Raw genomic sequence first — 141,082 nt, forward strand, 5'->3', positions numbered from 1 at the left:
CTGGATGTGGGACTGTATAACTTATGCTGGGGGTATGCACCTCAAAAATGTTTTGGTCCAGGGTATGTTGAAGTTGGCCATGTACTACAGCAGAGGCAGCTGGCTAATAAAACTAGGTTTTGAGGGAGTCATTTCAAATGACAGCAACAATGACTGAGAAAGCTCAATGAGATGGGCATAAGAAATTCACATTTTATTCAAAAGCAAAACTTAAACATGAAATACAGCCAACTACGCTCCTTCCTTTCGGCGTTCCGCTATCTTAACTGCTGAAGAATGAAAAACAAAATGACCCCAGATTTTTCAAGGTCAAGTATGTCATCAGACGGACAACCTGCAGGTATCAGACCCTCATGGAATCTACTTTACTGAAGTTGTCATGATGTCCTGTTTTTGAGGTATTTAAAAAAATTATTGTGACAGTGGATGACACAAAATGGAGCTTCCTGGTGAGTTTTTAAAACATCAACTTCTGTGGACCCAAGAAGAAATTTAGGTTAGCACCAACTAAAAAGCAGCCTCAGTGGCATCGAGTGAGCAAAGAAAGCTCCTTCCTTTAGTCCGAACATAAGGGGTTACCAATGAGAGGCAGAAGCAACACTGGGTCAGAGAATGAAGCCCCTGCCCACCATGGTCCCAGCCAGTGCCAGGGGAGGAAGGAGATCCATCTGGTCTCCCTTGGTGTGCCCTTGGGACTCCCAGAGATGTCTGCTTAGCACCCTGGGCTGCAGGAGAAAATCTGTCCCTGGCTATAAGAATGCCTATCATGCTAGGAGAGGCAGAAGTACCCAACTCCCCTTCCTCAAAAACAAAAACTCAAAAAACCCTTCGCCCTTTCTTTCACATCAAGCCTGAGAAGACAGGTGTGGAACCAAAGCACCTGCCAAGCCAGGCAGGCCCACTCCCGATCACAGAAAGGGAGATAGCTGCCTTCTCGACTTGCTTTGTTTGGCCACCAAGGGAAGAACAATACAACACAACACAACACTGCTCAGAGCAGATTATAGCACGGTAAACGGGTCTAAGACAGCACCAAAAGAGGGGAGGGAAAAAAAAAAGCCAAGAGACTGGAGCCCACCTTGTTTTTGGTTGGTTGTGGTTTCAGAACGTTGATAGCACCTCAGCAAGACAGGATCAGGGACAGTCACATTAAAACACCATAGCACCATTTTATTTAGACTATTTCAATTCATAAAAATGCTTCCTAGTCCATAAAACACACTTCAGTAACAAAAGGAAAGAGATACTGGTTGAGGCACGTCAGGGATATCATATAGTTTTCCACCAGCTTTGCCTTGGTTTGAGATCTCATGGTGATTAAACCTCTAGAAGCAAGTCTGGCTGGGTTTCTCTCAATGAAATTAGGTTATCATCGACTCACTGTCAACCGTCCTTGCACATCTACTGCTGTGTGGTACAAAGCAGTTAAGCTCTGCTACTTCTTTCCTTGCTTTAGCGCTTTAAAAATCCCTTGCTCTGCAAACTACTGTTTCCAAAAGAGGCTGGTGGAAGGACCAAGAGGGGGCGGTGGGGTATCATCTCTTTCCACACACACCATCGTCACCTTGGTGAGAAGGCAAAGCAGTACCCATGAAGCCGGGGTGTGGGAAACATTGGCCCTGCTAAAAACCAGACCCAAAACCAAAAACCAAAAAACCCCCAAATCCATGCAACACCTTTAGTCAAGATTTCTGATGGTCAGATGATGATTTCTTGAGCTAGCACCAGTTATTTTGTGAGAACCTGCTGCGAAGCGATTTTTATTTTAAAAATCTCGTAGCACAGAACTTTACAAGCACTTCCCTTGCACGCAACAGGCAGGGAAAACAAAACAGAGCAGAAAAGGAACCAAATGTTTGCACTGCACGTGGATGGTGTCCGTGGACAGGGCACACTGGGGAGATGACTAAGACGCCATCGATTTCCGTTGCTATAATATGACTCTTCGAACTTGGTCATGCTGTTAGGTTCTTTAGTTGCAATGGCTTTATTTTTCTTCTCATGATAAAAATGTCTGTTAATCATCTTTAGGACTTAAAAAATGATAGTGCCAGTAAAAAATAAAAATTTGATTTTTCTCTTTAAGAAACCTTCAGCAGCAAGGGGGGGATAAAGAGCTGTGCATAGTTACTTTTTAAATATATGTCTAAAGCATGCTAATTTTAATGACTGAGATTTGAGGTAGGTTAGACATGTAGTGTACAAATCAGCATGGGCTTGAGCACGGCAACCACACCGCCTAACTCTGGAAACGCCATTCTGAGGGGAGTGGGGACATCCAATGGAGACTGCCTCTTGACTCACCTCTCAGCAGCCTATTTCCTACTGCAGAAACTGATGAACCAAGGCTGTTTGGGCTGGGGGACAGACGTTGCATGCTTTTAGCTTGTATTGGTTTCTCCTTTCATCTAATGGCTTTCCTACCAAAGGGTGATGAGGGGAAGAGTTTATTTAACATACATCAGGAAGATTCACACATGCCAAGTATCAGAATCACCTGGGTTACACTCGGGACCTTCCAAACCAACAGCCAACCTGGGGCTTCCACGGGTCATACAGACGGTCACATTCTCCAAATGTTTCGTAAAATATTGTATTTCTTGCTTAAGATCATTTAAAATGAAGTTTTCAAGGCACCCCCGCATCTACCTAAGCACGGAGTCAAATGAGACCTGCATAAAAGTACTGATGCGATAAGCAAAATAGCATTTAAAGGACCCAATTTTTCCTCAAAACTAGAAAATTAGCATGCTCATTAAAGACTCTGCTTCCTTTAGCTTGTCAAACTGAAGGTCAGAGGTTTCCTATAAATCTGAGTTCTGAATAATTCTAAGTCCTGATAAGCTCTTGGGTATTTATTTCAAAAGCAATAATATTTCATTTTTTTGTCCTGTAAAATAAATGCAACTTTACAGAATATGGTAAAAGTGGAGGATAGACAAAGCACATTAAATATTCAGCTACTATTTACAATTTCTCCCACAATTACATGTTAAAACATACTTTTTTTTTCAAGTTGCTGTTTAAATCTAGGCAAAAGTGCTTAAAAAAATCTTTCACTATTTACAGTTAAAACCAGACCACATAAATGCTCAGGACATCTTACAACGACCCTCCGCCAGTGCTTCCAAACAGATACAGTAAACACCCAGCGGGCCGGTTCTCAGCTCTTACTCAAGGCACCCGGAAGCTCAGGAACTTGCCTATAGCGGTCATCTGATTGTTAAACATGATTCATGAAGACCCATATCTGAATACAACTGCTCAGTAAATACCTGTTCATCTCAGGGCTTGGTGGTCATCCACTGTGTGGCCACATTCCCCTCTGTGTGTCCTGATGAAGCCCCCCATTCACCACACACACATCCACATGGCTAGCATGAGATCATTTCTGCTAATATCACAAGAAAAACCAACACTCCAACAAAGTTTGACTTGGTGATAATGAGTGTCGCTCCCATCAGGCCCAACCTCTCTCAACAACGTCACAAAAATTAAGCACCACATTCTCATTTCAAAGAACCGAATGAATGCACCAGAATTTCAGAACAGCTATATTAAAGTGGATGAAGAGGGGAGAAAGGAAAAAAAGAAAATGATCAAATGGAGAAATGGCACCAATTAGGGAGGAAAATTATAGCAACCTGTTGAAAATGTTTGACTCTTGCACTTTAAAATTGTTAAGTGTAGGCCCCCGAACCCAATGATAGCATGGAGGAAGCAGGCTCAGGTGTGAGGCATGCACCATTGTCCAATGTGGAAATTCAGGGATCAGGATAGATGCATTAACTGTTGTTACACTGGTCTGCTGAGCTCCTGTAGGATGCGACCTGCCCAAGAGTCAAGAAAGTCCCAGCACAACACTACAGCACCAGGCTCCGCACAGCACCATGCACAGAGCACCACTGGCTTTTCACAGCTTGGGTTCAACTTCCTGTTTTTAAAGATACAGTAGCCCTTTTTCAGTATCAGCATAGACTTTGGGGGCATTTTTTAAAAAACTGCCACTAAGACAAATTCCTTCAGCTCAGCATGCATTGGCTTGGCAACATGGTGGGCGCGGCCCCTAAGAACCTCGCACTCCAGCTCCAGCGTGAGGTGCTGCCTAGTGAACCATGACATCGTGTGACTCCATAAATAACGGACAGAGGATTCAGTGTGGAGACTAGCAAGCTTGAAGCCATCTACTTCCAACCTGGTTTCTGGGGAAAGCTATGCCAGCATCTCGTGGGGCTGGCCTGGGGTGCATCTGCCCTTCGACTCCAAGCCGGGGACTGGAAAAGGGACCCCAGATGGTTTTCTGCAGACTCTGCCATCCTATCAGAGAGGACAGAAGCTGTCCTGAGGCTCCCTTCCCCAAAGGGAAGGGGTGTTATGTCGGGAGGGATGAACTGGGTGGCTACCGTCCGCGCTTGGCTCTCGAGGGGCAGATGGCTGAGGACCTCGCCAGCGCCCGAGGGGCTTGGCTCGCCAGACCCAGCGAGACTGGGCGGGGGAGCACTACTGGCCTTTCCTGCCCATCCTTTACCATTACTATTGTCGCTTTTAAAAAATCCAATAAATACACATTTTAAATGGAATTTAAAACTACTCCTTTGTGAAAGGATACTATAAACTTTCTTTCCATTATTGTGATATACAAGGATAGAGTTTTAAAAACAAAGAGAAAATAAAAATAAAAACCCCCCAGACAAGGGGGGGGGACAACTTGGAGATATAAATATTAAGATCACGGAAAAATCACCCGACAGCCGTAGTTTCTTCTTCAAAGTGCTGGGGAAGTGGGGGTAAGGGAGGGGCGGGTCAGTTCTGAGGTTTGGACCATAAATACATATATATGATATGCGCATCTATATATGTATATAGAGATAAAAAGACTTCTGCACCCCCAACCCGCCCCCAGGTATGAGGGCAAAAGCACCACAGAGACAGCTCGGGCCAGGCCCGACGCTGAGGTACGCTGGCTCCCTGGCACCTAGATCCAGCGGCTGTAGGGGCCAGTGACCTTCGTGTAGGCATAGGAGGACACGGTGACCGCCGAGTCTGTGGGCACAGCCAGTGCCTGCCGGGTGGGGACGACCCCCTTCTTCTCTTTCTGCTGGGGCTCAGCAACCACAGTGCCCCCCCACTTGCGCTTCTTCCCGTAGAGCTTGGCCTCCTGCTGGCCCAGGCCCAGCCGGGCAGCCTCCTCCTGCCGTGCCCGTGCCCTCTCCGCCAGCTGCTTCATCTTGGCTTCCCAGAGGGCCAGCCCGTGGTTGGGCTGGTTGAGGTTCTTGTGCTGGTAGAAGACCAGCGAGATGCGGGTGGGGTGGCAGCGGTTGGGCTTCTTAAGCGGCGTGGTGGCGTGCAGCTCCCGCCGGGCACACTCGATGAGGATGGAGCCGTGGGCTGGGGCCACGGCCACGCCGCCGATGTTCTCGTCCAGGAAGTTGTGTTCACTGTCCGACCACAGCTCCTCCTCTTCCTCCTCCGCACCACCACCGCCCTTCTCCTCCTTCACTGCTCCCTTGCTGGGGGGCTCCTCAGCCGGCCCCTCCTCCAGGCTGAAGGGGTCCCACAGCTTCTCCTCTGACTTCAGAGCCCCAAACAGCTTCTCGCTGGATCCCAGGGGCAGACCAAAGGACTGCCAGGCCCTGTCCAGCTGGCTGGCCCCTGCGGCTGGAATCCTGCCCTCCTCTCCTTTCATGGGGTTCCACAGCTTGTCTTGGAACCCAGGACTACCTTTCAGGGCCGAGTTGAAATCCCCTGCCCCCAGCGCCCACGGCTTCTCAGTCAGGCTGGGCCCAGCCAAGGCAGAGGTGCTGTTCCCAAACTTGCAGGGGCTCCACGGTTTGCCTCGCAGCCGTCCTCCAGAGTGGGAAGCCGCCTGCTGCCCCTCACCGGGGAACAGCCCCCACTGGCCATCTGTGAAGTGGGAAGGGGCCAGGCAGCTGGCCCCAAAGGAACTGAGCTTGTCAGGGACGATGGCAGGACTCTCCCCAGACGAGAACACACCCCAGCTGCCACCCACACCGTTAGTCCTCTTGGGGGACATGCTTGGGCCTCCTGAGTACTGTCCCCAAAGGTGACTGGGTCCTCCATTCTGAGACACCTCGGACAGAGGCGTCTTGCCCATCTTGCCAGCGTCTCTGGGCACAGGCTCAGCCTGGGTCAGCGGGTCTACTGGCTCTTGCTTGATGGATCTGTTGTAGCAGTTGGAGCTCTGGGCAAAGGGGGAGGGGTCCCTGGACACTGAGTGGATTGGGGGGGCCTTGGGAAGCAGATACTCCTTGGGGCCTGGGTATGCAGGCTGCTGGTGGTGAGGAGTGGGGTGGTGGGCGTCTGTGGGAACAGCCTGGCTGGGCAGCTCGGCAAACTCAGCACCACCGTAGGCCGGGCTCAGGCTGTTGTGCAGAGCGTGGAGGTCTGGCTTCTTCTCAAAACTGCCACTGCTGCCACTGTGCCCCCAGGCACCAGGACCCAGGAACTGAGAGGGGAAGACGGGGTTGCTGGATGGAAAGCCATAGTAGCTAAAAGACGGGAGAGCGTACTTGGAGTGGAAGCCATTGACGGAGGTCAGGCTGGGCTGTGCATAGTAGGAGTGGTAGGAGTACACGCTGTTCATGCTGTAAGGGTCGGAGGGCCGGCAGTTGCCCAGCACCGAGTAGCTCTCCACCACCGCGTTGCCGCTGTACTTGAAGGAGCTGAAGTGGTTCTGCGGCTCCACCTTGAGGGAGGGCTTCAGGCCTTGCTGGGACAATCCACCCTTCAGAGACAGGCCTGGGGAAACAGAAGGCAAGATGGCACAGGGGCAGACAACACCACAGCCTGGAGAGGCCCTGGGTGGGGGACTGGGGATGGACCCTCCCTCTTTCCCAGGGATGTTTCCTCTTTTGGGACAGGCAGGTGAGGTGCTGAGGCATGTCCAGCCCAGAACGGGTCGTACTCCCTGGGCCCTGCTCAGCACAGGCCCCAGCCCCAGCCCCACTGGGGGTGGGAGGAGGTGATCCCTGCTGAGAAGCAGCTCATGCAGGGTCCACAGTACCCCCACCGACTCCTCTCCTCACCCTAGAGAACTCCAGAAGTTGTACTGAACCACCACCACCCACTCTGTGCCCAGCCCAGTCGGGATCACTGCAGGGACCAGGGCCAGGAGAATGAGAACTCAGATGCCTGCCAGCAACTGTCTCCGCCCATAGCCCTGCTGCCCTGGCACACACCCACATGTCCTGAAGTGCTGCTACTCACCTCAGTATCTCAGAGGGGAGCAAACTAGAGCTCAGAGGGGAGCCTCTGATTCTCTGAGGGATGCAAACTAGAGGAGAAACCCAGTGCTTCCCCTCTACCAAGCTCAGTTCCACGCAGATAACAAGTCCTGCTGTACTTGTGTCCCCACAGCCTCCTATCAGGCTGGCTGTGGCTGCTGCAGATACCCTTCTGACTGACAATTAAGCAGAGGCCCCAGTTCCAGTGTGATGCAGGAGGGTGCGTGGAAGAGCAGGGGCCCCCATGAGGACAGTGCCATTGTGACTCCCAGCGGGCACCCTCCCCCCACACACCTGGGTCCGACGTAATGCCCGCCAGCTCCAGGGCCTCCTGCTTGATCTTCTCCGGAGTGCTCAGCTTCTCCTTCTGAATCTTCTTCTTCTCGGCTGCTGCCTTTCTGGCTTCCAGCTGCCGCTGGCGGCAGGACTTGGCAGGCTCAGGCAGGCGTCGGACCTCGCGGGGGAAGGCGGTGAGCACCTGGATGGCTCCGCTGCCCACCTTTGCATTCTGGTTCTCCTCGCTACCAAACTCATCCGTGTTGGCCATCTTGTACAGGGGGAGAACATGCAGCTGCTCATCCTCGGGAATCTTGCCCACGCAGCGATTGTCTTCCTTGGTCAGGGTGCAGACCTACCCCAAGCAGTGGGGGAGAGAGGACATGGGGTTGGGGGACCGAGTGCTGGGAGAGAGGGGTCTGAGCACCCAAAGCACATGACCTCATCTTTCCCCACACAATCCCAATACCAGCCACTACTACTTCCGAGAGTTTGTGGAAAGCACATTGATCTTGGTTCACGGGGCAACAGTATCACCAGCACTTACAGTCCACTCATCAACTTTCAAGGCACGTTATCCCCTATGATCCTAAGAAGGCTGAGAGGAGATGAGATACCTGGCAAGGGGCCTGGCCAGGACCTGGAGGCTTGCTCTGCCCTCTGGCATAGCACTGACGCCATGGCACCACGTTGCCCAGTGAAGCTCAGACCGTCCACCATTATCTTCCTTGTTCTAAACACTCAGCCTCCTTTTGCTCTTAAAATACGTTTCCTTTTGGGAGGCCAAGGCGGGCGGATCACCTGAGGTCAGGAGGTCGAGACTAGCCTGACCAATATGATGAAACCCTGTCTCTACCAAAAATATAAAAATTAGCCTGGCTTGGTGGCATGCGCCTGTAATCCCAGCTACTTGGGAGGCTGAGACAGGAGAACTGCTTGAACCCAGAGATGGAGGTTGCAGTGAGCCAAGATCATGCCACTACACTCCAGCCTGGGCAGCAAGAGTGAAACTCCGTCTCAAAAAAAAAAAAAAAAAGTTTCCTTTTTATTATAAACTCTATGTGCTGATTATAGAAAATTTAGGCAAGCAAAAAGGAAACAAAATCTCCCATCCCACCACCCAGAAGTAATCATTTTAAATATCACGGTCACCTAATTGTGTACATACACAAGTACACAATTACTTTTTGGTAATTAAAGGGGGTATTATGCATATGGTCACATAATAGCTTCATTTTTTTCTTAACATAGTATAAATATTTTCCTGTGCATTAAATATTCTCCCCCAATATGATTAGAGCTGTGTAATATTATTCTACTGTATCAATGTGTTAATCTCATTATCAAATATTTCAACTTGTTTCCAATTTTTTTATACCATAAACAATACTTTTTGAAATACCCTTTTAGCTAAATTTTGTAAGATTCTTAATTCCTTAGAATGAATGTTAAGTAGAACTGCCACATACTGCCAGACTACCCTCAAAAATGATTCGGTTTTTCACTCATACCAGCAGAATGTGTTTCAACTTTCCTATATTTTTTCCACTAATTTCTTTAAAAACTTTTTGCTCACTGTTAAAATCGATCTCGTTGTTGGTGTACATTTCTCACAAGATTTGCTTTTTTATTCAAGTTTACTCTCTACTTTTGTGTTGACTCTATTTTCTTATTTTCTATATTTTTGATGCTCTGGCATTTGGGGTCTTGATCCCAGAGAGGCTGCCCCTCCCAGGGCTACTTAATTCTCAGAGATAGCAAATGGCTCCCTGCGAGTGTGCCTCTGATATATGAACCAGCAAATCCAGAGCTCACAGCCCCCCGCCATCTCCTTTATCAAACTCACACACCAAACCAATATTTCCCTGGCCTTAATAGAGGGCCGTGCATGAGGAACCACCCCATAGCTCAGAGCCTGCTAAAATATTCAAACTGTTCAATCCTAAACTTCCCCAGTGTAGCTACCCTGCATCACCCATTCTTCCCTGCAAAACCCCACTAAAGACTCTGGGCCATGCTCCCCACTCTTCCTCTTCTGCCTCCTGACTGGCCCGGTGCTCCCCTGAGTAGCCCCAGAGCATGACCTGCCCTCCTGTTTCTAGGATCTGAGTATAAAGTTCTTTCCTGACAATTATCCAGGTCTGCATGTCTTACCATATCCGATTAAAATAAATCCTTGGCCCATTTTAACACAATTCTCTCACTGTCTTCCTTCTTTTGCGAGTTTTATGACTTTTGCCCACTACTATATATGACTTGTCATTTTTTAAATCACGAAGTCATCTTTGCATATTAAGGTTATAATTTCTTTATCACTTGTTACAAATATTGTAGCAGTTGGAGCTCTGTGAATTATTAGTCATTGTTAGTGTTTAGATGACTACCCAGACATCTGAATGTATGCGTGTGTGTGTGTGCATGTATGGCTATATAAAACTACAAATCGGATTACATTACATATACATGCTATTCTGTGACCTGCTTTTCTTTTTCTTTTTTTTTCTTTTTCTTCTTTTTCTTTTTGAGATAAGGTCTTACTCTATTGCCCAGGCTGCAGTGCAGTGGTGTGACACAGCTCACTGCAGTCTCAACCTCCTGGGCTCAAGTGATCCTCCCATCTCAGCCTCCTGAGTAGCTGGGACTACAAGCATGCACAACCACGCCCAGCAAATTTTTGGTATTTTTTGTAGAGACGGGGTTTTGCCATATTCCTCAGGCTGGTCTCAAACTCCTGGGCTCAAGTGAGCCTCCCACCTCAGCCTCCCAAAGTGCTGGCATTACAGGTGTGAGCCACCGTGCCCAGCCTGACCTGCTTTTCTTTTTTTTTTTTTTTTGAGACAGAGTTTTGCTCTTATTGCACAGGCTGGAGTGCAGTGGCGCCATCTCGGCTCACTGCAACCTCTGCCTCCCGGGTTCAAGCGATTCTCCTGCCTCAGCCTCCCCAGTAGCTGGGATTACAAGCACCTACCACCATGCTTAGCTAATTTTTTGTATTTTTAGAAGAAACGGGGTTTCACTATGTTGACCAGGCTGGTCACGAACTCCTGACCTCAGGTGATCCACCCATCTCGGCCTCCCAAAGTGCTGGGATTACAGGCGTGAGCCACTGCACCCGGCCTGACCTGCTTTTCTTAACTCAAGGATAACTCAAGGTATCCAGTTTGTATTGGCCTTTCAATTGTTATTATGGTGTTTTATTACGCTGAACAGAAACCTTATATTTTTATGGCACTAACTTTATTAACCCTTTCACTTAGAGGCACTCTGAGTTTGGTGTCATGCCCTACCCAGCTTGTTTCTTCCCAGACTATGTGTGGGTCTACGACTTCCTCTGCTCTGACCAGCCTCCTGTGTACTTTCTGGGTTGGACTGGCCAGCCCCAGCCCTGCTTCCTACCAGTCTGTCAGACTAACGCTATAAACAACAGACCAAAGGGAAAATCCAAAAGATAAGATGTGGCAGAAGCTGTATTTCCTACAAGAGATACTTTACAAATATCAAAAGGTAAGGGTAGCCTGATTAAAAAAATAAGTAAAGTACATAAATAGGATAGTCGCAAAGATGAAATTCAAATGTGTAAGAAGAAATAGGAAAAAATGTTCAACCTCTCTAGTAATAAACACAAATTAAAATAAGATCATATGTTTCCCACTCAGGCAGCAGGCAAAGATGAAAGAGACTGACAAAATCCAGTGTTGCCAAGTAAGTAGGAGAATTAGTGCCCCAAGCCTGTAAAAGTAAACATCAATGCAATCTCAAGCAGGTTACTGCGCCACTGCACAAATACGTGAGAAGAATGGCCTCTCCCTGTGGTTTACAGAAGGGAAATGTCTGAAAGCACTTAGTGTCCATTGATAGGGGACTGGTTAAATAAATGATGGCAGAGCCATACATACAGCCTCGGAAAATGAAGTCCACTGACATAGAAAGCTTAAGAAAAGCAGGTCATAGAACAGCATGTATATATAATGTGACCCCATTTGGGTAAAATTTCATAAAGCCATTCGTGCACACATACACATTTGGGTGTCTGAATGGATGGTCATCAAACTGCTAACTGGTTATCTCTGAGATTTCAGGCAACCTTTTTAATATTTAAATTTTTAAAAAATGAGTCTTGTTTAGGAAAAAACAATACTTTTCATTTTGGAAGAAAATACTCCTTTTTTCAACCCCAAACTCTAGAAGCTCTGCGATCCAGATCACCTCATGGTGCTCTTGCTCTCGCCCACCTTCCAGGGCCCCCTGGGCTCCTTTGTCTCTCTAACACTGTGGGCATGCCCTTTCTGTGTATTTCACCTAGAAATCCTCACAACTGAGTGCCAGCAGGAGCTGCCCCTTCTTGCTTCTCAGTCTTGGAGGCAGTGATAGAAAACAAGTGGAGAAATGAAATCCCGAGGGGGGCGGGGTCCATCAATCCCCAGGGGGCATAAGCTACACTCGGAATCTGGGAGCCCTCTTTCCAGGCAGATGTGCTGGTGCCCTTGCCTCGTCCTCAGCCCCTGGAAGCCCTGTCTGCCCAGAACCTGGCTAAAAGGCAGAGCAGACAGCCAGCATCATCCCTTCAAGGAAGCCCCTACCCAAGTCCAAACCCCCTCTCTTCTCCATCTGCACTCACTCCCCTGCTGATGGCGTCGGCCTCACAGCTCTAACTATAAACCACGTGCTCTCCAGACCCTCCTTGACCCCTGCCTACTCCATATCTCCACCTGCACGTCTAGCAGGCATCTTGAAACAGGACTCTTGATTTCTTACTCCTAAATTCAGCCTTCCCCTGTTACTTACATCTCGGTCCATGTTACCAACACTCACCCAGATGCTCAAGCAAAAAGCCTTGGAGTGCTCCTCAAGTCCTGCTCACATAACAGTCCAGCCCATCTGCAAATCCTCTTGGCAGTCCCTTCCACATCATCCAAAATCTGTCCCATCAGCACCTCCCCCGACTCCTGCCCAAGCCGTGTCCCCTCTGGCCTGGACGGCTGCCCCAGCCTCCTCCTTCGCCTCCTTCCTCTTATTCCTTCCCGTTCACCTCACTCTGCCCCCACCATCACACACCTCATTCTCTAACTGCAGCAGCAGGAGTGCGTCTAACTTTACAATGCAAACTTACTGCTGCCCAGCTGAGAAGCCCTCAACAGCTTCCCATCACACTTAGAGCAAACCCTGCAACCCTCCCCTGGCCCTCAAGGCTCCCTGTGAGCTGGTCCCTGCCGGCCTCTCCAATCCCACTCTCCCTGCCCCTTGCAGTAAGTTACTCCCTTCCTGTTGTTCCCTGAACACACACCCAGCCTGCTCCCCGCTTGGAGCCTGCACACATGCTGGTCCCTCTGCCTGGAGCACTCTACCCCCAGATAGTGGCTCTCTCACTCTCTTGCGCCATTCACATCTCAACTTAAACGTCCCCTCCTCAGAGCAGCCTCTCATCTAAAATAGCATCTCCTGTTGCTTTATCCCTCACCCTACTTCATTTTTCCCTCTTGGCCTTCATTGCTACAGGACATTCCCACACATACTTGGGCAGGAACTTTGTCCGTTTCATCCCGCAGCATGCAGAGCAGTGCCTGGGCACAGCTGGTACTCAATACACATTTGTCCAAAGAATGAATCAAGGGTTTGTTTGCATTTAAATCCAAGTGTCCACAGAGACCGGGGCCCACACTTTAGATAACTGGGCACTCCAGGTGCTTGAGGGGCTACATCCTGCAGCATCCCCCTAAGACACAGACACAAAGCCAGCCTTGTCTGTTCAAGGGTTTTCTGGTGAGGTTTTCTCTGGGAGGTGGGCGAGGGCAGGCCGTCTTGCAGGGAACCTTCCAGAGTTCTGAGGATCCTGTCTACAGGTCCCTCCCTACCCTCAGCCTGCCTTTCTGAAAAGACCACGGTGGACTCCCTCCCACAGTTGCCCCACAGGTGGGGCTATGACAGGGCACAGGCTTACCACGGTGCACCCATTGTAGAGGTTATGCTGGTCCTTGTGGGCGTGGGCACAGAAGTCCATGCAGGCTGTGACCCCTGCGAAGGGCCGTCCTTCCTTCAGCCCCAGACGGCAGTCAATCGCTATTTCCTCGTTGGTCACCTGTGTAGACAGCCAAGGAGAGGTGCTCACATGACCTGAGGTGAGTGGCCCCGATTCTGCACCTGGGGAGGCCAGGTCTTGGAAGGAGGGATGTTAAGGATGATAGTCACCTTGCCCTTCGACTGCAGGAGGGAGGTTTTCTGGCTGAGAGGCCCCAGCTACAAAAAAGTTACTTTCAGTCTCCTGTAGGAATTACTTCCTTCTGGGTTATCCCAAGTCCCCTTGCCTTGTCTAGGAGATACAAGGGTGACAGGTGAGAGAAACTCGGGCCTCACCAGTGGATACCAGACCAGAGGAGGTGGATGGGTTACCAGGGGAAGGGAGACCAGGATAGAAGAGGGACGGTGTGGGATGCAGGTAGCCTGGTGTAAAAAAGGGGTTTTTATCAAAGAACTACATCATATAGCTTTACTTCTAGACTAGGCTCTTCCCATAAGAGAGCAAAAGAGCCCACTCTCCCACTTCCCACCTTCAGAGCCTGAGCAGAGATGTGGACGGTGACATGTGGGCAGCAAAAGGCCCAGGGCCCGTTACCTGGTTCTGATAGGCCTGAGGGGCCAGTCGCTTGTACAGGGGAGCGACTTCGGTGGCCAGGTCCTGGAAACTCTTCCGGAGCACTTCTTCCTGCAGAGAGAGGGGCAGTCACACATCCAGAGCAGCCCCGCCTGGCAGACCCTGCACCCTGGAAGTGGACTGGCATTCCTGAAGCATCGTGGGGGAGGCTGGGAGGGAGGTGTCATCAGGTGTCTTTCTGGCCTTTCCTTCAGGAGGGCTGTGGTGCTGTGTCCACTTCACAGCTGGGGACATTGAGGCTCCCAGGAAAAGCTGTGGAAGCCACGGCCTGAAGGTCTAGTCATCCTGACTGCTAAACTACTGCTCCTTCAGGCTCCTGCCCAGTTCAGCCCAGAACATATCAAACGTTTCTTGCTTTCGAGTGCTGAACAGCCTAGGTCAGAGGTGCGGCACAGTGGGACTGAAAAAGCCAAGAGCAACAACTGTGGATCCTTCCTCCCAGGCTACAGACAGGAAGAGAGAGGCAGGCAGGATCCATGCTAGAAATTCCACAGCCAGCCCAGCCCAGCCCAGCCCAGCCCAGAGCCTGTCATAAGCCAGGAATACAGACAGACTTCAAAGCTCCAGCTGCTAGACTCGTACTACGTAATGTTATTCACAAACCACATGTAGCTACAGAAATACAGATGAATTCTAATTTTTTTTTTGAGACAGAGGCTCACTCTGTCACCCAGGCTGGGGTGCAGTGGCATGATCTTGGCTCACTGCAACCTCCATCTCCTGGGTTCAAGCAATTCTCCTGCCTCAGCCTCCTGAGTAGCTGGGATTAGAGGTGCCCACACCCGGCTAATTTCTTTTATATTTTTAATAGAGATGGGGTTTTGCCGTGTTGGCCAGGCTGGTCTCAAACTCCTGACCTCAGGTGATCCAACCACCTTGGCCTCCCAAAGTGCTAGGATTACAGGCGTGAGCCACCATGCCCGGCCTGAATTCTAATAAAAATTAAAGCAATTCAGTCCCTCGGTTGCACTAGTCCCATTTTAAATACTCAGCAGCTACACGTGGCTCCTGTATGGACAGCAGAGAATGTTTCCACCATCACAGAAAGTACTGTGGGACAGCACTGCTCTATGTGAAGCAGCAGCCCCTGGTGACATGTGGCAGAGAGTTCCAGGTATCCACAGCCTCTGTCTGGCCCTCCGAAAACAAGCAGGGCTTGAAGGGCTCCTAGGACACCACGTGCACAGGCACAAAGGGTTTATGAAGAAGAAAGCAGGAAGAGAGGAAAGAGAAAAAGAACCAAGCACACAGAATGAGAAATGGAAGGTGGAGACCCACAGCTCAGCTGTACATCCAGTGGGGTCGTCAGGGCTGCCAGCCACTCTTGACCAGGCCAGCCTGGGCCAGTGATGCCAGGCCACCTCCCTGCCTGCTGTCCAGATGCTGCCACCAGCACAGCAGGGGGTGAGGCTTGTGAGCTCTAGGGACACACAGGCCTGAGTTTCAAACCTGCCTTCACCATGAACTAGCCGCATGGGCTTAAGGAAGCCATCTGTCTCATCTGTAAAGTGAGGGGTAACAGTGCCTAGATCACTGGGGTGGAGGGGTCATGAAATCATCTGAGAAACCTATGAGGGGCTTGGCAAAGTGCTTAGCACATCGTAAGAGCACAGGAAGTGGCGGTTGGTAGAACAGGGAAAGAATTTGAGAGAAATTAAGCCAATGTCTTTCCATTCCTGGTAGTTCTTAGGTCCTGGTAGCCCCAGGGCTCCATTCTTTGAAGAAACCACATCTGCTGCTTGTAGGGGAGGGTGAATCTTACCGTAAATAAAAATCTAATAACAAATTAGACTATTTGCATACAGGTCTATTAGACTATTTAAGTCTAAAAGCCAGGTCTGGGGTAATCAAAGAGTTCTGAATTTGAAAATGCTTCCTTTTTCTTATGAGGACCCAAGCTTGGCAGTCAGAGCACAGAAGGTGACATAGGCTTTGGTGTAGAGAGGGTGTCCCTGTGCCACGGGAAGTGGGAAGCCCTTCTGGTACTAGGAGCTTGGAGAGATTTGGAAGGTTGCGACTTGAGTTCACATATTTGGATATTTGTCTGTATCCTAGCAAAGGAAGCCAGCACTCCACCCGCTCAGGAGCCCAGGCAGGAGGAAGGTAAAGTGGCAGACAACCTGGATAGGCTTGTGCCTTCCTTGCATTTGGAGCTGAGTGGAGACCGCCTCTCGGGAGGGCCTTTGCCATGCAGGCATCAGAGGACAAACAACAGAGAGGAGGCGGCCTGAGCAGATGCTCCGGCCCCCACGGCCTGAGGGCGCCTTCCCCTGCTGTCTTGGGCCTAGGGGAGGCCCTGCAGGGCAGGGGTCTGGGTAAGGAGCCTGCAGAGAGAAGGTGCCGTGCCTAGCGGTCATACTGTATGGACACCAGTCCAGAGCCCAGGGACCAGGCCAGGCCCCGAGCATGGAGACTGCAAGGGCCCGGACGACTGCCCAGAGACGTCTGTCCGGCAGCCAGGCAGGGTGGGAGATACCTTGGGAAGTACAGCAAAGGCCCAGAGGATGGCCCACATGCGGGAGACCGCCTTTCCTGCTAAACCTCACACCCAGAAAGGTGTCCTGGGAAGATGGGGGGAAGAAATGACCTCTGAGAGGGCCAAATTCTGACAAGCGATTTGAATATGTATTCGATATTTGGAGTATTTACCTAAAAGAGATGGTTTACATTGGAAGAGCCTGGGGCACCCGTAACTGCTAAGTCTAATTTTTCACACTTGGTGCCCTCCACACACCCCTTATTTCACAGCAAGATAAGGTCAGCTTTTAAAAAAATGAAAACAAGTTCCACTTCCTGCGCATCTGAGTCATGGCGTGCCAGTCCTACCTCCCGCTGGACCATGAAGGATGCCAGGCGAGAAAGGATGGGAGGCAGGGTCCCCGCCCAGCTCTGCTCACCTCTTTGGGATTGTCCCCTGCGAGGCGGAACTTGCGAGGTGTCTTGCTCCGAGCATACTTGCAGCCGTTGAAGTACATGCTCCAGGAACAACCAAAGGAGAAGGAGGCACCACAGGTGTTGGGGTCTTTGCCTTGGCAAGCGCAGGTCCGGCTGCAACACACAGCACAGGTCAGGGATACAGATGCAATATCCCTTCGTTCTGGAGTACTCCTCCTCCCTCAAGGGGTGGCCCTGCTGAGCCCTGGCACCCACCAGCCTCCCAGTGACTGAGACTCATCCTTCCCCACCCCCAACCCCTTTCTCAAGTTTCCTTGAGTAGGAAGCCAGATCTAAGCAGCCTCTGCTGCCTGCACCACTGCGAGCCTGCAGGTCTAACACTGAGTCTGTTGCTGGGAGTAAGTAGCACATGGGTTTACGGAAGTAAGGGGGAAGAATCTGGTAAAAACCCATTAAGGTTTATACTTTCCCTTAACTCTAATATCTTAACCAGCTCCAGCACAGACCATATGAACAGGGAAATGATGTGAGCCCCAGGGTTTGAACGTGCCTATTTCCTATAGCCCAGATGCTAACAGGCCTTTCAACAAAGTATACTGAGATGAAAATTAACGCTTAATACAATCTGGAAACAACCCAAGTGCCCCTAACTGGGGAATGGATAAGCAAACTGTCATAGATCCACACAGTGGATTACGACTCATTGATAAAAAGGAACGAGCTACTGACACACACGTCAACACAGATGAACACTGAAAACACTATGTTCAATGGAAGAAGCCAGACTCAGAAAGCTACACCCTGTATGATCCCATTTATGTGACATTCTCACAGAGGCAAACCTACAGGAACAGGAAACAAGACCGGTGACTGCCCAGGGCTAGGGGAGGGCTTGCTTATAAAGGGTATGGGGCACTTTGGCGGGAAGATGGAACTGTTTTGTATCTTTTTTTTTTTTTTGAGACGGAATCCTGTTCTGTTGCTCAGGCTGGAGTGCAATGGCACAATCTTGGCTCACTGCAACCTCTGCCTCCTGGGTGAAAGTGATTCTCATGCCTCAGCCTCCTTAGTAGCTGGGATTACAGGCATGTATCACCACACCTGGCTAATTTTTATATTTTTAGTAAAGACAGGGTTTCGCCATGATGGCCAGGCTCGTCTCGAATTCCTGGCCTCAGGCGATCCACCCGCCTTGGCCTCCCAAAGTGCTGCGACCAAAGGCATGAGCCACCATGCCCAGCCCTGTTGCATATCTTAATTGTGGTGGTGGTAGATACGTGACTGTAAACATTTGTCAAAACTATATACCTAAGAGGATGAATTTTATTGTAAATAAATATACCTTCATTTTTAAAAATGGGAAAAACTCTGATAAGGGCAGGGTTTGTTTTTGTTTTTGAGACGGAGTCTCACTGTTGCCCAGGCTGGAGTGCAGTGGTGCAATCTCAGCTCACTGCAACCTCCGCCCCCCGAGTTCAAGCGATTCTTCTGTCTCAGCCTCCCGAGTAGCTGGGACTACAGGCGTGTGCCACCACGCCTAATTTTTTTATTTTTAGTAGAGATGGGGTTTCACCGTATTGGCCAGGCTGGTCTCAAACTCCTGACCTTGTGATCCACCCACTTCGGCCTCCCAAAGTGCTGGGATTATAGGCATGGACCACCACGCCCGGCCAAGGGCAGGTTTTGTAAATATCTTCGATACCTTCTATTTATGGGGCACATGTACTTCATACTCGCTAATATCATTAGTGCCAGTGTTATGGACCTGGGGTTTAACGGTGAAGTCAAATTAGCAGACCCTCCGGAGCCAGAGCTAGAACCCAGCTCAAGCAAGATCTGTGGATATGCCTTCCTCAATCACAGTCCTAACTGTGCAGGACAAACAGTGCCGCAGAGAGGGCCCCTAGGAGCCTTCCCCAGGGTTGCCTGCAGTCTCCTGTATTTGCTGCCCAGGACCCTATAGGTGGGCCCTGGCCCTGCAGCCCTCTGCTACATACTCATCGTTGAGGCCGCATCTCCGGCTGGTGGGGTTCCCATACTTCCGGAGGGTGTCGGTGAGCTCCTGGTAGAGGGTGTCTCCGAGGCTACGGGGAATGCCCTCCCAGGCCAGGATGAGGATGACGATCACAGCGTTCTGGCAGTGGTGGCCTGCCCGGTGCCGCACCAGGCAGAGTAGCTTCTCCTCCAGCGTGTGCCTGCGGATCACCTGCAGGGACGCAGGGTGTGAGGGGCAGGAGCCAGGTACCCGTGCTCCTCTGCATGGTGCCACCCCTCCCTCTGTCACACAGACCCAGGGTGCAGGTCTTAACGGCAGGGTTCTAGGGATGTCATGCCCTGAAGACAGCAACCTTACAAGCTAAGAGACCATTATTAGGGAACAAATAGGGAACATTATTAGGAACAAATGTTTTGTTAGGGAACAAAAACATAAAAGTTATTTTGAGAGTGAAATAAAAAATAATTACCACAAAATCTAAGTTGCTGATGACTTACATAGGCTTAGGAGTAAAAATACACAGATAAAAATTGTAAGCCAAAATACAGTCAGATTTTTATGTTATCCTAAAACATTTGCAGAGAAAATGCTGCCTACCTGTGTGTTTTTAGTTAACATGCAAGGGGCCTGGCACTGTGGAAAACAGTCTGGCAATGCCTCCAAAAGCTAAACATAGGATTACCATATGATCCAGCAATTCCATGCCTAGGAATACACTCGAGGGACTGAGAGCAGGACTCAGGCAGATCCCTGAATACCCACGTTCACTGCAGCACTATTCACAACAGCCAAAAGGTGGAAGCACCCCCAGGGTCCATCGGTTGATGAACAGTTAAGTACAACGTGGTATAGACAGACAACCAAGTATTACTCAGCCTTAAAGAGAAACAAAATTCTGATCCATGTTACAACATGGATGAACCCCAAAAACATGCTACGTGAAATAAGCCAGACACAAAAGGACACATAGTACATGATTCCGCTGACATGAGACACCCAGAACAGTTCCATTCAGAGAGACAGAAAGTAGATTAGAGCTTACGAGGGCCTGGGAGAGGGAAGAATGGGGAATTATTGTTAATGGGTGCAGTTTCAGTACAGGATGTTGAAAAAGTTCTGGAAATAGACTAGGTTGATGCTTGTACAACAATGTGAATGTACTTAATGCCACCAACCTGTACACTGAAAAATGGTTAAAATGTTAGATTTTATTTCTACACAAACTTTTTTTTTTTTTAAGAGTCAGGGTCTTACTCTGTTGCCCAGGCTGGAGTACAGTGGCATGATCATAGCTCACTGCAGCTTCGAACTCCTGGGCTTAAGCGATCCTCCCACTTCAGTCTTCTTGAGTACCTAAGACTACAGACACACGCCACCATGCCTGGCTAACTTTTTAAAATTTTTAAGAGACAGGGTCTCACTATGTTGTCCAGGCTGGTCTTGAACTGCTGGGGCTCACGTGATTCTCCTGCCTCAGCCTTCCAAAGTGCTGGGATTACAGACATGAGCCACTGCACCCAGCCTGTTTATACACTGTTACCACAATTTTAAAAATGTACTACACCAAAAACCATTGAATTATATGCTTCAAATGTGTGAACTGTATGGTATGAGAATTGTATCTCAATAAACTACTTTTTTTTTTTTTTTTTTTTTTTAAGCGAGAGCCCTGGGCATCGACTGCTCTGCTGCTCAGGATCCAGGTCTGAGGTCTGGGTTCTCATTAATTCCTAAACACTGTCCTGGTTTATAAAAAGATGTCGGGGCCAAGAGGCCTGGGAGCTGGGGAAGGAGGTGGCTGAAAATTGCCAGAGAATGCCAGATAATTCCATGACCAGATAAGATGTGAGGGCCTGTGGGCAGGGGAAGGATGAGGGTAGACTGGGAAGGGCTCTGAGTGTCAGGCCCAGGGGCAGGGCCTTGAGGTGGGAACTCCACGCAGGATGGTGAGCAGGGGGCTTACATAAAGAGTTTCATGCTTTAGAAAGGGGGGGCAGAAAATCGGGAGAAGGGCAAGACGGGGAGACCAGCTGGAACACCATTGACATAATGCAAGCAAAATGAATAAAGTCCTAACTATGGCAGGGGGTAAGAAAACAGGAGAAGAATGGATTCCTGAGGCTGAGGGACAAGGAAAAACCCTGAGTGACTTCCACACTTTGTGGCTCAGGAGACTGAGTGGGCATGGGTGTGGTTTACTGGCAAGTTAACTGGGAGCATCCTGAGGCTGAGGTACCTTAGAGCAGGGGTCTCTGACCCCCAGGGTGTGGACCTGTACTGGGTCTGTGGCCTGTTATGAACTGGGCTGCACGGCAGGAGGTGAGCAGCAGGCGAGTGGGTGTTACCGCCTGAGCTCCACCTCCTGTCAGATCGGCAGCGGCTTTAGATTCTCACAGGAGCATGAACCCTATTGTGAACTGCGCATGTGAGAGACCTAGGTTGTGCACTCCTTTTGAGAATCTAATGCCTGAATGGTCTTCCACGAAACCAGTCCCTGGTGCCAAAAAGTTAGGGACCACTGCCTTAGAGCACCTGAGTGGTCTCTAAGGATACCCCACAGAGTGGGTCTGGAGGTCAGGAGATGCTGGGTTGCAGACAGACCTGGTCACGAGTGGGTCGTGCTGGGAGACCCTGAAAGGGGTAGCCAGGCAGGCAGTACAAATGAGGAAGGTGGGCCGGATGCAAGACTAGTGGGTGGTGTGGACCGTGGCAAAGTGAAAAGCATCTGCCCCATCAACAGGGGGAGGCCAGGCCTTATTGCCATCAACTACCGCCTGGGGGAAATTCCAGCCCAGTGAGGCTAATTCTTCCAATTTTGCAAGAAAAAAACGGAAATCCCGATTTTACATAAAATCCCTCTCCAAAAACATGAGTGCTCCAATTTTCTTTCTTTTTTTTTTTTTTTTTTTTGCTGTGGAAAAATATACGAACAATTTACCATTTCAATCATTTCAAAGTACACAGTTTAGTGGCATTAGGTATGTTCATATTGCTGTGCAACCATCACAACCACCCATCTCTAAAATTTTTTCATCTTGCACAACAAACTCTGTTCATGAAGGAACTCTCCATTCTCCCCTCCTGAAACCACTGTTCTACTTTCTGCCTCTGTTTCTCTTTTTTTTTGAGACCAAGTCTTGCTCTGTTGCACAGGCTGGAGTGCAGTGGCACGATCTCAGCTCACTAAAACCTCTGCCTCCTGAGCTCAGGCAATTCTCCCCACTGTCTCCAGAGTAGCTGGGACTACAGACGCATGCTACCACGCCTGGCTAATTTTTTTGTATTTTTAGTAGAAACAGGGTCTCACTGGGCTGGGTGCGGTAGCTCATGCCTGTAATCCCAGCACTTTGGGAGGCCAAGGCGGGCGGATCACAAGGTCAGGAGATCGAGACCATCCTGGCTAACACAGTGAAACCCCATCTCTACTAAAAAATACAAAAAATTAGCTGGGCGTGGTGGTGGGCACCTGTAGTCTCAGCTACTTGGGAGGCTGAGGCAGGAGAATGGCGTGAACCCAGGAGGCGGAGCTTGCAGTGAGCCAAGATCGCGCCACTGTACTCTAGCCTGGGCGACAGCGAGACTCCATCTCAAAAAAAAAAAAAGAAGAGAGACATGGTCTTACCAGGCTGGTCTTGAACTCCTGACCTCAGGTGAGCTGCCCGCTTGGTCTCCCTAAGTGCTGGGATTACAGGCGTGAGCCACCACGCCCAGCCTACTTTCTGCGTCTGAATTTAACTGTTCTAGGTACCTCATGTAAGTGGAATCATACAGTATTTATCCTTTTATGACTTGCTTATTTCACTTAATGTAATGTCCTAACCATGTTGCAGCATGTGCCGGAATTTCCTTCAGACTTTGAAAGGATACTTTGCAATGCTGAACAAAACACATCTCTGGCCATGAATTCCTGCTCTGAGGCACGGCAAGAACGGTGCTTCCCCACTAAAGCATCAATTGTATTATTCTTTTGATATGTGTATTTTGGCTATCAGTAACACCTGAACACGGTATTAAATCAGATACTGAGTTAGAACTCTCTACGTGATTGCCTGGCTTCCTGCAGATTAGGCTGAGTGCATCACGGGCATCGACGCACATCTGTGGACACTGATAAGGCCATGGTCTCCGTGACTAGGGTTTGCGAGGCACTATGGTCAACTTCTGCTCCTGGCCAGGGGGAACACAGCCAATCACACTCATGTGCGAGGCATTCAGAGCACACAAGTCACCCAACCAGCCATGGCCATGACTGAGGCCATGCCATTCTGGTTTCCCAAATGGCAAACACGCAATGTCATTAGACACAAGCAGACAGCTATCTGTGGCCCATCCTCACAGGCCCTGGGTGCACTAAAAAAACCAAGAAAACAGCACAGAGGAGTTCCCTACCCACACTCCTATGAAGGAGCCTGGCAGGATGAAACACACAAAATGTCAAAGTCAAAGGCTGACAGAGGCACAAACACATCCATACCTGAGCAGAGCAAGAGAGATGGCTCCAACTCAGCCACAGGATCCTCAACAGCTCATCCAGCTTCTAGGCAGAATTCCCTGAGCACCAGACCAAGAGTAACATAACCCCCAGCAGAACCCCAACCCTGTCTTCCCACAGCTCCCACCACGGTACTTGGTTCTAACACCTGTGGCTTCCTAAGTCTGTTTTACTGCATCCCTAATGAGCCTACAAGTACCTGCCTTCTGATCTCTGTGACCTTTACACACCGGTACAGGCAGCATCTCTGGAGTTCTTTCCCAGAGCCCATCTTGCTGCCAGGTGTTGCCTTTGGCATGCCTCTGTTGTTCTGAGCCTTCAGAGTGCAACCAGGGCATGCCTGGAATCTTCCGTATTTTGTACAGGCCACCTTAAAATCACAGATGATCAGAGGGCTCTCTGGGCTGACCCACTGCTTCCTAGGTCGTCCTCTCAACACACATTTGCTGGGCATCCATGATGTACCTTGACTGTGTCCCCAAATCCTGGCCAGTCAAGTGCAGAACATGTGAGGCACACTGCTTTAAGCTGAAGGTATGGCTGGGGGCTAGGGAGAGGCTGAAACACAGGCACAAATCCTGGTTGGAAAACAAAAGCCAGGCTCTGGACACTGGACCGGGCGGGGTGGGGACATGCACAGGAGACACTGGATGCCTGCACTCATCCGTGGCCACAAAACCGGCTCTGGGCTCCTGACGCTACACTGCCACCAAGAATAATCCGTCCTTCTAAGCATCTCTGGGTCACTTTCCCTGCAGGGCAGGGAGAAGGAGCACCCAACTCCTCTTCAACTTCCAAAGGAGGTGGAACTCTTTAAACCAAGCCCTCTTACCAAAAAACATAGGGTATTTGGCAGCTGTGTAGCCAAAAGAAAACCCCAGAAATCCACCACACTAAAGGAGATGGCCAGAAAAAATAAAGCCCTCAGCACTGCCGTTTTCTTGCCACTACAATAGTTCTATGACTGACCACCCATTTGCTCCTCCCATAAAAAAAAAGTATTTCCTCTCCTTTTCTCTTCACTCATCAGACATGGGAAGTCCCACCCTCTGCAAACACTATCAGCACCTTCTATGCTCACCCACCAGGGCTCAGTGACACCCACGAGTTGTTCCCTCCTTGAATGTAACCTCCAGTTCACTGCGCCCCATGCGTCCTGCTCTAGGCATCTGTCCACAGACCCCAGAGCAATGGCATACTGAGGACAAAGTTCCTGCCCCTCCATCCTCCTGCCTTCCTCTTCCAGCCCCAGGAACTGGCCCCAGTCTGCAGGCAAGTGTGCTCTTCCCAGCCCTCAGTGGGGCCACACGAGCCCTGGCCAGGGCTTATCGCTTTACCACTGTATCCGGGGTCTAGAAATGCATCTTCTTTCAGCCACCCACAGGACCAGCTATTCTTTAAGGGGCCAGCTGTCTTGAAGCTGGAAAAGTCTCCAACTCTACCTATGCTCCAAGATCTTCATTTTTATGTCCAAGACTTTGGAATTCCTCAATGACTGCATGAATTAGCAGGAGAAAGGGGCAGCTGTCACTCTACGGCTGACGTCTTTTCTCTGATGGGTTCTCTGGGGAGGTAACACCCCACCATGATAAGCCACATCAGACTTCTCACTGCAATGACCACCTCTCAAGAGGGTGGGGGCAGCTTGCTTCTTCATACTTATGAATACACTAAGTGATTCCAGATTCTTTGGTTGTATATAATTCTGCAATGCTGACTAAAAATTGCTAAAAATAGTAAACTTGGTAGTTCAAGTTCAGACACCTTTTATTTTCACCAAACACAAAGACACAAAGGCACAGGGTGTATACCAGGTAAAAACAGGCACATACGTCCTACACATGTTGTAGCATATGTCAGAATTTCCTACAACATGCACAGATGAACATATGCTGACAGGGGTTATCTTACCCGCCTCCCTCACAGTCAGCCACGGGTCTGTCCACCCAGCCTCTCTGCCTTTGCCCACATGATTCTCCTCACTGGGAATGCTTCCTCCCTCTCCTCAGCCTGACTAGTAATGGGCCAGTATTCATGGCCCCTGGCATGCTCACCTCGGGAAACCTAGCTTGAGCATTCCTCCTCCTCTGAACCACAGCATCAAGTCTGCCTCTCAATGACCTCAGTCTCCACGACTTTATTTCATATGTCTCTAGAGCACAAACAGCTTGAACATAGGGACCGAGCCCTCGTCTTCCACCCATACCCACTGCCCAGCACAGCGCGAGGCTGAGCTTGCAGGCACCCGAGTAACCTGGCTGCTCCTCCTCAGCACTTCTGCAGAGGCAGATGCTCTGCTATTTAAAGATCTCCCTGTGGACTGGGAGGGCAAGGTCAGAAGGACTCTGTTTGGTGACTTGGGGTCTGAGTCACTGATGTTCTCCCTGTGGAGATGTCTAGGCTGCCTGGTAGGAAACTGCTTAGAAGCAAGGTAGAGGCAAGACTGGCCCACAGTGCTGCCCGGAGCCCTGGCCTCTTCCCTCAGGTTGGATCTCAGCATGCCAGCCTTCAGGTTTGTCTCCAGCTTCCAGGCAGCAGACAAAAGCACTGGCAGCTCCAGGGCACATGGAAGGGGACAAGGAGTCTGACAGTCCACAGTGGAGCCCATCATCAGGTCATGACAGCATCCCCAGCTTCCCCTTTCCTACCCCTCCGGCCCTGAGCCACGGGGACAGGATGAGCCGAGTGTGAAGACTAACACAGTTCCAAGGCTGACCCAAGACTCAGGGACTGGCATTTAAACAAGAAGAGGACAAACAGCTGAGGCTGGGGGAAATGACCCTAACCCTGAGCCAGATTCCAGCTCTAAGGCTCCCCTGGACAGTCAATATGTTGTCTCCTACACACCCACCTGGCCCCCGCCCCCGCCCTCGCCTGCTCAGCTACATGCAGCAAGGGGAACCAGGCACAGCTGTGGCTCTTGAGTGGGCTCAACACTCACCCACTTTGCAATGGGGCAACCGCGGGAGCTCTTTCCCTCCTTCCCCGTGTAGATGACCTTCTCGATCCGGATGGCTTTCCCCTTCTCTCCATACCTGAAGAGGGAGACAGAAGCCACCATTAGCACAGCAGAACTCCAAAGGAGAACAACTTTTGGTCAGAAGACAGCCTCAGTGTGCTTTTGTTTGAGTTTCTGGTTACCACTGGGGGCACCAGAGAAGAAAGAGAAAGGTTTAAATATTATTTGGTACCTAAAGGCTCTGGAGACACAGCGGCCACTTCCAGGCTTCCAGGTTCACCTGCCCCTTCTCTGCTCCTGCCCATCGGGCCCCCTCTGATCCAAGGCAGAAAGACAGCCGAGCAGAATGTCCCTGATCGTTACCTCCGAACTCCAGAAGGGAACTGAAACCAAAGGCTAAACATGGGCATTTGTATCCAGCCCTGTTAGCTGAGTCACCCTGAGAGTTAGCTATTTATAAATATAACAAATAAAATAAATGGGGGAACCCTTATTATTCTCTTTGAATAATCCCTAGCTGACATTTGACCATGATGATGACAAACAGCTGAGGTTGGGGAGAAGTGGCTCTACTAAGCCCAAACGCCAGCTCTGAGGTTCCCCTGGACAGTAAACACATCTGGTTCCTGCACATGTCACCTGCCCTGGCTCCCCCACACACTCAGGGCTTCAGAACCCCAGCTCTCTAGGACTGTCTAATCAACCACACTATATTCAGAGATGGTGCAACTATGGCCCCTGGAGTTGAAATAACTTATCCAAGGCCACACAGCTACAAAGAGGCAGCAGTGGTCTAAGCACAGCCCTGGACATCAGACAGACTTGGGTGTGAATGCCAGCCCTGCCACTGTCTTGCTATATAACTGTGGCCAAATTACTAAACTTCTCTAAGCCTCAGTTTTCTCAGCTGTAAAATGGAGATTAAAATGATCCCCACCTCCTGGGCTTGGTAAAGATCAAACAATAGTCCACAGGGAGTATATTATTTAAAGTGCTTTGAAGTTCCTGGCATGAGGGAAGAGTCCAATAAACAATAATTATTTTTAATAATGTAAAAGCCATCTTACAGAATCTTCTTATTTTTAACAGTTTTTTAGTTTCAGGTGCAATGTCGTATCACCTGCAGATAATGGTCATTTGCCACCTATTCCTTTCTATTCTTTATAGCTCTAGCCATAAAGAAAGCACCTAAGATGGCCAGGGGCTTTCTTTTTTTTCTTTTCTTTCTTTTTGAGACGGAGTCTCACTCTGTCTCCCAGGCTGGAATGCAGTGGTGCAATCTCGGCTCACTGCAACCTCCGCTTCCCGGGTTCAAGTAATTCTCTGCCTCAGCCTCCCGAGTAGCTGGGATTACAGGTGCCTGCCACCACGCCCAGCTAATTTTTCTATTTTTAGTAAAGACGGGGTTTCACCATGTTGGCCAGGCTGGTCTTGAACTCCTGACCTCATGATCCACCCGCCTCGGCCTCCCGAAGTGCTGGGATTACAGGTGTGAGCCACGCATGCCAGGCCTGGCCAAGTTTCTGAAGGCCTTGCGGGCATCTCTGCTTCTTCTCGACTTTACTGAAAATGTTTCCAACAATTCATCACTGAGCATGAAACTGGCTAACTTTGGGAAAGCGACAGATTTCCTTACTTTGAAGGGTGCTACTAAGAGTCTCCTGTCCTAAGGATTTTTAATCAAGAATTATTTTTATAAAATATATTTTTAACACATAAGGAGACAGATGATTGAATGTTTTTTATTTGAGCAATTAACACAGCATACTATAACCTTGTATTTCTGTAATAAATTCAATTTGATCATGGCATGTTATTTTAATATACTATTTCATAGAGCATGAATGTTATCATAGCTTCTACAGTTCAGAATACACATATTCGTTATCTTACCCACTCCACTTCTAGGAATCTCCACCCCAGAAATAACCGTACAAATGCACCAAGCTTTAGGAACAAGATAATCACTGTCTCATCAACAACAGAAAAATGAAACAACTTATATGTCTAACATGAGACTGGTTAAATACATTATAATAAATTTCACAAAAAATATCAATTTTCATGCAATGAAAAACCATGTCCCATCAAAAATGATTAGGTAGAATTGTATGTACCGACATGGAAAGAAATTAAGTGGGGGGAAAAAGCAAGCTACAGACAGTGGGTATAATGGACCACATTTGGTTTAAAACTTCTCTATATACATATTAATACATTTATCTCTGTATATATACAAATATCTTTGTAAATGCTTAGAAAATAATGAAAAATAAGCATTGAACTTTAGAGCTTTATTCGTTCTTTAGACTTTTAAAGCCTTTGTTTCATTTTTGTAATTGAAAAAGAGAACAGTTTATAATTTTTTTTTAAATTAATGAATTTTGTAAAACAAGCTCTTGTCAGGCCACAAAAATTTTTTTAAAATGCTGATCTAAGGTTCCTCTGAGTTCCATGTTCTCTATTTCACTCAAGATCTTAGCAAAAGGATGAAAAGTGTTTCTGATAATTACAACATTAAAATTCTAAGGCTCTGTTCTCTTATAGAAAGCATTTGGAGACAGGACTCGGGGGTTTATATAGCATGGTCTGGATGAAGAGGAAAAGATCACATAATGCTGCTTTTGTCTGGTTCCTGGACAACTTTCATTTCAACAAGCATTTATCAGGAAGCCACCCATAAGGGCAGGGCCTGGGCCCCTGGTGTGTCGTGGAGATCCCTGTTGGGAGAACAGCCTGAGGTGACCACACTCCTCTCGCTGAGACGGAAGCACTATCGCATTCCTCGCAGGAGGGTGAGCTGAGGACACTGCCACCACTTTCCAACCAGGACCTTCCCCACCATCCCGCCCCTGTGAGAAACATGTCCTGCAGTGAACCTCGCATTAGACAAATAAAAGGGCCAAGCACTGTCTGATCAGCTAGACTTTTAAAAAAACAAAAACAAAAACAGAACTGACTGCCTCTTTGTGTTTAAAGACAGCCAATCAACTCTCACTTTAGCTTTTTCTTCTCTTCTTAAGTGCCTTACTTTTTGGCCTATCATGAAGAGGCCCTTCTAGTATTCAGATTAACTATTAGACCCTCAACTAAGTCTGCATAGATAGCCTGAAATCGTATTCTAAAGGATAACTAATCATACAAGCCAATCATCTTATTCTAAAGGATAAGTGGCTCTCCAAGGGTGGTCCCAGGGCCAGCAGCATCAGCATCCCCTAGAAATTTGGTAGGAATGGAACATAGATTCTCAGGTCCCATCCCAGACCTGCTGGGTCAGAAACTCAGGTGGGGCCCAGTCATCTGTGCTTTAACAAACCCTCTAGAGACTCTGAGGCCCACTGAAGTCTGACAACCACTGCTCTGAGGCTTTGCCTTTTCAGGATTATCTCTGTCACACAGCAATGAGACCAGTTCCCCCAAATCTCAGAGAACCTGCTACTGCAGTGTTGGTTCTTTGTTCCTAGAACAAGCATTTCATGAACTCCTAGGCTGCAGAGACTCTCCTTCCCAGACAGAACACACAAGGCTCTGTGCTGTGCACCGGTCTCAGATACGAGTTTGACAACTGACTCCAATTATCTATGAAGATAAGGACCTAGGTACCCACAAAGTATGACACTCATAAATAAGTTGGGACATTTTAGGATTTGCTTTCAACCTTCCCCTCCTTTCTACAAAATATTTACTGGAAAAGCTAAGAGAACCAGGTTTCCCTGATTTCAGTTTATTTCCCCTCCCTGCCTTCAGCCAACTCCTGACAGCAGAGCAGTCCTGAAGAGAAAGGGTTGAGGAAGAGTCTAGGAAAAGAGACAGCCTAGACCTACCATTCACAAACTAGACCCCTACCCAGGGGATTTGCATCAATCACTCATTACTCCCCTTGTTTCAGAAAGGATCTTATGAAGATATCTATAAGATAAAACTAACAGGTGATGAAATCAGAGTAAAGGGCAAAAAAAAAAAAAGGTATGCTGGTACACAAAATACAATCAGTGGGGTTTCGTGTGTATTTTTGAGAGACAAGCCTGGAATATCTTGTTATATGAGAAATCCAAAAAAGGCTTGTTAGGATCATGTCAAAAACAAAACAAAATAAAACAGACAAAAAAAAAAAAAAAAAACCCAGAGGAATGAACCTGAATAGGTTCTATGGGCCAAAGATGAGAAATTACCTTCCTCCTGATGGGGTACACAAATCTGGTTCCAAGTTTACTAGCAGGCAACGTAAAGATGGAACTGCAATCTGTTACGTGATTTGCAAGGTCCTTAAGATAAAAATAAACCAGTTGCTAAGGAAAAACACAAGTATTCCTGGTCTTGAGAGGAATTCCTCCCTTGGATCAGTTTCTGAAGAGTCTACAGCTGGCTGTTATTTTTAAAGAATCAGGGGGTAAAAAAAAAAAAGACATATTTCAACCTTATCTTACCAAATTTCAAAGATCTCTTGATCCTTGTTTCAAAATACTTTTCTATAATGAAAAGTTGTTTAAGAGAGCTGTCTGGAAATCTTATAAAATTGTTACCCCAAAATACCCCAGAACAAAAAACCTGCCCCAGATCAAACTTGTACATTTGACTCCCCTGCAGCAAATGATAGTGTCAGGATTCCTTACAAAAATCACCGGCCCAGAAGCTGCCTGGTCTAATCCGCAAACTACAACACACAGGCATGTGAGCACATGCAGGCAAGCATGACAACACTGCACACAGCTTCAAATCTGTCTCATGCTCATGGACTCAGAAGTGCCCTCATACCAGGCTGGAATTTACAGACTGGTGAATATAAATGTTCCCAGATGGTCTAGGAAATTAAGAGTGATGACTGCAGATCACTGTCCTCCATGTATCTTACCTTTAATTTATTCAGAGAAGCTGTTATAGTCATTCAGCTCAAAATCATGTTTCCTGTTACACAGACAAGAGTATCTGGCTCCTTGCCAGGCACGGTGGCTCACACCTGTAATTCCAGCACTTTGGGAGGCCAAGGTGGGCAGATCACCTGTGGTCAGGAGTTCGAGACCAGCCTGGTCAACATGGTGAAACCCCGTCTCTACTAAAAATACAAAAATCAGCCTGGAGTGGTGGCATGTACCTGTAGTCTCAGCTACTTGGGAGACTGAGACAGGAAAATTGCTCGAACCTGGGAGGCAGAGGTTGCAGTGAGCCGAGACCACACCACTGCACTCCAGACTGGAGGACAGAGCAGATTCCATCTCAAAAAAAAAAAAAAAAAAAGTATTTGGCTCTCATGGTCAGACAAAATGGGGTTCCCAAATTTGCGACAACTCTAAGCCAAGCAGCTTTCCACTTATCTGTATGTATGTGTATGGGCAAGCATATGCTTATGTCTACATCATCTTAGCTTTTATTATTAAAATACTAATGCAGCCGGGCGCAGTGGCTCACGCCTGTAATCCCAGCACTTTGGGAGGCCGAGGCGGGCGGATCACAAGGTCAGGAGATCGAGACCATCCTGGCTAACACGGTGAAACCCCATCTCTACTAAAAATACAAAAAACTAGCCAGGCGTGGTGGCAGGCGCCTGTAGTCCCAGCTACTTGGGAGTCTGAGGCAGGAGAACGGCGTGAACCTGGAGGCGGAGCTTGCAGTGAGCTGAGATTGTGCCACTGTACTCCAGCCTGGGTGACAGCATGACTCCGTCTCAAAAAAAAAAACAAAAAAAACCCTAATGCTTGTTCTAAAAAATGCAATCAGTGCATTTGTCTGTGAGGTAGTTAATGACTATCTACCTTTTCCATAGTACTCATGACAAGCACTAAGTGTTTCCACACATCAATTCATCAATTCAGTTTACCCTCACGACACTCCTACAGTGTGTTTTTATCATCATCTCTATTTTGCAGATAAGAAAACTTGAGTCACAGAAGAGCAGAACAACTTGCTAGGGACTCAGCAGTGAGTGGCAGGGCCAGGACTGGGCCTCAGTCTGGCTCAAGTCCCTGCTCTCAGCCCCTGAGCCATAGACTCGAACTTAGAGTGTTTACTACCTGCCGTGGACACGCACATGGGTTTCCAAGCCTCCATCTGCATGAACTGCTCAAAAACCACAACTAGTAAACAGAGACCCTAGAGTCCTGAATTTGAATTGGGAGTGTCAATATAAACTCATGATGTATGTAATCACTAAGCAGTAACAAAAATGAAAAATCCAGATTCAACATAGCTCTTTCTACATAAGCAGCCTAAAAACAATGAACAACCCCTGTGTAGTCATGATTGCCCCTAGTAGACAGAGTCTATTTTCTAAATACTTTTTCCTCCAATAAAAGGAACCAGGACTTCTTGGATAAACGTACAATGTGAACCCAGGATATCTTGTCATATGAGAAATCAAGAAAGCTATGAAACACTCCTACAATCCTGTCCAAAGGATTTAGGGGACAACCTGAGCAGGTTTCCACTGGCCAGGAGTGAGACATTATATTCCTCTTAGGGGAGGTAAAAAATTCCACCTATGAGGTAGTTTTGGAAAAAAAGGAAAAATAACCTGATCTCAATCAGGGCTTCCGGTCTAACTACCAATTTATAGGACATAGAGGCATGTTAAACACTTTTAATGATACCACAATACCACGGGAAAGCTATCAGCAAAATTCAGATGTAGGAAACTAACTCTACAGGACATAGAGCCATATAACCATAAAAACATTTCAAGACAGAGAGAAGCAGGGGGACATGAATTGGGCAGACCTACAGAATGAAAGAAACCCAGAAACAATGGAAGTGAGGATCCCACAGTAAACCTTCCCTAACCCCATTATCAGGGTTTCCTTTCTGTGTATTGTCTATTACAAGGCAATGAAAAATGAGAGGTGCTTAATATCCGTATTCCATTAACAGCACACCCATTTCTCCTTGGACACCTGTGTATCACTCACCGCTCCTCCATGAGTTCCCGGATGGAGGCGACCGTGGGGCCAGATCCCAGGTGAGTATAATATGGACCTTCATCTTTCTCCACTATTTGTTCTGCAGAAACACAGAGAGTAAACATTTTTGGAATATCAATTAGTCAATATTAATTTAGAAAGGCAAACCACCAACAGGAAAGTTAATAGGCATGCTAGAAAACAGGAAACCCACATGGCTTATGAACACGTGAAAAGGTGTTCAACTCCATTAGAAATCAGGAAATACAAATTAAAATCACAATAAAACACCATCACATATGGACCAAATTGGCAAAAATTAAAAAATCTGATAAAACCAAGTGTTGTCAAAGCTGTGATCTAAGCACTTTGGGATTCCGCCTACCATTATCCAATAAAGCTAAACAGCTGCATCCTGCCTGACCCAGTAATTCCATTTCTAGATACACACTCAAGACCAGGGGTCAGCAAGCTACTTCCCTCCAGTGAGCCACTGCACCCGGCCAAAAACATTTTGTTAAGTGAAAGAAGCCCTCCTGGGTAAATACCCAATCAAACTGAAGACAGAGGCTCAAACAGATACTTGTATGCCAATGTTCAGAGCAGCATTTATTCACCACAACTAAAAGGTGAAAACAACATAATCATCCATCAGCAGGTGGATGGATACATAAAATGCGTATGTCCACATGACAGAATATTACTCAGCCAAAAAACGAATGAAGTTTTGATACATGCTATTACAAGGATGAACCTTAAGAACATTATACCAAGTAAAATAAACCAGACACAAAGGACAAATACTGTAGGAATTCCCTGACATGAATTATCTAGAAGAGGCAGATTCCTAGAGACAGAAAGTAGATGAGAGGTTCGCAGGGGCTGGGAGGAGCAGGAAATGAGGGGTTATTGCTTAATGGGACAGAGTTTCTGTTTAGGCTGATGAAGTTTTGGAAACAGATAGTGGTGTCAGTTGCATAATATTGTGAATGTAATTAATGCCACTAAACTGTACACATAAACATGATTAAAATGCCAAATTTAAGTTATACATACTTTACCACAATTTAAATAAAAGAAGTTCTGATACATGCTACAATATGGACGAACCTTGAATACATTTTTTTTTTTTTTTTTAGATGGAGTTTTGCTCTTGTTGCCCAGGCTGGAGTGCAATGGCGCGATCTTGGCTCACTGCAACCTCCGCCTCCCAGGTTCAAGTAATTCTCATGCCTCAGCCTCCCAAGTAGCTGGGATTATAGGCATGCACCACCACACCCAGCTAATTTTGTATTTTTAGTAGAGACAGAGTTTCACCATGTTGACCAGGCTGGTCTCGAACTCCTTGACCTCAGGTGATCCACTCACCTTGGCCTCCCAAAGTGCTGGGATTACAGGCATAAGCTGTTGTGCCCCACCAAAAACATTTTGTTAAGTGAAAGAAGCCAGATACAAAACAGGTCACACATTGTATGATTCCATTTATATGAAATACTCAGAATAGGTAAATCTATAGAAACAAAAAAGCAAACTGGTGGTTGTTGCCAGAGGCTGGGGGCTGGGGGGTGGGGGTGGGTAGGAATGAGGAGTAACTGCTTAATGGGTAACAGGGTGTTTTTTTGGAGTCATGAAAATATTTTAAAACTGGAGGGAGATGTGGTTGTACAACATTGTGAATGTACTAAATGCCACTGAATTGTTCACTTTAAGATGGTTAATTTTACGTGAAGCTCAACTCAATTTGTAAAAAGGAACAAATCATTCATGTAACAACATGGATGAATTTTAAATGAGTTTTTCTAAGTGAAAGAAAACAGACCCAAAAGGCTAGATAGTAGCGGCTTTGGAAAACAGTGATGTGGCTGGATATTAGGAGGCTAAAAACAAAAAAACTATACACACAGTGTGCACCTACTGTACTACAGTTGGTAAGTTTGCTTCATATCTAAGAAGACATGACAATTAAATGTAATAGAGTAACCTACATTGGGTCATATGACAGAAAAAGGACCATTGGTGGAAAAACTGATGAAATCCAAAAAGTCTGTAGTTAACAGTATTGTACCAACGTTAATTTCTTCATTTTAAATATACCATAATTACGTAAGACATTTACAAGCAAGACAAAGTATATAAAGGGTACACAGGAACTCGCTGCACTAACTTCGTAACTCTCCCATAAATGTAAAATTATTTCAAAATAAAGTATTTAAAAAGTAAAAGAAAAAAACAGTGAGCCATAATTTGCTGATCCTTAGGAGAAATCTTAGTCACACACATTAAAACCCACATACAAAGATTTTCACAGCAACACTGTCTGCAAGAGTCAAAGCTGTGTAGACAGCCTGCTGTGGACTGAATGTTTGTGTCCCTCCCAAATTTGTATGTTGAAGCCTAATCCCCAGTGGGATAGCATTTGGAGGTAGGGCTTTGGGGAGGTAATTAGGCCAAGAGGGTGGCACCCTCCTGAATGGCACTAGTGTCCTTATAGGAAGGGACACCAGAGAGCTTGCTTCCCCTTTCTCTCTCCCCTCCTGACTATGTGAAGATATAGCGAGGAGGTGGCTGTCTACATGCTAAGAGAGGGCCCTCGACAGACACCAGATCTCCTGGTGCCTTGATCTTAGCATTCTCAGCCTCTACAGCTGTGAAAAATCAATGTTCATTGTTTAAACCACCCAGACTACGGGATTTTTTTTCTAGAGACAGGGTCTCACTCTGGTGCCCAGGCTGGAGTGCAATGGCATGATCACAGCTTACTGCAGCTTCCACCTCCCAGGGTCAAGTGATCCTCCCACCTCAGCCTCCTGAGTAGCTGGGACTACAGGTGTGCACCATCATGCCTGGCAAATTTTTGTATTTTTTTGTAGAGGCAGGGTTTTGCCATGTTGCCCAGGCTAGTCTCCAACTCCCAGGCTCAAGCTATCTGCCTGCCTCGGCCTCCCAAAGTGCTAGGATTACAGGCTTGAGACACTGGGACGGGCCGGTATTTTTGTTAAAATAGTCCAAATAAAGACACAACCCATAATTCAGCAACAGTGGAATGGATTTCTCTTGAAATGCAGTAGTGATATTATGGAATATATTCAGCAATGAAAATCAGAAACCTGCAACAGCATGGTTGACTACAACAGCATAGTGAGCGAAAGCAGCACAACGCAGATGATATGGTCTAGCTGTGTCCCCACCCAAATCTCATCTTGAATTGTAGCTCCCATAATTCCGTGTTGTGAGAGGGACCCAGTGAGAGATAACTGAATCATGGAGGCAGTTTCCCCCATACTGTTCTCATGGTAGTGAATAAGTCTCATGAGATCTGATGATTTGATAAGGGGAAACCCCTTTCACTTGGCTCTCATTCTCTCTTGTCTGCTGCCATGTAAGACATGCCTCTCACCATGATTGTGAGGCCTCCCCAGCCACGTGGAACTGTGAGTCCATTAAACCTCTTTTTCTTTATAAATTACCCAGTCTCAGGTATGTCTTTATCAGCAGTGTGAAAATGGACTAATACAGCAGAATACAGTTAAGATTCCACTTAAATGATATTCAATAACAGACTCAAACTATACTGCTTAGAGATCCATACACAGTGAGTAAAAACTACTAGGCTGAAATATGAAATTGCAGACAGTCAATGATGTTTGACCTATCAAAAAATGATAATTTTATATGGTTCAACTTAATAAAAAGAAAAGCAAGGAAATCATTGTCACAAAAGTTAAGAGAATGGTTACTTCTAGGGGATGGAAGAGGAATGTGTTTAGAAAGGCATACAGGTTGGGGCACGGTGGCTCACACCTGTAATCCCAGCACTTTAGGAGGCCAAGGGGAGGATCACTTGAGTCCAGGAGTTTGAGACCAGGCTGGGCAACATAGTGAGACCCTGTCAATACAAACAAACAAATAACAACAATAAAAACCTAGCCAGGCTTGTTGGTATGTGCCTATAGTCCCAGCTACTTGGAAAGCTGAGGCAGGAGGATCACTTGATACCAGGAGTTCAAGGCTGCAGTGAGCTATGATTGCACCACTGCACTCCTGCCTGGGTGACACAGCAAGACCCTGCATCAAGGGAAAAAAAAAAAGATAAGAAAGGGCATAGAGGTGACTCCTGGGGGGCTAGAAGTGGTCTATTTCTTGATCCAGGTGGTGGTCACACAAGTTCATTTTATAAAATTTCATTAAACTCTATGTGAATGTTTCAGGTACTTTCATATGTTATATAAATCACAATTTTTTAAATGTAAAAAATTAATTTAATACCTATTTTATCCAGATCATTATGCTTAGCTTTATGGGGCATACAAGATAGAATAATACCTGACTGTTGCCTTTAAAAACTGTATGATCTAGCCAGGCAGACAAGACCTACACATAAGATATCTAATGGCATTTCCTATCAATAGGGAAAGATAAAACTTTCCATGTGTAGTGTTAGGACAACTGCGGGAAAAAAGTTTGATCCATACTTAATACCTTATCCCCCAAATCCATTCCAAATGGCTGAAAGATTAAAATACAAAAAAAAAATTAAACTATACACGTGCTAGAAGGAAAAAAATGGAAGTTTTAAAAAATAATCATGAAGAAGGGTCTTCTCTAAGTATGACATAAAATTCCAAAGCCACTCCCAAAAATAAATAAATAAAACCCTGATAAATCAACTAAAGAAAAACTTTGTAATAACTACTGAAAGTCAAGCTGAAAGACAAACATCACACTGGGAAGAGAGATCTGGAACTCACATCAGTCAAAAGGCTAATTTCCTTAATATATCAAGAGCTACTATAGCTGAACAAGGTCAACAACACAAGAGGAAAATGAAAAAAAGATACCAATGGTTCTTGAAAAATGCAAATGGCTCAAACACGCATAAAGCTACAATGAGATGTCATTTTCCCTCTTTCAGAGGAGTCCCTATCAAAAAGTCTGATAAGTCATTGTGTTGGTGAGGATACAGGCAGTATAAAGAATAATTTAGCAATACATTAAAATGACACATGCACAATCTGTTTGAATTAGCAATTTCAAAGAATTTCAAATTCCTCAAAAAATTTATTTCTAGGAATTTGGTTATAATTGTATATGTAAAAAATGACCTATGTAACAAGAATACTCATTATATCATTGTTTGTAATGGAAAAATATCAGAAATAACCTAAATGTCCATTATTATGGACTAGTTAAATGCATTACAGCATATCCATATAATGAAATATTGAGCAGTTGTCAAAAGGAATTAAGCAGCTTCAGATTTACTGACAGAAAATGACCTCCAAGATATTTTAAGTGGGAGAAAAAAAAATTTCAATACAGCATGTATAAGATGCTACAGTTCGTGTACACACAATCACACATACATTTGTACATACACACACGTACAAGCATAAAGGTATATACATATGTCATTACGAACTCTAAGAATAGCAGAGTAAAAGCAAGTTTAAACTGAGTTCAGCTGTGTTCCAGTAAAAAAAATAAAAAATTAAAAAAAAAATAACAGTTAGCCACGGAGTGTGCAGCCAGGCAGATGACCTGACCTGATCAAAGTAGCTTGCCACTGACGGCATCTACTCATGGAGGCTCCTCACCCCTCCCTACTGTCCTGGGTCAGGCTCTTGCCTCAATTATCACCATGGTCTCCTAACAGTTGGTCTGAGCCCTCCTAAGTCATCCTACCCAATACCACCAGTTATAGTTCCCAAACAAAAATCTGTTTACATCACTTTCCATTATGATACCACGCTGGACAGAAGACAGAATCTAAATTTCAGAATGTGGTCCACAAAGTCCCCACCACACCATCTCCACACACCTCCCTGCCTTGCAACCTGTCCCAGCCACTAAGGGCGCTGCCACACAACCACTCGGTACCCCATGTAACCTTAAATATGTTTTCTCACTGACAACAGTGCCTTTCTGGATCTCTCCTTTTGGAAAAACTCATTTTTTTTTTTCCTTTCTTTCCTTGCAGCTCCAGCTCCAAGAAAGGGCCTAGTTTAAATGCCACTTTTTCTGCAAAGCCCTGTTGAACTTTCTCAGGCTGTTTTCCCTCTGGACTTCTAGAGCATCTTGTATACAATGTCAATTATTGAGGCATGTATATATATATATATATATATATATATATATATATATATATATATATAAAACATAATTGTTACGTAATTGTTAATGTAGCACAGAATAACAAATACTGATCTTGCAGACGGAAACCTGGGCAACTACAATGAGTTACCTTCCCAACCTCTCTAACCCTCATGCCTCTATGTGTAAGATACACAAAGGGCTTAGCACAGTATTTGGCACATAACATAAGCTCAACAGGTAGCTGTTGTCCAGGCTCCGCCAAACAAACTATGTGACTGTGGGCAAATTACACAACCTTTATGAGCCTCAACGTAGTTAAAATAATGTTTTCACATAATAGAATTGTTGAAGATTAGGTGGGATGCAAGGTACCAGTGCTTAAACATTTCATGAATGAGTATTTTCAACTAAAAAGTTAGAAATGACTCATTCCAAATGGGCACACTATTTTGAACCATAAAATAGAATTACAGAAGGATGCGTGTGAAGAGGTGGGGAGAGGAGAAGGCCAAGGGAGAGCAGGGGGGAGTGGGGAGGGAGAGAAAGAGAATATGAGAATGTGGGTGATGGAGGCAGTGGTCTGAGAGCTCTTTATAGGTGCTAGGAGACCACACGGTATACAGAAAATAGAACATAAGAATATGCCAGAACTTCTGGGCTCTGTTCCAGTTTCTATTGTCTGGAGAAAATTCAAAGTAACAAATTGACTGCAGGGTCTTACGCTGGGAAGAGAAACATCATGTAGCTTTTGGTGACCACCTTCTGCCCTAAGTCACAAAAACTCAAAACTTACACGGTTAAGGACTGAGAAAGGAAATTTTCAAGGAGAAGGCACAAACTAAATCTTAGCAACTCCATCCCAATAGCTGGAAAACAAGATACGAAGATCTAAAACCAAGACAACCTAGAACTGGCTGGTCAGGTTTCCCTGGGAAGGCCACTAAAACACAAAGGGCAGAGAAAGCTTCAAGTGCCAAACAAAACCAAAGCCACTTTCAGCAGTTTACAGGGCAGCCCAAGGAGTCTCTTAAAAGCATTGTTTCTTTTACTTATGTCTCCTCTCCTGAGTATAAGGGAAAAGATATTCTAGAGAAGAAATCTGACAACAAAGTTGCTGACTTACAACAAAGTTATCAAACTAGTATACATGTACAAATTTAATTATCCTCATATATGTTATATGAAGATATATATTACAGATACTATATATAATCTTCTGTGCATGCATATGTGTAACATATATATATACACTACCACCATCGATTTCTTGTTATGTAAATGTCTCATTTTCAAATAGTTTTCATTTTATATATTGAATAAATGTTATATACGGTACTTAAAGGATCCTGAGCTAGGAACTAAGATATTAAGTATCTTATTAAGCATAACATAAAGGAGATACAAATATAAAAATCAAAGAAGTAAAACCTCTGTACTGTTAAGTCTGAATTATAAATATCATTATGAACTCGGGTCCTGTCCACTGGAGAAACATAAGAGCAAGGACATTCTAGTAGCTGTAAGTACCCCTAGCTCTCTGGTTTTGATTTCTAAACACTATTATCCTTTAAAAGGAACCAGGTGGGCCAGGCGCAGTGGCTCACACCTGAAATCCCAGCACTTTGGGAGGCCAAGGCAGGCGGATCACGAGGTCAGGAGATCGAGACCATTTTGGCTAACACGGTGAAACCCCATCTCTACTAAAAATACAAAAAATTAGCTGGCATGGTGGTGGGTGCCTGTAGTCCCAGCTACTCAGGAGGCTGAGGCAGGAGAATCACTTGAACCTGGGAGGCAGAGGTTGCAGTGAGCTGAGGTCGCACCACTGCACTCCAGCCTTGAGACAGAGCGAGGCTCTGTCTAAAAAAAGAAAAAAGAAAAGAGAAGAGAAGAGGAAAGGAAAGAAAGGGAAAGAAAAGGAAAGAAGGAAAGAAAGAAAGAAAAAGAAAGAAAGAAGAAAAGAAAAGAAAGGGAAAGAAAGAAAGAAAAAAAAGAAAAGAAGAGAGAGAAAGAGAAGGAAGGAAGGAAGGAAGGAAGGACAGACGGATAGAAGGAAGGATGGACGAACCAGGTGACCAAGACAAAAAAAAAAAAAAAAAAAGAAATCAGGTGGTCTTGGAGAAATGGTTAATTCAAGGTCTGAGGCAGGAAAAGTATGATGTGCCCTGGATATTTCTTGTTGAACAAAAAGCAAAGAAATGATCAAAGAATGATCTGGGGTGAGGTATGTCCAAAGACCACAGGAGCTGGCCTGAAGGGGCATCCCACTGGCCAAATTTGGGACAATCTGAGCAAGAAGAATGACTGTAACTAAAATTCATTAAATATATAAATATTCATTAGTCCATAATGATGCTCAAAAAAGAGAAAAGACGAAAAAATAACAAACACTCCTTTGTCCTTGAAGGTGACTATTCACTTCATTTTCATTTCAACTGCTATAATATGCATAATTTCTATGAGTTACCATTAAAAGATAAACCTTGTCACTTAAATCATGGCAATACTATACATAATCACTTTCACTTTTTATCTCCTATTCATTGAAAAAGCTTTTAGACTTGCTTAGATGGATCTATCTATCACTATATATACATAAAAAGAAAAATATAAGCTAAATACAGTAAATGAGTTGCATGTTTTACAAGAATACAGTTGACTCTTGAACAACACGGAGGTTGGGGCACTAACTCCCAGTGTGGTTGAAAACCTGCATATATCTGTTGACTTCTCTGAAACTTTACTAATAGCCTACTGTTGACTGGAAGTCTTACTGATAACAGATAATTAACACATAGACTAGTATCTACATATATTTTATGTATTTGTGACATATTTACCATTTATTAATAAATTTTTTCAATATTTCTAGGCTATGCATTTTGTCAGTTTTTTCAAATTTTTTACAAATCTCCAAAAAGCGTTCCAGTATATTTATTGAAAAAAAAATCTGGGCCAGCCGTGGTGGCTCAGGCCTATAATCTCAGCACTTTGGGAGGCTGCGGTGGGCAGATTGCTTGAGCCCAGCCTGGGCAACATGGTGAAACCCCACCTCTACCAAAAAACAAATAAACAAACAAAAATTAGGCAGGCGTCGTGGCACGCATGCCTGTAGTCCCAGCTACTCAAACGGCTGAGGTGGGAGGATCACTTGAGCCTGGGAGGCAGAGGTTGTAGTGAGTGGGGATCACACCACCGCACTCCAGCCTGGGAGACAGAGTAAGACCTTGTCTCAAAAAAAATAAAAAAGAAATGCTCAGAAGCTTAGTTTCCATGTTTCTACACACAATAACTTTGTTTCAATACTGAATCACACTGTACTCTTTTTGAAGACAATTTAAACAGTATTTAATCTTAACACACATAATACTAACAATATTCATAACTCACCGAGATAACAATATGAAAAGCTATGACCAAATTCATGCGTGTATACGGGTGCCATAATGGCCGCCTGGCCAACAACTAGTATAAGATATCATTGATTATAAGCTATATCCCGACTTCAGAGAGCTTTGAGATGCTTTTTAAGTAGTATAAAGCCACATATGCTCACACTTCTTCCAACTGATGAAATGTGATATTAAGCCAACTCTTATATTCTGACAATTGGTAATTAAGGGGAAAATTATGCATTATCCTGGCTTTCTTACTTAGAAAGTAATCAAATGAAGAACAGCACTTTTTTTGGTAAGAACTCTAAAGATAAGATCTACCCTTCTTTCAGAATCTATTTTACTTATTTTTTTTTTTTTTGTCTGTAGAGATGGGCTTTGTTGCCCAGGGTGGTCTCAAACTCCTGGGTTCAAGTGATCCTCCCACTTTGGCCTCCCAAAGTGCTGGGATTGCAGGCAGAGGTATTGCACCAGGTCAGATCTGCCCTCTTAAACTTTTAACTGCACAATAAGGTATGTTTAGTATGCTGTACAGCAGATCTCTAGAACTTATGCATCTTGCATAACTGTAACTTTATACCCACTGAACAACTCATCTCCCCCTCCCCCATCCCTTAGCAATCACATTCTATTTGCTACTTCTATAAGTCTATTTTACAAAAACTTACATAAGTGGAATCATGCAGCATTTGTCCTTCTGTGACTGAATTATTGAGCATCTTTCAGGTTTTGTAAGGTATTAAATGTAAAAAAAGGATGGACAGAATTAGAATATCATCAGTTTGCAATCCCCAGTGAAAAATTAACTTACACAAGGATCATCAGTAGACATGATATGACTAAAGATTGATGGGGAACTGGATAATCACAAGGTGGTAAAGTATTGCCTGACAAATTATTTGCTGGACACAAAGGGGAAAACATAACTTTATAATGGCAAGACCTGGCTCTTGCTCTTACCACCTTAACCTAGTGACAACTGGGCTTCACCAACGGTGGGACAATTAGACTTCTCAAAGTGATCTTACATGAGAAGCCTGGCATACTCCATTAAAAAAAAAAAGTTTCAGGCTAGGCATGGTGGCTCAGGCCTGTAATCCCAACACTTTGGGAAGCTGAGGTGGGTAGATCACTTGAGGTCAGGAGTTAGAGACCAGCCTGGTCAACATGGTGAAACCTCATCTCTGCTAAAAATACAAAAATTAGCCGGGCGTGGTGGTGCACGCCTGTAACCCCAGCTGCTCGGGAGTCTGAGGCAGGAGTATGGCTTGAACTCAGGAGGCGGAGGTTGCAATGAGACGAGATCGCGCCACTGCACTCCAGCCTGGGTGACAGAGTGATACTCTGTCTCAAAAAAAAAAAAAGTTTCACCTGAACTTAACCAAGTATTTAGATCCTTCAGCATATGGTTCTCTTTTTTCTCACAGTGAAACAAGGTTTACTAACCTTCTTGGTGCTGTTTAATGCTATTCAATCTTAAATTCAACAGGTGACTTTACCCTACTTACATTCATTGTTATAACATATATTTCTGGCATTTTATGTTTTCCATGTTTAATCCTTCCTTGTCTTCTTCGTTTGCTGCAGATTTTGTATTTTCTATTTCCCCCGTCAGCACCATCCCTGGTAATCTGGAAAATCTATAGTATGTTTTTAAAAATGCTAACGGTACTTCTAAAGAGAAAAGTTAGCACCTCTATAATCTCTCCCATCTCCTCCTTTACTTCTGCTTTTCACTGGTATCCTCAGGAACATATTTCCCTCTGCTACATGTTAAGATGTTTAACATAAAAATATATCTTAAGTAGAGTTTAAGTAAATATCTTTTGTTTTAGAAAAATAACTGTCATTTAAAGTTAGACTTTACATTTGAACAGATTTAGTGTTCATCGCCAGCCTCTCCATACTACAACTTCCCCATCTATTATTATTTTGATTCATCTCTAGAAAATTTGAGTTCTTGCATATTTAAAAATGTTTTTATGAAGACTTTACATATGGATGGTGACTTAAGTAAGTCGAACTTGGATCAAACTTTTTAATCTCAATACTCTACTCTGAGAACTGCAATACACGTATCCAGCTAAGAACCCATATATCCAAAATAAAGAACCCTTACCACTCAATAAGAAAAACAATAAAGAAATGGGCTTGAACAGCAACTTGAATGACTTGAACAGGAACTTGAACAGAAATGACTTGAACAGGAACTCCACAAAAGACGGCATATGAAAAACTGCTCACCCTCATTAGGCATCAGGGAAACTCAAATTAAACCCACAGCGAGATACTATTATACATCTACCACAATGGCAAAGACTGGATGGCACCATTTGCTGGTGAGAACGTGGAGCAATGCTGGTGGAAGCTTAAACTGTAACAACCACTTTGAAAGACCAATGGTACCTACTAAAGCTCAACACACACAATTTCAGTCCTACGTAAATACCTAAGTATACACATGTATACATAAATGCACCAAGAGACAGGTATAAGAATGTCTTATATCAGCATGATTCATAATAACCCCAAGTTGGAAACAACCCAAAAGACCATCAGTGACCTACTGGATACACTGTGGTGTATTCAAAAAATGGAATGCTGTACAGCTATGAGAATGAACGACGGGGCAGATAACAAATGTACATACATACAGATAACACAGGGCCAGGCATGGTGGCTCACACCTGCAATCCCAGCATGCTGAGAGGCCAAGGTGGGAGACTAGCCTGGGCAACAAAGAGAGACCTTGTCTCTAAAAAAAAATCTACAAATTAGCCAGGCACAGTGGCATGTGCCTGTAGTCCCAGCTACTTGGGAGGTGTGGGGATCGCTTGAGCCAAGGAGTTCATGGTTGCAGTGAGCTATGATCACATCACTGTACTCTGGCCTGGACAACAGTGACATCCCGTCTCTCTAAAAATAAATAAATAGGTCAGGCACGGTGGCTCACACCTGTAATCCCAGCACTTTGGGAGGCCAAGGCAGGCAGATCACCTCAGGTCAGGAGTTCCAGACCAGCCTGGCCAACCTGGCGAAACTCTGTCTCTACTAAAAAAATACAAAAGTTAGCCAGGTGTGGTGGCGCATGCCTGTAGTCCCAGCTACTCTGGAGTCTGAGCCAGGAGAATCACCTGAACCGGGGAGGCAAAGGTTGCAGTAAGCCGATATTGCATCACTATGTTCCAGCCTGGTCAACACAGCGAGACTCCGTCTCAAAAAAATAAATAAAAATTAAACAAATAAAATAAAAACACAATATAGATGAATCTCACAAACACATCATTGAGCAAAAGCCAAAATATGAAAGAGCATATTATACATATTCATGATTCCATTGTATGAAGTTCAAGAACAGGCAAAACTGATCAGTGTGGTAAGAAGTTAGAATAGAATAGTTACCTTAGGACAGGGGTCAGCAAACTTACTCTGTTAAGCACCAGACAGCACACATCTTAGGCTCTGCAATCTCAGGGGCAACTACTCAACTGTGCTGCTGTAGTGCAAAAGTGGCTATAGACAACGGATCAACAAATGAGCCTGGTCATGTTTTAATAAAACTTTACAGACTCTGATATTTTCATGAGTCATGAAATGTTATTCTTCAACTGACTTTTTTTTTCAACCATTTAAAAACATAAAAACCCCTTTTATACATGAGTGTGGGCCAGGTTTGGTCTGCAGGCTGCCAGCCTATGCTTTAGGGGATTGGGTGCCACGTGCCTGGAGGGGTGGACTTCGGAGGCTTCTGAGATGCTGGTAAAATTCTGTTCTGCTGTTTACATGAGTGTGTCTTTTATAAAACTGTATTGAGCTGTACACTTGTGATTTACATACCTTCCTGTATGTGTATTTCAATACAAAATGTTTTTTGAAAGTGCTTTTAAAAAAGAAAAAAATTTAAAAATTAAAAAAAATTTGTCTACAAAAACCCAATATATGTGACCAACTTTTTTTTTTTTTAAACTTGTAGGTGATTCTTCACCCTTGAAATTTAATAAGTTAATCAGCATTGTTATTTGTCAAATTTCCCTCATTTTCCCTGGGACATGATAACTTATTATAACACCTTTTCACTTCAAAAATGTTTTCTATTCTACCTTTGACTCTCACGTTTGTTCAGTTTGCTCCACACTGTTCGTCGAGAACACCGAGTGTTCCCAAGATTCCCACCAGAATGAATCTGTGTGTGGGGTCCCTACTGTCCCTCTCTTCTGCTTCCCTCGCTGTATGCCACAGTGATACTGTTCATTTCTACATTTTCCCGTTTTGGGGTGAACTTTCAAGACCATGCCTCTTCCTCACCGATCTGCTTTTTCTGTTAACTCTGATTCTGCTTTTTGTAGCTTCTTAATGCACTTTTTATGTGCTTTGTAATGGCATGGTTCTTCTGGAATTTAATCCATAACTCTCACGACTTCTTTATAACTTAGCACCTCATCTTTCATTTTTTATTTCATAGCGACTGTTTTCTTCAACTTCCCTGAAGATGTAAGTCAGCGGTTTAAACAATTCCTGTATTTTCTCATGTAAATTTTCTTTTTTTAGCTTAAGTATTTGTTTGCAACTAAGCTTGTTAACACTAATGAAAATGTACAAAGAATTATAAATTTTCATATTAAATGTTATATTAATCCCTCCACTTTTCCTACAGAATTTGAATGGCTACCATGTTGATTTTGTTTATTTGTTAATCAATCTTCTCACAGGAGAAGCTGATCTCTAGTTTCTCCCCCTTGGCAGAACTGACATTTTGGATCAACTAGTTCCTTACTGTAGGCACTGTTAGGAGGCTTAGCAGCATCCCTAGCTTCTAGACGCCAGTGGTACCACACCACTTTTGATGACCAAAAATGTCCTCAGATATTGCCAAATGTCCCCTGGGGGAGAGGAATGGAAAGCCTCCAATTGAAAGCCACTGGTCTATACTCATTTGCCCAAAAATAGAGTGGGCAGAATTTCCTTACTCCTGTTTACCTGGACAGTGCTCAAATTCTTTCCTTAAAAATTCAGCTAGATAACTGGATGCTTGTAGAGGTTTCAATTATTAGTTTGAAAGTTCAGCAGTCTGAGAGGGGATAGGAGAACTGGGGCTGGCTGTGGACAATTGCGACTGGGAAATTTCATCTCCAAGCCCTTTGTCTGTTGGAGCCAATGCCTCTAAATTTTTATGTGTATGTTGAGGGTTGGGTTGTACTCTGTCCTGATGCGGAGAGACACTCTTAGGATTTTGGTTCATTCCCTCGAAAGGGACTGAGCTGGTCACTCTGATAAGATGTCAAGTTAAAATAAAGCCCCACAGTTGGCAGGATTTTTGTTTGGTGGTTCGGCAAATATTTTTTCTTTGTACAATAGCCTTTTCGGTACTGTTGGCCCTCAGCTACAAAGCCAGCTCTTAGGATATGATTTCCCATCACTCCAGCCCACCATCCTCATCCTCAGCCCAAACCTTATCCCCTTCAAAAGCTGGAGCAAATGGGGAACATGCTCTGCCTGCATTCCCTGGTTTCCAGAGAGCATGGCTTCTAGATGGTGGTCTCCCATCTTCCAGCCCATTTCTCCAAGTTGTGGGGTCCCTATGTTATTTTTCCCAACACTGGGAGTTGTGTACTCAGTGTGTCATTCTTTAATTCAATTTGATCTCAAAGTGGCAGAGAGCCCTTGGAATTCATGGTTGAAGATTGGGGCTATTCCCAAATTTCAGCTGATGAAAGCTTTTCCTCTATTTTTATTGATTTGGTTCCTTTCACCAGGTTTCAGGAAAGGAGTATTTTACCATCTTGCTGTTAAGTCACTATTTTACCTTGTAGTCCCCAGGGTAATATTTCTTCCTTCTCCATAAAGGTAAAGTGGCATCGCTGGGAAATGGCTCAACTCTTCTTAACGAAAAATCTATTTTATGTCTTGTTTTGACCACTGAGAGAAGAAGTGAAGGTGGTTCTTTTTTTCCCCCCCTTTCTAAAATACATGGTAGAAAGCTCTAGAGAGCTCAGGAGAGCAAAATCCAATTTTTGAGAAAGTGCTCGTTACACGGCTTTAAGTGTTTTTCTTAACCCTGTGCACTTAATTCTATACTCATTAAAATAGAAAAATATGTTCTGTTCCATTTCTGCTCTAGGCTGGGGAGAGAATGAATATATCCTTTCTGCTATCAGCAAGAGACACTTAACACAAGAAACCACTCATTACTACCTAACAGAAAGAGAGATGCTTAATTTCTAAAAGAACCTTCCACCTTTCCACACTCTCTACACACACACTAAGGCATCCACATTTTTCCAGTGGGGAACCAATGGCCAGGAATATACACAGGAGCACAGCTGAGGCATTTCTTTTTTATGACATTAGTACAGAGAGACAGTATACAATTAATGTACAGATGTCAAGATCACACAAAGGCTCCATTTGTACCTATCTACTCTTTCCAAACAATCCTATATAATTGCCCCAGTTTCTTAGTCCATTTTCTGTTGTTTATAACAGAATACCTGAAACTGGGCAATTTATAAAGGAAAGGAATCTATCTGGAGTCTGAGAAATCCAAGGTCAAGGGGCCACACCTGTTGAGGCCCTTCGTGTTGATTGGGACTCTGCAGAATCTCAGGTGGTGCAGGACACATGGTGAGGGGTTGGGTGTGCCAGCTCAGATCTCTCTTCCCTTTCTGAATAGAGCTACCAGTCCCGCTGCCATGCTAACCTGTTAATCCATTAACCCATTAATCCATGAATGAATTAATCCATTCATGAGGATAAAGCCTGCATCACCCAATCACCTCTTAAAGGCCACTCCTCTCAATACTGCCTTTAGGGGATTAAGTTTCAATGTAAGTTTGGGGAAACAAAAACATTCAAACCACAGAACTCAGTTTCCTGATATAATTTTAGTGGACTTAACGCTGAAGAGCATAAGATTATATAGATAATTAGATTCCACTTTAATGACAGTCAATGACTGCTAGCATGATGCCTCCAGATAGTTACAAAGCCACAGCCATGGGCAGGTAGAATGTTAGGCCCTACTCTGGATCAGGTGTGCTGGATGAATTTTTTAACACTAAAATCTCAGGTCAGCTGCCTGTGAAACCATGTACAGCATGCTGGGCCTTTATAATAATGGGCATATTCAAGACCATAAACATTAAAGGTAAGGAGATCATTCCTAAACCCATTTGACACCTTCGCAGAGTATAAATATGGAGGTAGAATAAGGCTGACCAGTTGACCAAAAAATATGAAGGGTACTTGCCATAGGCTTAGCACCAGTCTAGATGCTTTATAAATACAACACGTGGCCAGGCATGGTGGCTCACTCCTGTAATCCTAGCACTCTGGGAGGCCGAGGTGGGTGGATCGCTTGAGCCCAGGAGTTCAAGATCAGCCTGGGCAACATGGCAAGACCCCATCTCCTCTACAAAAAATTTAAAAAATTAGCCAGGCATAGTGGTGCATGCCTGTAGTCCTGGCTCCTTGGGAGGCTGAGGCAGGAGGATCGCTCAAGCCTAGGAGGTCAAGGCTGCAGTGAGCTGTGAGTCTGCCACTGCTCTCCAGCCTGAGTGACACAGTGAGACCCCATCTCAAAAACAACAACAACAACAAAAAATGCAGTCCTTGTGCTTAAGGAACCTGGGCTTTAACTGCAAAGACTGGTGCACATAGAACAAATAATGTAAGACAAGAAAGAATCCAGAATTAAATCCTAACCCTTCTTTTCTGATGCTGTTAGCCCTCCCAACCTTCAAACTATCCACTGGTTCTTTAACCTACCCTCTCCTCAATTTCTTCCCACATCTTTTCCACACTTTCTTCAAAGCCTCCTGTTTGAGCTCCTCTCCCCTAAATGGTGGTAACTTCCATTCTCGGGCTTCTTTTTGATCTACACAGTCAGCCTGGTGAAAAGACCAGGACTGAACATGTCAGTTACTATCAGTCTGCCAAAGAACTACCAGTTCACAGATCTGACCAGATGGACACTGCCAGGTCCCACAGACATTCAAAAGCCAGGTACCCAGACTTGCTGCCCTCCCAGTATTTCTAACCTTGGTGAAAGGCAGCACCATCAACCCGGTCGCCCAGCCTGAAACCTCAGGAGTCACCTGTGACCACTCCTCCTCCCTTACTCCTACATCCAACCAGTCACTGGAGCAGTTAATTCTTTTCTTATTCTTTTTCTTATCTGCCCCCTCCCCTCCTCCTTTCTACTCAAGGTCACTCTAGTTCAGAGGCCCATTATTTCTTGCCTGAACTACATCTGAGCCTACAAACTGGTTTCTCTGGCTTTGGTATCATCCCCTCTTCCCCTGAAACTTTCCTCTCCAGCCACTCCCAATCTTTCATTCTCCACACCTGTCACACCCGCATGACCTGTATTTCCCCATGTTCTCTCATCTTCCGCATCTTCATGTGTCTTTCCACATGTCTTTCATCTGCATAAACTTCAGGTCCCTTCTCCCTGTTCCTCTATTAAACTTCTATTTATCCTTTAAAACTCAGTAAGACATCCTGTCCTGCAGGAAGTTTTCTCTGATACCCTCCTACTCACCGTCAGATTCCCCATCCTTTATATGGTGTCCAAATAGTCATTGTTTCAAAAAAATATTTAAAAGATAGGAAGTTTCTCTGCATCTCAATGCAGTGGGGTGGGGGGTTTGTGTGATACATTCTCATAGAAATAAAAACTGTAGAAAACAGACTTTACACGACTGTAAACAAATAACTTTGTGTCCTCCATTCAGGACTATGTCCCATTAGAAATTCCCTGATGGACATGCCATCAGCCACATTCGCTGGACAATGCCACTCCCTCACCCAGACTTTCACCACGCTCCAGGCAAAGGAGATATTTTCCCTGTAGCTTCTTCAGGGAAGAACAATCAACTGATTAAAAATACAACATATTTCTATGAAGGCAACCACTAGCATCTATACCTCCTAACCTCTTGCTTTTGCTGTGGTTTAGTCTCTGCAGCTTCCTGTTGGCTGTTCCCCGGAGACATCAGGACAACGCTTACAAACTAACACAGATAGCTTCCTCATCTCTAAGATGGTGACTAGATGAGCACAAAGGATGCTTTTCCCACTAAAAAGTCATTTGCATTCATTCTCTGTCCTAAACTGGCTCCTCTTGGGAATTTCCCTGTTACTGAAAATAGACAAAATACACAAAGGCGACGGGAACAAGTCTCTATAGCTCCTTGTCCTGTTTCTGACAATGGTGTTATAGGATGGTTGTGGGGGGACTCTCCAATGAGTATTTTTAAATATCCACATCCACAAGTCACTTGCAATAATTCAACATAGAAATTCAACTTGTGATAAATATTCTCAAAGCTGTAAACATCATATTATCTTTTAGAGAATGGCATTTCCTTTCATAGCTTATAAGTTTACTTCTTTGAAGCTTTAAGGGGTGCCTTTAATTCTAGAACTTCAAGATTCAGATAAAAAAACCCATGAGTCCCATCCAGACCTTGAGAAACCCATCATTTTTATATAAAGGGGTTGGGGACTTTGGTTACGTGGTGATGCCCATATTGGCTAAATTGCTTATTTGGCAAAATTACCAAATAACTTGAATAATAGAGGGTTTTTTTGTTTTGTTTTTTGAGACAGAGTCTTGCTCTTTCGCCCAGGCTGGAGTGCAGTGGCATGATCTCAGCTCACTGCAACCTCGGCCTCCCAGGTTCAAGTGATTCTTCTGCTTCAGCCTCCAGAGTAACTGGAATTACAGGCACCCGCCACCATGCCCGGCTAATTTTTGTATTTTTAGTAGAGATAGGGTTTCACCATACTGGCCAGGGTGGTCTCGAATTCCTGACCTCATGATCTGCCCGCCTCAGCCTCCCAAAGTACTGGGATTACAGGCATGAGCCACAGCGCCCGGGCCCCTCCCCCACCACTTTTTTTTTTTTTTTTTTTTTTTTTGGCTCTAGGAACTTGTATGCTTTTATAAAGTTGTTCCCATATTCTGTTATCAGCTCTTAGATGGCTTCATGGAGTCTCCATATTTCACCCCCACTTCTATGGAAAATTCTTCCTTATATTAACCTATAACTCTCTACCTACCACTGGTGAGGGGATGAATTTCTGGAGTATGGGATTTTCCCATTGTCATCCCAGAGTGAGCACCTTGATTTCTAAGCCTTGTTCTGAGGCTGAATTCACAAAGACAAATTCTACCATACCAACTGAAGAAGCACCTGTTCAGGCGTGGTGGCTTACACCTGTAATCCTAGCACTTTGGGAGGCTGAGGCAGGTGGACTGCCTGAGCTCAGGAGTTTGAGACCAGCCTGGGCAACACGGTGAAACCCCGTCTCTACTAAAATACAAGAAGTTAGCTAGGCATGGTGGCGGGTGCCTGTAATCCCAGCTACTCGGGAGGTTGAGTCATGAGAACTGCTTGAACCCAGGAGGCAGAGGTTGCAGTGAGCCAAGATCACGCCACTGCACTCCAGCATGCGCAACAGAGCGAGAAGCATGTGGCCAGACAATTCTGGAAAACAGAATGGGTTTTCCTAACATGAACCTCAGGCCCTCCAGAAGCTGTTTCAGAGCAAATCTCTTCGTTGGTTCTCTTCATTCTACTACCATTGTTTTAGTGAGGACTTGTTTCCCAACTGACCAATTTCAATCACAATATGACCTGGTGGTTAAGAGTCCAACTGCCTAGGTTCAAATCTCACTTTCACTAGTTTGTATGACCTTGGTAAATTACTTAATCTGTTTCCTCATGGCTAAAATGGAGCCACTGACAGTATTTACCTCATAGAGCTGCTATGAGGATTAAGTGAGGTGGTGACTATAAAGTACTTGGCAGGGTGCCTAGACCAGAGCAGGTGCTTCATAAACACTTTTACTCTCAAAAGCTTCCTAACGGGTCTCCTACCACAGGGTTATCACCCTTCACCAATCCACCTTCCATGCTACTGCTAGCATGCACTTTCACAAATATTTCTGGGTTTTACAATACAAATTTCATTGTAGAAAATTCAGAAAACACATGAGGGAAAAGTCATCCATACTCCGACCATACAGACAATCCACTGTTGATATATTTCCTTCCAGTCTTTTTTCCATTTTCTAAAACTTAACTGAGATGATCGTTCAAATTTGTTTCTGCTGTTTTCACCTAAGTATTTTCCTCTAATTTAACAATACAAAGTGTTGTTAGCTCCCAGTTCCTGGAGGTCTGGTTTCTCTGATGCTGACAGATGCCTGCATTTTTGCTCACTGCCTACAAGTGACGATGTATCCTCTCTGGTGGAGGCTCCTCATCCGAGGAATGCAGGAGAACAGAGGTTTCAGGTCACCCTTGCAACATCCCATCCTGCAAGCTTGCTCCTTCTGCCCCAAGACTGTGTTTATGCACTACTCAGTCTGGAAAGCCTTTCTGCCTCTCCCCATCTGTGTTCACTATAGTTTTCAAAACCCAGCTCTAAACAAGAGTTTCCTAGATAAAACATGACCTCCCATGATGACAACCAAGTCTGTGCTACAGGGTACCCCTGTGATATAGCCACTTCCATACAACAGCATGGGCCTCGGAGGTAAAAGGCACTCAGCACACACTGGTTGAGTGGGTAACTAAATATTTTATTGTTTTTTTTTTTTTTCCTTAAGTAAACCATAGGCTGGGCGCAGTGGTTCACGACTATAATCCCAGCACTTTGGGAGGCTGAGATGACAGGATCGCTTGAGCCCAGGAGTTTGAGACAAGCCTGGGCAATATAGTGAGACCTCGTCTCCACAAAAAATTTTTAAAAATTAGCCAAGTATGGTGGCATGCGCCTGTAATTCCAGCTACTCAGGAGACTGAGGTGGGAGGATTGCTTGAGCCCAGGAAGTGGAGGCTGCAGTGAGCAGAGATCATGCCACTGCATTCCAGCCCCAGCAACAGAGTGAGACCCTGCCTAAAAATAAAAAAAGGAAACCGCAAAGTCCTTCAGTGATGAACCATTTCTCTTAATTTTATCCTTATTGGTAGTTATACATGGCTAGCTAATTAATATATGATAACTAAAGGAACAGCCAACTTTTTTTTTTCCTTTACAAGGTATGGTTTTACTTTTCTTGCCCTATTGGACTTGATAGGCTTGATAACAGCTGACACTCTTGTGCCAACACAGCACTAAGTGCTTTACACATAGTAACGAATTTCATCCTCACAACAGCCCCGGTGAGGCCGGTACTATTATCGTTTTCATTCTACATATGAGGAAGCAGAAACCGTGATGGGTTATGTAAAGTGCCCAAGCACTCCCAGCTAGTAAGTGATGGAGTTGGGACGCAAATTTAAAAACTAGTTTGACCACACATAATATCCATATAATTAAATTCAACAATTAAAATATTGGCTAAGGATCAACTATGTCTTAAAACACTAGGTAAGGATATTTCCCACGTTGTAGAAGGAGAAACGAGGTGCTAAACACAGGCGGATGGGACACACGCATACACGCACGGAGAAAAGGGTAAGCGGACCCCATGATCAAAACAAGTTTCCCCCATATGCTGGTAAATAAGAGGGCCCTCGAAGTCATGTCATTACTAGTCATATCTAAGAATGGACAGGGCCAGTGGGAACCATCATCTAGGAGCATGTCTCTGAGTGCCTGGCAGCATATCTGTTCACCCCCAAGTAAGAGCCCTGGGGCCAGATTTTCCTTGTTCTGCATGTGACTCCTTGTCACCCACCCCTCTGCCTTGTACCCCAGGAGTCGGGGAGGGGTAGCTGGAGGAGGCAGAACAGCCCAGCTCCTCCCTACTGACCGGGAGACAACATCCCAGCAAGTACATGACTTACTTGATATTTACGTATTTTTCACAAGTAGGGAAGACAGCCTTTTCCCAAGACCCGTCTGTGTATCATAAAATCACAAGAATTCATTATGCTCATCGCCAGCACCACTGTGTTTTCTGTCAACATCTGAAACACACATATCTTTTACAGAACACTCCCTAAACAGAGTGTGGGGGCCGAGTGGACCTGGAGCTTACTACTGCCTCCAGGACTTCCCAGAGACAGTACGCTTATTGGGGAGTGGTCCTCAGTGGCCCTGCACCCTACTCTCATTCCAGAAGGCAAGGCTTAGAAGTGGACTCAACTCCTCAACGTGTTCTCACGCACGGCACCGCTTCAACCATGACTTGCATGCTAACTAGGTCCAAACGTGTAACTCAGACCCCGACCTGGTCTTCTGGCCACTTCAGATGTGGCTCGTCCAGTGGGAACTCACTTCCTGTCCTCCCAATCCGAGTTATCAGTGAACACCACCACCCAGGCAGAGACCTGCAGTGTCTCATCCCCTCCTCCCACAAGGCTTCCTCTGGAGACCTTCCAACCCCTCCCTCTGGCCACTGGCTCTTTCAGGCCAGGCCCTTGTCATTTCTTGCCTGGCTCATGACAACACCTTTCTTACAGCTATGTCTCCTCAGTGCCCTCAAGCTTCCCTCCCCACCATAAGCCAGAAGTCTTTCAAAAGCACGAGGTGACAGGGCATTCCTTGCTTTAAAATCCTCAAGAGCTCACTATTACCTACGGGGTCAAGTCAAACTCTTGGCCTTGGCTCCCTGGGCCCTACACAATCTGGCCCGACACCATCCTCCTCACCCACCAAGCCACCTTTTGTTCATCCCCACATATACCCAACCCCTTTTGCTCCTGCCTGAACCAAGAATAGTCCAAGTAAGTTCCACTCCCTCATAGCCACGAAGATGTTGCCCAAGCTACTCCCTCTCCTAGAATGTGTCGTTTCTATCTGATGGCTCTGTAGGGCTCGGCGCAAGTACTACCTCCTACAAGAAGGCCTCTATTATGCCTTCAACTCCATTTGTGTATTAAAGCACCTATGCCCATCTCAGCCGACGTGGCATACACGCACAGTATCACGTCAATTTCTTTCAATGTCTTTTCCACTAGGCTATGAGCTCATTTCTGTGTTCCCAGAACCCAGTGTGGCAGTTGGCACAAATAAATGTTTGCCAAATGAAAGGCAGGGCCTAGAAATCCTAGCTCATCAGGCCACAGCCCTTTCTCTGCCCTTCCCTGATACCCAGGCGGACTTACCGACGCAATCGCAGGTGGGGAACTCGGCCTGGGCTCTCTTGGCAGGTGTGTCCAGCAGACTCTTGGTGGGTGTGTCCAGGTACTTAAGAGGTGACTCCAAGAAGCCACTGAGGGTGGGTGTGAGTGGGTTCTCAGCCTTGGTGGGTGTGGCCTCCTGTCCTCCCTCCTCTGAATGGAAGCAGGTGGTTGAGAGCACAGTCACAGCCCCCGAAGACTCAATCTTGATTTGCTTGGGGGAACGGGTAGCAAAGGGGCTCTCAGGGGCTGGGAGACATGTTTGCTGGTTCTCGGGGTCCTGAATGGGCACAGAAGGGGGGCCGGGAAGCCCAAAGCTATCTCCAAATTCAGCCTCAAACTGCCGGATGAGCTCTTCCAGCTTGTCATCGGCAGGGGGAAGAGGGCCAGTGGAGCCTGGCTGCAAGGTTGTCATGGGGCTGGGGGACCTCATTTCCTGAGTAGGGGGCAGCAGGCTGTCCCTGGAGGGACTAGGTGCAAATAGCGCAAGAGAAGGTTCTGGGGGCAGGGGCACAGCAGAGCCCTGTGAGGCAGGCAGAGGGGCCGGTGGATGAGCCTGCACTTCCTGGGAGGCTGGGGACCTAAGCCCTTCCAGGACAATCTGTCGGACAGGTGGGAAGAGGGGCTGTGCTTCCCGGGGCCTGGACTTCTTGATCTGAATGGGCTTTCGGACACTGGGCTTGATCCCAGGGGCAGCTTTCTCCGCTCCCACGGGACCTCCAGCTGGTGTTGGGAGCTTCTTCTTCTTCTCCTTGGGTGGTCTGTCTGGAAGCCGTGTGGCAGGTGAACTTGGTGGGGGCCACCAGCCAGGAGCAGAAGGCTCCGAAGGAGCAGGGAAGGAGGTGTCGTGAACCTGTTCTAGGAAGAGGCTGCGCTTGTGGTGGAGGTGCTGCTGCAGGGCGGTCTGGGCCTTCTGGTGGGTGTCGGGCTCCGAGGATGGCGTGGGAGCCTCCCTCTGAAGTACAGGGGATGGGGCCGGGGCCGGGGCCGGGGAGGAAGAGCGTGCCTCCACCTTGACCTTGGGCTTGGTAGGCAGGGCCTCGGGCCGCTTGAATACTGACTGGATGTAATCACTGGCGCTGCCCAACAACTGCTCCAGTTCAGCCATGGGATCGGGGCTTGGGCGAGGCATGGGCCAGGAGCTCCGGGGCGTTGCTGGAGGGGTGTCAGTGCCCCAGGCTTCAGGGAACTCAGTTCTAGGAGTTGCTGGAGGGAAGGCAGAGCTATCAGGAGCAAAAGATGAGTGCTCTTCAGGAGGAACCACAGGCCATGAAGGAGCCCGGAGGTAAGACTGGGGAGATCTCAAAGGGGCAGGAGGTGACAAGGCCTCAGGAAGGGGGCAAGAAGCCTGGGGGGTGGAATGAGAAGGCTGTGGGAGGGCGGAGGAGAGCTGTGTGAGGGCCTCAATGGCAATGGCGGTCTGCAAGCTGATGTTTTTTTCCTTGGCAATGCTCAGGGCACTCTGGGACAGGGGCAGGCCCTCTTGGGGAGAGATCTGGGGCACCTCTGAGCTGAGGAGTGGCCTGGTGCTTGGTGCTGGGAGGCCGGCCTCACCAGGAGGCAGAGGCCCTGGGAGCCTGGGCCGCTCCTCCCCTCCTTCCATGACCACAGACTTGATCTTCCCCTCCAGCCACTCGAGGTAGTCAGGGCATTCTGGGCCATCGCAGTTGCAGTTGGGTGGTTTCATACCATGCCGCGCGAGGGCCAGGGCCGTCTGCAGTGTGTCAAGGTCTTCGCTGCCAGCAGAGCAGCCCTCAGGCCCTGGCCGGGGTCCCCTGCTGTTGTTCCCAGCCTCACGACTCATCTCACGGTTGAAGGTTTCATAGAGCCGGGTGCTAAGGGCCCCATAAGAGGACACAGCTTCGGCCACAGCCGAAAAGGCCACCAGATCGTGGGCATCTTCCAGGCGAGCAGTATGAGCTGGGCCTGGGGCAGCCTCCCAGTCGGGCTTTTGGTCTACCCGCCAAGGACCCCCAGTCCCCAGCAGACTGGGTCCAGCGGGCTCTCTAGCACCATTGACCGGCACCCCTGAGGCGCTTAGCTGCCGTGAGTCCCCATGGTACACTGGCCCTGAGTCCATCTGACCTGGAACAGGTCCATCAACTGGGCTGAGCTCTGAGCCTGTCTAAAGAGAGAGAGAAGGGGGAAAAAGGAAAAAAATGAACCACACTATTTGAAAAGCATTTCCCTGCTTCATACCACTCAGGTGCACATCTGACCCCCAACTTTTCTTGCAAATCCTCTCTCTGGTACTTCTTGAGCCTCCAATTCATCTTCCCATGTCTCTGGTTCCCTAGGGAGCTTCACCAGCAGAAACAAAAAGAAGATCTTTAAGATATTTTTAAAGAGAAGATCCTAATGAGACATTCTTAATGTTGCTCAGAAACTTTTAGAGCCTCAGATCAATCACACAAATGAGGCTCTCCTAAAACCAGAGACACACAAAAAGGTCCTTAATTCACAATGATCAAAGTCACACTAGGACTTTATTTTGTTTTTTGTCAAGATGGAAAGAAATCCAACCAAGCCTGTGTGTACACACGTGCTCTAAGTGTGAAGTGTGGGTTCGTAGGGGTAGGGAAAGAGGAGCTTTGATGAACAAATTCAGCCTGGACCATGGGTCAGCCATGGCTTCCTAGTGGGGACCCATAGTTCTTTTCTCCCCCTAAAACTGTCCTCACTTAAGCCCAGGCTGAGCACAGAAAGCTGGCAAGAGACCACATTCCCACACACAGCCCCAGGCCTGAGGGAAACGCCGATGATCTGACACAGCATGCATTTAGCCCCATGCCAGGTCAGTCCTGCCAAAGACAAGCAAGTTGCTGCTTAGAGGATTCAGGCCTCTCCCCAAGCACAAGAACCACCACTATATACCTCATATCCCCAAAAGCACACCAAAGGGGAAGGATGAGAGGAAGAGAAAAGTGAATACAAAGATGTGAAATTGAGTTTGCAGACCCATCCCTTAGGAAAGGAAAGCTCTTCCTTACCATAGAATGCTAAGAGAAAACACGGAAGGACTGATGGATTTAAAAAGCCATCAGTGGCAGCAGGTGAAAGCATGATGAGGTACAGGATGTATGCACGGTCTCAAAGCATCTCCTCTAAAATTACATAATTACAATAGTAACTGTAGTGGAGAGATCTGGTAGACAGACACCACCTTAACCCAAATGACCAAAGTTATAATCATCACCAATACTGAGACAAAACAACACCATGTGCCTCTTGATGTAAGACATTGCGGATGACTTAACACCACTCACATAGAACTCCTGCCAAAATGTATAACCTGAATCTAATCACAAGGAAACATCAGATAAACCCAAATTGAAGGGCGTTCTAGAAAGTACCTGTATTGTTTTTCTTGACTTTGAAACTTTTTGAAGAGAACAATCTCTTCCCTTAAAAAGAACAGCTAAATGCGTGTTCATGGCTTAGACCTTAGACTGGGGAAAAGCACACTATTTTTACTTGGGACAAGTCATGAAATGTGAATATGGATGTGGATAAGATAATATTCTGTCATCCCTAATCCTGACTTGGATCATTAGACAATGGGTTATGTAAGAGAATGCCCTTGTTCTCAGGATACACATACTGAAGTATTTAGGAGTAAAGGGACAGTACAGACAGTCCCCAACTTACGATGGTTCCACTTAAGATTCTGACTTTGTGACAGGCATTCAACAGAAACCATACTTTGAATTTTGATCTTTTCTGAGGCTAGCAACACTTTCGCGATGCTGGGCAGTGGCAGCAAGCCAGATCCCCTGGTCAACCACGCAATCACCAAGGTAAACGACTGAGGCTCCAGTGTTCCATGCTGTTAGGGCTTTCTGGATATTGTGTTCTGTGTTTTAGCATCCCATCATGTCTATAAAATGCCTATTTTTGACTTACAATACTTTCAATTTATGATTAGTTTATTGGGATGTAACTCAGTCGTAAGTTGAGGAACATCATGTACTCAATTTAATCTCAAATGATTCAGAAAAAAACTATACGCATATGGAAAAATATGTCTATACAGACAAGATGATAAATACATGAGGCAAAACCTACACATTTGGGGTATGTGAAGTCCCAAGTATGATCCCTGCTATTTTTCTATAAATTTTTAAATTCTGTGAAAATAAAAAGCTAAATAAGAAATCAGTCCCTCAAATATAACACAAAGTGTTTTATTTATTTATTTTACAGACACACTCTCACCCAGGCTGGAGTTCAGTGGCATGATCATAGTTCACTACAGCCTTGAACTCCTGCAGTGGTGTGATCACAGTTCACTGCAGCCTTGAACTCCTGGACTCAAGCGATCCTCCCACCTCAGCCTATCAAGTAGCTAGGACTTGATGCATGTACCACGCCCAGCTAATTTTTTTATTTTTTATTTTTTTTAATTTTAGAGCCTGAGTCTTGCTGTGTTGCCCAGGCTGATCTCTAACTTCTGGCCTCAAATGATCCTCTGGCCTTAGCCTCCTAAAGTGTTGGGATTATAGGTGTGAGACACTGTGTCTGGCCTCAAAGTGTTTTAAGTAGGTGGCTAAAAAGATGCCAGTGCTAAGACTGTCAGGCAAGGCCATCATGGGCTCCTAAGTGTGGTGGGAAACTAGGGTTTGGGATGAGCTCTGTGGGAGGTTAGCAGAGGCCCCAGCCCGCAGTTCCTGTCTCATCCTCACCCTTGCCTCCATTCTGGCCACAAAAGACCCTCATGCTTTTCTAACAGGCCATGTTCTCTGACGTCACCAGGCTTTGTACACACAGTTCTCATTGCCTGGAATGCCCTTCTCAGCCTCTTAGAGCGGCCTCCCTGGCTTATCCTTCAAGCATCAGCTCAGTGTCACCTCTTCCCCTACCTACTACACAGAATTATCTGTGGCTCCTTCCCTGGATTCCCAAGGCACCTTCATTAGCACTTATCGCATGCCACTACTGTTATTTGTTCAAGCAGCTGCCTCCCTCCCCCACTTGATGGTGGCTCCAGGCAGGCAGGGTCCAAATCTCAATGACTCCTGTGCTTCCTGCCCACAGCTGGAGCAGTAACACTCAGGCAAAGGAAAGGCCTGCCATCCCCACAGGCCATGGAATGTACCAGCTTTTCCCTGACCCCAGTGGGAGACTACCTTTCAGAAGTCTAGGAATGTGGTGGATCACCCAGCACTCTCTTCTTTCTTAGAAGCCTAAACTAGTGTGGCTAACAAGGCTATACAATCTGAAGTGGTCAAATCTTACATGCTTATGTAGGAAGACGGAAAGAGCATGCATAACCAAGAAGAAACACCCGAGAGTAGCACAGATTTACAAAAACAGTGTCAGGGAGACTAATGCTACATGAGTGGAGGCTTCCCCAAAATGGTCAAGACAACTAAAAGGGATTTTAAAAGTTATTTTTGGTGTGTGAATAAGAACAAGGAAGGGTTAGGATGGCTCTTGTGCCTCTGAAGGCCCTGGGAAGGAAAATGCTCCTCGGACCAAAAAGAGGAGAAAGGGAAAAGTAGATGTAGATATGAGGTAAGTGAAGCCAGTATGGATAGGGAGATCTTAAGAAACTCTAAATTCCCATTTCCCAACCAAGAGATCCCACTGATACCTTTCTCAACATCTGTCAGTGATGCTGGAGGAAACCTGCCAGCAGGAGACGGGGCAAACAGGCAAGAGAAGGAGAAGCGTCCTTCCCAACTCTCAGTCTGCTGCATTTAAGAACAGCCCAGGTAAGAACCACAGGGAGTCAGGTCCACGGAAGGCCATTAACCTACCAACATCCAAACAATCTTAGTGCTTTGAGTCATGGGGTCATTGGACAGTAAATGGGGAGATACTGTGGCTGACAGGTCACAAAGGTGAGAGCTTCCGGCCAAATCTCCCACAAGTTTGTTTTACTTGCCTATATGGTGTTAATGTTTTTGTTTTGCCAACATTCAAAAATCAAATTCCACATGAAACCTGGATTTTCTTGAAGATCCACGCTTCTACGGGCAACTTTGTCTGTAACTGAGCAGTGGCTACTCCTTACATAGGATATAACTACTCCAACTCACCCCCAGCTTCCCCACTCCACACTGCCTTCTTGAAACCAAGGCTGGGGTCAGGAATTACTTATTAATTGCTTGAATTAATTATCACTTCACTCACTTGTGTTACCTGCCAACCCCCTGTAGGCCTTTGACTTTGCAACTTCGGCTGTGGATGTTCAAGTTTCACAAGGTCTGCCATGACCCTTTTGAGGCCAGCTACAGAGAACTACAGGCTGAAAGGGCTGGTTCACCACTGGTTAAATGACCATGCTCAAAGGGTACAAGAGGTGTATCAACTGGGAGAAGGGTCTTTAGTGGTCTGCCACAGGGCTCTGTTCTTGCAACTATCCTGTTCAACATATTTATCAATAATGATAGAGAAGGCTCACTTAATAAATACGTAGATGTTGGAAATAGAAGGGATAAAGCTATGTTGAGTGACAGAACCAGGTGCCAAAAGGTCAACAGACTAGAAAGAAAAAAAATCTGAAAGGGTAAACAGGGTCTCATACTTAGGCCCCAAGCCACATCTGTGCAAATAAATTAAAGATGGAAGAAGCATGTAATAGCAGCAGCGGTACCCATAAAAATGTCTTAGGAATCAGAAGAGGTAAAACCCTGAGAGCTAACTGATGGCACACCCAGTATGATGTGATGTGGCAGCTTCAAAGGGTCTTATAACCCAGTTTTTTTCAAAAATTTTCACTACAATCCACAGTAAGAAATACATTTTACGCTGTGATCCATTAGCTACTTATATACAAGTTTTGTAAAACAGTACTTCGCCTTAACAGATACATTAATGTATCTTTCTTCTTTATTTTTAAATGCAGGTTGCAACCTTCTAAGTTGATTTTGGGGTCTACTAATGGGTTCTGACCCAGCCTGACACACACAGCTATGACCTGACCTGAACAGGACTACAGCACAAGCAGTGACAGCCCTGCTTGTGACCCAGACAGTCCCCACCTGAATGCAGGCTTCCCTGTGGGGCCGCACCCTCTGGGCAGAGAGGAAGGCGAGCATGAGGGTTCAAAACCACAAGAGGAACAGCTCCCTTCTGGTCCTGAACAAGATAAAACTCCAGAAAGTCTTTAAACATCTGAAGGCCTACTGTTTGGGAAAAGAATTAGACTTGTTTTGAGTGGCCTTAAGGGATGGAATTAGAAAATGGGTAAAGAGAGAGAAAAGCTTAGGTTCCATCTAGGGAAGAATTTGCTTAATACTCAGAGATACTAGAAAATGCACTGAAACCAGTCCCCCTAACAACCAGAGGAAACAAGTTCTTATCAATAGAGATGCGGAAAAGAAAAGCAAGCAGCTATTTGGCAATTATCGGCAGGGAGGCAGGACAATGCCAGAGGAGGATGGGGACCAGTTTAGCCCTTTTGAAGCCTCAGCTCAGACCCATCCCAGCTCAGAAACCCTCCGCTTTTCCCCTCAATTCTCATTCCCTTCTGGGCTCCAGCAAACATCACTGTGAGATGCTCCTTTTTTTGAGACAGGGTCTTGCTGCTCTGTTGCCCATGATGGAGTGCAGTTGCGCGATCATGGCTTAATGCAGCCTCAACTGATTCTCCCACCTCAGCCTCCCAAGTAGCTGGGACCACAGGTATGCACCACCATGCCCAGCTGATTTTATTTTTAGTAGAGACAAGGTCTTGCTATGTTGTCCAGGCTGGTGTCAAACCGCTGAGCTCAAGCAATTTTCCTGCCCCGGCCTCCCAAAGTGCTGGGATTACAGGTGTGAGCCCCCATGCCTGGTCTAAATGTCTGCTTTCTGTCTGGACTTCTCAACTACCCTCCAGCTAGCTCCAACCCCTAGACCATGCCGTAAGCCCACTGAGAGTCAGCTTGTCTAAAACAGAACTGAACTCTCCCTCCTGAGAGCAACTTTCCTAACTTTCCTATTTTTGCATTCACCAACATTCCCAACCCAAATGTTACCCATATTCTTCCAATGTGTGCAGTCATTGGATCCAAACAATTCTAAATGTGAACTGTCTCTCAATTTTATCTCCTCCCTTTCCATCCCTGCCTTACCAATCTGGGTCTTTCTGTGTGTATGTTTTAATTGTCTCACCTGACAGTGGGTCCTTTAAGCAACTCTATGTATCCCCAAGCCCCCTCCCTGACCACACATACGTGTGCATGCACACACACCACACACACACTCTTCTCCACTCTACAATCTCTTGAACATACCCTCTCTTAAGACTCCCAGCCACCAACTTCATAACTCTTCCTCATTGTCCACCCTGGCTTCAATCTTCAGTTTAAGAATGCCATTCATATGCATCAAGTGCTTAATACGTGTGACATACTGTGTGTTCCAAAGATAGCCACAACATTCCCTCCATTCCACATGCTCTTCTTACTGTGTGACTTGGACATTTCCCCCATGGAGAGGTGGGGGTCTATGTTCCCTCCTCTTCAATCTGGGTGGGCTTGTGATGATAGAAGTGATGCTACATGACTTTCAAAGCTAGATCATAAAAGGCAATTCAGCTTCTGCCTGGTTCTCTTGGGATTCTCACTCTTGGAGCCCAGCCACCATGCTGTGAGGAAGCCCAGGCCATGTGGAGAGGCCACATGGAGGAGTCAGCTGACATTCCCAGCTGAGGTCCCAGCCAACAGCTGCCATCATCTGCCAAATGTGTGAGTGAAGGAGCCCTTTGAGGATTCCAGCCCAGTCATTAAGTTACCTCCAGCTTTTATGCCTTCCTAGCTGAGACCCTAAATATCAAGGAACATATAGAAGCTACCCACGCTGTTGTCACTTCTGACTTCCCAATCCACAGAATCCCTGGGCATAACAAAATGATTACTGTTTTATACTACTGTATTTTGGGGTGATTTGTTGCCTGACAATAGACCAGACTATGTATTTCAGGAACCCCAAAAAGTTTTAAGATGAAAAGGAAGAAAAAGGCCTGTAAGTCAATGCCCTAAATCATATCAGTGCTGTGAAAGCAGTATCTACAGGGGCCTGTGGTGGCTCAGTATATACAGCTATCTGGGCAGGTGGGCAGGTGGGTGTCCAGGAAGGTTTTATCTCAAAGAAATCTCAGAGAGGCTGGAGAAAGTAGCAGGTATTTTGGAAGAAGGGGAAGAATTCTGCAGGAGTTCCAGATGGAAGGAATAGCATGTGCAAAGGCACAGAATCATAAGCCCTGGCAGGCTTGGAGATGCATAAGCTGTTGAGTGTATCTTGATCGCAAAGGCAGGGGAGGCAGGTGTGTGGACCACAGCCTGAATGCTACAGAGAGCAGATTTACATCTCAGGAGGGGCATTCAGGCATCTTGCAGAAGACAGACTGCAGGGTTCGAGGCTGGTGACCCAAAGACCAGTTAGGAGACTATGCAGCTGTCCAGATTAGTAACAATAAGGACCTGAACTAAGGCACTAGCAGACAGATGGGGATGAAACGTGGTTATGGAGGTAAGTGATTAAATTTAGCAGTGAGACAAGGAACAGAATCAATCCCTCCCTGAGAAAGTCCTCCTTGACCAGTCCTTTCCACCACAGGCTGCCCCAGAGCCTACAGTTACCGTGCACAGCCACGTCCTGTTAGGGATCTTTTCATAAGAGTGTATGGTCAACTACACCATTTGCTCCTAGGGAACCAGGCATCTGCCACACCTTCAAAACCTACCGGAGTCTCTAGAATGCATTCAAAAAGCTCTGTCACTGCTTCCTCCCCAGGGACCTGGCTGGTGCAAGCCTCATCACCCCTATACTTTGAGATGACCCATGGAAGCTCTAGGCAGAGTTGGTGATCTCTCTGCTATTATGGCACCCATTACAATGTACACATGGTAGAGGTCTGCAAAGGCTACAGGGGCCTCCAGAGAAGCCCAAGGTGCTGGTGCTGCACATCTTACTGCCAACTTCCAGGTGCAAACCTCTTTCCCCTGCCCTCGCTGGGTCCTCCCACCCAACCCCATCAGGTTTCTTCCCTGCTTCACAATATCACTGAAAGGGGGTATGCCCATCCCAGGCTAGGGCTTCCCCAAGTTGGAGGTGTGTTCCCATCACCTAGGGGCAGCAGGAATTTGTTACTAGGAGATTGAGAGGCAGGAAACATTACTCAGGCAGAGAAAATGCCCTTCTCAGATCCAAGAAGAGACATAACTCTTCACTATACTCCATGAAGAGTTCATATGTGCATACAGCATCGCCAACCCCAGTCACATTTCCCACCTTCAGAGAGCTGGGGACCCTGTGCTGAAGGTGACCCTGCACCCCGCCTGGCTAGCTCACAAGGTCCCCTGCCTCCTCCTCTACGGTGCACTGCCTTCTTAAGACTCCCAAATCCCCAGAGCTGGTCCTCCAGACATCTGCAGGCATTCAACAGCAGCACCCTGCTCTCCCCACCCAGGGGACTCCAGAGCCCCCCAGATGCCAGGCAAGGCTGGAAAAGTGTGGAACGCCACTCCCTAAACACCTCATTCAGTCAACAACACAGTGAAGGATACAGATATGACACCAGGTTTCCCAAATCCTTCCTTACTCTCAACACATCAAAACCAGATCAGCAATTCTCTATTAAAGGAAAATAGGGAAGAGAGAAGACAAGAATGTTATCTTGAAAGAGCAAAGTCCTGACTGGCTATACCTTCTTAAGGCCTCTAAGAAACGGGAAGTTACAAGAGGAACAGAGTCTGGAGGGCTGTTTTGCTGATTGTCAGCAGTTACACACCATATTAGAAGAACCATGTCCAAGAAGGTGTTTTTGGCCAGAATGAACTAGCCTGTAGTCAACCTTCAGAGCCCAGTAGCCCATTCTCTGCAAAGGAATCTCCTGAAGCGAATTCTCATGGGACTCCAAGATAGTGGTGGCAACACCCCACCCTGCTAAGCCAGTAAACTCCACCCAGTACTTTCCCAACCACACATACCACCAGCTCAGCTACTCTGATCCACAGCAGCTGTTCAAGGGGCTGCTCTTTCCAGCCTCATCCTTTATCTCAGTCCTAGAGTTCAGAATCCACCTCCTTACAAAGCTAATTCCTTCTTCCTTGCCACCAAATGGATGGCCCCACTCTCTCTAATAGCAAATGGGTTGTATTTATGGCATGTTCTGTCTAGGGCTGATCAATTATTCATTTCTTAAGAGGATTCTCCCTTCGGAAGATTTATTGATAAAACTAATAAGCGAGTGCAGAAAGAGAGTTTTAGGGGAACCCTTGCAGAGGATGTGCACATCTGCCTGTTCTTGCAGAAGTGAGTGTGTGCCCATGGGCACACTGGCTAGCCCAGTCCCATGTCTGCAACCTCCATACCCAAACTGGCCACCTCTGCAGACAGCAACTCCAGGATTATGTCTAACTTCTTGAGAGCATTATACGTTGGCAGAGGGCATTCTTATATGGGGGGAGGGGGAGGCAGTTGTTCTTGTGATTACTGCATGCATACCAGTAAAACATTTTAAAATCTAATTTTTTTTCCTACTACAAAATGGGCAGATACAGCAAATCTGTCAGTGGCTGGGGTGATACTTAGAAAAAAGCTGAAATGGGCCTAATTCCCTGAGGTCATATCTGGCAGAAGCACAGGACTTTGTTCATGTCCTCTGACCTAACAGTAATTAATGTGGGTTCGAGGAAGAAAGGAAAAGAAGGAACCAGGAAAAGTCTCTACGTGACTCTGATGGAACCCTCTTATGACAGGCAGAGTATCATGCGAATTGTCGCACATTCACTTATCTCATTTAATCACCACAGGCTCCTCCAAAGTGGAGATCAGAGATAAGGACACTAAACACAGAGAGGGCAAGTAATTGCCTCAAGATCACAAGGCAATGTGGAAGAGCACAGCCATTTTTAACCACTAAGTACTCTTAATTTCACTGGAAATGTAAAAGTAAACAAGCCAACAGAAGACATAAAAAAGCTACATGTGCCAATGATTTTCCCTCAAGCATGAATAGCAGAGAATTACAAACAACCTGAGTGCCCCAACAATAGGGAGATGGTTTTAAATTTTATATTTCTTCTTCATGAAAAGGGAATAAACGTATGAAAAAATACTCAGTATCATCAGTAATCAGAAAAATACAAAATAAGATCACAAGAAGATTCCATTTTACACCTATTATGTAGGACTGAAGAGGAAGAACATTTAGTTTGAATCGTGGCCCCACCACTTACTAGCTGTGTGACCATAAGCAAGTTAGCTAATCTCTCTGTGCCTCTGTTTTGTCACCTGTAAATTGGGGATGAGTAACAGTACCCATATCACAAGATTATTATGAAAATTAAACAATATATGAAGAGCATTTATAATAGTACCAGGTACATAGTAAGCACCGCGAGAGGGTATTTTAGTTTAATACCAAGTGCCGACGGGGTTTAGCAAGAACTTTTTTTTGAGACAGAGTCTCACTCTGTCGCCCAGGCTGGAGTGCAGTGGTGGGATCTCGGCTCACTGAAACCTCTGCCTCCCGGGCTCAATGATTCTTGTACCTCAGTCTCCCAAGTAGCTGGGACTACAGGCGCACAACATCACACCCAGCTTGCTTGCTTATTTATTTATTTAGTAGAGAAGGGGTTTCATTATGTTGGTCAGGCTAGTCTCAAACTCCTGGCCTCAAGGGATCCACCCACCTCGGCCTCCCAAAGTGTTGGGATTACAGGCAGGAGCCACCACATACTTTTTTTGAGACGGAGTCTCACTCTGTCGCCCAGGCTGGAGTGCAATGGCACTATCTCAGCTCAATGCAACCTCCACCTCCTGGGCTCAAGTGATTCTCTTGCCTCAGCCTCCCGAGTAGCTGGGATTACAGGTGCCCACCACCATGCCCAGCTCATTTTTGTATTTTTAGTAGAGACAGGGTTTCACCATGTTGGTCAAGCGGCTTTCAAACTCCTGACCTTAAACCACCATGCCTGGACCCAATAACTATATATATATATATATATATATTTTTTTTTTCTTTTTGAGACGGAGTCTCGCTCTGTTGCCCAGGCTGGAGTGCAGTGGTGTGATCTCGGCTCACTGCAAGCTCCGCCTCCCAGGTTCACGCCATTCTCCTGCCTCAGCCTCCCGAGTAGCTGGGATTACAGGCGCCCACCACCATGCCCAGCTCATTTTTGTATTTTTAGTAGAGACAGGGTTTCACCATGTTGGCCAGGCTGGTTTCGAACTCCTGACCTCAAACCACCATGCCCGGCCCCAATAACTTTTTTTTTTGAGACGGAGTATCACTCTGTCACCCAGGCTGGAGTGCAGTGGCACAATCTTGGTTCACTGCAAGCTCCGCCTCCCAGGTTCACACCATTCTCCTGCCTCAGCCTCCCGAATAGCTGGGACTACAGGTGCCCGCCACCACACCTGGCTGATTTTTTTTTTTTTTTTTTTTTGTATTTTTTAGTAGAGACAGGGTTTCACCATGTTAACCAGGATGGTCTTGGTCTGCTGACCTCGTGATCTGCCTGCCTCAGCCTCCTAAAGTGCTGGGATTACAGGCATGAGCCACTGCGCCCGGCCCTCAACAACCACTTCTTATACCTCACTGTCAGGAAGGCAAAACAGAACAAATACTTTGAAAAGGTTTGTGGTGCTACCTTTTAATGTCAAACATGCACATCTCCTACAGCCCAGCAATCTGACTCCTAGGAAAGCTTTGTACACATGCATCAGGAGACATGTACATAAATTTTCACAGCAGCATTACTCATAAAAATCACATCATGGAAATATTTCTAAAGGCCCATAAACTACAGAATGGACAATGGAATATTATAGAGCAGTGTCAATGAATGAGCCACAGGAACATCAACGAATCCCAGAAACTACAACAGGGTTTTTTTTTTTTTTTTAAATCAACGCTCGAGGACTACATATGTCCTACTGAGTCTACAAACCTCAAACAAGCAAGCAAAATTAAATGTATTGTACAGGAATGCAAACTTATATAATGAAGACTTTAAAAAGCAAGGGAATGATAACAAAATTCAAGGTAATGGTTACCTCTGGAGGTGAAGAAGGGAGATAGGGCTGGGGGAAAACACCCAGGTAATTTCAATGATGTTGGCAATATTCCAGCTAACTTGGGGAACTGGCATGTGTTTATTATTATGCTTTATCTGTTTAACATATATAAAATACTAGGGTCAAGTATGGTTCAAGTAATACATAAAAAAATAAAAACTATAATACAGCCATACCTTGTTTTATTGTGCTTCATTCTATTGTGTTTCACAGATGTTGGGGGTGGTTTGTTGTTTTTTTTTTTTAATGACGAATTTAAGGTTTGTGGCAACCTCACATTGGGCAAGTCTCTTTTTCTTTTTTTTTCTCTGAGACAGAGTGTTGCTCTTGTTGCCCTGACTAAAGTGCAATGGCACGATCTCGGCTCACTGCAACCTCCGCCTCCTGGGTTCAAGCGATTCTCCTGCCTCAGCCTCCCGAGTAGCTAGGATTACAGGTGCCCGCCACTATGCCTGGCTAATTTTTGTGTTTTTAGTAGAGATGGGGTTTGGCCATGTTGGCCAGGCTGGTCTCGAATTCCTGACCTCAGGTGATCAGCCCGCCTCAGCCTCCCAAAGTGCTGGGATTACAGGAGTGAGCCACCGTGCCCAGCCACATTGGGCAAATCTTACTGGTGTCATTTTCAATAGCATGTGCTTACTTTGTTAGCATTTTTTGGCAAAAACGTATTTTAAAATTAAGGTATGTACACATTTTTTTTTAGCCATAATACTATCACACACTTGCTAGACTACAATATAATGTAAACACAACTTTTATATGCACTGGGAAACCAAAAAATTCACGTGACCAGCTGTACTGCCATATTCACTTTATTGCAGTGGTTTAGAGCCGGACCTGCAGTGTCTCCAACGTATGCCTGTTTATAATATTTAATCAGTAGATGTACACAACTGCTTAAAATGATATGGAATAAGAACATAAAACTAAATGTATTAAATGAAAAAGTGAAACTTGAGAATGTACTTATTAAATGAATGCTTTCAGAGGGTTTTTATGATGGGGGAAGTACATACTATTTGAAACGGGGGAAAAAATAGGATTCAAAATATTGCCCAATTTAACAATTCAATTCAATCACAATGCATGCCTGTGTAAACACACAAAACAGCAAGGGGAATCATACAGAAATGTTAACAGTGCTTATCCTCTGCGTGATAGAGGATGAGTAACTTTCTTGTTTATAGTTTCCAAAATTTATCATAGGTATTTTCATTTTTATTTAGGGGAAAAAGATTTAAGAATAGAACATCTATAAAACACCTGAAATTGCAAACTACACATGTCTGTGAACGAGACGAGAAGGGAGCAGTCAGGGAAAATTTCTGGGTATTTTTTGTGCTATTTCTGTTGCTAGAGAGTTGTATGCAGTTATAACACAGAGGCAGATCACACATAATGCAGAAAGAAAATGAAGAAAATGTCTAACAGATGAGACGCACTGGAAGGTGAAGATAAGCCTAGTTGAGATGGGGTGCCAAGCCTGAAACTCCCACCCATTAAAAGTTCTATGTAACTAACTTGCTGTTCTCGGACCAGAACTCCAAACTATAGCCCTGCAACTCTGACCTATGCAAAGTTATCACCTGGGCAGCACACGCTCCCCTGCAGCAGGTGGGGGTGAAGGGGGAGCACAGCTGCAGGCTGCTCTGCAGGCTCCCCATGCCCCACCCCTAGCCTCTTGATCTGCGGCCCAGAGCAGGATCCAGCTCTCCTGACGGAAGCCCCTGCCTCAAGCAGCCGGTGGCCAGAGGCCAGCCGGGAGGAAATCGAGCCTAACCACATCTGAGGCCTGGCAAAAAGCAGCAGCAGCTGCTCTGAAGCTGCCAGCACACAAGAACCAGGTCATGACGCGGAGGCAGCTCCTCAGCCAGACCCAGCAAGGGCCTCAACTCCCCTAACACACACACACACACACACATACACATACACACACACAGACAAGGGCCTCAATTCCCCTAACACACACACACACACACACACACACACACACAGAGACACACCCCTCTTGCAGCCGCTGGGGCCATCGCCCAAGCCCCGTGGTGCACGTCCCATGGCCAGAAAAGCCCCCATCAGTTCCCAGCGAGGCAGGGCATTCTCACAACTCCTCCCACCCAACAGCACAGATCTACTCCTCATCACCCACACCTCCTACCCCAAAAGTCTAATAGGCTAAAGAAACAGAAAGCATGCATTGCTAACACCACAGTCCCCCGCAGAGCCAGTCCTTCACTAAAGGCTCCATGTACTTTCCCTAAAGAAGCCCCCAATCCCTCAAAACCCACTGACAGCTCAGGTGTGTCAAAGGGGCCAGGTTTAGAGAAGGAGGACAGCAGCCCACAGTTTTGAGTGCTGAGTGCAAACTTTAAATAAGCACCTTTATGTTTAAATGTAACCTTTCATTCTTCCAACAATTCCACATCCATTTTAGTAGATGAGGTACAGAGAGGATAACTAACATACTCCAAAGCTCAGAATTGGTGAGTGGCAAAGTAGAATCCAACATCAGAGTCAATAGTGGATGCCCATGGCCTCCCAGGTACCAAGGTTCTAATCATTCTTTTGGAGAATGAGCTCCCACATGTGCCTCAATAAATATTCACGGATTTCAGCTTTTCACAGGAATCCCTGTGTATTTGCCCCCACTCAATCCTTTCTGAAGGACTTAAGACCTAAGTTTTTCATTCAAAGAAATAAATCTTTAAGTGACCACCCAAAAATCTAGAGGAAAATTAATTTTTGGCAGAGGGTATCCACCTATCAGCCACAAGATCAACTTCACAGAGTAGGCTGGAAATGCCATTTAGGGAAGCCTGCTGCTGTCCAGAAGGCAGGAAATTGGGGAACACAAATTAATTCTCTTTATCCTAAACTCCTGGAAAAGTCACACAACTCATCTTAGTGTGTAAAGCTTCATTATCCACAGTCACTACTCGTTTATTAGCCCAGATAACTGAAAGATGCCAGTAATCTGGGTTTGCACATGTTCATCTGAAAGGCCTGGGTGCAGTGCTGGAGAAACAGAACAGGAACCTCGGCATTTGCGCAACCATTATCTGTTTCTGAGAGTCGGGGTGATGAGGAAGGCCACGGGGGTCCCTCATCTCTCTGGCCTGTCTGTGGCAGCAGATCACCCACTCACCTGCCCACCCTGGGTTTCCGTGACCCTGCCGGTCACTGGTCCTCCTCCATTCTCCTTTTCCTCCTCCGTCCCCTCAACAGAGCTGTTCTCCACTCTCCTGCCCTCACTGCTCTCCATCGCCCCATGCTCCCCTCAGAAGCCTCCCCTCCAATCAAGGCCCCACCACTCAGCCTGCACCAACAGCCCCAAATTTTCCTTTTTCCTTGACTGCTTTCCAGCTACCAGACACACTTCCACTTGAATGCAACTTAAGCCCATCACATTTAAAACTTAACTCAGCACCTGCCTCCTTTTCCTCAGCAACTCCTCCCCTGGACATCCCTTTACAAAAAAAAATCACGTTAAGATCCATTCCCCTGGGCATCCTGGCTAAAGCCTTCCATCCCCTCTGATGTCCTCTTGATGTTTCCATATGCAAGCAAACCCTAGTCCTGCCAACTGCTCCTGTAGAGCATTTCAGATCTGCCTTCTTTTTGTTTTCTCCTCATTTATCTCTCACAAGGACAAACTCAGGAGGTGGCTCCTTGACTGGCCCCCTGCCTCTGCTTCCACCCCAGAACACTACTGTTGGACTCATATTCAACCCACTGAGCCTTGAACCCCCATCACCCAGCTCCCAGGCCAGGGTGCCTTCTAATTCACAACTTACAACTTCTGTCTTGGTTCAAACAGTAAAAATAAATAAGTAAATAAATCTGTAGATAAGCAAATAAATGAACACATAAGCAAATGTTATCAAGAGCAATAAAGACTACTTCCATCAAGCAGTGCTATTCCTAGAAACTTGAGCTTATAAGTTTGCATTAAAAAAAAATCTGTCCACACATTAGTGAAAGCTGAAAACTCAGTATGAGGGGCTTGGTTTGGTAAACTATGATACAATTCAACTCATCTAAACCTGCAATTATAAACACTAACGAAAAAAGCTAGATGAAATAGGAAGAATAGCAGAATACCATACTGTATGAAGGTTAGACTGCCAATTATGTAAAACCAAGCACACAAATGAGAAAACTAGGTAGTTTTTTTAAAAAGTGAAAATAAGTATTTGCAGCCCACAGAATTATGTCACCCACTGATGCTATCAGCACATTATAACAACCATTCCTTTCCTATATGCATACATAATTATGTATTCATTCATTTATCTCTCAAACAAATATACATTCCGCATCACTTCTTTGTGGATAGAGTAGTGAACAAACAGAGTCCTTTCTCTTGGATAGGGACTTTTTAGACGTTTGATTTTGTCTTAGATCCTATTCAAAGGCAAGTTCCTTTAGGAACTGATACTGTACCACTATCACTAACATGTGCAGGGCAACATAAACCCATGTTACATACATACTCTGTGGTTTTGAGTATGTGATGAAAGCAATGAAAACTGATATTAACAGTGACTTTATCTCCAAGTGAAGCTGCCACTAGTGTAGTTACTGACAGGATATCAAAGGCATACTACAAACTCATTACAGAGCCAGAGAAAACCCTGGTGGATGATCCAAGAGAATAAAGAGAGGTCATAGGCATAGAATAAGGAACAGAAAGGACAGCTTCAGCAGAAGTTGCTGAGAGAGACAGAACAAGAGGTTCTTTTCACTGTGGAAAATAAAAAAGATGTAAAAATCTCCCACTGCCCAAAGATGACTATGGTTTGTATTTGGTATCTTTTTTAACTATGCAACATACACTTAATTTACAAAACTGGGATGACTGAGTATATCAGTAGTTTTTTCTCATATGCTAATTTCTTCCCTAACTGTATAAACATTTTCCTATATCGTTAACTATTCTTCAAGAATTTCATTTTTAATAGCTGTACTGTTTTCTCTGGCATGTATATAGCACACACAGGGCCCCGGAGGCTGAATCTCTAGGTTTTCTCCTGTTTGCTATATTCCCAAGGGACGTACTGACTGTTGGAATAGTGTCTTTCCTCCTCCTTCCATGTCTATTTGGGCTTATTATTCCCTTGAGAACAGGGATGGCAACTTGGCACTAAAGGCTGAATGGATGGATTCTACTCAACCTTGAAGGCTGTAGGAAGCAACCTTGATAACAATAGGTAGGGGTAGGATTTTACTCACATTAGTACAAGGGTTTCATCTTATTTGGGTGACTACAAATATAAAAGGTACGTGTCTAGTAAGCCTTTGGGGACAACTGCCCCTTTCAAGATTGGAGGAGAAGCAGTAGTAACACTAGTATTTGCTGTTCTAGTACCCCAAGGTAACAATCATGAGACCCCTAAGGCCCATGGTTCTACAAACACTGGTTGAAGACATGCCCAGCAAGAGACAAGCAGATTGAGCATGGCCAGCTGAGTCTTGGCCAGGCCTCCTGTAAGTGTGATCTATGGACTAGCACTATTCTGCTATCTCCATTAGTCCGTGACAAGGTAAATACAAAAGCTAAGAGTGTTAACTTTAGAAACTTGTATCACAGTTTGACATTGTCATGGCATCTAAGCACATGATCATTTTTCTAGTAATTCATTCTTATTTTTACAAAATTATCAGTCCATGATGAATTAGAAATTTTTAAAACTTAGTCCTTCACCAGAAATTTTGAAGATAACTGATGTACATCATGTAAATGTTAATACCAAACAATACATGCAAGTAACCAATAAAAAAGCTATAAAGACCAATCTAGCTCTCTCATCTACTATAAACATCTACAAAACAGTGAGAAGACACTAAGATAATTAAATGGGAAAAGAACAGTCTTTTAATTGGGACAACCGGTTATCCAGTTGTAACAGCATGTGAACCCCTGCCTCACACCATATACAAAAACTCACTCAAAATGGATCAAAGACCCAAGTGTAAGAACTAAAACTATAAAACTCTAAAACAGACATAAATCTTTATTACCTTGGATTAGGCAGAACTTTCTTAGATATGAGACCAAAAGAAAAAAGATAAACTGTACTTCATCAAAACTAAAAACTTTTGAGTTTCAAAGGACACCATCAAGAAAGTGAAAAAAAAAAAAAAAAACGGCTAGGCATGGTAACTCAAATCTGTAATTCCAGCGCTTTGGGTGGCTGAAGAATTGCTTGATGCCAGGAGTCTGAGACCAGCCCAGGCAACAAAGCAAGACCCCCGCTCTACATAATTTTTTTTTTAATTAGGCAGGCATGGTGGTGGCACACATCTGCAGTCCTAGCTACTTGGGAGGCTGAGGCAGGAGGATCCCTTGAGCCCAGGGGTTCCAGGTGCAGTGAGCCATGATCACTCCACTGCACTCTAGCCCAGATGACAGAGTAAGACCCTGCCTCTTAAAAAAAAAAAGTGAAAAAAACCCACACAATGGGAAAAAAATTTATAAATCATATACATATATACATATAATCATATTCAAGGAACTCATATAGAAGAGATAACAAACTCTTACAACCCCTTAACCAAAAAACCCCAATTTTAAAATGGGCATGTTCACACAAAAACGTGTATATAAATGTTCATAGCAGCATTATTCATAACAGCCCAAAGTAAAAATAACCTACATGTCCAGTGACTAAAGAATGGATAAACAAAATGTGATCTGTGCATACAATGGAATATTATGCAGTCATGAAAAGGAATAAAGTATTGACACAGGCTACAACATGGATGAACCTTGAAAATGTTATGCTAAGTCAGCCAGACACTAAAGATATATACTATAACATTCCATTTATATGAAATGCATGGATTGGGTAAATCCACAGAGACAGAAAGATAAGTGGTTGCCAGGGGCTGAGGGGGTTAGGGGAACAAAGAGGAGTGAATGCTATTTGCCACAGGGTTTCTTTTAGGGATGGATAAAAATTTTGTGAACTAAGAGAGTGGTGTTGGTTGCACAATCCTGACTATACTAAAACCACTGAATTGTACACTGCCAATGGGTGAACTGTATATGATTTATATCTCAATAAAACTGTAATTTCAAAAAAAAAAAAAAGTCACTTCTCATCACCCACCTTCTACCCCGAGTCTAAAAGGCTAAGAAAAGGAGAAAGCACACATTGATCCTTCATCTGCATCTCCATAAGCAGCTTTGAGGCAAAAGCAGAAACTGAACACAAGCTCAAGGAGGGTGGGTGAGCCAGTGAGCTCACCCTCAAACAATGGTTGGGAGACAGGGACAGAGGAAAGGGAAAGGCAAGAGTGTCGTGCAATTCATTCTCTGCAACTCGTTCATCAGCATTTCTCTCTCTTTTTATTTCCCTACTGGGTTACAAGTGAAAGTGAAAACAGGAGGGTCTTATCTCAGGGAAAGTAGTGGTGGTCCCTTTTCCGTCAAAGAAAGATGGGAAGAATACCTCCCACGTCACTGCAGGGGACAGTAGGAGTGGTGGCAACTCTTGAGTGGGGAGAAAAGCAAGCTGGGACAGCCCTGAGCTCTGGGTTGGGGAAGAGAGAGATGAGCTCTGGAAATGCATGGGCAGGGGGCCTGGAAACGAGAACCACTGACTTAAAAGCAGCTGATCCCCTGGGTAGAGTCACAGATAACTAGAAAACAGGAAATGGAACTTGGTTCAAAGGCCCTTAGAATTAAAAAAAAAAAAAAAGTTGGAGGGGAAGTTTGCGAGCGATTCAATAAAATAAAAATAAGTGAGACAAAGAATGCATAATATGCAATAAGCATGCCCTTAAAAAGCTAAATGCAAATTCTTTGTTAAAAAACAAATCATGTTTTTAATATCTATTATACAAGGGAGTTCTGTTACTAAAAGATAACCTAACAGTCAATTATCTGTTAAGCACTGCCCTTGTAATGCAAATAACCACTCTGGAACCTCCTTAGGTATTCCATGGCAAGGAGGTCCGAGAACAGGCAACCTGCTCCCTCTGGCTCACCCTCGGGACATACCTCAGTTGGGACACACACCTCTGACTGGGGATTAACAATCCCCGGCCACTGGCCTCAAAGTTTTGGGGTGGGGGAGAGGGGGGTGACGGGGTGTTAAAACCCACATCCCCAAACCGAGGGTGTTACTCTTCAGAAAGCAGCAGCTGGGCCCTACCCAAGGCAGTGATCTCTGTTCCTCAGCCCTGATCTCAGGGAGAGGCAGTGGCAGACCAGTGTCAAAGTCCCTCTCTCCCCCCAGCGATGGCCTCCGTCCCAGGCTAACACCAAACCAGCCAGGGAATGGGTGGGGTAGGGTGAGGTGGGATACTGTGGCCTGGTATTACAGAGGGGCAAAGGGGAGAGCAGAAGGCAGCTTCCTGGGGAGCTGGGCCCTGCCCCACCTCTCTGCCTTAGGCTTTGCTGATGACACACACCTAGGAGCTGAGTGTTCCCTGGGAGCTATGAGGACAAGGAGTCAGCTTCCTCATGTGCTTAAAAACAATTATGGTTTTTTTTTTTTTTTTTTTTTTTTGGAGATGAGGTCTCACTCTGTCGCCCAAGCTGCTCTCAAACTCCTGGCCTCAGGTGATCCTCCTACCTTGGCCTCCCAAAGCACTGGGATTAGAGGCATGAGCCACAGCGCCTGGCCAAAAACAATTCTTTAAAAATATCAGGAAAAACTGAGAATCTGCTCCAGATTAAAGGAGACTTAAACAAACAACAAACTGACCACTGGACACAGCATGTGATCTGGGGGGTTTCTCTCACAAGAGAGGTTGTGACGATTGGTAAAATTTAAGTAAGCCCAGGTTAGCTGGTGTAATAATGCTGTATCCACATTAACTTCCTGATTTTGATGGCTCCTTTGTGGTTATTGACATGATTTTAGAAAACCTACATTCGGGCCGGGCGCGGTGGCTCACGCCTGTAATCCCAGCAGCGGATCACATCAGGAGGTCGAGACCATCCTGGCTAACAAGGTGAAACCCCGTCTCTACTGAAAATACAAAAAATTAGCCAGGCGTGGTGGTGGGTGCCTGTGGTCCCAGCTACTCGGAGGCTGAGGCAGGAGAATGGCGTGAAGCCGGGAGGCGGAGCTTGCAGTGAGCCGAGATCGCACCACTGCACTCCAGCCTAGGCAACAGAGCGAGACTCCGTCTCAAAAAAAAAAAAAAAAAAAAACCTACATTTGACTATTTAGTAGTAAAGGACATCACGTTTGCTACTTACTTTTTTTTTTTTTTTTTTTTTTGAGGCGGAGTCTCGCTTTGTCACCCAGGCTGGAGTGCAGTAGCACAATCTCGGCTCACTGCAAGCTCCGCCTCCCGGGTTCACGCCATTCTCCTGCCTCAGCCTCCTGAGCAGCTGGGACCACAGGCACCCGCCACCACGCCCGGCTAACTTTTTTGTATTTTTAGTAGAGACGGGGTTTCACTGTGTTAGCCAGGATGGTCTTGATCTCCTGACTTCATGATCCACCCGCCTCGGCCTCCCAAAGTGCTGGGATTACAGGCGTGAGCCACCGCCATGGCGCCTGGCCTGCTACTTACTTTCAAATGGTTCAAATACAAATTACAGAGAAAGAAAAGGATAAAGCAAATGTAAAATATTAACATTTAAGTATCCAAGTGAAGAGAATTCTTTGTACTATTCCTGCAACTTTTGTAAAACTCTGAAATTATACCGAAATAAAAAATATTTTTTAAAAGAGTGATGTTTACTGTATGGTATCTATGGCTTTTCTAGCTTCTGTGAAAAGGTAACATTCCCCAAATCTTACAACAAGGAACAGGAAACGGTGAAACAAGCAGTCACTGACAAATGGCTGGTCGGAGGCAGGAGGGGCTCCAGAACTCAAGTTCTCTGACTTAATCCCATCCCCCCTCCACCAGCCCTCAGCTCATCTAACACTGAGGGACACTGAGCCCCAGACACCACCCTGGGTACCGGATGACCACCGCAGAGCAGAGGGCAAGGAAGAAGGGGGCAGCCTGGATGGTGTCCAGGCTGGGCAACAGCCTGAAGAGGCAAGGCTGACAGGAGAAACAGAGAGCCTAGGAACAGGGTCCACCCTCTCTCCTCCCAAGACCCCTTCCCTCCACACAAAGGGCACAGACAGCCCCTGTCATGTGCATGCCAGAGGGCCAACTCAAAGCTTCAGCAACACACCTGCACAAGTTCCAACCATGAGCATACAAGACCATGCAGAGCACAGACTCACAGCCTGGTCTGCAAACGAGTAGGGCCCTGGGAAGGCAGCCTTCAAGCCCTTGCTAACTGAAAGGAATACAACATCTGGAAATCCTAAGCAAGTCTCCTAAATAACTCCAGGATGAAGGAAAAAAATAAAGTCACACACAACTACATATCTAAAGATTAAATATCAGTGAGAACAGTATCTATTAGAAAAATTCATGTTTTCATAAATAGTTTTACTAAATGAGAAAAAAGTAATTGAGGCTTCAATCCAAGAAGCTAGAAAATAAAAACAAAGAAAGGTAGGAAAAACTGAATCAGGAGGGATAAAGACAGAAATAGTGGATTAGAAAACAAAATGTAGTGGTATTTATAAATGAATCCAGGAGATGACTCTCCTGAAAACCAATAAAACAAACAAACCTCTGACAAGACTGGTTATTTTAAAAAGAAAAAAACAAATATTAGAAATATAAAAGGAATATAACCACCATCTGTGAAATGCTTTACTAAAAACTTTGAAAACATGAATTAAAGAACAATTTTCTAGGAAAACATATTCAAGAAGTCATAGAAATACTGATAGTATCAATCACCAGAGCCACTGGGAGCCACTGTCTCGAAGTCACCAACCAGATGTGGCCAAGCTAGGCTCAGTACCACAGCCTAAAGTCTCTGGATTAAGGCGCAGAAAAACTCTGAGTTCCAAAATGCTCCTGAAAATCATAACTAAACTGTGCGCTGTGGCTCACACCTGTAATCTCAGCACTTTGGGAGGCCAAGGGAGGACGATCACTTGAGTCCAGGAGTTTAAGACCAGCTCAGGCAACACAGTGAGACCCCATCATTACGAAAAATAGAAAAATTAGCTGGGTGTGATGGTGCACACCTGTAGTCCCAGCTACTCAGGAGGCTGAGGCAGGAGGAGTGATTGGGCCCAGGAGGTGGAGGCTGCAGTGAGCCATGATCGCAGCACCGCTGCACTCCAGCCTAGGTGACACAGCGAGACCTTGTCTCGAAATTAAATAAAAATAAAAATAAATCAAACTACATATCTGAAAATTAATTAATATCAATGCTGATGAGGTACCTCTGATGGTCACCCAGGTTTGGAAACTCCTGGCCCCTTGCTACTCAAAAATGAGGTCCAAGGAACAGCAGCATGAACATGACCTCAGAGCATGTTAAAAATGCAGAATAAGGCCGCGCGCAGTGGCTCACGTTTGTAATCCCAGCACTCTGGGAGGCAGAGGTCGGCAGATCACTTGAGGTCAGGAGTTCAAGACCAGCCTGGTCAATTTGGTGAAACCCCATCTCCACAAAAAATACAAAAATTAGCCAGGCGTGATGGCGAGTGCCTGTAGTCCCAGCTACTTGGGAGGCTGAGGCATGAGAATCGCTTGAACTGGGAGGTGGAGGTTGCGGTGAGCCAAGATCATGCCACTGCACTCCAGCCTAGGCGACACAGCAAGACTCTTATCTCAAAAAAAAAAAAAAAAAAAAAAAAAAAGCAGACTCTCAGCCTCACCTCAGACTCACTGAATTTGAAAATGCATTGTAGTAAGAATCCCAGGTTATCTGGATGAAGAAGATAAAGTGGAGAAGCACTGGTCTGGCCTATACCTGCCTAATTGCCCCTCAATTCCTCTTAATTTGCAAAAGCAGTGCCTGTTCTGTGTTCTGTCTGGCACAACCAAAAGAAAAAAAAAATAATAAACCGATTAACTACTGGAGCTAGATTTGATCACACAAGCATGTAAAAAAAAAAAGTTTGGCAAAAAAAAAAAAAAAACCCTCCAGCCGGGGCAACAGAGTGAGACTCTGTCTCAAGAAACAAAAAAACAAAAAACAAACAAAAAAACCCCCAAACATACATTAAAAGAAATTTGCAATACTTGCCAAAGCATGATAAAGAGTTAATACCACTAATATATGAAGCTGTCTTACCATTCATAAAAAAAGCATACACAAAAAAATAAAGGAAATAAAAATATATTCACAAAGAAAAAAGATCACAACTAAACATAGCAAGGAAAGATTTGCAAATCAAACATTTTGCACTCATTTTTATGCCAATCAGAAAAGAAATAGTTTTACAATAAACATGTATTATTTTGACAATCACAGAGGGAAAAGACTAAAAACATATAAAATGAAAAAAAAAAAAAAAAAAGGTGTCCTAGAAAGACTGAAATAGTAACAGGAGTTTTCTCTGAGTAGAAAAATTATGGACTTTTTTATTTTTCTCTATCTGCTTATCTGAACTTTCTGATTTTTCTACACTGAATTTTTATTCTTTGTAATAGACAATGGCAAAAAAAAGTTTTAACTATTTCCTAGAGTTTGATCATATCTGAAATGTCTTCCTGTGTTTTCACAAGTGTTTGTATAGCACCTGGCCTTTTCACAAACCATCACGGCATTTAAAGGCATATCTTTTCAGTCCTGATCAAGTACTGGAAGCCCCAAACAGGCAGCCTCTTTTGTTAACATTAGTTCACAGGCCAGCAGTTCTCAAACTCCAGTGGGCGTGGGAATCACCTGTAGGAAGCTGGTTATGGATGCAGATTCCCAGGTCCCACCAGAGATCAACGCTGCCTGACCATGGAAGGGATTCTGACCCAGGTGGCCCCTGAACGACCTTTTGAGAACCCCTTCCCATAATCCTATGGGGTTGAGAGTGAGTGCAGATGAGGGGAAGGCCTCGAGTGGTTCAGAAACCAGGTGAACTGAGGTTCTTACAGGCTGACCAGGGACAGTAGTCTCTTCCCACCTCCCATATGCACATGCAGGCCTGGCCATTCAGTGGTCAGTGCTGATGCTCTCTGAAACGCCAAAACATGGATGGAGGTGGCAGTGTAGAAACAGACTTTGTCCAACAGGTGGGCTAAAGCCCTAGGCAGCCCTGCATCGTGGCCTCACTGCCAGAATGCGCTCTGCTCTGGAAGGAGGCATCTGGAACAGCTCCATCGGTTCATGGAGGTCCATCTGTCAGAGTCTCTGCTCAGCACCCTGAGAAAGCAGCTCCTCCAGAGCTGGCAGAGATGCAGCTGTGGATGCAGCTGGGGCCTCATGGGGAGCCTCAGGGCCACCTGGCTGGGGAGACTCACAGGCCCCAGGTGGGCACTGGGAGATGAAGTAAGAAACCAACAGCAGGGGATAGGGGCAGACAGAGCAATACTTCCAGATCTTTTCCCCGATCCAGTATTTCTTGAGTGTCCTCTTGGTTCCAATGTTTCCCAGGGATTAAAACAAACCAGCAAAGGAGCCAGAGAAGCATTTCCATGTCCTCTGCCACCCTGAGCATGGGAGATGAGTGAGTGGGAAGGGGAGGGTGAGCACAGACCACGGGATAAATGAGGAACAGCTCACTGCTGTGGTCAAGCAAAACCCAGGGAAACCCCGGGACACGCTGAACCAAATGCACAACTGCTAGAGAGGGATTAGAAATCAGCTCACGTCCTCACTCCCACCTTCTTTTTATGCATGTTGAGAGGCAGAAATCCTGACCCCCGCTTAACAACAGCAGGGATTCCCTTCTCTCCAAGGGCATAGCCCTCGAGCCCTTGAACAAGAGGTGGGAGTTCCCTTGTTCCTGGGTCCCTCCAAGGCAGGTAGACATCACCATCCTCGCTCCAGGGGCAGCAGAGACCAGTGGGGGCAGGGACCTGAGGGTCTGGAACCACTGCCAAGGGTACAGAGTGAATTGGCATGCCCCAGACAGCTCCATCAAGGAATAGTGCCTGCCATTCCCCAATTACAAACAAAAGCTTACATATAAAATGCAAACACCAAGCCTGGGCACTGTGGCTCATGCCTGTAATCCCACTTTGGGCAGGCAGACCACTCATGCCCCAGAAATCAAGACCAGCCTGGGCAATATGGTGAAACCCCATCTCTAAAAAAAATACAAAGAATAGCTGGGTGTGGTGGTATGCACCTGTAGTCCCAACTACTAGGGAGGCTGAGGTGGGAGGATCACTTGAACCCAGAGGCAGAGATTGCAGTAAGCTAAGATCATGCCACTGCATTCCAGGTTTGGTGACAGAGTGACACTCTGTCTCAAGGGAAAAACAAATGCAAACGCTATGGTAAAGATTAGCACACGGATAGGAATAAAATTCACGTAGGACATACTGGGTTGGGGGGATGCATATACTCTGGAGGAGAACAGTAGAAGAAAAAAGAAAGGCACTACCATATGAGAGAAGGTGACTGGGCACATAGGTGTGAACCCATCTCACAATGTTCTGTACAAGCTCTGCTTCCAGCCTTGATGAGTCCTCATCCCCTAAGGGAAGTTGCAGATAAGTTTGTTTGTGCTACCTTGAAATGATTGGAAGCTAAGAAAGCAGTTCTCCCAACTAGTTAGCACTAATGAGGGCTAATGACAAGGGGGCTGTGGGTCTCAGGATAATAATGAGATAGAGGCTCAGAGGGCTCCTCCCTGCTGTCTGCACGTGGAAAAATGGCCCAGGACCTCCTTTTTCCTGTGGGGACAAGGAGGGTGCCCAATCTGTTATCCAGATCACAGCCTGCAGGGCCTGGAGCCAGGGCTGCTTGAGATTCTGCTGCTCACATTGGCCCAGGCTGTCACACTTTGAAGAGGTGAAGCTCACCGTCCCTCTCATCAATCTGATGCCACGGCATTTATTAAAAGGATTTACTGCATGCCAGGCTTTGTGCCAGGTACTGGGGACATGAAATGGAGTGAGATGAGCACCCCACCACTGGGAACTCACACTCAGGCACACAGTATTGCCACGGAGGTACAGACAATGTACCATGAGGACTTGAGGGAGAAAGGGACAGAAGTGTCAGAGGAGGCAGCACAGAGGAGCTGCATTTCTAATATGCCGGCAAAGATGGGATACAAAGTATAACAGAAAAGATCCCATTCCCAACAGCAACAACAGCAGCTACAGCATATCTAGGAAGAAACTTCACAAGAAATGTGTAAGAAGAAAACCTTAAAACGTTTCATTTATTTTGTTTGTTTGGTTTTTATTAGAGACAGAGTCTCCTTCTGTCGCCCAGACTGGAGTGCAGTGGCCAGATCATAGCTCATCGCAGCCTCCAACTCCTGGGCTACAGCGATCCTCCCACATCTGCCTCCCAAGTAGCTGGGACTACAGGCATGCGCCACCACACCCAGCTAGTTTTGTTTTATTTTTTGTAGAGATGAGGGTTGGGGGGGGTCTCACTATGTTACCCTGGCTGATCTCAAACTCCTGGCTTCAGGCAGTCTTCCCGCCTCAGCCTCCCAAAGCACTGGCATTATGGGGCATGAGCCACCACACCTGGCCTTAAAACTTTGATGAACACACAAAAAAGACTAGAATAAACGGAAAGGTCTACTTCCCTTTCTCTGGATAGGAAGATTCATTGTAAAGCTATCTATTCTCCCCAAAATAACCTGTACGTTTCATGTGATTCCAACTGAAAAATCCCAGTATTTTTCGCAGAACATGGTAAGTTGTTTATAAGCTTATTTGGAGAAAGAAATGCCAAAAAAAAAAAAAAAAAGTAAGAAGTATGTTTTAAACCAAAGTATTACATAAAAATGGTGGTAATTAAAACAATGAAATACACAGAATCAGACAAATAAGTCAATGGAAGTGAAAAGAGGCCTTAAAACACCGATGACTGTAAGAGTATTTATGAAATGCTTAAGGTAGAATTCATACACTACAAGGGAAACCACAAATACCCAATAAATAGATTGGGGATAACAGGCTTTCTATTTAGGAAAAGTTCAATCCCTATCTTATATCGCATGCAAAAATAAATCTCACCTTAGAAATCTGAACATCTAAAATAAAACTTAAGTAAAAAAAGCCAAAATACTGATGAATTCTGGTTGTATAAAAATCAAATTTTTATGATAGACACAATGAAAGACAAATAGGTCAAAATTTTTTTCAAAATGTAACAGAAGTTAGTATCAAAACCCTCATAACGATGAAAGCTATACTATGTTTTCTCACTTAAGATGACAGAAGAAGGCCGGGCACGGTGGCTCACACCTGTAATCCCAGCACTCTGGGAGGCCAAGGCAGGCCGATCACTTGAGGACGGGAGTTCGAAAACAGCCTGACAAACATAGAGAAGCCCCGTCTCTACTAAAAATACAAAATTAGTCGGGCACGGTGGCGCATGCCTGTAATCCCAGCTACTCGGGAGGCTGAAGCAGGAGAATTGCTTGAATCCGGGAGGAGGAGGTTGCAGTGAGCCGAGATTGTGCTATTGCACTGCAGCCCGGGCGACAAGAGCAAAACTCTGTCTCAAAAAAAAAAAAAAAAAAAAAAAAAAAGAGACAGAAGAGGTTTCATCTTATCCCAGTTAAAAAGGCTGTTAAGAAAAAGACAAAAAATAAATGATGGTGAGGATGCGGAGAAAGGGGAACTCTTACAGACTGTTGGTGGGAATGTAAACTAGTACAGCCATTATGGAAAACAGCATGGAGGTTTCTCAAAAAAACTAAAACTAGAACTACCGTATGATCCAGCAATCTCACTTCTGGATATACGTCCAAAAGAATTGAAATAGGTGTGTCAAAGAGATGTCTGTACTCCCATGTTTACTGCGGCAGTATTGACAATGTCCAAGATATGGAATCGACCGAAGTATCAGTCAATGGATAAAGAACACATGGTACGTGCACATAATGGAATACTAGTTAGCAATTAAAAAAAAAACAACAAAATACTGTCATTTGTGGCAACATGGATGAGCTTGGAGGATATGTTAAGTGAAATAAGCCAGGGACAGAAAGATAAATACCACATGTTCTCACTCAAATGTGGAAGCTAAAAAAAGTTGATCTCATAGAAGCAGAGAGAAGAACAGTGGTTATCAGAGGCTGGGGAGGGTAGGGGTGCAGGGGAAATACCCAAAGGTTAGTTAACACATTAAATAGCACAGCCAGATAGAAGGACTAAGTTGCGGTGTTCTATAGCACTATAGGGCAACTATAATTCACAATTTATTGTTTGGTTGTATGTGTGTGGAGTGGAGTGCAGCGGGTGTGAACATAGCTCACTACAGCCTCAAACTCCTAAGCTCAAGCAATCCTCCCACGTCAGCCTCCCAAGTAGCTGGGACTACAGGCATACAATGTCGTGCGGGGCTAATTTTAAATTTTTTGCTATACAGAGAGGGGTCTCACGTTGTTGCATAGGCTGGTCTTGAACTTCCCGCCTCAAGCAATTCTGCTGCCTCAGCTTCCCAAGTAGCTGAGATTATAGGAGTGTGCCACTGTGCTTGGTTTATTGTATATTTTCAAATAGCTAGAAGAGTAAATTTTGAATGTTTTCAACACACACACAAAATAATAAATGTTTGAGGTGATGGATATTCTCATTACCCTGATTTAATGATTATACATTATATACATGCATTGAAACATCATACTGTACCCCACAAATATGTATAATTATGTGTCAAATAGTAAAAGCAAAAAAAAAAAAAAAGACAGGAGAACCTATACATTTTTATTGGGTTTGTGGGTTTTGTTTTTTTGTTTGTTTGTTTGTTTTTGAGACAGAGTCTCACTCTGTTCTCCAGGCAGGAGTGCAGTGGCACCATCTTGGGTCACTGCAACCTCCGCTTCCCAGGCTCAAGCGATTCTCCTGTCTCAGCCTCCCAAATAGCTGGAACTACAGGCATGCACCACCACACCTGGCTAATTTTTGTATTTTTAGTAGAGACAAAGTTTCACCATGTTGGCCAGGCTGGTCTGGAACTCCTGACCTCAAGTGATCCTCCTGCCTCAGCTTCCCAAAGTGCTAGGATTACAGGTGTGAGAGCCACTGTGCCTGGCCTACATTTTTGGATAATGTTTATCATAATGCATGTAAGAATCATGTCACTCTTTTTTCTTTATCCCTACCTAACAGCACAGTGCCTGGCATACATGAGTAAGTAACAGTCCACTGAATTTTTTTTTTTTTTTTTTTTTTTTTAAGAGACAGGGTCTTGCTCTGTAGCCCAGGCTGGAGTGCAGTGGCCTGATCATAGCACACTATAGTGTCCAACTCCTGGGCTCAAGCAAGTTCATTTTTTGTACAGGTGGGGTCTCACTATGTTGCCCCCACTGATCTAGAACTCTTGGCCTCAAGCAATTCTCCTGCCTTGGCCTGCCGAAGCACTGGGACTATAAGCATGAGCCACCACGCCCAGCCTGAATTTTTTTTTAAAGAAATTAATATTGATAATATATCTTAATATACTGGTAATATATTAAGAACTTTTGTGGATCAATAAAAAGACAATCTAAGAGTAATATGGATGTAGTAGGCAATGGACATAGGTAATACACAGAATAAATGCAAAATGGCTAACGTTTTAAAACATTCTCGACTTTACTAATATAAGATATTAAAATGAGATATTTTACCTAGCCAAATGGCAAAAATTAAGGACTGCTAATTCCTCACTCAGTGTTGGTGGGAAGGTAAATTTGATAGATATTATCAAATTACCTTTGGGGAGAGTAACTTGGTAATGTCAATTAAAATTTCATTTGTATGATTTTGTTCTATACAAACACTTAAGTAACCAAAAAAATCTATATACAAATATATTGATAACCTCAACATTTATAATTGCAAAAAAATTAGAACTGTAAATGTTCATCAATAAGAAGTTAAATTATAATACAGCCATAAAATGAAATATTCAATAGTTATGTAAAAGGCAAAGACAGATGTACCGACATGGAAAGGTGTCTTCAACCTATTTATGAGCAAATAAAAGACTACTCAAAAATAAGTAGGGTACAAACACATTACTGCAGGAAGGCAGTAAGTTCATGTACTCATTTTTAAGTCTGGAAAGATATATATAAATTGTTAATAGTGATTATACTGGGATGGAGAAGAAATAGGGATTCTCAGTTTCTAATTATGTACTTTTATATTGATTTATTTAAATGGGCGTATATTATTCTCATTTAAAATTCAAAACTTTCTGCATTTTGGAAAAAAACAATCCGCTACCATTGGTTTCTAGGTTGAACTCAAAAGTCCATCCTTTCTTCCTCTCCCTGCCTATCCCCTTCTCCTGACCATCATGGCTCTCTAAGGAGTTAGGACAAAGGGTAAGAATATCTTCCCCCAAGGCACTGCACCTTCTCCCTTGGGTGCGACCCTTGGGCCAAGTCATTCCTCTGATGGCTTGAACAGGTTCAGACTGGGACACAGAGGGCTGTCCCTACTGCACTAGGCACTGCTGGACCCAGAGAGGGGAGACTGTGCCTTCACCACATGATCACTGTTACCCTATACTCTGCACTCTAAGGGAGAAATCCAGAAATGGGTTTTCAGTGGAGCCCAGGAGGTGGTGTCTAAGAGATGTCCACCATATTTTTCCTGGCACTGTGGATCCCTCTCTTCTGTTCTCTCCATCCTGGGACACTCTTCATGGACTGAAGGATCCCAATTGGACCATATTTTCTAGAGGCTCATGAAAGATGCAGGGAGCAAGCCTTTAGCCTGCAGCCTAGACCAGCTCAGCAAGGCCATCAACTCTGGGTCAAAGTCTCAGTTTTTTTTCTCTCACTGCCCCGGCATATAGCTTCATTTCTTCTGGTGCTAATGTACGAGGCTTTTCTAAATACTACCAAAACTTCCATTTCGGCCTAGGATATGCTCTCATCCTAGGCAATAAATTCAAACTGATTTTGCTTAGGGTAAAAAAAAAAAAAAAAAAAGAAAAAAAAATTCCACAGGTCCTGGTGGCTAAGCTGGTAAGCTATTACTAGGGTCCCTACTTGGGGGTTTAGAGACAGAGCCCAAGGGAGTCACCAAGTGCTGCACTGCCTAGCTGTGCCACCAAGCCATGCACAGGGACTCTCCTCAGGGCCCTTACTGGGAGGAAGGGTGGTCAGGCTAAATCGGGGCTCGGAATTCTCATGCTGGGTATATCATCGAAACCTCTCCAAGAACTCCAGACATAAAATATCAAAACCAAGAGAATTAGGCCACAGTGGAACTTGGTGAAAGTCATATTTTTAAATGTATTTGTTATCAAAGAAGAAAAAAATAGAAAAAATGTGCTAAGGATCCAACTGAGAATCCAGAAAAAGGACATACCAAATAAACCTAAGGAAAAGATGACAATTTATATAAGACTACAGTAGAAATTAATACTTTAGAAAACAGCACAACTGACAGATCTGTGTGCTTTTAAATTACATAAAACTCCAGCAAAGCTACGGAAGAAAAAGAAAAAATATACAATATTAGAAATGAAGAAAGTTAAAAAAAAAAACACAGCTACTGAGGGAACTGAAAAGCAGTAGCTGTAGACATATTATGTTAATAAATTTGAAAAGGATCACTTCTATGGAAAATACAAAGTAAACATTTGATAACATTAGTTATGGGGAGTAGAGGGGAGATCAGAAAGCTGCAAAGACCCATCCCTCATAAAAGAATGGAATTATTATTACTATTTTTTTTTGAGATGGAGTCTCGCTCTGTCACCCAGGCTGGAGTGCAGTGATGCGATCTCAGCTCACTGCAAGCTCCGCCTCCTGAGTTCACGCCATTCTCCTGCCTCAGCCTCCCAAGTAACTGGGAATATAATAAGCACCCGCCACCACGCCCGGCTAATTTTTTTTGTATTTTCAGTAGAGACGGGGTTTCACTGTGTTAGCCAGGATGGTCTCGATCTCCTGACCTCGTGATCCACCCACCTCGGCCTCCCAAAGTGCTGGGATTACAGGCGTGAGAGCCACTGCACCCAGCCCCAATAAAAAAAATCGAATTATTATTTAAGCAGTACTATTTAAATTATACCAAAGAATAAAGAAGAAAAGCCTTCACAGTCCATTATATGAAGTTACTATTATTCTAATACTAACATCTGACAACAAAAACACAAAAGGAAAATTATAGGTCAATCTGATTCATAAATATAGATGCAAAACTCCTATGTTACTAAATCAAATCAAACAGCATGTTAAAAAAATACCCCATCAGGCCAGGCGCAGTGGCTCATGCCTGTAATCCCAGCACTTTGGGAGGCCGAGGTGGGCGGATCATGAGGTCAGGAGATCGAGACCATCCTGGCCAACATGGTGAAACCCCATCTCTACTAAAAATACAAAAAATTAGCTGGGCATGATGGCATGTGCCTGTAATCCCAGCTACTCGGGAGGCTGAGATGGGAGAACCCCTTGAACCAGGGAGTCAGAGGTTGTAGTGAGCCGAGATCATGCCATTGCGCTCCAGCCTGGCAATAGAGCAAGACTCTGTCTCAAAAAAAAAAAAACCCATTACCAAGTATAGTATATTCAAAGAATGCAAAGACAATTCAATAGGAGAAATATCATTTGATCTTCAAACCATGCTAAACAGACATGACAAAAGCAAACATCCACTACTAATTGGAAAAAAAAACTTCTTAATAAAATGTAATGAAACCATTTCTTCAACATGATATAGAACAATTCAAACCAACAACCAGAAGACCTCAAACAATCAGCAATACCCACACTTAAATGTAAAACACTAGAGTCATTCACATTAAAGTGGAAAGGAAAAAATACTAAGGAAAAAGATGTCCTCTACTCAATACATATTTGGTAAATGAATTCAACATGCAAAGACGGTCCTAGGAGGGAGGCAGCAGTCTACAGACACAAGCATCAGCTCTAAAGTCAGATATCCTTGGCTTGGATTCCAGCTTCACCCCTTGTGAAACATCAACCTCTGGTCAAGCTCCTGGCCTGAATCTCAGTTTCCTTTCTGAAAGGTGGGGCTGCTACCACCTGCCTCGGAGCTGTCCTGAAAACTAAGAGAGAACTATGAAAACATTACCCCTGTGTGCCTGCCCCACACATGGTAAATGCTCAATAAATGACTGCTAGTTATTACATAGAGGAAAGTGTGCTACAATGCAGCATGACTCCATTTCTACAAACAACACTAAACAGATATGAAATATGCATAGAATAAAGTCTGCAGGGATACTCCGGTTAACAGTGACTAATGGGGCCCGAGGAGGTGGCTCATGCCTGTAATTCTAACACTTTGGGAGGCCAAGGAGGGGTGGGATCCCTTGAGCTCAGGATTTTGAGACCAGCCTGGGCAACATGGTAAAACCGTGTCTCTACAAAAAATACAAAAATTAGCTGGGCCTCGTGGCATGCACCTGTAGTCCTAGCTACTCAGGAGGCTGAGGCAGGAGGATGGCTTGAGCCTGGGAAGTGGAGGCTGCAATGAGCCGAGATCGAGCCACCGCACTCCAACCTGGGCGGCAGGGCCAGACCCTGTCTCACAAAAAACAAAAAACAAACAAAGAAAAAATGACTAACTGGACTGTGAAATTATGGACAAATTCCTCTCTTTTGCTCCCTTTCTAATTTTTTTTTCCTTTTGGTAGAGATGAGGGTCTCGCTATGTTGCCTAGGCTGATCTCAAACTCCTGACCTCAAGTGATCCTCCCACTTTGGCCTCCCAAAGTGCTGGGATTATGGCATGAGCCACCACACCCAGCCCTATTTCTATTTTCTAATTTTTCCAAAGAATATGTATTACTTACATAATCAAAAAACAGAATACAAGGCAAAAAAAAGGATATGGATTTTTGGATTCACCGAAGATAGAGGACTGGGACACCTAAGGCCCAGGTAGAAAAGATACTAAAGGCGATAAGGGAGAGAGTGACACCGGGGAGGGGCTGGAAGGGTGCCCCTACCCCGTGCCCTATCACAGGGGGAACCCACTCAGTTTCAGGAGCACCCACATAGGTGTGAAAAGTATTTAAAGGTATTCCAGTGGAGGCCAAGCTGAAGCCCTCCAGGCCCAAAGCCAGCATGTACTACTGTACTATGGCCTGGCCTGACCTTTGTCCAAATGCCATAGAAATTCTAGGCAATGGGAATGGGGTGAAGGTACTTATTTCTTGATCCAGGTGCTGATTACACAGGCATTTACTCTGAAAATTCACCAAACTGTACACAGCATATGCCTTTCCGTGTGTATACTATACTTCAATTTTTAAAGTGTTTTTTGTTTTGTTTTTGTTTTTGTTTTTGTTTTGAAACGGAGTCTCTCTCTGTCGCCCAGGCTGGAGTGCAGTGGCACGATCTTGGCCCACTGCAACCTCTGCCTCCCGGGTTCAAGCGATTCTCCTGCCTCAGTCTCCTGAGTAGCTGGGATTATGGGCACCCACCACCGCGCCCAGCTAATTTTTAGTAGAGACGGGGTTTCTCCATGTTGGCCAGGCTGGTTTTCAACTCCTGACCTCATGATCTGGCCACCTCAGCCTCCCAAAGTGCTGGGATTACACGCATGAGCCACTGCACCCAGCCTTAAAAGTTTTTAAAAATTAAAAACTGAGGAGAAAATTCAGTTTCTATCATTTGCTATAGTTTCCCGCTTAAGTTCTGGTTTTAATAACTATGAACTCATGGAACAGAACACTGAATCCAGTGTTTGGTCTGACATGTCTGTCTTCACTTTTGCAAACTCTGTATTGATCATTAAAATTATCAGTGAATGAGAAAAAATTTCTGGGGCAACCCAGGGACATGGGAGAGGCAGGGAGACCCAAACTGGATACGGCAGCTGCTTTCAACTCTCACTGCACATTCAAATTACCTGGGGAGCTTTGAAAAATGCTGAGGCCCAGGTTCCACTGGAGACCAATAACAGCAGACTCTCGGGGGCTGGGGCCAGGCATTGATAGTTTCTTTTCTGAAATCTACTCAGATGATTCCAATAAGCAGTTGGTGCTGAGAACCACCAAACTCGTTGAACCAGAGGGACCAGTCCCTGGAAACACTCTTGGCAAGTTGAAGCATGGTCCTGCCTGTGCCGGTGGTGGCTGTGGGGGTGGGAGCATTTAGGTGAGGTGAGCTTAGGGATGAAGTGCTCTGGCACCCACCCAGGTCCTCCTCCACATCCGGCTTCCCCCAGACCTCGGGCAAACACCCAGCGGGGAGCAACGCCCCCCACATGGAGGCGGCAGGATCTGGAAGGTGACGGGGAGGAGCTTCCCAGGCTTCCCGGGTTGGACACGGAGCCCCGGCTTCTGGCTCCTAGCCAGGGTGTTTAGACTGCTTTGGCCCACTTGCCAGTACAGCCCTAAGACACACGCCGCTCCAACCACACAACCCCAGAGCTCAGCCCTAACTACTACCCAGGGTCCAAATGACGCCTCTGGGAACCCACAGCTGGAAAACAGGAAACCAAGGAGAAATAACAGTGGGAGGAAAGGCCACAGGGCAGAGGTCTCCATACAGCTCAACCATCAGGTAGCACCTGGCTCAGGGACAAGTGGCAGGGCTAGTGAAGAGGGAGATGCCACACGGCCCACCTGCCCAGAGCTTCCAGCCCTCATACCTGAGGCCCCTATGCCACCCTTGTCTTGAGCCCATTCTACCTAACTGTGCAGCAGGAGCCCATGGGTTTGATTCTAGTAGACAGCTGTCCTGGCTGGGCAGCCCCCTGGCATCTTACACGTTCCCTGGATGATTGACATAGAGCCCTGGGCCCATGCTTCACAAAGCATGTCCTTAGAGGCCCTCTCTGCTCAGTCTAGGTCTTAAAGCTGAGATCAAAGCACAAGGGGCAGGACTAGGGATGGACTGAAGCCATGAAGAGTGTCCTAGGATGGAGAGGACAGAGCAGAGAGATCCACAGTGCTAGCAAAAATATGGTGGACATCTCTTGGACACCACCTCCAGGGCTCCCCTGAAAACCCATTTCTGTATTCCTCCCCTAGAACTAGGGTGTAAGGCAACAATGATCCATGTGGTGAAGGCACAGTCTCCTCTCTCTGGGTCCAGGACGGCCTGATGCAGTAGGGACAGCCCTCTGTACCCCAGCCTGAGCCTATTCAAGCCATCAGAAGAATGACTTGGCCAAAGGGTCACACTCAAGGGAGAACATGCAGTAGAGAAAGTTGGTCTATGGATCCAGGCAGGGTTCTCAGCTCAGAATCCCTTTCGAGGGCCTCTCTCTGCCTCCTACAGGAGTTACCAGCCTCCCTTGGCTCTTCCCCATCTGCAGAGTGGCCAGCAGGGTCAGAGATGGAACCTCCCCGAGGTACAGGAAGGTGGACTGGCAGGAAATGGCTCCTTCTGTAAATTCCATCTGCTTAGCAGGGCTAGGAACCAAGGCCTGCAGGCTAGAAAAACAGACTCCTGGGGACAAGGATTTTGAGAGAGACGGTGGATGCTGCAGAGGAGGCAAAGGAGGAACACTCAGTCGGCAGGGCTCACAGCTCAGGAGGCTCAGTGTCAGGGACAAGTTGCAAACCCTTTCAATGCCTTTGTTTCCTTTGCAAAGCCCATGAGGTTAGGATTACACGGGGGAAAAATGCCTGGAGGCGGGGTTGAGAAATCCAATTACTTAAGCACCAAGGGCGTAAGAGTTCCAGGCCTCGGAGGTAACCAGGATTTCTTTACACCCTAATCTTCCTATCCTTGGAATGTTTGCCTCTTAAGGAATATTTCTGTGGCAAGATACTGTTACCTCCCCCTACCCCTCCCTTCCTATTCTCCTCTAGCTAAGGCAGCCAGAATAGAAGAAAGTTAGTCATTTTTACTTTTTGTCTAATCTTTAGCATCTCAAAAAAGGCCATAGATCCTCAGCCACAGAAAGTAGGGGGAAGATGGTCAAGCTCATAATGTCAGAAATATTAAGATGTCTTTGTTTATAGAAATCAGGGTAGAATCTGCAATCAACCCCCAGGGGAAAAAGGGTATACCTCTAGGTTATTAACAGCCACTGCATGGAATAAGCTCAAAATTCAAGATGCCCTGCCTGTGGCAATGGAGCTTTAGTCTCTTGCAGGGTCCAAGTCCACACCAGCATCTACAGGAGTCTTGGCTTCCTCTCCAACTGTTCTCTTCCTCCAAGGCATGCAATTCACACACACACAGTACAGGGGCTCCAAGGGCTCTGATGGGCCTCCATCAGACTCCCAGACTTGCAGAAGTGAAAGAGAAGGCAGGAGGCATCCTTATCTACAGAAGCTGAGATGCAAGTAAATCTTTTGGGGCACTCAGAGAACTTATGGGACAATAATATCTCTCCTCTTTCAAGCGGAGGCTTTGTCCCCAAGATGGAGGGTATAGAAGAGTGGAAAAGTCATGTCCAGAAGGGGTGGGGAGGCATCAAAACAGAGACCCTATGCTGTCCCAGATAAAAGTTCAAAAGCAGTGCTATTCAGGATATGGCCCGTAAACTGCTTAACACCAATCCACCACAACATAAATACAGGAACCAAGAGGAAGCCTTTAGGAACCTTTATAGCAATTTAAAGCTACCATGACATCCAAGGGCATGATCACTTGGCTCGCCTCACTGAATGGCTCACAGACCACTTTGGATGGTGCTGAGCCACACGTGCAGCAGCTGCAAACTCGCTGTACAAAGTAAGTGGGACCATGTTTTAGTTTTGCAATCTTTTGGGAACACTGAAAAACAAAAAACAAACAAACAAAAAAACTGGTCCTTCCCCAGATTTAGTCTGAGAAAAACTTAACTTTGGAAGGCAATCCCCTCACTTTACCCAGAAAGCTGAAGTCCAAAGACAGTAAGTGACCTCCCCATGGCTAATGACAGAACCCAAGAGTAAGAGTAGAGTAGAAAACAGAGTGGAAGGAAACTAACAACTGCACTTCTCACCCTCCTCCTCTCAGTCAGTGGGTCTCACTGAAGCCCCCTGAAGCAGTAAGGGCTGCGGGGCCCACACTCTAAATGAGTCTAAGGCAATTTCAGGTTCATGGTAGATTGCTCAGGCACGGTATCTCCATCCAGCTTTCAGAATCTCAAATCCGAAACATCTAATGCCAACATGTGCCTTTCAAAACTAAGCTCCCTTCCCAGCTAGCCCATTTCTGACCCCACTGCCCTCCTCTGTCATTGCTAGATCCGGGAAACAATGACTTATTGAAAACAAACTTGGCATGTTGAGTCAACCTTCAAAGTCCCTTGAGGTTCTCTCAGCCAGAGAGAAAGCATATGTAATGTGCTGGGTGCATCTGGGGTGAGGATTCTGTCTGCCATGTGCAAGTTCACAGCCCCAAACACAACGCTGAAGTCAAAAGCATTCAATATACAAAACACAAAAGCTTCCAGTGCTGGCTTTCCCACTCAAGAGTTATAATTTCAGGTAATAGTTTAGTCAATGTCTCTTACTTCCAATGGTTTTGTGAGAATCAAATAATAATGATTTCTCTTATTTTTCAGGACCTAATGCTGTACCTAGAATATGATCAATGCTTGGTGGATGTTGAAAGACAAAGGGAAGAAGAAAGGGGGAGAAAATAGATAGAGATGGGGGTAATAGTCCTAGAGAATACAATAATCTACAGATTTTAATCGTCCAACTTTTCCCTGCCTTCTATTTGCCTAAAGGCTTCCTAATCTAGCTCCTTCTCCGAAGCTGTAGAGATGCTGAGAACAAGGGGGAGTCCTCAGCTAACTGCCAGATGCCCGGGTGTGAGAGGAAATGAGGCCGAAAGCCCAAGAGGTCAAGGGTAGGAAAGAGGCCTTAAGAGGATTGTGAGACCCAAAAGCTGAGCCAAACCATAGCCCCTCCCATACTCCCTGCCCCCACGCCCATCCAGCCAAATCATTTGCTGCAGCCTCCGGGGTATGGGAGGGGACTTGGCAAGACCACAAAGCCCATTTCTAGCAGAAACCTCCATCTGCAGCTGGAGGGAGCCCAGTGCCCAGGCCCCTCCTCACCATGCCCAGCAAAAGGGCTGTAGTCGTCCCCACGGTGGTCCCTGAGGGCAGGTCCAGGGCCCCTGCACCACTGTGGACAGGAGGGCTCTCCCTTCAGCTCACTCATGTGTATATCTTGCAAGGCTCTCTCCCTCTCCCATGACATTCAAAAAGGGTGAGGGTCACCAAGGAGATGGAGCTGAGCTCTGGGACTCTAACTCCAGTTCTTATCATGGATGGGGAAAGCCCCCTCTTTCTCTCCATCCTCAAACTCAACTCTGAAAATCTCTTGCTTAGTTCCTTCACTTCTCTAGTTTGACATGCTCACCTGCTTCCATATCTTCCCAAGCTGGCTGCTGCTTATAAACATACCCAAGAGAGAAGTGGCTGGAAGTAGGAAGAGCAGGCAAGAAACAACTAGTGGGAAGGACCCAGAATGTACAGAAAGTCGAGGATCACAGGTCCTTGAGAACAGGGCATTTTTTTTTTGCAGTGGTCAAAAGGAGAGACAGAAGGCAGAGATCCTGGGCACAATCCCAAAATAGTTTCCAGACATCCTCAGCCAGTCAAGGGTTCCCATGGGGCAGAGTGTGGGAGCCGTGTGGGAGCCTTGAAAGCAGGGCGGCCCGGTGTTCTCAGCACTGGGCACTCACTCCTCTCCAGGCTGCCAACGAGGAGGTGGTAGCAACAGTGTCTGCTATAGCATGCTCCTTGAGATATCACGGGTAGACATGTAATGCACCAAACAATAAAATGTCAACTTGCGTTTATCAAGCTCAACTCTGTGCCTATGCTAGGCACTATGTGGACGCATACGTACATCATAGGTATTCCTGAAACCCTGGCAGGACTTAGCACATCGTATATGTGTCTATTCCCACTGGCTACTAGATACCATTCTCCCATGGGGCTTCCTCAGCCAGCACCCATCTCGTGACACCCCCGTGTCCCGTGTCCCAGGGTCTTGGTCTGATCTCACACCAGACCAAGATGAGCTCACACATCAGACATATCCTTCTTACACCACGACCTGAAAATGGAAGGGCCTCTGGCAAAATTGCCTCACCCTGGGTATGTGGGACACTGCAGCCAACTGGCCACCCAAGGAAACTCTATGTGTGAAGGTGGCACCAGGGACAGAAGACTCAGACCTGAGTGTTTGCTGGCAGTGCCTGAGCTGCATATGATTCTCAGACAACTGAACAATAAAAAAAAAAAACAAGCATAGATACAACCTCAGAGTTTTAAAAACTCAGCCAGCTCAGGCCCTACTCTGAGAAGGCGGAAGGAGAAAGACTTGTTAGGAAGGCTTCCTCTGGATTTTCAAGTAGCCCCTGCCACATGTCCACAACACTAAGGCTGGGGTATTAGGCTGGGAGCTTCCAGCAGGACTGCGGAAAACCAGCCTCCATCTGGGGCCAGCAGGCAGGGAGACACGGAGAACACACTTGGAAAGAGCTGAAGAGAAGCGGGTCTGCCAGGGAGAGCCATCACTACAGCGGAAGGGGGTGCTTTCGGGAGTAAACAAACCTGCCAGCCCGTCCTTTCTCCCAGCAGAGAGGGAAGCTCTAGGCTGACAAGGCTGGAGATACAGAAGAGAGAGGGGCCTGCCCCCTCCCTGAGTCCATCTGTCCTCATCCCGTTGGCCTGCTTTCCCCAGGCTGGGAGACAGAGCAGATCTACTCTACGATCTCTGTGCCCACACCCCTCCAACAGCACATGAGGTGATTACAACTCCTCCAGCCAGCAGCGGGAGGCGAGGGGAGGAAGCAGAGGTGGAACCTGGGGGTTCTGCTCCAGAGAAGGGTGTAGAAAAGAGTGTGTAGTGAGAGCCAACTTGAGGTGAGCTCAGCTCTCTCCTCCCCACCCACAGTATCGCCCATATCAGCTGCCCTCTGTCACCTCCCAGCCTCCCACCGCCTCATCCCAGGTGATCATCCACTACTCCCAGTCTCACTAAAGCACACCCACTAGACGGGGAAGCCGATGCCCCCTGGCTCTTCTCCTTCCCAGAAGCTGCTCAAGAAGCAAAATTCACACCCTTCCCCAAGCACTTACTTGCCTCAAGTTCCTTGGGACAAAGCCAGGGAACTATCCAGGCCTCCTGATACACCCTGCGGCCTCACCTGGAAGTCCCTATCCCCCACGTGGGAAGCAGAGCCCCTCCCTACCAGCAACCCTATCCAGTCAGTGAGGTGGCAGGATGCCACTTCCAGCACCTCCATGGAGCTTCCCACAGCTTTCCCAGGGGGCGGGAAGAGAATTTCCAGGGAGGAAACTAAGGGTATCTGGGGACACTCGCAGCTCACCCACCTGCTACCCAAGCAACCAGGATCCCCAGCTCCCTGAAGACTCCAGCGGCTGAGGGGGCAGGTGGGCTGAGGCAGGGGCAGGAACGCGCTTCCTCTCCGCTAGGAAGAGTCCCATGAGCCCTGACCCTGCCCACCTGCCCCATGCTCCCTTCCAGCCTCTCTGCTCTTGGACTTGAGAGGCAGCCACACAGAGCCACCTCCCAATCTGTTTTCTCCGCCCTGGGCCAGCAGAGGATACTGCTGAGTAATCCCAAACTCATAGTGGCTCCTTAGCCCTGAAAAGGGGGACAAGCTCAAGGAAACCTACTGATCGGGTCCATGCCAACGTGGGAGGAATATCTGTGGTTTCCTAGTAATGGCTGATACTCTACTGGACTCTCCCCTCCCCTGCCTCAAACACCCCAGCTCCCCGCCCCCCAGACAACCACAAGGAGAAGCTCAGTGCCCCCTTCTCTGCTTCCCACGCACCTGGGAACACTCTCTTCCCAGTCCCCTAGACACCAAGTCACACAGAGTAACAGCAGACGCCCGCCGGATTCCCAGTCATGATGTTGCATCAGCCCCCACCCTACCCAAAATATCCTCACCCCCACCACCTCCTCTCCTCTCCAGCCATCTCCATGGTGACAGCAGCATGACTAATGACATCCTATCAGCTTCAGACTCAGGAGCGCAATTCTCCCTCCCTCTTACGCCCCCCCCCCCCCCCCCCCCCGCACACCGTCCCCCCAGGGATTTCTGCAGATTGGATGCAAACCAACAGTGCCAGGGACATTCTCGAGAGATTTCCAGAGGCAGGGGTGGGGAGTGGGTTGCATGTCTTAAAAAGAAAAAAAAAAAAAAACAGTTCAACAAACCAAACCCCAACTGCACCCAAAACCATCCAGCTGAGAAAGCAAAAAGAATCCAAACAAAACCCACACAGGCCTGAGAATTCATTGGCCGCCCACACCCCCGCCGCCCCTCCCCCTCAGCTGCTGCTACACACACAGTGGGAGATTAAGGGATCACCAGAGGAGACCCTTTATTTTTATCCAATCCGGTCAAACACTTCACCGCCACCACACACACGCACACACACGCACGCACACACACAAGGTACCTTGACAGCCGCTCCTTGTCCCCACGGCCCGGCTCCTTCACCAGCCTTTATTTCCACCTGCAAAAGAAGCCAGAGGGACGTGTGAGCCAGGCGGGTACCAGGAAGGCAGCAAAGTCCTCCTGCTACAGCCCCCAGCCCGGCCGGAGGGGAAGAAGGCGAACGGGAGGGGATACAGCCTGGGAAAGAAAGGCTATCTGGGACCATCTTCCTGCCTCCAGCTGCCGCCTGGATCACGGCAGACGGGCTCCCCCGCCTTCCAGTGTGTTTTTGTTTTCATTTCTCCTCTGAGAATCCCCCCGAGATCCGAGAGGACGGCGACCCCCGGCCCGCGTCCGCCCGGCCATCCCCGGCCCCGCGCGCTCTACCTCGGCCGGCCTCCTCTGGTGCATCGGCCGGCGGGCCTCCCATTATCCCCGCCGGAGGGAGCGCACGGAGGGAGGCACTGCAGAGGAGGCGGCGGCCAGCTGCCGGCTGCGCTCCCCTCCCCGCCGCGGGGCTGGTGTGCGAGGGGGCGGCGCGCTCGCCAGCCAATCCCCGCGGCCGGCCCTGCCCCCGCCTGGCGGACCTGCCCAGCCGGGAGGCGGGGGCGCAGCCGAGAGGGTGCTGCTGAGCCGCGCTGGCTGCTTCCCAGGCCCGCCGTGCCGCTCCCCGGCAGGCTGGGGCATCCCAGGGCACCCCCGGCCTCCTCCCGCGGGGACCCCGAAGGTAATACCCAGAAGGCGTCCTCTGCGCCTCCAGGATCAAAGATGACAGACTGCGCCTCCGGGTGGAGCGGAGCGGAGCAGACGCCGGGGGGGTGGGGGGGGATTCCCGCTTCGCCACTGTCTAACCCCAGCATCATCCTGGCAGCAGCTGGGACGGCACCGGGCCCTGTCACAAGGGCATGAGATGCAATAGCCCCTTCATCCTCAAAAAAGAAGAAAAAGCCCAGGCAGCACGAACCTTTATTCCATTCTGCAAATGAGGTGATAAAATAAGTGAAACAACTTACCCAAGGTGATGCGGCTAGGAAACAGCAGAGCCGGGACTCTGAGCCAGGTCTGTCGGCTCTGAAGACCATACTCTTAACAGCTATGCAAGCTCTCTGCTCCTCCCTGCTCCAGCGCCCGCCTCAGAAAACAGGCTCCTCGGAGCCCACACCTCCTGTGTCAACCCTGCCCTCCTCCACACACACAAACACCCACACCTCACTCTAGGATCACCCCCTAGCCCCGCCAGAACATACCCATCCAAGACAGCCTCCCCACCAACACCCCACAATGGGTTCTCCACTCTTAGGCTACAGGAGGTAACCCCCAAGACCCCAAGGGTCCCCAGACCTCAGGGCTTCCCATCTCCTGGAAAGGCAGAGGAGGGGAGGTAGCCCAGACCCCAAGAGCTCTGGCCTTCCAGTTTCCAGACTCAAGCCTTTGAAAGCTGCATCAGAAGACTGAAAGGAGGGCAGGATGAGAAAGAACAGAGAGGGGAGAGGCAGACCCTGCAATCCACTCCTAGATTTACTTCCTGGGCCACCCGGGGCACATCGTTCCCTACCCCAATCCCTCCCTGTAGCTGAGCACCCCAGAGCTTCTACCTCCCAGGAAGGGACTTCCACACACTTTGGTACCCACAAACTCCAGGCTCCATCACTACCTAGCTGGTTGTAACTTACCTCTCGTAGCCTCTCTCTGCTCATCTTATAAAACTGAACTACAAATAGCAGCTACCTCATCCAGTTGTGAGGATTCACTGCAGGTGAATCAATTTCTGGAAGAGCTCACTGGGTGCTCCTTCTCATTCTCACAGATGAATAAGCTGAGGCCAGGGAGAAGTGACTCACAGGATTAGTTAGGATGTTTGAGAGCCCCTGACCCAGTGATTCGCTCTCCTACCCACTACACCACAGATGCCTAATTGCTGTCCCCTCCCCGGGGGCCCAAAAGGGGTACTCAGAACAGGATGAGCTGCCTTTGGAAAGACAGCAAAGCTGGCCTCCAGTGAGGAGACTCCAGGAGGCATCAGGGCCCATACCTGCCTCCCCCTGGGAACACAGGGCAGCCGTCCTGGGCTCCTCCCAGGGCAGGGAGGGAGGCAGGTGGCAGAGCATGACAAGGAACAGTGTCCTAAGCACAGCTCAGGTGGAACAATGGGTTTCTGTGCCCCTCAACTTTGACAATGACCAGGCCAAGTGGAGTCCCTCCTTTATCCTGGTCCCCAAAAGCCCTGCCCTCACACCTACCCCCCATACAGTCTGCTGCTGGATAGGAGAGACAAACAATGCTTGGACAGTAACAACTAGTACGGTTGCTGCAGCGGCTGCCGCAGTTTATCAAACCCCTGCTACATGCCAGGCCCTGTGCCAACCATGTTGTAGGATCATCTCATTTGACTTACTCCACATACAAGCTCATCTCTAACGGGCAACGGAAGGACTTCGCGATGTTAACTTACTTGCCTGTCAACACAGCTGGTGAGTGGTGGGCTGGAATTCAAATCTAGGTCCTTCTCTTTCCAATTCTCTAAGTTCTGTCTGTCTCTGCCAACCCCAGGGAGATACAAAGAAGACCGAGGTCACTTGAACCCAATCACTTCCCTTTAAGCTATGGATCTAGTAATGTTTTCATGCCTCAGAGACTTCCCGGTGCTGCTCCTTCTGCCTGGATCCCTCTCCACCTCCCCCGACCTGGCAAGCTAATGTGGTACAAGACTTAGTTTAAACATTGCCTCCCCCTGCCAGTTTCTCAGATCACCAAGCTCCCATGAGCATCATCTGCTCCTCCCGGGTCCTGACAGAGCAGTGTACTGCCTCTTCCACAGCACCAGTCACAATAAAGTGCAGTTATTTATTTACATGGCAGTCCTCCCACGTGGGCGGGGGCCCTGTCTTCCCTACTTTCCTAGGCTCTGCACAGAGCTGGAATGTGCTGAGCCAAGTTTCTACACAAGGAGGGTGGAGAGGCAGGGGGCTGGGCACTGAGAAGTGGAGGCCCCTCTTCTGGTCAGCCTTCTCCCTGAGGTCCTCAAGGATCTGAGAGACACCCGCTGTCCTGGGAGGGCAGGACCTGCCAGAACTGAACTGTGATCTACTCCCAGACTTGCTCAACCAGCACCTATCTTCCTCAGCAGCCTGAAGGAGCCACAGAGCAAAGTTCCCATCCCAACTCCTGGCTCCACTCATCTCCCGGTGGTAATTCAGCCCTACCCCAAACACAGGTCCCCACCCTGCCTTCCAGCAGCCCTCGGCTACACCAGAGAAGTAGCCCAGAGGAGGAGCCCATAGTCCCCCAGGCAGTCCATCTGCTCCCATCCCCATCTCACCCTGGCCTCATTCCCTCTTCTGAGACTCGTGGAATGCCGGGGCTCAAGGGAGTCACAGAGGTACATGCCAGGGCCACTCTGCCTCCAGCCGGTATGCTCTCTGCTCCCCTCTTGATCCTCCTCCCATCTCTATCTGCCCCCTTTTCTAAATTTTGCACTTCACAGCGATCACTCACAGGTACTTGGAACCCCTCTGCATAGGGCCAAGGGTCCCTCCCCTCCCCACCTTCTATCACAACCCCCAGACCCTACTGTGCTCCCAGCAGGAGGAATGGAGCCACAGCCCTCCCCACTGGAGAGGTGAATGGATTTACTCGCTTTCAGGACACACAAAATGCCCTAACACTGAGAACCTCAGGAACATGGATACCCACAGGTCAGATTCCACACAGATATTCAAAGACAAAGGAACACAGACACAACCAGACACATTCTTGGGGGAATTTACAAGAAATCAACCAAGCACCAACCCCATGTCAGGCCCCATAGAGCATGATATACTGTATCTTTTTTTAACTCTCTAAACAAACCAATGAGACAGGAAATATTTGTGCCCATTTTACAGACGAAGAATTGGGATACAGACAGGCTAAGTATCTTGCCCAAGGTCACACAGCCAGAAAATGAATGCACAGGGTTCTTGCCACCCCCTCACTTGCAGCAGCACAGCCAAGGCTGCTCTGTGTTGCTCTACGATTTTCATATCCACCTACCTCTTCTAGAGCTGGTAGAGGGTAGAGGGAGACAGGCTTCTCATCCTCCCTCACCATGGCTGTGTCCTGAATGAGGTCACTCTTCACAGGGCTTTACTTCAAAGCTCTGTTTAAGCCCTGCTTCCTCCAGGAAGCCTTCTCTGATTATACCAGTCTTCTGCCAACCAACAGCGCTTCTAACATTTCTCATCTGACCCCTGATACTGTTATCTGTCTCTCTGTGTGTCCTGCATTCCCAACCAGAATGACTGGAGTTGCGCCTCTCCAAAGCCCCTGCAGGGCTATGCCTACGTTCCACACACTGAAGGCACTTGGAATTGACTATGAGGGAAGTCTGTGACCTCCTTTTCTCTTCATCACACAAAGGATCCTGCCAAAAAAAAACCCAACACCCCCTCCACCTTCAGAGCCTATGTTTGAAGTCCCCGGTGTCCACGCATCAATTTCCACCCAAGTAATTGCCGCCCATCACACACACATCATCCCCTATATTTGAAACTCTTTGCGGTTGTCATGGGAACTGCCTTTGCCTTCATTCACTGATCAGGCCTCACAATTAGCTTTGGCAGCGGAAGTCTGTGTCAACGACAATCACAGGGAGGAGGAGGCTGAGGAGGAGGAGCAGCAGCAGCAGCAACAGAAGAAGAAAAGATGCTTCTCTCCTTGGAGATGCGGCAGAACCAGACTGAACCAAGGCACCCAGCAACACTGGAGGGAAACAAGTCGGAGCCAGCCAACAACTCCATCTTCGTGCTTCCTACCAGCAAATAGCATGCATCCAGGGCCTCCCAGGCTGATAGGTGGCAGGTGACACTCTGCCTATACCCTACATGCCCTTTGAGATGCTCGTGAAAAGGTCTTATAGTCTGTGAACCTTGTCAGGGTCTCCTCGCCCCAAATTCAACAGCCTTGAACCACCAAATGTTCCAAGGACCTAAGCAAATAACAACGGACTGTATGATGCTGTTGAGAAGGTGGGGCATGACTGCTGAGCTATAAACCCGGGGACAGCCCCAGCAGAAGACTTCCAAGAGGAATTAACACAAAGCGTCTAACCTTCCACCTCTAGGATTCTCATGCGGTACCCAGCAATCTGTCCTCATCCTTCCACACCCCTGCTGCCAGCATCAAGTAGCATCTCAACACACTGCAAGATCAGGGAGGTGCTTCCCCCTCCTGGAAGTCCTTCTCCTCCTCATCCTTCACATGTCACTACACTCTCAAGACATGTTCCTTCCCTTCCTGGCTGGCCTCTATGGGCCCAAAGGTGACTAAGGCCAGTCTCTGCCCTCAAGGCATCCCTCCCTTTTAGCCCTATCAGAATGTCAGAATGTACTGTAGTTGTTTGTTTCCATGCTTGTCTCCCTCCCCAGACAGCAAGATCATTAAGGACACACAGAGTTAATGTGCCTCCCTTTACCCACCGCTCAGACTCAGTATGGCACCCAGCAAACAGCTAGTCCCAGGCGAGGTTTGCTGAATGGGGCCAAGAGGGCCACCTGCCTGTCTATAGGTCAAAGCAGATGATGTCCTGCCTCGGGAAACTGAAGCAGCACCAGAGAGAGGGGCTGGCCGCCTCCAGTACAAGGGACCTTGTAGATCCTGGGACCCAGGATACAGCAGGAAGGTGTCTCTCTCTTCTTCTCCTGGCACCAGCTCTTCTCCCACTGACCCTCACAACCCCCTCTCCCCTCACTGCACCTCACCCCATCCTGCAGCATGAACATAGTACAGGCAGGACCCAGCCCTCACAGTAAGAGTCTGCCGTCCCTCTCTCTTCTAGGGCTTCAGGATCATTCCCAGCATCATTAAGGGAACTGGGGCACACAGAGCTTACCTTAAACGGCAGATCAATCAATAAAAAATAAGACAGGAGAGAGCCACCCATGTCCTCCCCACAAGAAAAACTCAGCAGTGGAGCAGACTCTAGTCTAATATTTTGTTACTTCTTTTTGACCCAGCATCTCCGTACTCATTTCCTGAGACTTCCCCCACCCAGCAGTAATTAGGAGGGGCAGGAGGCATGGGGGACCCACAGTCTGGCCAATACCACCAAATAATTCCATCCAATGCAACTTCCCATCCATTCTGAGAATCTGGAATTGCTGCTCTAGCAGCAGTCAGAGATGCCTTATTTTGTCCACTAACACCCTCGTTAGGTGTGGTAGAGGTAGGACACAACAGAGCTAGAATTCGTACCAGTCACAGCCAGCAGTGCAGGAACAGCCATCAACAGTGCCCCAGCTGCATGCTGGTGCTACCTGAAGCAAGCAGGCAACAAACCCCCATACCTGTGGCCACCTGAAGGCCAGCCAGTTATCCTACAATGGGCTGCCGGCCTTCTTTTCGATCCCTCCCTCAGTGGTTAATAAAAACTTAGGTTATCAAGCCGGTCATGGTGGCTCATGCCTGTAATCCCAGCACTTTGGGAGGCCGAGGCAGGCAAATCACCTGAGGTCCAGGAGTTCAAGACCAGCCTGGCCAACATGGCGAAACCCTGTCTCTACTAAAAATACAGAAATTATTCAGGTGTGGTGGTGCATGCCTGTAATCTCAGCTACTCAGGAGGCTAAGGCACGAGAATCGCTCAAATCCAGGATTGGAGGTAGCAGTGAGCCAAGATCATGGCATTGCACTCCAACTTGGGGGACAGAGCAAGACTCTGTCTCAAAATAAAAAAAAAAAAAAATCTTAGGTTATCAGATTTCCTATGCAAATGACAGGAGACAAGGCCACCAAGGGATTTGTCCACCCTGGGTGTGGCAACTGTCTGTGCAGTGCCTATGCCCTACACAGACATAGGCAGAGGCCCACAGCAACTCTAAAGGGCTCTCCCAGAAATAGCCAGCCAGGTTGAGCAGGGCTAAAAAGGAAGATGAAGGGGTCTCTTTCCTTTCCAATACCTCCTCTCTTCCTGAGCATCGTCCCCTCATTCCAAAAAGGAGCTGTAAAGGAGTGAAGGGGAAGGGAGTGGGAAATTAGTGACAACTCCTGAGACCCTGGACCTGGTCTTCTGGCCCACCCAGTCACCACACTGCCTTTTCCAGAACAAGAAAACCCACAACAGAGAGGACAACTCTGGCAGGACCCAGGAAATTAGGTTGGAGCTGGAAGTCAACATGAACACAGCTCAGTGGGGCTGCTGACCAAGACTGTAGGTGGGCAGGAGTCATTTTCCCCACTAGGGACCCACAGAGAGCCTCTGGGTGGCGCACACCACCTCACTCCTGTCCCCGTGCTCTCCCGTAGCAACAAGTAAAGCATGGCCGTGCCTTCAAGGAGAAGCAGTGGACTGTGCAGTGGGTTAGAATCCAGGAAAGTTCTGTCCAGAGACCTCACCACTTACCTTCGGTGTGGGGGCTGGGATCTCAAGCCCTGAGAGCTGCCAATTCAGACAGCTATTTCCCCAACCTAAAAAGAGCCCTTGGTGAGGGTTCAGGGACCACACAGGGTCACTCTAAGGCTGGCTCCCAGCACTGTCCTACAGAACCTCCTGTGATGGCAGAAATGCTATCTGCACCGTCCAATACATGAGCCACAAGCCACTAGCCACATGTGGCTAATAAGCATTTGAAAGTCGACCAGTATGACTGAGTCACTGAATTTAATCTTAACTAATTTAAATTTAAATAGCTACCTGTGGCCGATGGCAACTATATTAGACAGCTCAGGTAGGGCACGCTTCTTAAATCTGGGGAGGTCCTGAATACTCTTGACAATCTGCTAAAAACCACGGATCCTCTCCCCTGAGAAAACACACCCCTGCACATTCACGTAACATTTGGCTGAAATTTTCACAACAGTTCACAGACCTTGCCCCAACTGAGGTCTGAGATTAGGTCTAGGTCTAAGATTAACTCTAAAAGTTGACCAAAATGCTGCAGTCTAAGATAGATGCCTCTCTTGCACGTAGTCATCTAAAAAAACATGAAAACAGGCCAGGCGCAGTGGCTCACGCCTATAACCTCAGCACTTTGGGAGGCCAAGGTAGGCGGATCGCCTGAGGCCAGGAGTTCAAGATCAGACTGGCCAACATGGTAAAACCCCGTCTCTACTAAAAATACAAAAATTAGCCAGACGTGGTGGTGTACGCCTGCATTCCCAGCTACTTGGGAGGCTGAGGCAGGAGAATCACTTGAACCATGAGGCAGAGGTTGCAGTGAGCTGAGATCACGCCACTGTACTCCAGCCTGGGCAACAGAGCAAGACTCCGTCAAAACAAACAGACAAAAAAAAAAAAGAAACATGAAAATAGACCTGATAGGCCGGGACAGTGGCTCATGCCTGTAATCCCAGTGCTTTGGGAGGCTAAGGCGAGTGGATCACCTGAGGTCAGGAGTTCGAGACCAGCCTGGCCAACATGGTGAAACCCTGTCTCTACCAAAAATACAAAATAAGCCAGGCATGGTGACACGTGCCTGTAATCTCAGCTACCTGGGAGAGTGAGGCAGGAGAATTGCTCGAACCTGGGAGGCAGAGGTTGAGTGAGCCGAGATCATACCACTGCACTCCAGCCTGGGGGACAGAGCGAGTCTCCGTATCAAAAAAAAAAAAAAAACAGAAAGAAAGAAAGAAAGAAAAAAAAATAGACCTGATAATATACTTCACATAATCTTAGCAAGAGACCACCAAATGTGAATCTCCCTCCCAACCTTCCTGCAACCCAGAGGACATCCTCATAACTTCCCTGTTAGGCAGCACCCAGACTCGTGCAGGCACTGGTCACACAGGACCTCTCAGGGCTAGTTCCTCAGTGCTGGAATAGTCATAAACGCTAGACAATTCTTTTTTCTAATGTGGGTTCAGTCTGTCTAATAACTTTCACCCACTAATAAAACTCCTGCATACTCCCTCCAGTGAGGGAACTGACCTCTTCTTCATACAAGCTTTGCCTGAGCCTGTGTTCCTCTACTCATCAGCAGCTGAACAGCCCTGCTTCCTTCAACTGTCCTGCATGTGACCACTCTGACAGATTTCAAGACAGACTGTCAACATTCTTTTTTAGAGTTTCAGTTATTCCTACCTGCTAGGAAGCCAGAGTTCGTACATTTCTTTTTTAAAACAAGTACAGGCCTTTGTACTTGCCCTGATTAAATCCCATTGAGTCTTACTGGGACTCACTGTACCTGACTGCCCCAACCTCCTTAGCCCCTTGTTCTATCATTCAACGTAATAACTGCATCATCACTGCCACCCACCTACCCACCACACCCACAGATCTGACTCGCCTACTACCTCATCTTGTGAAAAGGGCACACATCGATTCTGCTCCATAAGCTTCCAGATTGTTCCATGAGACCTAAGATTCTATGGACACACCCCTTCCTCTGCACAACCACCACCATCTACTACTGGGTCATGGAGCTCCAACCTCCTGAATCAGGCTGCTGAGCAGCAAACATCTTCTGAGAGCCCTTTCCTGACTGCTGTCGGAACAAATTCACAAGTTCTCTGATAACTTTGTAGATCAGTTTTATTGATAGGTTTTACTGATAACTCACTAAACTACAAGGAAACAAATGCCAGAAGAACAAGCAGCAACATGCAGTAAATCTCAAGAGGTCCTTGTCTCCCCGGCTTAGAGGGTCAGGAAATGGGTTGGGTCATCCTCTTTACCCTGCTGGCACTTGGAATTCTTTGCCTGTTCATCACACCTTATTTGTCACTGCCCCCACCCTCCACCCCACTGGCTCCGTGTCCCATGCCCTTCTGGTCATAGAGATGCTGTAGACAGCTCCTCCAACTTTCATGGACATACAAATCACCTGGGGATCTGGTTAAAGTGCAGATTTCAATTCAGCAGGTCTGGGGTAGGGCTGGACATTCTGCAGTTCTATCAAACTTGCAGGTGATGCCAATGCTGCTGGTCCACTGAGCAGCAAGGTGGAAGTGAGGCTGTGGAACATACAGGTGTCTCAGGACTCAGGTGAGCAATTTGCCATAGAATAGTCCAGGTAGGTGCCCATCACCTCACAGTCTCTCACCTGCATCAGAGGGTTTCCATGCTAACTACACATTAGGTACACCTGGGAGCCCCAGACCAGTTTGGTCCACCCTGGATCAATTAAATCAGAATCCCTTGGGAGTGGGGCCCAGGCACCATGTTTTGCTACGTTTCCCAGGTGATCCCAATGTGGAACCCCTGATCTACATGGTTGACAGACTGAACAGGGCAGTCATATCAGTGGCCTCCCTCTCTAAGATGACTTTAAGTCAAAAACTGGACTTCTCATCTGTCCAAGCTGGCAGGAGATGCCATCATTTATTTACAGAAATCTAGATCTGTTCATTTGCCTCAGCTGCTTTGAAAAGAACCACAGGCACCCTCAAAGTTTATCACCTGCCTTTCTAAAGTTTCACAAAACACCTTTTAAACAATCTGTTCTAGAACTCTCAAAAACTGACATTAAGATTATATATTTACAATTTTCAAAATCTCTTTGAGAAATTGGACTTTTAGCCCATCTCTGGTTTTTTGGCCCTCTTTCAATCATCATAATTCCATAAAAATTGTAATTCACCATGAGTTCACCAGCCTGGGCAAAATAGCGAGACTCTGTCTCTATTTAAAAAAACAACAAGGGCCGGGCACGGTGGCTCACGCCTGTAATCCCAGCACTTTCGGAGGCCAAGGTGGGCAGATCACCTGAGGTCAGGAGTTCAACACCAGCCTGGCCAACATGGTGAAACCCCATCTCTACTAAAAATACAAACACTCCTCCCTGTCCAGCCTTCTTTCAGGCTTGACAAATGCTCAGATGCGGTCCCTTTCTCTAAAGATTCTCATCACTTCCACTTCTCTAGTCAATTCTCCCTTTGATGCTGAGACCAGACTGAACACATTCCTCTCCACAGCCTCCATCTTCAGGAAGATAGAACTACCAGCAGGATGGGCAAGGATTCATCAGGTGTTCTGATATTGTTGAAAGATTCCCAATTCCAAGGTATCTTGACTCAAATCTGGCAGAGATCTGTTTCAAGCTGTAAATCCAGTTGGCTGAGGGCTAGAAAGTATTCTCATCACATATATCTTTCCATTTCTCTCATTTTCACCCATAATATTCTCAGTCATGCTTCCAAACTTATGCATACATTTTTCTATGCATTTTTTTAAGGGTCATTCTCCTACTCTAATAGTTATTTACTTCCCTCATCCATGGTCAACTTTTCAGTCAGGCCTAGGACCATAGTGACTCCTTGGTGTCTAGCCTCCTCCCCCAGCACAGAGGCTGGCAAACTCCTCCCTCCCTCTGCCTGGCTCTACTGTTCTGCCCCACAGTTCTTCTATGAGCAAGTGAGGTGAATGCCTTGAGATAAACGCTTAATTTGTATTGCATCTGGAGTTGTATGCAGGCTGGAGTGCAGTGACTCAAATATTGCCCACTGTGGGCTCAGGCGATTCTCCCACCTCAGTCTTTCCAGGAGCTAGGACTACAGGCACATGCCACCATGCCTGGCTAATTTTTTTTTTTTTTTTAGCAATGGGGTCTTGCTATGTTGCCCAGCCTGGTCTCAAGTGATCATCCTGCCTCAGCCTCCCAAAGCTCTGGGATTACAGGAGTAAGCCACCATACGTAGCCCTTGTATTGCATCTTTATAGCTCGAAGACTAATGCACAGTTGTTTATGCATAAAGATTCATCATTTTCTAGATGTTTAGGAATGTTTTGTCATCATGCATTGATTACCTACTATGTGCCAGACATTATGCATATTTTATCTCATTTAATCCTCATGACAACCCTACAAAGAAGGGTTACTCCCATCTTACAATTGAGAAAATGGACACAGAAGGGATGGAGGACTGGTTGCCCAAGAGAGTAAGGGCACAGCACTTACTCTGGGTTCTCAGCCCTATCTACTGTGCTTCCTTACTCACCAAACCCTACTTTTCTACTCAGTCATCTTCATTGTACTACCAAGCCACCACTCAGGTAAAAAGAATATGAAATCAAACAGCCTCCTCTAAAGTCTTCCTGGAACTAGGAATGAAAACCACAGCTACTACCAACCTGCCCCAACCTCACATTAGGACCCAGAGAAGTAGTCACCACCCCCTAGGGCAGGAAGGCCCATCCCTGGGGGACCTGTCTCTAGCCCTAAAATGCTGAACTTCTTTTCTGAGGGATTCCCCTGCACCCTTCTCCCCACCGACAAAGCCCAGAGAAAAAGAGTGAGGAGCAGGGAAAGAAGATGGAAAACCCAAGATAATCTCCTCCTCACAGGATGATATAAAGTAACTGCAGGCAGACAATTCAAAGGAAGCCCCAAAGTCAGCTACGAGAGATGGAGACAGAAGGGAAGTAAGGAAGAGTGCCCAGAGGAGCACAGCACTCTCACAGAGAGGAGGAAGTACCACACAGCAGGAAGGCAGGTAGATGGTCTGATGTCCGAGAGGATCCTAGGATACTGCGTCCCGCCCCACCTGAACAGTCACAGCCAAAACAGCCTCCCCAATCCCGGGACATGTTCCCTCTGCCACACGGCTGCTAAGATCTAATGGTTATGGTCCCAGCAGTCCCCAGCATCTGCTAAATGCTGGGCTGGTCTTGGGGTCTCATCCACTCTGGCAGTCTCTCAGGAACATCTCAGCTTTTCAATTAATTATGCCACAGATATGCCCGTTAAATGCGGTATACCCTAGACAATGACTCTCTGGCATTCAGCCTTCATGGACCAAAAAAAAAAAAAACACAACTTTTTTTTTTTTTCAGAGAGAGGCACTGGTTACCATTTTGTATTTTACCAAGCGAAGACTTAAAAAAAAAAAAAAAAAGGTCTAATTTCTATCACACCTTCACTTCATAAAGCACATTTTAAGAAAGCATATTTTAAACATCGAGAAGTAGAAAGGACCTATCCTTAGAAAAAAAGTACTGTTGAGTCACAGAAAGTTAGCTTTACGAAAAAACTCATTCCACTGTCCCCTTTTGTTTCTCTAGAAACAGAGAACTCCACAGATCAGCATGTAGACCCTCTGTCCTCGGACACCCAAGGCTGTCCAGCCTCACCTTACCTGACCCTGGGGCTTAGAGAGGCAGTTGGCCATGGCAAGGTCAACAGGGATGCAGACATCTCTCAGCAGGGGTGTCTCTAAGCCTCAGCCACCCCAGATCCATGATATCTTAACCAGGACCACCCGGCAGCCTGGGCCGACAGCTTACACACAGGATGACAAGGTCCTGGCCTCACTCCCAGCCCCTTTCACTCAGGTATGTTCTGTTGTTGCCAAAAGCAGCACTTCAACTTAGTTCACAAGGGCCACTGCTTCCAAGAACATCTAGCCCAGGAAGCTCAGCATCCTCATTCCTCCCGTTTAATTATGGGAGGAACCGAGTAAGATAATGGGGGCTGGGGAAGAAAAGGAATGCTATAAGGAAAGGCGCAAAGGAATCAAGCTTTGCAAAGTAGACTCAGCAGCTCCTCCCTACACCAAAGCACCAGCTCTTACATCCAGAAGTAAAGCCTCCCCCGCTTCATAACACCCTGCTTTCAGTAGCGACCCATGGGGCACTGGGCCAGCAGGACGATAACTACCCCCAACACCAGCAACAGAGAAGTCTCCCAGGCTGGGGCTGGGGGCTGCATATGTGATCCAGATGTCTGCTTTAACCAGAAACAGGGAAACAGGGCTCCGAGTCTGCAGTCCCTGGGTCAGGACATACAGCTTCCACAGGGCACGGAGAAGACAAGGTGAGAAGGGGCAGAAATATCCAGCAACCCCACGTCCCTGTCCTCAACACTTGAATCTTTCTTCCTAGCCACGGGACCAGCCCCACCAGCTCGCTGTGCGGCTCTGCACTCAGCGGTCAGGGAAACCCTGAGCACGGGCTGCCAGCCCAACGCCAGCCACAGGGACCCGAGTCCTCAGAAGCAAGCAGCTCCCAGCCCAGCTGGAAGAGGCTTTGAAAGCCATCAAGTACAACTCTTACACTTCCCCCAAGGAAAAGACAGGCCCAGAGAGGGGGCCCGAGTTGTCTGGGCCCTTGGACAAATGAATGGCAGAGCCAGGGGGAGCTCGAAGACAGCGCAGGCCTCCGTCTCTGTCCAGCGCCAGTTCTACTGCCTGGAGCGACCTCAGCGGCTACACCGCTCCTCCTAAGCTGCTCAACTTCGCTCAGCCCTACTTCTGCCAACTCTCTGCTGTCGCGGCTGTCACCAACCTCAAGCCGGCAGTCCGCCACTATAATGGGAGGGAAAGACGGCCAATGCAAGGTCATGGTCTCTCCCTTTCCTTCCCACCCTGCCTGCTCTCACCCCAAATCTCCTTCCCTCCTCCACCCTACTACCCCAAATAAAGAGAGTACACCTCCCTGGGGTTGACAGTGTCTCAAAAGCATGTCATCCATTCATGCAATTAGTATCTAAGTGCCTACTACCTGCCAAGGAATTGTGCCAGGTCCCGAGAACACAGAAATAAAGTTTTTGACCGCAAGAAGAACTAAGATAGGGGAACCCAAAACATCAGTTCGTCACTAGATTCCCAAACAGTTTCAACTGGCTCTCTGGCCATCTGAGAAAAACGATGAAAGAAACATCCCACTCCATCAGGGCATCATAAAACCACCCTGTCAATCCAAAACTTTGTCTCCAAATCCATCAGTCTCCATCCCTTATCTTACACCCTCACTGCCCAAGTCATCCAAGCATTAGCATGAGCTTGAAATACAACATCTGAGGCTTCAAGCAGCAGGACAAGAAACTTCTAGAGGTAAAGGTAGACATCACAGTCCCGCATCAAATGCAAACATCAGAGATGAGGGTGCTAGCTCAGATCCCCCTTCTACCCAGTTACTCTCATACAAACTGTCAGCCCTGCAAAGGAGTCCAAACATGTCAGTTACACTCCTACTTAAAGTTGGACCAAGAGGATCAGAAATGAGAGAATGGACTCAACTGGACGAGCCCTGCTTGAACAAGACCCCCGTGATCACCGTGCCCTCGAGGAAGGAACAGGGTAGCCCAGCAAGGGCCGGCTTACCTCCTTGAGAAGCCCTACTTTTTTCTTCAGCACCTCACATTTTCGCAGTTTGCAGATCTGGTGCGTGCGGCGGTTGGTACAGCTAGTGCAAGCGCCACAGTTTTCCAGCCGCCGGCAGGGCTCACAAGTACCACACCGTTTCCGTTTCTTTCGACCATCTCCACCCCCTCGGAGTTGGGACTCACTCCCAGCCATGGAGAGCCCAGACCCCGGGAAGCCCCCTACCATCACCTGGCCCTGAGGGAAGTCATAAAGGCCTGGCAGGTCCGGCTGGACGGCCAGGGGCACCTGAAACTGGCTCATGATGCTGCCAGAGGTGGGGGCATAGGTGCTGGGGCAGAACCACAGTCGTTTCCTGCCACCTCCAAAGGCCACCAACAGGTCCTTCTCGCCTAGAACAGTCAAGAGTCTACAAGGGTGAAGGCAAGTGGCTTCAGTCTCGTGTATGGATGCCTCTTCTCAACCCCTCTTCACCTCCTCTGCAGCAGTCTGATCGGACTCCGTAGGGGGCCACTCTCCCACCTGCTGGGGCCCAGGATCTGGGGGAGGACACCAGCAGCAGCCCTCAGAAAAGGGATCATCTTGGCCCGGTGGGTTCTTCACCCTCACCCACCCTGGACCCAGGCATGAGTTGAGCAGGTAGGGGTGTGGTGGGGGCAGAGCTGAGTGAGCAGTTTCTCCTGGTATTTTTCCTCCAGGGTCTGGACGCTGGAGAAGGCAGTGCTGCCTGAAAAAGAGAAAGGGGAAGCGCATCACTCGGGGCTCAGGGACAACTTTCACGTGTCACTTCTTCCTGTTTCTGGGAAGAGAAAATGGGGGAAGAGATGGGGCTTGCTCAAATGAGGTCCTGCCCAGAACCTCAGGCAGGACGCACCCAGCACCCGCTCCCTGTCTGAGGGAGGCGGCCTCGGGCCTGAGGGCTGCTGGGGGCCCTGGATTCAAGGGGGTGATCAAGGTGAGATTTCTAAGAAAGTTGCCCTCTTCCCCACCCCCACGGGCTGGTGAGAGTTTCACCAAAATTCCCCCACACGCCCTGGCTGGAGGCCGCCAGGCCCTCCCTCAGGGAGCTGAGCTTTCAAAATAAAGTTTGCTGAGAGCCTCGCTCGGCGGGACTGCCCCGGCGCCCCCGGCACGGAAGCGGCCTGGAGGTGGGGGCGCGCCCGGGGCAGCCCGCGCCCGCCGCGCCCGCCGCCGGAGCGCAGCCCGCCAGCCCGACTGGGGAGGGGGGCGCGCTCGAGCCGCGGGCCGGGCCGCGCGCGCGCCGCCGCTCGGGCTCCTTTGTTCTGGGGCCTCCGCCACTCGGCTCCGGCGGCTTCGCAGCCCCCGCCCCCGCCCCGCCACCCCCGCCCGGCTCAGCCGCACAGCGCCCCGCAGCACCCCAGTCCGGCCCCCCGCACCGGAGGAGCGGCCCCCCGCCGGATCCGGGCCGTCCCCTCCCCCTCCCCCGGGCCGGGCCCCCCGCGCCTCCCGCCGCCCCTCCCCCACTCCGGAGCCGGAAAGGCACCGACTGCACCGACCTGCCCGCCGCCTCCGGGGCGGAGCGCACAAAGGGGCAAAGTTTCCCGGCCCGCGCCGCCGCCGCCACCACCGTCGCGGCCGCCGCCGCCGCCGCCTGGGGCGCCCGCCTCCCGGAGCGCCCGGCCCGACCGAGCTCGGCGCGCGGAGCCCCCCGCCCGGGCCGAGGAGGGGACGGCGCAGGAGGAAGGAAGAGGCAGCGGCGGCCGCGGCGGCAGCAGCAGCAGCAATGAAGGCGTCCGCGGGACTCCCCGCCCCCCGCGCACCGCGGCACGTGCTCGCCCGGGGACTCCCCCGCCCGGGAGGGCGCACACGTGCGGCCCCGCCGAGCCCCGCCGGCCCGGCCGGGCCCCGGGCCGGGCTAGAGGGGGGTGGTTCCCGCGGAGGGGAGGGGTCGGGTGGGCGGCCTGCGAGCGGCTTGGGGCAGGCTCCGGCCCGGCCGCCGCTTCTCTGCACCTGCAGTGGCTCCCACCCACGCGGTCGGCCCTCCCGGGACGCGGCCGCCCCCTTCGGGCTGGCCACCCTCGCCCTCCGGCGGGGCAGCAGCCGGGGCCGGCGAGGCGGGGTGGGGCACGCGGACCTTCCAGCCTAGGCCCTCGGCCGAGCCTCGCTGGGTGTCCCCACTTCCTGCCACTCCCTGCGGGCCAGATCGGTCCGGGACGGCCCCGGCGCCCCCGGGAGGCCTGAGCGCCGGGCCCGACTGACCCCCCTGTCCCAGCTGCCGCTGGCTCATTCCGAGGCAGGACAATGGGGGACATCGCGCGTTTGCGTACCGAGTCAGCCTGGCCGGCAAGAAGGGGTTGCTCGGGGGCAGAGGCTAAGGGCACCCTCGCAGGGGTCACGGCCGAATGCCCTGTCCAGGTGGACCCCACGGCCCTGCCATCACCAGCCTCCCCCGCGCCGCGCTCGGCTCTTTCGCGTCGAAAACAAAGACTAATCCGATACCCCCGCCCTGCCTCCCAGAGGAGGGGGAACGGGCGCGTCGCGGAGGGTAACTGAGGAGGACAGCGTTCAGGAGGGCCTCGGACAGCCTCGAGGGGGCCGTGGGGCGACTAAGCCCTAAAACCCGGCGCAGACACTTTGAAGAGTCACCCTGGGCTACGTTCCAGGCAGGGAGTAAGGGGCAGGGCTCAGGAATATTTCCAAGTTGCCAAACTGCCCGTTCTCTCTGCTGCTTTTTTCCCTCACCTGTTGTGCAGGCCAAGTTGAAATTCCAGGTTAGATTAATTCAGCCCCACCCATCTGGCCTGACTGCCAGGCTGGTGCCTGCAACTGCCTTCCACCTACCTGGGTTGCAGGGGAGCAGGGTGGGTCTCTGACATACACGAGCACACACACACTCGGGCGAGTCCTGGCAGAAACAGCCACAGGACGGACTGGCCTGACCAGTTTGGGCGGTGCTCACGGAGCCAGGTACCTGGCAGGCGTCGCCGCCCGGCTGCAGCTAACAGCTCAGCCAGAACTGGAAAAAGAGCATTCGGCCGGCTATTTAGAAAGAGAAAAAAAGTAACTGATCTGAAGTAGCGCTGTCCAGAAAGCCCTAGGCGGTAAAGCAGCCCGGGTTCTATCTGGAACTTCCCTCTGATTTTGACAGCCTGCTCCAGGGTCCAGGTTGTCAGTGAGGGAGTGGGTGGGGGTGAACATGGCTGCAATATCCACTTCCTACCATGGCCTTTGGGAGGACTGAAGAGTTTCTGTTCAGGGTAGTAAGACTAGAACCGAGACGAAAAACCAAGAGAGTGTAATTTTCAAACAGGGGAACAGGTTGCAGACTCGTAATTGTTTTTAATGTAATATATTTTTAATAAGCAACTTTATTAATACAAAATGTATAAAGAAAACGTGGAGACTACAGATACTAGAGGGGAAAAATCACCAAATTACAACCATATTTAACCATTTGCTATATTTCCTTGTAGCCTTTCCTATTTGTGGATTTACTCACACTGATTATACAATTTGCCATCCTCTTTTAACTTAACATTGTACCATAGGCATTTCCCTGTTTGGTATACAGTTTTCAGAAAGTGTGACAGTGAGGTGAAGAAGATGGCTCAGGAGCCAGAGAACTCTGGCTTCCAAACCTGAATCTGCCACTTGGTAACAGTGTGACCTTGGACTAGGTACTCCATCTTCAAGGGAATCCAAGTAAAAGACTTAATATAGGGCTCAATGAATGACAACAACTAATATTGTTTAATCCATATGACAACCTTGTGAGGTAGGTACTATCATCAAACCCATTTTATGGATAAGAAAACAGATTAAATAACTTGCCCAGGATCACTCAGCTAGTAAGTTGTGGACTTTCAGAGGAGCCCAGCAGCCATCCTCTTGTATTCTGTCTGGGTAAATGGCACCAGCAAGTTACTGTGTCATTTACTCTTCGCCAGCAATCTATGAGAGGGTCATTTCATAAAGCCCTCTCGTTTAGGTAACTGGGTGAATGCTGGTGCCATTCACTGCGACAAAATGCAGAAGGAAGGATGCCTGGGGATGGAGACATTCGTGTGAAAGTGAGTGTGCAACTGAGGGGGTGAGGCCTGGGCTTGAGATTTGGGCCCCATCAGTGAGCAGACAGCGAGGCCTCAGGTGTGGAGGAGCTCATCCGGGGTGGATATGGAGAGTGAGAGGGAAAGGCTGCCAGGACAGAGCCCCAGGGAATACCAGCCCATGAGGGACAGGAGCTGAGAAGGCGCCGCCAGAGAGGTTGGAGGGAACCCAGCCAGGCTAGAGAGCTGCCTGTCATATCTTCCCGGCCTCTGGAACCTTACACTTCGGCAGTCCTGTTGCTCATTCCTTCTGCCTGGGGAAAAACCCTTCCCACCCCACCCCTTCTCAGCTACCCCTTGTACCTGCCAAATTCCCACTCATCCTGCAAGTCATAAGTGCCAGTTCCATGAAACCTTCTCCAGCTGCTCAGATGATTCCAGAGCCCCACCCACTCTCCCTCCACAGAAGTTTGACTCTTCCTGCCTAGGAACAGTTATCTCATCGGCGCTGGGCACTGGAATGGTTTGCATGTTTCTTTCCCAGTTACTACAAACTCCTGGAAGGGTAGCACGCTGTCTTTCACCTCATAACCCTAGACCTAGCAACCAACCACTGTGGTGAATGAAGAGACGAGGTGAGTAGAACCTAATGAATGACAGACCCCAGTAACACTGAAGACCCATAGCCTTCTTTCCTGCTTTCTTTACGACTTGCACAAACTGGTCAGGGGCGCCCAAGATAAAACAGCCTAAACTCCTCAGGTCCTGCCTTCTGGTTCTCCAGCCTCCTGGGCTGCTGCGGCTATTCCCATTCACATTGCGCTCAGGGCAGGAGAGCAGCGGGGGTGGGCGTAGGGATAGGGCGAGCCCTTCCTGGGGCTGCATTAGCCTAGACGCAGTGGTTCCGCCAAGAGAGCCCCGGCACCAGCAGCATCACCATCTCCTGGGAACTGGCTAGAAATGCAAGCTCTCGGCCCCATCCTAACCCCACTGAATCAGAAACTCTGGGGGCGGGCCCAGCAATCTGTTTTAATTAGTCCGTCAGGTGAAGTCAAGTTAGAGCAGCACTGGACTACAGCAAGCGGGGGAGAAGGAAGTTCAGCACCCAGGCGGAGACTGCGATTAGGCCCCCAAGGCGCTTAGAGCAGACAGAGGGAGAGAGGCTCCTTTTCGGAGCGGGTTTGGCGGGCGCCACCCCAAGCAGCCAAGGGCGGAGCCTCTTTTAGGCGACTGCTCCCGCGAGGTCAGAGCCGGGCTGCGCCGCTGCCCCCCGGGACTAGAAAGGGAAATCTCCTTGCTAGAGGAGGAAGCCCTAAGAACTCAAGGGAGATAGGGGTGGCAGGGGCATTTCCCTGGATGCCTGGAGCATGGAGGGTGCGAAATAAGGAGGCTTTCCTACCCCATTGATGAGCTGAAGTTGATTCCGCACGGGGAAGGAAAGGGACAGGAAGCATAATTGGATGTGCAAGCCTGTGGTTCTTCAGGAAGTTAACACGTGGAACTAACACTGTTGGATGCTGCTGAACTCTCAGGTGATTGATGTGACTAACCTCTGAGGTACTTGACCTCTCTCCTCTTCAGCTAATAAGTAATTTGTCCTTATTTAAGAATGAGATTTGTGTATAGGGACCTTTTGCAGAAATGTAAATACATCCCGATGTCCATACCTGGGCTTGGTTTTAAAGACTGAAGGTATTGGGAGGTTTATTTGATTTTGGATGTATTACTTCTTTGGTCATGTATTGGCTAAAAATATTATCAACTAATATTTGCATAGATCTTTCCCTTTTCAAAGCACTTCCACACACATTATCCTTCTGTCTGCACAGAGTGGCAAATACAACAAATGTGCAAATGTTAACTTTCCTTATCTATGACATAGTTTTTATTATCATCACCATTTTACAGATGAGAGAACTGGCGCTCAGTGAGGTAATTTGTCCAAGGTCATTCACTACTACATGTCAGAATCCAGGACCTACAATCCAGGACCTCTGAAATTAGCCCACAAATGCTAGAGCTGATACCAGGCAGAAGCTGGCATTTTGCTCTCAGGGAAAGGGAGGTTCATTAGTGGGTTGCTTGTGGACCTGCATTGGTGAGTGTGACACGTGTAGGATATCTATGCTATGCGTTTTTGGGTTTTTTGTTTTGTTTTGGTTTTGGTTTTTGGTTTTTTTTTTCTTTGAGATGGAGTCTCACTCTTGTCACCCAGGCTGAAGTGCAGTGGCGCGATCTGGGCTCACTGTAACCTCTGCTGCTCAGGTTCAAATGATTCTCCTGCCTCAGACTCTCGAGTAGCTGGGATTACAGGCACCTGCCACCGCACCCAGCTAATTTTTGTAGTTTTAGTAGAGACTGGTCTTGAACTCCTGACCTCATGATCCACCCACCTCGACCTCCCAAACTACTGGGATTACATGAGTGAGCCACCGCGCCTGGCTACTACGTTTTTAAATAGCCCCGCAAATGTCCTCATGTTTTATAACTAGTTTTGTGACTGCATTTTGAATTTTTTGAATCAAATAGGCTTCATTACTTGCAAGGAGAATGCAAGGGTACCCATCATAATGGAAGGAATACCCAACAGGGATAAAGGCCTTGGTGCCCCTGAGCCTTGGTTGACAGGGTGTATCAGTCAGGATCAGTTAGATTGTGCTGGAGTAATAGACAATCCCCAAATCACAGTGGCTTTACATAACAAAAGTGTATTTCTCAATCACAAAACGTGTCCATTATGAGTCATTAGGAGCTCTGTTTCCCGTAGTCACTCGGGCATCCAGGCTGCTGCAACTGGACATGCATCTCCTCAACCCTGAAGGCAGGAAACAAGAATGGGGCAAATCTAGCACTGGCTCTTAAAGCTTTTACCTGGAAGTGACACACATCACTCCTGCTGTCATCTCACTGGCCAAAGAAAGTTACAAGGGGGCAGGGAAGTGCAATAAGTACAATCCTGCTATGTGCAGGAAGGATAAGCAGAAGTATTTGGTTAACAGCACTAACACACAGGGAGTGTGTGTGACTGTGTGAATGTATATGTGTATATTTGAGGTATGTGCAATTACACATACTGCCCATTTCCAGAGCATTCCTCCCTCCTGGCGACTAGAGATTCCTAGTGTAAAGGACTGTCATACCTTGCACTAGAGCAGGTTCAGAGATTTAAACTAAAGCGAAAAAAAAAATAGGAGTTGAAGGAAACATAGTAGAAGAGGTGAGTGGCTGTGGGACAAACTCAGTAGAAATTCGTTTGTAAATAGAGAAAGAAATCCAGTAAAGGAAGGTACTCAGGGTGTATGACACAAGGAGCCTGCCTACTAAAGGAAACTTCTAAAACAGCATAGCTTTAGCAGAGGCGTTTCCTGCCGCCTTGCCATTAACTCCCACTCATCCTTCCTGGTTAAACTCAGGTGACACTTCAGGAAGCCTTTGATGATCTCTCAAGATTGGGTAAGGGGCCCACCAATCAGATCACAGGTATGCCTGGGTCTGTCCCATCCCCTCAGCTGTGGACAAGGACCACATCTTACTCAGTGCCAGCTGCTATATAGAGAATACATTAGAGGAGGGTGTCAGAATAGAGGCAGAGAGAGCAGCTAGAAGGCTGTTGCAGAAACCTAAGTGAGAAAACAAAAACGATGGTCTCCATTAGGGTAGTGGTGGTGGGGAGGGAGAGAGGTATCAAGAAAGATTTACGAAGTCAAACCCACAGGACGAGGGCATAGGAAGGGAGGTTTCTGGAAGAACAACAGGGTAGTTGGTAGTGCCAGGGGGCCCAGAGAAGGTGGAAGTTGATGAATGAGGTCAGCAAGAACACATCCCATTTGAGGTCCCTTTTGACAGCGCCCACAGAGAGACCCAGGAGCAGCCCCTGTCACAGCCTGAGATTCTGGGGTGGGGCGGGGGAGGGAACCAGGTCCTACGAGCTGCCTCTTGGTTAAACTCTAACATCAAATCAAGGTTAGTATTTTCTTGTTTAAAAAAATACCAAGCCGGGCCTGGTGGCTCACGCCTGTAATCCCAGCACTTTGAGAGGCCAAGGCAGTCGAATCACTTGAGCTCAGGAGTTCAAAACCAGCTTGGGCAATATAGTGAGACCTCAACTTTACAAAAAAATTAGCCAGGTGCAGTGGTGCACACTTTGAGGTGAGAGGATCACTTGAGCCCGGGAGGTTGAGGCTTCAGTGAGCCAAAATTGTGCCATTGCACTCCAGCCTGGGCAATGGAGTGAGACCCTGTCTCAAAAAAAAAAAAAAAAGTATGTGTGTTGGGGGAGCGGGAAACACAGAAAATACATATAGTGTAAAAGTGGTGAAATTCCTGAACTACACATCATAGGAATCCATTCAGAACAGTGCTTTATAGAAAGAGCAGAGCATCCCTGAAAGATTGGTTCAACTTCAATTGGCTTGTCCCCTGATCTTGTTTCCATGTGTTGTTTCTGTCCCATCTCCTGCTAAGTAGGAGCCTGCTTGTCCCATTTGAGACTTGAAGATGATATCAACCCCTTTCACCTTCGAGGCTTCCCTTCCTCATAGCCTTTTGTGGGTGAGGATTGAGTCCCATTTGTAGGTACTTGACAGTGCTGGGGCACCCATCCTCAGAGACCCTGTCCTTCCCACTTGGATGTAGTGCTCCCCTATCCCCCACGATATCTTCCCCCTTCCCCATGCACTGAGATGCTCCCGCTGGTTCCTCGAGTTCCATTTTCACCTCCTCTGTGTACCAGTTTTTGACTGCAGGTGAGGTAATTCCCCCCTCCTGGCCTCCTTCCAATCTCTAAAGATGGGACTCATGATACCTCCTAAGCAGACTCCTTTGCAGAGGATCGAATAAAGCCAACCTATGCCAAAGTCCTGCCTCAGACCTTGGTGGACAGTAGGCACTCAAACTGTCCTATACTTTCATTTCCATTGAGTCCCCTGATTCTTCCTCCCACTTATCAGAGAAATGGTCTTACCCTAGTCTAGCCATAGGTAATCATGACAACCAGAGTTAAACTATATATAATAATCAATGCAGACATTATGTATTACAGAGGGTCATCAGATATAATGGCATTCAGGTGCCCAGGATGAGATTTGATATTAAGTAGGAGCCCCTAGCCAGCCTCCCCAGGTGGAGACAGTTTGCCAAGTGCCTCCCTTGTTCTCTCTTTCCCTCCGTATTCAATCAACACTAGGTCCTACCAGCTCCAGACTAAACTGTTCTGAACTGGTGCCCTTTCTCAGGCTTCCTGCTCTCCCCTTTTCAGCCTGCCTCCCTTCCCCTCACTCTGTAGTTTCCCCTCACTCTGTAGTCTCCCCTCTCACAGACACAGATTTCGTTGCCGTTGATTCAGACCTCCTGGGCGTGGGCAGGCAGGGTCCTGGAATTGAGATGACGAAGTGTCTGGGCCATCCTGTAGCCAGTCAGGAATATAAGTTTCAAACTCCTGCTACTCAAAGTGTGGTTGGTCTGTGGGCTTGCAGCAGTGGTACCACTGAGAGTTTCTAGAAGTGCACTATCTCAGCAGGCCTCAGAGCTACTGAATCAGACTTTTTTTGTTTTTTGTTTTTTTCCTCAAGAGACAGGGTCTTACTCTGTTGCCCGGGCTGGAGTGCAGTGGCCTGATCATAGTTCACTGCAGGCTTCAACTCCTGGGCTCAACTGATCCTCCTGCCTCAGCCTCCTCAGTAGCTGGGGCTACAAGTGTGTGCTACACACCCTGGACTAATCTTTAATTTTTTTGTCTCACTATGTTGCCCAGACCAGTCTCAAACTCCTGGCCTCAAACCATCCTCCCACATCAGCCTCCCCAGCTGTTGGGATTATAGGCATGAGCCACTGCACCTGGCCAGAATCTGCATTTTGACAAGACTTTCAGGTGATTCCTAGGCACCCTAATAATTAAGAAGCTCTGCTTTAAAATCCCTCAGAAGGTAGAGTTAGTTAGGATAGAGATAAAAAGGACACAGGCATCCCTCGTAGAGCTGGGAGAGGCCTTCTTGGAAATGCCTGCACTAATAGATCGAGTCATATGGTGTTAACACCAGCATCATTCTGGGGAGATACGCTGTATTCTCAACATTGTACTATTTATCTGCTAAACCAGGGAGGGATGTGATTAGCAGATGTCTCAGTCTTCTTGCCATTCTTTAGGACATCTACATGACACCCAGCCATCTGAAACCATGTTAAAATTGAATTTTAACATCCAGCCTCTAGAAAACAATCTATTTATAGTGAATCAAAAATCTGTAAGATAGGCCAGGCGCGGTGGCTCACACCTGTAATCCCAGCACTTTGGGAAGCCGAGGCAGGCAGATCGCTTGAGGTCAGAAGGTCAAGACCATCCTGGCCAACATGATGAAACCCCGTCTCTACTAAAAATGCCGAAAATTAGCTGGGCATGGTGGTACGTGCCTGTAGTCCCAGCTACTCGGGAGACTGAGGCATGAGAATCGCTTGAACCCGGGAGGCAGAAGTTGCAATGAGCCCAGATCGCACCAGTGCACTCTAGCCTGGGCGACAGAACAAGACTCTGTCTCAAACAAAACAAAACAAAACAACAACAACAACAACAAAACCTGTAAGATAGAAAATAGGGTGTTAAAAGCTGAAAGAGGCCAAAGGGGAACTGACAGATTGGCCACTCGAACAGGAGCATGCAGCGGACCAAAGGCATGTGAGCGAGGTAATGGTGGCCACTCAGATCCATAGACCCATGAGCAGTTTCATGGCTGCTAGAAAAAAAGAGGAAGAAGGACAATGAAGTGCAGGAAGCCTGGAAGCAACCCATGAAGTCTGGGTGAAGAGCTTAGGTTTATAAGCACATGGCTGATCTGTGTAGAAAAGGTAAATGCAGTGTTTTTTGTTGTTGTTGTTGTTTTGTTTTTGTTTTTTAATGTCTCAGGGGCACAGGGAGAGGCTTCCCCTTGGCCATGAGAACCCTCTTTGAAGGTAAACAGGTAAATTCCTTTATGCAGCATGTTGCCAGGTCTGCTGCTTCCTGTGGGCACTCCTGGGGCAAGGGCACCAACATTAAGACTGAGAGAAAAACCACAGGATTAGGGTTGTCAGATTTAGCAAATAGAAACACAGGACTTCCAGTTGAATTTGAGTGTCAGATAAACAACAAATAATTTTTTAGTATACATATGTCCCAAATATTACATGCCAGAGTAACCCTACTCAAGAGCAGAGCCTGTCCCGAAGCACTTGACCAGGAGAAACTTGAGCTAAAGGAAAATTTCTCCCTAGGGCTGAGAGAGCCCAGTGGTACTATCCTAAGACCCACCCTATTTTTCAAAACAGGATGGAAATGGGCTTTGTTAGTTTTGGGGTGGGGCAGTCTTTTGTGAGAGGCTATGCCATATTGTTTGCTTTGTAAAATGTTTTGCCCTGCAAAATGTTTTTTACGTTATCCTGTATTGGGCAAGGTAGTTCAAGGAACATACACCATAAAAGTAGTGTAGTTTTGATAATTCCAACTCAGATTCCTGTAGGAGATGGACAGTTTCTTTTTTCTTTTTCTTTATTTTTTTTGAGACAGAGTCTCGCTTTGTTGCCCACGCTGGGGGGCAGTGGCGCAATCTTGGCTCACTGCAAGCTCCACCTTCTGGGTTCATGCCATTCTCCTGCCTCAGCCTCCCAAGTAGTTGGGACTACAGGTGCCTGCCACCACATCCGGCTAATTCTTTTGTGTTTTTAGCAGAGACGGGGTTTCACCGTGTTAGCCAGGATGGTCTCGATCTCCTGACCTCGTGATCCACCCTCCTCAGCCTCCCAAAGTGCGGGGATTACAGGCGTGAGCCACTGCGCCCGGCCAGGAGATGGACAGTTTCTTAGTCCAGAACAATAAAATCCCATGTAGCCAGATAAACTGCTTCTATATAACCAGGCATTTATTTATTGAGACTTGTAGAAGAAAATGTTGGTAACAATTTACCTCATCAAGGAACATTTCTAAGCATAAAATCAACAAATCCTTTTGTATGTCAATAAACCAAATTAAATGATAAACTGAGGAAAAATATTTACAAAACAAATGAACAGGAAAGGTGTTATATACTTAGTAGGTAAGAAAAGATGGACACTCAAAAGGGAACAAAAAGGCAAAGGATGTGAACATTCACAAAAGAAGGAATGCAAATGGCCAATAAAGACATAAAATGTCCAGGCCCAGCATGGTGGCTCAAGCCTGTAATCCCAGCACTTTGGGAGGCCGACGTGGGCAGATCACCTGAGGTCAGGAATTCGCGACCAGCCTGGCCAACATGGTTAAACGAAACCCTGTCTCTACTAAAGAAAAATACAAAAATTAGCCAGACATGGTGGTGCTCCCCTGTAATTCCGGCTACTCGGGAGGCTGAGGCTGGAGAACTTCCTGAGCCTGGGAGGCGGAGGTTGCAGTGAGCCAAGATTGCGCCACTGCACTCCAGCCTGGGCCACAGAGTAAGATTCCATCTGAAAAAATAAAATAAAATAAAATAAAAACTTTATTAATTAATAACTATAGCAAACTGGCCGATCACAAAATAAAAATACTCAGCTTTGCAAAGACTATAAGGATCTAAGTACAAGGATCTTCTTGGAGGACTTATAACAGCAAAAAAAATTAAATTAAAATAAACTTAAATGTTCAACATTAAAGAATGATTAAGGCCAGGTCCATGGCTCACACCTGTAATTGCCACACTTTGGGAGGTCAAGGCATGAGGATCACTTAAGCCCAGGAGTTTGAGACCAGTCTGGGCGACATAGGGAGACCCCGTCTCTACAAGAAAAAAAAAGAAAAAGAAAAAGAAAAAAAATTAGCTGGACATGGTGGGTGTGCCTGTGGTCCCAGCTGCTCTGGAGGCTGAGATGAGAGGATTGCTTGAGCTCAGGAAATTGGGGCTACAGTGAGCCATGATTGTGCCATTGCATTCCAGCCTGGGTGACAGAGCAAAATACTGTCTCAAAAAAATTACATAAAATATACACGAGGATTGGAAGCAAATATATCAAAATATAAACATTGGGTCTCTGGATTATTTTTGTTTTTTTCTTAATACCTTTTTTCCCTAAAATTTCTACGACAAAGAGGTAGTAGCATTCCTATCATTGAAAAATAGAGAATTATGTTTGAAAAAGAAGACAAGTGGACCATCAATGCCTTTAAGTAGGTCTTTGAGAGAGAAGGAAGCAAATTCTGATAATTCTCTAATAGAATGACCAAGACTTTTCACAGAGGAATCACTTGGAGAACTTGAGGAATACCAGTGCCAAGGCCCCACTTCCAGAGATTCTGGTCGTATGGACCTGGTGCCCACCCCATGGGGTCTTTGGCAATGTCAGGTCATGCCCCGAGGCGTGGGGACTCCAATGTGAAGCCAGGCTGGGAACAACTGCTTGCAGGAGTGATCAGGAGTTTTGGATTTTAGGATCCTGTGGCCTGTTGGAGGAGCTACTGCAGGAGGAATGGCAAGACCTGGTTTCAAGCCTAGTAAGTGGTCCTTTAGGCACATAATTTAAGTGAATCTTTGTGTGTCTATCTGTAAAATGAGAATATTTAATGTCTACCATAAGAGTTGTGGCTTCGAGGAGAGGATAAATGAGGAAGTAGTGTGTGAAATAGAAAGCATATACAAATGTACTCTTGTTAGAACCTGGAAATTCAGACTATAGCAATGACTTTTGATCAGTGGAATATCCTTGACAACACTGGGACAGATGCAAATAAGCAGGTTTGTTTCAAAACTGTCCATCTTATAATTTGATTTGATTTGCAGATCTTTTAGGCAGGTGCTGTCAAACGTGGATGCCTGGGGCAGTCCTAGCCAGAGGGCTCATGAGCAGGGGACAGCAGCCAATAGATCTGGGTTGGTTCAGATCATTTGGTCGTTCCTGCTTTGAAAAGTGGCTGGTCTCCAGGAGTCAAAACCTTGTTCTCCTGACAATGTGCCTTTGCACTTTTAACAAACACACCAGAATGTCTACTTCCAAATAAATATTCTTATCTAAATTGTTTCCTTGTGAGGTTGTATTACCATAGCTTAAAGTGTCTTGGGAATTCCTCGTTTGAGATTGCCTTTATCTAAGCTACATCTCTTTTTTCTGAATATTTTCAATCAGTGAATTTATTCTCCATCCTCTGAAGAAGAGCTTAATTTTAGAAAGCAGCCAAAAATATCTTTCAGAACCAAACCTGGTGATTAAGGTGGTAGTCTAACCTAGGTAAGACATTTTATTTTTTAAGTAGAAAGGTCACTTGTAAGGTACATGTGTATCTGTCTTGCTACTCACTGTACTCTGTGCCTGACATACAGACACTCAGTGTGTTCTTGTTGAATGATGAACAGAGCCTGACTCTACTGGGACCCATAAACTGGCTCCAAAGGCAACTCCGAAGAGGTTTTTGAGCAACGCCAGCCTATTTGGCAATAATAATATTTAGCCTGTATGTTGATTAGAAGTCAGTGCCTTTCCTTTATAAGTATTCTACATCTATACCTTATGCATTTGATCAAGGAGAAACTGTGGTAGTTCCTTGTACCTTACTGAGGCTAATGCTGGACTTAGTCTTCTAAAGCAAGCACTAATCAGTGACGTTGGACAAATCCAGGCATTTTTGGAATTATTTTGCATGCCAACCCAAACCACAGAACATCTGAGCATGTGGTGGGTTAACAAGGACAATGCCTGAAACCCAACTCACTTTTTCACACAATGATTTCAAGATGCTGACATTTGAGGTGTACAGAGTTAAGCAGCTCATAGGCAGGGCAGCAAGCACTGGCTTGAGTGTCAGGACACCCGGGCTATTCCAGCTCTGCTGCTAACTAGCTGTGTCTGCTTGGGAAAAACGTGTCTTACACACTCCCATCTGTACAAACACACCCTTAGTCTTTATTTACGTACCTATACAATGATCTAGCACCATTAAAATCATCATTCTAAACTGAAAAAAGGCAGACAACAGTAGACACCCCACCGGCAAGGTCTGCCCAAGTACTGGGGAGATTTTTGGTGCTGCAAAAACCAGTTTGAGGCCGGGCTCCGTGGCTCACACCTGTAATCCCAGCACTTTGGGAGGCCGAGGCGGGTGGATCGCTTAAGGTCAGGAGTATGAGACCAGCCTGACCGACGTGGTGAAACCCTGTCTCTACTAAAACTACAAAATTAGCCGGGTGTTGTGGTGCATGCCTGTAATCCCAGCTACTCTGGAGGCTGAGGTGGGAGAATCACTTGAACCTGGGAGGAGGAGATTGCAGTGAGCTGAGATCGCACCACTGCACTCCAGCCTGGGTGAGAAAGCGAGACTCCATCTCAAAAAAAAAAAAAAGCCAACAACAACCACCACCACCACAAAAAAAACCCAGTTTGAGCAGAGAGAAAGTCTCTGCTCTGAAGGAGAAACAAAGCCAAAGATGAAGCTCACTGCTGCTGGCGCTGAAACTGAAGGGAACACGCAGGTCATCTGAGGTCAAGTTCAGGGCATGCAGCCAGCCACCAGGCGGGAAGGAAGCAGAGTGAATGCCTGCCTGCTCTCCCAGCCCTCCACCTTCTGAGCAGAAGTCCCACACCGGTCCCCTTTGCTGGGTCTCCCAAGGGACCTCAGAGACTCCTTCCAGACCCGGGCATTTGCGCTCTGGCCTCAAAGATACAGGCTACATAGAAATGCTGAAAGAAACAGATAAGACAACAGTGTGAGCAATGGAGGCTTGGCTGGCCTGGCTTGTCTTTGCCAAGCACTCTATTTAAAACATTTGAGCATTTCTTGCCTGCTATTGCCCTCTACTCTAGCCTTGTGGTCTCCCTGCCCAACCCCACCCCCTCACAGGCTCTTTTCTTAGCTCCTTGCCTTTGCTTATGGTGTTTACTCCAAATCACCCTCAACCCAGTCTTGCTCTAAAAATCCTACTTCACTTAATGCCCAGCTAGAATGCCATGTAATCCAGGAAGCTCCTTAGCTGGAAGCAGCCCTCATTTTGGTCCACAGTGGTATCACGCTTAGGGGCATGAGGTCTGATCCCATCAGGACCTCGATGCACCCCACCCTTCACCATCACATCCTGTGTGTTCCTTCCTTTGCCCATGCTGCTCCCCTGCTTGGACCGTCCTTCCCACCCTACCTGCCCGAATGGTCCTCACCTCACCCTTCAAGGCTCAGCTCAGCTGTACTTTGTGAAGCACTCACCAGCTCTTTCTTTCTCTCCACTCACATGCACCTACCAGTTCCATTTACTGAGTGGCTACTCTGCCCAGAAGTTTGTCTATAATATTTCTAATTCTTGGTACCGCTTGAAAAATAGTTGCAAAATTAGTTTCGTTTTCAGATTTAAGGAAAACAGAAGCTCAGAGAGGCAAGTTGTCCAAGTTGCACTGCTGGTGAGTGGCCCAGCCAGGATTTGGACCCAGATTTGTGTGATGTCTAAACCCAAGTCTTCCATGTACTCCATGCTGCTTATTCATTCATAAGGCGGATATTTTAAGCAGGAGACTGTCAGGACCTTAAAGATGGTCTTCCTTGCTTTCAAAGCAAAGGACCTAAAATATAGAGATGTTCAGTGACTTGCCCAGGGTGATACAGTTTCTCCCAACCCCCTTCTCTGATTCCTCCCATGTGCCAGCGCTGGTGGCCAGGGAACTACCTATCACTGCAGAGGCTGTCCAGTACCAGGTAACGTTTGTCTGGGGTCCCCAATCGTAAGCCATGGGGCACACACCTGCACCGCAAGCAGGGCCCCAAATTAGGCAAGAGAGAATGTTGCAACAAGCTCAGAGCCACAGGATATATTAGCACAATTGTAAACAATGATAAAATCCTAAACAGTGGCTTCAAAGTTTACAGCTTTCTGGCCAGGCATGGTGGTGGCTCATGCCTGTAATCCCAGCTACTCGGGAGGCTGAGGCAGTAGAATTGCTTGAAATCAGGAGGCGTAGGTTGCAGTGAGCTGAGATTGCACCACTGCACTCCAGCCTCGGTGACAGAGCAAGGTTCTGTCTCAAAAAAACAAAACAAAAAAAGTAGTTTACAGCTTTCTCATGTAGAAGTCTGAGGAGGGAGTCCAGGGCTAAAGTTGCAGTTCTGTGAAGTCAGGGCCTGAGGCTTCTTCTGTCTTTTGCAATTCTCTCTTTATGAGGCACTTCATGATTCAAAGTGGCCTCCAGGATCATGGGGGAGGGGGTGGCTCTGAGGGCAGAATCAAAGGGCTCATCATTATCATCTATTTCTACCATCCGTTCTAAGGATCTTACAGTCACGTAATCTAGTCCAGAGTCAGAGAGGCTGCTCAGAGCCCACCTGCAGCTGGCCTGGGTCTTAGCAAGTATGTAGCTAAGTATGTTAGCAAGTATGTTGCTAGCAGCATGGAGGGGTAAGGGTGTGGGAGGTGTTTCATTGCTTAGTGCAAGGGGTCTTTCTCAGGCTCAGCCTGCGTCCCTTTTTCTTCTTTCTTCCTGCTTTCCATTTGTCCAGTATCTATTGAATTACCCACTCCCATGTGCCAGGCACTGGAGATACAAAGTGGGATAAGACATAAGCCATGCTCTAATAAAGAGACAAAGAGATGATTTTAGGCCAGGCATGGTGGCTCACACCTGTAATCCTAGCACTTTGGGAGGCTGAGGCGAGTGGATCACCTGAGATCAGGAGTTTGAGACCAGCCTGGCCAACATGGCAAAACCCCATCTCTACTAAAAATATAAAAATTAGCCGGGCATGGTGGCGGGCACCTGTAATCCCAGCTACTCTGGAAGCTAAGGCGGAAGAATCACTTGAACTCAGGGAGTGGAGGTTGTACTGAGCCGAGATCACACCACTTCACCACTCCAGCCTGGGCGATGAGTGAGATGCCGTCTCAAAAAAAAAAAAAAAAAGAGAGAGAGAGATGATTTTAATACTATGTGTAAGAAAAACAGATAAATGCAAAAGGCATTTGACAGGAGCTCGAAGGGAGATGCCTGACACAGCCAGGGTAGAGTCAGCTGAAGCTTCCTGAAGATGGCAATTGGGAATGCCGAGGGGCTTAGAGGTGAAGGGCACTCCAGGGAGAGCACATAGCATGAGCAAAAGCAATGAGAGTGTGTGTGTGTGGGGGTGTGGGGCAACCATGAGTTTAATGTAAACACAAGCAGAGGAGGGTTTGGAAGGATGTGTGCTTGCTCAGGGCCCCCGGGGGGCCAAACGCACATTCTGGAGGCACCTGGTGGCGTTCAAGGCCCTCTGGCTCCTCTGTGGAGTAGGGATTTGGGAAGGCCATAGCAAGAGGCAGAGAGCCTGGGTGGGAGGGCTGGGTTAGGAGTGGAGGTAGGAGAGCAGGCAGATCTGAGAAATGTTAGCGGGAAATTGGTAGCACCAGACATTTGCCTGGCTGCTGGAGACGAGTGACAGAGAGGAGTCAGAGGATCCTAGTTTTCTAGCTGGGTGGCTGGAAGGATGATGGGGTCACTGCTGATATAGAGAATACAGGATCTACTGTCATGCCACCCTGAATGCACCTGATCTCATCTGATCTTGGAAGCTAAGCAGGGTCGGGCCTGGTTAGTATTGGATAAGAGAATAATACAGGGTCTTCTCCCAGAAACCTTTCTTGCCTTGGGGAATACTCCCAGCTTCACAGTAGGATATAACCTTTCCTATGTTGCCTTTTGCATAGCTGATCTTAAAGACATGCACATGGGCCCTTTTCTTTCCTTCCTTCCTTCTTTTTTTTTTTTTTTTTTTTTTTGACAGTGCTCTTGTTGCCCAGCCTGGAGTGCAGTAGCACAATCTCAGCTCACTGCAACCTCCACCTCCCAGGTTCAAGCGATTCTTCTGCCTCAGACTCCCAAGTAGCTGGGATTACAGGTGCCTGCAACCACGCACAGCTAATTGTTTTTGTATTTTTAGCAGAGACGGGGTTTCACCATGTTGGTCAGGCTGGTCTTGAACTCCTGACCTTAAATGATCCACCTGCCTTGGCCTCCGAAAGTGCCAAGAGATTACAGGCGTGAGCCACCATGCACGGCTGGGCCCTTTTCATTTGAAAGATTTTAATTCAAGTGTCCTCAGGAGATGAAGTTCCCTTCACTCTGGTGTAGTGAATGGAATATAGGAACACAGTTTGTACCATGGAGTCTCCAGGCCAAACCAAGCTGGAGTTTCAGCTTAGGTAACAAATGTTACCTAAGCCCAGTGGTTCCTAATGGAAGATTTGGTTCTAGAAAACCCACCTGTAATAAACATCTGCCATTCTTTTTGGAGAACTAGTAAATCACTCCCCTTCCTGTGTCTGAGGACTTATTCACCTTGGTTGGGGATAGACCCCACCTCTCACAACGAAGATGTGATGTCAGATACTGTATTTCTCAGACTCCCTTGCAGCTACTTGGCATGTCAAGGGCATGTGGTCTAGGCTCTGCAAGTCAGATGTACCTACCAGAGTCTTGGGTCCATGAGGAGCATTCTGTGACAGCAGCAGTAATGACAGGGAAATCACATTCTCATAACAGCCATAGTGGACCCTCCTGGGGACTTGCAAGTGATGCACCCTAAAACCTAAGCTTCCTTAGGTTCACAGTAACTTCCTGCTGTTTGCGATTAAGGACTGTGACTAGTTCTTTGATGGCATATCAATCCAACAGGGTACATGGCTAAGGCAAAAGTGGAGTCTAGGAGAGCACAGACATTGTTAAGAGGACAGTAAGTGAAACCATTTAGCAAGAACAGAGGATTCTTTCACAGGGGTGGGGAAAGATAAGGTTGGAGGGCTCCAAAAGCCCACTTAAGGAGCCTGGTCATCATCTTCTAAGAGGTATCAACATTGTTTTAATGAGTTTTATTTTGGAATAATTTTAGATTTACAGAAAAATTGCAAAGACAACACAGAGTTTCTGTGTATCCCTCATCCAGATTCCCCTAATGCTAACATCTCACATGACATGGTACACTTGTGAAAACTGACAAGTTACATCAATTAAACTCCAGACTTGATTTGGATTTCACTAATATTTTCCACTAACGAACTTGATCTGTTCCAGGATCCAATTCAGGTTACCACTGTGCATTTGGATACCAACTTTTTTTTTTTTTTTGAGTCGGAGTTTCGCTTTTGTTGCCCAGTCTGGAGTGCAATGGCACCATCTTTGCTCACCACAACCTCCGCCTCCTGAGTTCAAATGATTCTCCTGCCTCAGCCTCCCAAGCAGCTGGGATTACAGGCATGCGCCACCACACCCAGCTAATTTTGTGTTTTTAGTAGAGATGGGGTTTCTCTATGCAGACTGGTCTCGAACTCCAGATCTCATGATCTGCCCACCTCAGCCCCCCAAAGTGCTGGGATTACAGGTGTGAGCCACCACGCCCGGCCACCAACATTTTTAAAGAAGAATATTAACATGATTAAAGGTTTTTAGGCTGGGTGTGGTGGCTCACACCTGCAGTCCCAGCACTTTGGGAGGCTGAAGTGCATGGATCACTTGAGGTCAGGAATTTGAGACCAGCCTAGCCAACATGGTGTTGTTTACTAAAAATACCAAAAAAAAAAAAAAAAAAAAAAATTAGCCAGGCATGGTAGTGTGCACCTGCAGTCCCAGCTATGTGGGAGGCTGAGGCAGGATAATCACTTGAACCCAGGAGGTGGAGGTTGCAGCAAGCTGAGATCATGCCACTGCACTCTGGCCTGGGCGACAGAGCAACGCTGTCTCAAAAAATAAAAATAAAAATAAATTTAAAAAAAAAGTGTTTTAAGAAAATCATCCGATAGCAACATAAAGGGTGAGCTGGGAAGTGGAGTAGAAAGCATCTGTAAAGACACTCCAGAACCTTCACCAAGCTTCCACATACATTCTAATGGCTAGTGCCTGAAGGGCACTTTATGAAGGTGCAGTTGCTGAGAAGAGAAAATCTAGCCCCCCAGAAATATCTCTCTACCTGTTCAGGGACCCAGGGGCCAAAGGCACAGTTAAGATGCACCTGGTGGCCTCCACCTAGCAGTGCTGGCAAACTAGGTTTTCCTGCCCAGGCTACAAAATTTGGCTGATAAATCCAGACAGGCAGCCAAGGAAATGCATGCTTGCCTTCTTTTCTGAAAATCTAGTCTTATCTCCCTTATGGTTTGGTGTTATGCAGAGAACAGGCTCTGGAGTCAGGATGGACCTAGGTGTGAGTCCCAGCGCTGTCAGTTACTGTGGGACTCTCGTTGAGTTACTGAACTCTGAGCTTCAGTTTCCTCACTGGTAAAAACTGGCACCTTAAACCTCCTTCACAGGATTATTGAGAGGGTTGAATAACATTTAGAAAGTGTTCAGTAGGGTAGCTGGCACACAGTAGGCCTCTGATAATCATCAACTCCTTTGACAATTTAAGAGTAGAGTCCAGGCCCCAAATTTCTTGCATATTCTCAGTGCTTAGTACACAGAAGGGACTTCCTCAATTGATGATCTTAATATAGAGCTCACAAATAACCCAGGAACCTGAGAAAGGGCGGAGCGTGTCTCCAGTCAATAATTTCTTTATTTAAAAGTCTATGTTAGGCACTCATGAAACAGCAATAAATAAATAAATGCCAGGCATTGTACTAAATGACCAAGACATGGTCTGTGTCAAGAAGGTCAAGGCCAAGGACATCAAAGAGATGTCTCCAGACAACTTTCATTCAGGTATGACACGTTTGACAGAAGTTTAATAAACAGGGTGCTCAAGGGCACAAAGACTGGCCATGGTGTGGGGTGAGGGAAGGGCTCCACAGAGAGAGGAATGATGGGCTTGGGCCTGGCAGGGTGAGTAGTTCTTCCAGTGTAAAAGCTTGGGGTGGTGGGTGGGGGGTGGGAGAGAAAGAGAGAGAGAGAAACATTTTGTCATGTGGGAAAACACGTCTGAAGCTCTGGGTGGTCTCGTGGGGTTTATGGTAGGAGTGATGGGAGATGGCAGCTCTCATACCTCCACATAGGAGGGGCTGAGGGGCAGCTCTCTGGTGGCAGGGTGGGGCAGGTGACCTGACTTAGCAACCACCGTTCTTTTTTATACATCATTTAGTTGATGTGGCTTGGGGAAAAAATGACTACTGGTAGTAGTAATTGGGGGGCAGGGGAGGGGCCATTCCTGCCATTCCTAGGCATGGCCACTGCTACAATGGGGACCATATGACTGCTATGGAAGAGGAGGAGAGGTGGGATGAATGCTGGGGAGTCAACCACAATTTCCACTACACCTTCAACTAGAGAGACAGAAACAGGTGCAGAGAAGATTTGAAAGATTTCAGAGATGAATAGGCAGAACTTGTTGAGAATGAGTGTAAGTGGGGGGTCAAAGATAACACCAGGGTTTTCACGTGGCCAACGGGGTGACTGGAGAAGCAGGGGAAATGGCTTTGCTGGCTGGGGTGGGGTAGGGTTGGTGGTGGGTATGCGGGTGGGGAGAACTGTTTTGTACCCATTGAGCATAAGGGATCCAGGTTGTGAAATCCATAGTTTGATATAGCTCTAGCTTTAAAAGACATCCTCCTGTTTGGGATTTGCTTCAGAATAATGAGAGTGGGGGTAGGCTGTAGGTGAAACCAGATTGGTTCTGAGTAGATAACCGAAGTGGGTGAGAAAGTCGAAGTTGGCTCATGCTAAGAAGGTAAAAAGCTGCCCTGCAACTCAACAGGCTGGGAGGACATTACACAGCTAAAGCCAGTCACAAAAGTTACCATGAAACAGTATTTCTCCCACGAGCACGTTGTAGCTGTAAAGTGTCATAATGACCCCTTTCCTTGTGTGACTACTGCTTTCTGACTCATAGAGAAACCTTGTTCTTTAAAATCATGAACTATCAGAAACTTTGCTGTGTGAAATGTTAAATGTTATCAGTAAAAACTTTGCTGTGTGAAATGTTAAATGTTATCAGTAAAAATTCCTTTTTTTTTTTTTTTTTGGCCAGAAGATTCTAAGTCACTTTGACACAGAGAAGTTGTCTTGGTTTCCAAGCCAGGTTCAGAGTTTCACGTAAGGAGCTTCTGAACACAAATTCCATGTTTGTCTTAACTTTGTACTTTCTAGGGAAACAAACCTGAGTTCACTGAACAGTTCAGAACAGACTCCTTTATACACAGTCCTGATTTGCTTTGCACCTATCCAAATAATGCTTCATTCAATTTTACCAAAACTCTAGTTTTCCTTAAAATCCTGTAACGGTATATTTTCCTGTTTGGTGAGATGCCCCAGAGTTCCTCTGGTATGTGGTCTTCCTCATTGCAATCTGACCTTCTCAAACTCAAGGTTGGTTTCTGGTGATCTTAGGCTGATTGGGCTAGAATGTGGGTATGGGGGTACAGGGGTGCTTGATACCATTCCCTCTTGCATATGATTCACATTTTCCGTAAAATTTCCAAGTTCATAAGAAGTCTTCACCCCATGAGAATAGTAGGAGCCATGATAGTGTTTGAGATCTGTGGAAAGCAGAATAATAGCCTCCCTCCCACCCTGCAGCTTAGAGGGGGCCAGTGTAATCACGTGGTTCCTTGAAAGCAGAGAAGGGTTCCTGGCTGTGGTTAGAGATGCAACACTACTGGCTTTGAAGATGAAGGGGCCACAAGCCAAGGAATGTGGGCAGCTTCTAGAAGACAGAAAAGGTAAAGAAACGGAGTCTTCTCTAGAACCTCCAGAAAGAAAAGCAGCCCTGTTGATAACTTGATTTTGTCCCAGTGAGACCCATGTCAGAGTTCTGACCTCCAGAGCTGTAAGATAATAAATGTATGCTGCTTTAAGCTGTTACATTTGTGGTAATTTGATAATGGCAGCGATAGAAAACAAATCCAAGATCACGCAGAGGGAGTGGACGAAGACAGAAATGAGCCAAGGGTACCTTGGGGACACCAACACTTTCAAGGAAAA

General features: G+C 46.9%; 1 protein-coding gene across 2 annotated transcripts; it reads right to left on the reverse strand.

The window, feature by feature from the left end:
• Positions 1-1,936: 1,936 nt before the first annotated feature.
• Positions 1,937-119,097, reverse strand: TET3 (tet methylcytosine dioxygenase 3). 2 transcript variants are annotated; one of them, XM_004029446.5, is made up of 12 exons: positions 118,769-119,097; positions 117,252-117,978; positions 102,262-102,318; positions 56,953-59,092; positions 33,411-33,501; positions 26,494-26,587; positions 19,062-19,270; positions 17,067-17,217; positions 14,131-14,220; positions 13,459-13,596; positions 7,539-7,875; positions 1,937-6,759 (listed from the first exon to the last, which is right to left on the reverse strand). In XM_004029446.5, exons 2-12 carry the CDS (start codon positions 117,552-117,554, stop codon positions 4,976-4,978), a joined length of 5,394 nt encoding a protein of 1,797 aa, XP_004029495.4. In that variant the 5' UTR covers positions 117,555-117,978; positions 118,769-119,097; the 3' UTR covers positions 1,937-4,975. The 2 variants fall into 2 exon arrangements, with proteins under 2 accessions (XP_004029495.4, XP_018877045.3); XM_019021500.4 differs by lacking the exons at positions 117,252-117,978; positions 118,769-119,097 and adding an exon at positions 102,627-102,974.
• Positions 119,098-141,082: the final 21,985 nt, after the last annotated feature.

Source organism: Gorilla gorilla, chromosome 12 (assembly GCF_029281585.2).
Source record: "Gorilla gorilla gorilla isolate KB3781 chromosome 12, NHGRI_mGorGor1-v2.1_pri, whole genome shotgun sequence".
Classification (NCBI taxonomy): domain Eukaryota; kingdom Metazoa; phylum Chordata; class Mammalia; order Primates; family Hominidae; genus Gorilla; species Gorilla gorilla.

Bases quoted from the DNA above. Each gene is read 5' to 3' on its own strand.
- TET3 (XM_004029446.5), bottom strand. From the start codon at position 117,554: ATGAGCCAGTTTCAGGTGCCCCTGGCCGTCCAGCCGGACCTGCCAGGC. The intron at 33,502-56,952 runs GTAAGTCCGCCT...GTGTTTCTGCAG, and splicing joins CCCCACCTGCGATTGCGTCG to AACAAATAGTGGAGAAAGAT. The intron at 19,271-26,493 runs GTGAGTGTTGAG...GCGTCCCTGCAG, and splicing joins GTTGCCCCATTGCAAAGTGG to GTGATCCGCAGGCACACGCT.